Source organism: Ctenopharyngodon idella, chromosome 6 (genome assembly GCF_019924925.1).
Source record: "Ctenopharyngodon idella isolate HZGC_01 chromosome 6, HZGC01, whole genome shotgun sequence".
Lineage (NCBI taxonomy): Eukaryota > Metazoa > Chordata > Actinopteri > Cypriniformes > Xenocyprididae > Ctenopharyngodon > Ctenopharyngodon idella.
In genome coordinates, this window is record NC_067225.1 from 7,717,754 (window position 1) to 7,839,649 (window position 121,896).

The 121,896-nt window shown below is 36.0% G+C and overlaps 6 protein-coding genes across 7 annotated transcripts; 5 read left to right on the plus strand and 1 right to left on the minus strand.

Moving 5' to 3' along the window:
• Positions 1-50,063: 50,063 nt before the first annotated feature.
• Positions 50,064-61,648, plus strand: vps16 (VPS16 core subunit of CORVET and HOPS complexes). Its single transcript, XM_051897223.1, has 22 exons — positions 50,064-50,284; positions 51,738-51,826; positions 51,938-52,029; positions 52,380-52,508; positions 52,621-52,765; positions 52,872-52,987; positions 53,774-53,896; positions 54,073-54,128; positions 54,218-54,402; positions 55,142-55,218; positions 55,436-55,567; positions 55,682-55,845; positions 55,991-56,099; positions 57,548-57,682; positions 57,790-57,898; positions 58,026-58,123; positions 58,770-58,874; positions 59,121-59,198; positions 59,312-59,481; positions 60,267-60,363; positions 60,453-60,556; positions 61,062-61,648. Exons 1-22 carry the CDS (start codon positions 50,235-50,237, stop codon positions 61,204-61,206), a joined length of 2,508 nt encoding a protein of 835 aa, XP_051753183.1. The 5' UTR covers positions 50,064-50,234; the 3' UTR covers positions 61,207-61,648.
• A 632-nt stretch (positions 61,649-62,280) lies between these two features.
• On the plus strand, positions 62,281-68,903 carry rgn (regucalcin). Its single transcript, XM_051897225.1, has 7 exons — positions 62,281-62,458; positions 63,644-63,809; positions 64,712-64,897; positions 65,306-65,512; positions 65,610-65,741; positions 67,645-67,799; positions 67,889-68,903. The coding sequence occupies exons 2-7, from the start codon at positions 63,647-63,649 to the stop codon at positions 67,937-67,939; spliced, it is 894 nt and encodes a 297-aa protein (XP_051753185.1). The 5' UTR covers positions 62,281-62,458; positions 63,644-63,646; the 3' UTR covers positions 67,940-68,903.
• A 1,896-nt stretch (positions 68,904-70,799) lies between these two features.
• On the plus strand, positions 70,800-82,248 carry zgc:112023 (PI-PLC X domain-containing protein 1). 2 transcript variants are annotated; one of them, XM_051897997.1, is made up of 10 exons: positions 70,800-71,202; positions 71,318-71,454; positions 71,716-71,844; positions 71,927-72,082; positions 73,289-73,469; positions 73,552-75,207; positions 75,929-75,987; positions 78,234-78,491; positions 79,196-79,294; positions 79,643-82,248. In XM_051897997.1, exons 1-6 carry the CDS (start codon positions 71,100-71,102, stop codon positions 73,791-73,793), a joined length of 948 nt encoding a protein of 315 aa, XP_051753957.1. In that variant the 5' UTR covers positions 70,800-71,099; the 3' UTR covers positions 73,794-75,207; positions 75,929-75,987; positions 78,234-78,491; positions 79,196-79,294; positions 79,643-82,248. The 2 variants fall into 2 exon arrangements, with proteins under 2 accessions (XP_051753957.1, XP_051753956.1); XM_051897996.1 differs by lacking the exon at positions 75,929-75,987.
• A 1,298-nt stretch (positions 82,249-83,546) lies between these two features.
• On the plus strand, positions 83,547-89,549 carry sft2d2b (SFT2 domain containing 2b). The gene is made up of 8 exons (XM_051897454.1): positions 83,547-83,804; positions 84,071-84,160; positions 84,254-84,339; positions 84,783-84,864; positions 84,991-85,026; positions 85,179-85,237; positions 87,090-87,119; positions 88,464-89,549. The coding sequence occupies exons 1-8, from the start codon at positions 83,742-83,744 to the stop codon at positions 88,501-88,503; spliced, it is 486 nt and encodes a 161-aa protein (XP_051753414.1). The 5' UTR covers positions 83,547-83,741; the 3' UTR covers positions 88,504-89,549.
• A 116-nt stretch (positions 89,550-89,665) lies between these two features.
• Positions 89,666-109,904, plus strand: tbx19 (T-box transcription factor 19). The gene is made up of 8 exons (XM_051897453.1): positions 89,666-91,467; positions 94,658-94,922; positions 98,829-98,963; positions 100,997-101,058; positions 102,226-102,287; positions 102,424-102,624; positions 103,611-103,746; positions 103,897-109,904. Exons 1-8 carry the CDS (start codon positions 91,238-91,240, stop codon positions 104,132-104,134), a joined length of 1,329 nt encoding a protein of 442 aa, XP_051753413.1. The 5' UTR covers positions 89,666-91,237; the 3' UTR covers positions 104,135-109,904.
• LOC127514531 (IQ calmodulin-binding motif-containing protein 1-like) lies at positions 109,219-121,656 on the minus strand. Its single transcript, XM_051897452.1, has 13 exons — positions 121,372-121,656; positions 120,792-120,957; positions 120,579-120,699; positions 119,412-119,505; positions 119,212-119,311; positions 118,946-119,118; positions 117,328-117,434; positions 115,934-116,055; positions 115,052-115,194; positions 113,884-114,032; positions 112,513-112,644; positions 112,207-112,363; positions 109,219-110,188 (listed from the first exon to the last, which is right to left on the minus strand). Exons 1-13 carry the CDS (start codon positions 121,487-121,489, stop codon positions 109,968-109,970), a joined length of 1,803 nt encoding a protein of 600 aa, XP_051753412.1. The 5' UTR covers positions 121,490-121,656; the 3' UTR covers positions 109,219-109,967.
• Positions 121,657-121,896: the final 240 nt, after the last annotated feature.

Here is a 121,896-nt window from a genome sequence, read left to right on the forward strand (position 1 = left end):
GCCACAGAAACTGCTATATGGTTGCCTAAGCAACAGCTTCAAATGAGATTCTATTATTAATGACTTGAGAAGAAAGTCTCTCACACTATTTATTGATTAGTCAAGCCCAGCCCTACGATCAAAATGTCACCCAGGATTTTTCTCTAGTCAAAACCCCATGTATTTATGAGTCAATACAGGAAATCAAAAGTGAGATACATTCTGTTGTTATAGATGGTTTATTTAGGATTTGATTGTTAGGAGCATAAAGAAAATGAAGCATTACAGAGAGAAAAGTTGGGAATGAAGTATTTGTGTGAATAACATAAAATACTAATTCTGTTTGAAAACTTACTGAGCTTTTTACATAGACAGCATTTTAAAACAAAGCCTGTTCCAAATGATAGTCCACACATATTATGCTGCTTAATAAGGTACCTTGTTTTTAGCCCAAAGTGTATTATTTTTTGCATGTACATTATGCATTTTTGTGCGTATGCTAGTGTATGTGTACAGTATGTATGTTACGATGTTATGATGAACTATATGCCTTTCTCCACAGATGTTCTAAGGTGTTCAAAGCACTTCTAAGGATACTGATTTTTGGAAGACAATGGTCTGACAAATGGGAACATGGTTTGTGTAACATTAGCAACACATTATTAGCTAAAGCAAAAGGCTAATCATATTAATTACCGTTATGTGTCCGATGTTGTAAAAAGCGATATCATTTTGCAGCGTTTATCTCAGTAAGTTGACCGAGTGGATCTCTGAGCTTGTGCGAGTGAATGGAGGCGGGGCAAATTAGCATATTCATAGATCCGCGTACTGAAACAAGGGTGTAGAGTTACATTCAAGCTATTTTAAGGCATGAAGTTTTTTTTTTTCACAGGCAAAAAACATTTAAATATGTCATTTTGGTGATCAAAGATGAGTTTTAAGGGATAAAATTATTGACTACAGGGGGACTTAAAACTTTACTAATATTTTTAACTTTTTTCTTCCTTGTGAAGTTTGCACGAGAAGTGGCGTTCAACAGTGCTTCCATGTTACTTCACAACGTCCCACTCCTGAATACTCATATTGGCCGGAAGCAATGATTAATAGTTAAAGATATTACAATATTAGTATTTTTTATACACACACCTATCGTTTCACTTCAGAAGACATTGATTCATCTACAATTACCGATTATTCATCTGGATTACTGTTACGATTGCTGTGGGTGGTTTTTCAAGCGTCAAACGAGCGGCACCCATTCACTTGCATTACTGTATATGGACTCACAGAGATAGATTATTATTATGGAAGTAAAATAATGCCATATGTTTTTGAAACAAAAAGCATCTTGAATTGCACCATTGCTTGCCTGTAGCCTATAGCCTACATCCTCAGTAATGTGCATGTTTGGTGGTCTTCTATATCACTGTATTTAGTCTATAAAGATAATTTAAGCTTTCTATATGGCCCGACGACAGGGGAATCCTGGAGTATGACGTATTGAGGGAAACCCCAGTACTGCAGCACAGCTGCGATATAAAGTTAAGGAAAGTTATATGTCTATCTCAGATTTAACGTTTGAACTGTACATCAGCATCGGGGAATAACGTTATAATCTTGTTCACTGTAGAGAAAGCTGCTTACATGTAGGCTACATAGGGAAAGTAACAGTAAAGACATTGAATTAAAAATAAACAACTTTTGTGTCTTGATCAGCTTTTCTGCATATATACTGTCCCTGATAATCATCACACATGCACTTACCGCTTGCTCCTTTAATGTAAATCCGTTTTAATGAATGAAATGAATGACTTGTTCTGTTGCTCTATCTGTTACTCTGCTCTTCATCAATACACGCTTGCACCACCTGCTGGTGAGGTCGACTAACAGCAGATGGAGATTATGCTTGGTACTCTACTGCTTTTCCTGCTCCCTGTTGAAATTTGAACCACTGAATTTGTGGATGCGAAATAAAATGGTCCGAAAATTGCCTGCTGAATATTATAGGTTGTATTTTTAAACAGAATGAATATTTTGGAAGTGAAATCTGAAAGGTGAATATGGATTATTTCATTTTTAACAATGAAAATGTGTGTGAAATGTTTTGAATTGAAATATTCACAGCTTAAATATACAACCATGTTGAATTTCAGCCCATAAAAATGCAATCCCTAAAAATACAATGCATTAAGCACGGTTAATGCAATGCATATTTTTTTCAAGTAGTGCGAATCAAGATGCTTTTTTATTTTAATTCCATATATTTTTCTAAAAACACTTTTGTTTGTGTTTATCTGAAGACAGAAAGATGGCATGAGTGTTAGTAAGTGATGAGAGAATTTCCATTTTTGGGTGAACTATCCCTTTAAATGTCTTTTGCATTAATGTAACCTTACAGAAGGTTTTCCAGCTTTAAATTTTCTCGTACTCAACATCTATCCTCATGTGCTTTTCTCTTTTTTTCTTTCACTTTCATTTTCTACACTCTCTCCAACATCTGAGACCCTGCTCAGCTGTAATGGAACATTTACCCTAAAAGCACGGCTGAAACGGTCATATCTCCTCTGTGTGTCATACCGTGGCTGCTTAAACCCCAGCACCCGCTCTTTCTCCCCCTCTTATCTCTATGACCTGTAATAAGGGTGCTGTTCTGTGTGAGTGAACATTTCATCTCCAAGAAAATCAGTCTCTGAAAATGAGCAGGACATTTCTGGCCGTTCCCAGCAGGTGAGCTCTGCGGCGGCAGGTGAAATCCAACATGCGGCGATGCTCACGAATCTGATGATGAAACACACTCATGCATATCCTGGCTTGCTGGCCGTGGGCCCAGAGTACTCCTGTTTGCTGTGAAAACTGATGCGTGTTGCAGTCTGCTATGAGCGGAGAAAAGCATATTTTAAGTATATTTGTGTTTTGAATATATATTTTGAAAGATTTAAACTGCAGGACTGACAGAACATTGATACTGATAGGATGCTGGTGGCATAGCAAATAGGTTAGCTGTTCTGCATCCAGACTCCCACTAGGTTTGAGACTGAGAGCATCTAGTTTAATCCACAGCAGCTTTCCCAAAAATAACTCCAAGGGTGTTGGAGATTGGATGACCCCCAGTTCTGAAACTTCTCTCCTTCTCTGTGTTTAATTCCATATATGCATACAGCAGTCATTTTAAAAGCATGTATGATAAAAAAAAAAAAAAAAAAACCTTCAAATTAATTTAATGTGCAAAATACATTAAATTAGCAAAATAAAGTAAACTGTGACATATTATACCCCAAAATTCTTCATACAGTGGACTACAAGTAAAATTGATACAAATTTGGGATCAAAAATTATTCAGACACTTTGACCTGACCATGTTTTGCTTAAGTGTTATCTGACATAATTAAGATAATTTTTTTCTGACACAGTTTAACTCTGAGATCTTGTCATATTTTATTACCATTTTTTTAAACTATAATGAATAAACTGTATTAATGAATGAATTGGTCAAGGTGTCTGAATAAATTATGGTTTGACTGAATATATATGTACTGCACTGTAAAACCAAAAAGTGAAATTAATTAAATGAAATGACTTTCACTCAAATAATAATGAAAGTTCATTGTACTTAATAGAAAAAAGTTGCATGAACTCAAAATTTCATTGTAGTAAGCTTAACTTAATATGATTGAGTTGAGTTGCAGCAGATTTTTTTAAATTCCCAGCATGCTTTGTATAAATAAATGTTGAAATTAAGTGTTATTTTGTGTGTTTTTGCACAAGAACTGTGGGAGCGAAGGGATGCCGGTGACGTAATTGTTAATGGGAGACACCTGTGCACCACACTGGCTTTGCTCCGCTTCCACGGCTCTCGGCCCTGCCCCACAAAAAAATGTAAGTTCTACTAACTTAAAAAATGACTTAGTTTACTTAAATGTTTTGAGGTAATAAGTTCCCTCAAATGTTTACTGAACTTATTGAGTTTTATAATGAACTTATTGAGTTTTACAGTGTGCCGTTCAAAAAAAAAAAAAAAAAAAAAAACAGCAATATTGTTTACTTATATTTCCTCATTTTTGGCTAAGATAGTAAATGTTTCTTTTTCTTGACCTTTGAAGTACATTTTGTACTATATGTTTAATTTGAAAAATATATGTCCTTAATCTGAACTATTTACATCATATATTTAGCACATATTTTTATAATTTTTAGTTTGTTTGTTTTTTGCCATTTGGGTCCATCGGCTAGTCCCCACTGTAATTTATGGCACTCTCGAGGAGCACATTTGAATTATTAATGTAGGTGTGCACTTCAATTGTGAAACCACAGGGAGTGTGTACATAAAGAAAACCCCACCTTCAACTGTCTAGACCGATTATGTCTGCATACCTGTTTGTTTAGACTTTATTTTGCCCTTGTTTTCCTTTCTCTCACACAAACTGCATCTGTTTTGCATGTAGATCCCATTAGACTCATCGCACCTGTGCCTCAGGGCTTCAGGTGGACACCCACTCTAGCACGTCTCATGAAAATTTCATATGCAACGAGAACAAGGAGCGGGAAAGGAGACGGAGAGAGAGGGAAAGAGACTGTTCGATGAAACTGGTTACCATGGTGAGACTGTCAATGGCGATATCTGATGTGTCATCTTTTAGACCTTAATTGGGTACCCCAAGTGTTTTTCTCTTTTTCTTTCTAGCCAAACCCCCTTCCTCCCACCCACTCATTTGTGTGGAGAGCGTGCCAAAGTTATTGCGAAGAATGACTCAACCTCAATGGCTGTTGAATCACCAGAGTTTCTTCCCGACGATAAAGTCCCCATACACTAACAATGCTTTCTCACATTCTGCTGCTGTCACCAAATCTACAATTCATTTCCAAGTAGTCTTTTCCTTGGCCGACAAAACCACCTCCTTTAAATCTCAGGTGACTTCAAACGCAGTTTAATGGAAAAGGGTTGAGAACACAGTGCCCAAAGATGGCATCTTTGTCTTTATAATGAGATTTTCACCTGATGCCAATCTGCAGACATGCAGGCTATCTGTGAAAGTTGTTAGATTGAAGTTTAGGAGAGAGAGGCAGACGTTTGGGTGATGATGGCACCAACTCTAATCCCCCAATACACCAAAGCAATCTCAGGCCTAATCTACGGCAGACAATTGGAATGAGACGTGCTGATTAAGAAGGTTTCTGTCTGTCACCCCTCTGTTTTTTTTTTTGTTTTTTTTTGTCTCTCTCTCCATCAATATCTTCCCCTTTTTTGTATTCTCTCCCACTAGGCACCTCACAATTCAATTTGATTTTGATTCAGGGAGTCCCAATCTGTTTCCAAAATGATTCTCACTGTACCTCAGCTTTTTGGTATGGGCATATGGTATATGGTATGGTATATGTCTCATGTCTTAAATATTTTGCCAATTTAAAGTAGCTCTTGGCTGAATTCTGTGTACAGAACTGTGTCATTTTCTGTGGCTGTGAATGATCATATTTCGGGTGCATGATTGTAATTGTAATTCCTGATTAAGTTCATATTCCTTTTAAATTCAAGACATAATTCATGAGCTCATAACATGTATGGTTTGATTGTTTCCAAAATACATATTTCTCTGTTGATGACCATTCAAAAGAAGCTGTGACTAAAAAATTATATACACTAATGGTTAAAAGTTCTGTTTTTGTTTTTTTGTTTTTTAAATGAATGAATGAATATGTTTATTCAGCATTAAATTGATCAAAAGTGAAAGTAGAGACATTTATAATGTTACAAAAAAAACTATTTAAAATAAATGATGTTCTTTTGAACTTTCTATTCATCAAAGAATCCAGAAAAATATATTATGGTTTCCACAAAAATATTAAACAGCACAACTGTTTTCAACATTGATAATAATGAAGAAATGTTTCTTGAGCAGTAAATCAGCATATTATAATGAATTCTGAAAGATTATGTGACACTGAAGACTGTAAACCCGAATAAGTTGGGCTAACTTGGGCTAACTAAAGTTATGATGTTCCCAATTTTAAGTAAGCAGAACTATCAAGTTTTGAGTTTGTAGTACTCATGCATGTTAATTGCTCCTAACTTGAAGTACTGAGTTAGCTATAACTCATACATTTTTATAGCAATTAACATAAAATATTTAGTTACTAAGAGTTTTATTTTGAGTTCTTGCAAATCAAATGAGTTACATACTTCACTGTAAACCCTAATAAGAAAATTCAGAAAATGCCAACTTGCTAATTTTCTAACATGTTAACAATAGCATGGTATAACACTTACTGAATGAGTACAGCAACTTAAAACATGTAACTTACCTGCTCTCAAACCAAGCAGTATGCGCCACTTGTCACCATGATGGTAACTCTCCAAAAACCCACATTAACAGAAACTCTTCTAAATTAGCATAACAAAACATTAATCACTACTAAATCTCCCTTACCATTAATCTTGCACAAAAAAACATCATGTAACACTTAATTTTAGCATTTACTCACCCTTTCGAGTGCCATGGGCAAAGCATGCTGAGAAATAGAAATCCTAGCCCAGTTTCAGTTAAATTTACGTTAGTCTAAATTAAAATAAATGAGTTCATTCAACTCAAAACAATGAAACAGTTCAGTTTACTTGAAATATGTCAATGCTGTGAACTCAAAAGAAAAAAGAAAGTTCTAAATTCTCTTAACAGTTAATTTAACTGAACTAATTTGTTCAATTTAAGTTTTTCCTACTCAAACCAATTAAGTGTTTTGAGCTTTAGGGTTTACAGAGTAATGATGCTGAAAATTCACCTTTGCCATCACAGGAATAAATTACATTTTATAATATATTCAAATAAAAAACAGTTATTTTTAAATGTAATAATATTTCTCAATATTGCTGTTTTTAATATATTTTTACTAAATAAATGTAGCCTTGATGAATATAAGAACTTTTTAATGACATTTCATTATTTTTTTAATTTCCTTTTTTGATGGCTTTAAGCATGAAATTGACAGAATATTGTCCCTCATACTGTATGTTTGTTTGCGTGTGCACACTTCATGATAAATGCTTCTCCAAATGTGCCCTCTGTCTCACAGCATGGCAAATATCTGTCATTTTTTGTTCGTTGTGTGCTTTTAAAAAAGCAGGTTTCATTAATATTCCTTTTTTTTCAAACCTGAATCATTTGAGAAAGAATCATGATACATTGGTGAAACTATTTTTCCACACACCTACAACCCGCCCTTTGCTCTAGCTAGATGACATCATCATCCGCCATCATTACACATCCAGACAACCCACCAGTCTTCACACGGGAACATCTGTCCTATCATCTCTGCGTTTATTAACTCTGACAATATGTCATATTTAGCGGCCACCTGTAGCTCAGCCCAGTGTGTGGACACACACAGCCGCAGCACATATGAATGATATGGGCAATCATTCTTCAGGTTCCATCTGTTCGACACACTCACTGTCTCTATAACATCCCCACGCTAACGTCTCATACACATTTCTCTTCCTACTGTGATTTATGCTCTTTTTCAAATTAGCTCTCCTTCGCTCAGCAGTGTTGGTACATGTTATAAAATATAATGTCCCTACAGTGTCCTAAAAGCCATCAGGCACTCTGGAAAGAAAGAGACAAGGAGGAAAATATGAGACATCTTCAAAAAAAAAAAAAAAAAGTCCCTGAAAAAAACAACAGCCGAGTAGCCAGATGCCATAGCGCGAGATGCTGAGTTCATACTAATTAAACCCTAGGCGAGAACAGAGAGAGAGAGTTTAGAGGGAAAGAGAAAATTAGGACAGGATAGTGAAGACTTGAAGGAAAGGGTGGAGAGAACTAAGTTAGAAGAGATAAGAAATTAAGTTTAAGTGAGAAAATGTGAGGAAAAGAGAAAGAAAAATAACGGGAAAGAATAAATTCGCTACTTTGTTTTGAGCAGATGTTACCATATTTGCTGTGTGCCTTAAAGTGCCCCTATTATGCTTTTTCGGATATTACCTTTCATGTAGTGTGTAATATAGTTGCTTGTGAATGTAAAAAGACTGCAAAGATTCTAAGATCAAAGTGCACAATAAATGGAGTTATTGTCTCCCAAAAGAAAGAACTGATTCTGAAACTAGTCGTCAGTAATTCCAGTCTTACTTCCTGCTCGTTTCATAACAAATTTGCATAATGCCAGCATATGGTCTTCATTGGCTGCTTGTGGACGTCTACTTTGACCCACCCTCAAACACTAAAGTTGTAGCTGGTTTGTGTTGTCGACATGCCGAGAAGATGAGGTTTTCTGTGCTGCGAAACCAAATCCACTTTGCATGTACTTCCAAAGGATGAGGACACGGGCTCGAATTGATAAGAAAAAAATGAAGCCATCGTTACTGTTCATACAACAAGAAATGGGGAAGCCTGCGGAGCTGATATTTAGATATGGTTAAGGCCGTTTCGTTTCCAACACACGCTGTAAGCGGTAAACCAATCACAACAGACTGGGCCATCTGACCAATCAGAGCAGAGTAGACTCATGGAAAGGAGGGGTTAGAGAGACTGAATCCTTGATCAAAACATTTCAGACACTGTTTTGTTGTTTTTTTGAAGCAGACGTATATCTCAAGCTGCTACAGCGAGGAAACTAAAATGGCGGACTGCTGCGGTTCACTCAGGGCAGTATCTATGCTAATAGTGTAGATGGTCACCAGTCATGGGCGGGGTTTCCTTATTCTTATGTAAGAGTAGGGGGGAATCTGGAACTGCTCGTTTGGAGAGACTATTTATGATTTATTGGGATTATAAAAAAAAGGAGTGGTTGGATTTTTACCATTATAGGCTGGTTGTTTACACACACTGTGGACACGCATGTGTTCAAACACCTTATAAAAGTGAATTTTGCATAATAGGTCCCCTTTAAACTAACAAAAGCCTGTAGCTGAGAGGAATATCAAGTGTATGTAAAGTTAAAGGGTGCTGATGTGCCACCAATAATCACCATTGATTTTTACAGGCAGTCATATGTCTACCTAATAAATGATTTATAATGTGATTTTACTGCATCCTTCTAACCAACAATCTTTGTCTCTCACACATACACACACAGCTGTACTAACACACCTCTCTAATGGGATATTGACTGGACGTGAATTTCAGGACACGCTTGGGAACAAAGTAATACTCAGTTATTACAGCCAACCCAAAGCCTGCCACTGAATTCATGTTATGATCAATATCACATTAATCTCTTTTCTCACCATTCAAAACCCATGATGCCTTTAGAGGATGGCACCAGCGTGCGCTCCGAGAGGCGCAGGGCAACAGAGCGCTCAACCCTGCATCTGCAACAAGGTTTCATCGCTCAAAACGCAGCAGACTCTTCTGTCACCGTCTGGCAATCCCACCTGATCGGCCTCAACTTCTTCAAAACAAGCAGCCAGGCAGGGAGGCGGCCTTGGTTTGTCCAACCACTAAGGATTGATCACTCAAAAATCTTCATGAATAATTTATTTGAATTCCCAGTTGACTATTTATGGAAAAAACCTTGACTCAATGATAAGATATACGATATAGGAGAGTGCGAAGATGTGGAGAGTGTTGGGTTTCGTGACCAACTCCTGGCTGAACAATAGCACAGATCAGGGGGGAAAAAAGTGTCCTGAGCACACTCTTATTTATCTGTCATTCCTGTCACCTTGACAACTGCATTTTTGTTAGTTTGCATTTCGTGAGTTCTGCTCTTACATTTCAAATCAATGCAGCTGTTCCTATTTCAAGCTGACTGTTACCAGTGAGCAGATGTTTCTATAGGAGTTTTTGAGCCTCACGTATGACTGATTAAATGTTCATTAAAACTATTAACCCTCTATAGTACGGCTTTGCCATATGGCAACAATTAATTTCTACTCATTTCCTTGTTATTCAGAAATAAATACAATATATTGCACTATGGGAATTAAAAGGGCAGGCCTTAAGGTAGCCAATGATGTGCTGTTAAGTCAAATGACATTTGAATGTCCGTTCAAAATTCTCTTTCCCACTGTTACTCTCACATGGAAGACACCTGTTGAAGTGCTCCAGAAATTGCTCTATTAAACTCATTTCTAAACATCTCTTCTCAAGGGGGATTTTTTTGCAGCATCTTTGATAAGTAAATTAGATATTTATATTCACAAATCAATTTTGTCTAACATAGTTTTACTGTAAATTGAGAAAATATCAATGTTTCCATATGGCAACGCTGTACCACAGTGGAATTGCAGTAATGTATTTCCCCATTGGGATTTTTATAGATAGTAGCATCAACAATATGATTGTAGTTATTTATTTATTTGAAGTGTTTATTGTAGTATAGTTGTATTAATGTATAAATACAATTATTTCTTCTTTTCAGAAAACGAATACAGCAATATTTTACAGAAAGGGCAATAGGAAGAGTGCAGGGTTAGCTCTTCCATGTGATGAAAGTGAGGATGAGTTAGCCAAATGATAGGGAATGACAGGGATTAAAGGGTTAATTCACCCAAAATGAAAATTCTGTCATTAATTACTCACCCTCATGTTGTTCCACACCCGTAAGACCTTCGTTCATCTTCGGAACACAAATTAAGATATTTTTCATAAAAAATCTGATGGCTCAGTGAGGCCTCCATTGCCAGCAAGACAATTAACACTTGCAGATGCCCAGAAAGCTACTAAAGACATATTTAAAACAGTTCATGTGACTACAGTGGTTCAACCTTAAAGTTATGAAGTGACGAGAATACTTTTTGTGCAGCAAAAAAACAAAATAATGACTTTATTCAACAATATCTAGTGATGGGCGATTTCAAAACACTGCTTCATGAAGCTTCAAAGCTTTACGAATCTTTTGTTTTGAACCAGTGGTTCGGAGTGCGTATCAGACTGCTAAAGTCACGCCCCGCAGTGGTGAACCATTGAAATTTCGAAACACTTATGACGTAACGAAGCCTCGTTTACTGAAATCACGTGACTTTGGCAGTTTGATACACGCTCTGAACCACTGATTCGAATCAAAAGATTCGTAAAGCTTCGAAGCTTCATGAAGCAGTGTTTTGAAATCGGCCATTACTAGATATTGTTGAATAAAGTCGTTATTTTGTTTTTTTGGCACACAAAAAGTATTCTCGTCGCTTCATAACATTAAGGTTGAACCACTGTAGTCACATGAACTGTTTTAAATACGTCTTTAGTAGCTTTCTGGGCATTGAAAGTGTTAATTGTCTTGCTGGCAATGCAGGCCTCACTGAGCCATCGGATTTCATCAAAAATATCTTATTTTTGTGTTCCGAAGATGAACGAAGGTCTTATGGGTGTGGAACGACATGAGGATGAGTAATAAATGACAGAATTTTCATTTTTGGGTGAACTAACCCGTTAAATGATAGGGATCTACTTATTTTTGGTTTGCATGAGTTCCATAAATCTGTCAATTTCCAAAAGAAATGTGCAAATCATAAAATCATAATTTTATAGAAAAACTACTTTTTTGACTATTTTCCATTGTGGTACAGCGTTGTGGTATAAACGAAACGCTATTGGCTATTTTTAAAAAGGGGCGGAGCTCTTCAATATGTCCTGTTTCTGTTGTCTTCCTGTTTCTGTTGAAATTATGTCAACACATTGAATACAATGACAATTCAGTGAGTCTTTAAAAGTCCATAGATACTGCCATCAGTTCGTACTTTCTTGAAAAAGCGAATTCAATGAGACCTGTTTTCCTGTTTGTTCATGTGACGATCGGCATAAAGCCTATACATATATACAGTGTTGGGGGTAACGCATTACAAGTAACTTGAGTTACGTAGTCAGATTACTTTTCCCAAGTAACTAGTAAAGTAGCGCATTACATAAATTTACAACGAAATATTTGAATTACTTTTTCAAATAAGTAATTCAAGTTGGACAGCTCTCCTGTCCGCATGTTGAGAGAAATCATGAACTCATTTGTGTTTCATTTTTTGTTTTTATTGTTGAAGAGTGCTGAACTTTCTTGTCTGAGTTGCGCCCTCTACTGTACAAGTGTGAATTTGCATTTCCTTAAGCCTGAGGCTTATTCATTTCACTTATGGTGTGAAAGGGCCTTTACATTTGCCAAAAATAGAATAACTTTTTTGTTATTAAAAAACAAACAAGCAAGCCCAGCCCAGATGAGAAAAAGTAACTTTCCATAAAAAGTAACTAATGCAATTAGTTACTTTTTTAGGAAGTAATGTTATACTGTAATGCATTATTTTTAAAAGTAACTTTCCCCAATACTGCCTATATTTAACTTAAGCCACCGGGTATGTCTGTTGTACTGCTGGGTTGTAGGAGCCACAGGTGACTTTATTTATCCTCTTGGCAGCCTGAAAACAATACCGGTGCATAACTAACATGGGCTGGAACGGAATATTTCACCAGCTGTACTGAAAACCTGCTCACTTAACATGTTTGGAGAGAGAAAGTCAGTGACTAAACGGAAAAAGAAGAGGAAAGAAGAGAATAACTGGCACTTAGATAAAACCGTATAAATCCATAAATAAAAAGGTGTGTTATCTTCAATGGGAGCAGACTGTTTGAATTTCCGTTTTCAACCAGCAGAGCAGAAAAGAGACACGTCCATTATTTCTCCTGCAGAGAATTTTAATGAAATCACGTCCCCATGTGCAAGGCTGTTTAACTATTCATAAAAATCTATTTTTTCTCTCACTCGTGTTGAAATATTTCTCTTTCTAAGTTTCTAAGTGCGATGTTCCAATTAAAGCATTCCAAGCATGCAAAGGCAATCATTATGAATTCTAGAAGAACTATGATCATAAAAACAGGTTAAGCAGTTGAATTATGGTTGAAATACAGATTATTTCCTTCTTTTTTTTCTTTTTTTTTGTTAGAGATTAATGAATCAGTACATTAAAAAAAGTGTTAAAAACTTCTTTCCTTACCCACAAGTCACTACAGTAAGCCTGTAATGATGATTTATGGTCACTGTGATTTTGCCATTAAACCAACATCTTGGAACAACAGTCTTGTCCGAAAATTTTGTCCTAACCCAATCACTACCCCAAAACTTAACCCTACCTATAACTTATTCATAAAATCAGACACTGATGTAGCACTAATGTAGAAGCACCTAACCCTGGTTGTAAGCCTAAACTTGACATAAACTGTAAACTTTTGTCCCTCAGATCTGATTGGTTAACTGGAATGTTGTTCCTGGATCAACATCTTTGTTGTACTTGATGAAATCACATTTACCATGATTTATATTGTGAACTGTTGGGTTTGATTTGATGGAAAATTTGCATTTTCTAGTGATCATGGCAGCAATAGTATAAGAAAATGGTGATCAAATGAAAGACAGTGTCATTGAGCACTGTTTCGCCATTTTAAAAAGCTTGGTTTGCAGTGCTGGAGCAATGTTTACCTCTACAAAAAAGAACTGTGATGGTAACAGCGTACACTGATGGTATCAGTTCATAATGTACTTGGATATGTACAGTACAGTGGTACTTCCTAGAGTACCCATCATGATCAAAAATCCATGGTAGTACCATGGTTCATTTTGGTACTTTTTGTAAGTGTAGTGCCAGTAAAGTACTTTGGATCATAGTAGTTTGCAGTGTTCTTCACAACATAGCAATCAAAACCAACTCACAAGATTGGAACTTGCATGCATATTGCATTGAGCACAGATTTTGTGGGGTATTTATGCTGTCGCCTAATTTGCATAATTCTTTTATTGAATCTGGTGCTACATCAACACTTGCAAATAAATGATCCTATCTGCAAGTGCAATTCAGTCTTAGTGAATTTTTTCTTGAAAACCTTATGAAAGACACCCAAAACTAATATAAATCAGCCCAAAAGATGAAACTTCAGTTACCCAAAAGCATTTAATCCTAAAGTAAGCTTGTTACAGTCAAAGCCCCATTAACGCTGATTATCCAGCACGCTAATGCAAATAGCGTCTCACTGCAAAAGCAATCATCTCTGCTGAAAAGCCCATTCATTCACAAACACACAAACAGGCCTGACATCTATAATGCCGCTTTTTAGTGAGGTCTAAACAAATATTATAGCGTGCAAACCAAACATAACTATGGCACAAATATTATTTGCGCTGCAAAGTAATTAGACAGGTCATTAGTAATCTTTACTGGTCTTAACTGTGAGTAAAAACAAGGCAAATATCTTTTTTCCTTCTTTATCTTTTCCTCTCTCTTATATTATACAGAGGAGACTATAGTTTAGCAAAGTTTTTTTTTTTGTGATCTGACTTTGATGTGTGTTAGTCTGTGTGTGTGGGAGAAAGCAAGTCGTTGTTGGGGAACAGATCTCCCTCTTGAAGATCAAAGCATGTTCAGAGACGGGTAGGAGGCAGTGCACCTCTGGTTATGACCTATCAAAGTGATTTCAGCTCACGGCTAAGTGCTATTCAGTTCTCATTTAAAGTGGATGAACTCAGGGGCAGTATAATAACACTGAAGCAATGAGCTTCAGAAGAAATCTTAATTATCTGTGAATGGAATGTTTTGAATGACTGATGCATTGTGGGGAAATCTATCTATCCATCTACAAACCACATAAGGTACTGGATTAGTACTTTTCCTTAGTGTACTGGCATAGTGTATGAATACATTTTATTCTAGCAGAAGTACACCAATCAGGCATAACATTATAACCACCTTCCTAATATTGTGTTGGTCCCCCTTTTGCTGCCAAAACAGCCCTGACCCGTCGAGGCGTGGACTCCACTTGTTTGTTCAGCACATCCCACAGATGCTCAATCGGATTGAGATCTGGGAAATTTGGAAGCCAAGTCAACACCTCAAACTCGTTGTTGTGCTCCTCAAACCATTCCTGAACCATTTTTGCTTTGTGGCAGGGCACATTATCCTGCTGAAAGAGGCCAGAGCCACCAGGGAATACCGTTTCCATGAAAGGGTGTACATGGTCTGCAACAATGCTTAGGTAGGTGGTACGTGTCAAAGTAACATCTACATGGATAGCAGGACCCAAGGTTTCCCAGCAGAACATTACCCAAAGCATCACACTGCCTCCGCCGGCTTGCCTTCTTCCCATAGTGCATCCTGGTGCCATGTGTTCACCAGGTAAGCGATGCACATGCACCCGGCCATCCACGTGATGTAAAAGAAAACGTGATTCATCAGACCAGGCCACCTTCTTCCATTGCTCTCTGGTCCAGTTCTGATGCTCACGTGTCCACTGTTTGCGCTTTTGGCAGTGGACAGGGGTCAACATGGGCACCCTGACTGGTCTGCGGCTATCATACGCAACAAACTGCGATGCACTGTGTATTCTGACACCTTTCTATCAGAACCAGCATTAACTTCTTGAGCAATTTGAGCTACAGTAGCTCGTCTGTTGGATCGGACCACACGAGCCAGCCTTCGCTCCCCACGTGCATCAATGAGCCTTGGCCGCCCATGACCCTGTCGCCGGTTCACCGCTGTTCCTTCCTTGGACCACTTTTAATAGATACTGACCACTGCAGACCGGGAACATCCCTCAAGAGCTGCGGTTTAGGAGATGCTCTGACCCAATCATCTAGCCATCACAATTTGGCCCTTGTCAAACTCGCTCAAATCCATTTTTCCTGCTTCTAACACATCAACTTTGAGGACCAAATGTTCACTTGCTGCCTAACATATCCCACCCACTAACAGGTGCCGTGATGAAGAGATAATCAGTGTTATTCACTTCACCTGTCAGTGCTCATAATGTTTTGCCTGATCGGTGTATCTTCTGTTTATTATCTTGATCAACTGCATAGATTGAAACTTGTAATTGATGACAAGAGCATGGAGATCTCAGCACCTCTTGAATTCAGGTAGCTTTAGAATTCTTGACCATGAGAGAAGACACTAAATGAATAACACAGCCTCTGAGACAACTGTTATCTACCTTGTCAAATGCTTTGTCTTGATCAACACTTGGTTCTAAATGACAGTTGTCTATTGCTCTTGTCTTGAACATAGCAGTGTTTGTGTATAATTCATGCACATTAAACTGAATACTGCTAGGGTATTTATAAACACTTTGGCAGTCTGTGCAAGTAATGACAGGTCACAAATTTGTTAAAAATGTGCTAGCCGGTGGAGCCTTTTTATTTGGGGAAAAAGCATTAAAAGTGGTGTTAAAACATCTTGTTGAGAGAATGAGAGAAGAGGGAGTGAGAAAGAGGAAGAAAGGATGTGTATGCATGTAAATCAGAAAATAAGCTTCAGGTGTCTATAGCCTTTACTCATTATTCATGTGGGCGGAGAAGGGGGTGTGGCTTGGTGATGGATAGCAAAGGAGAAAAGAACAGTGTGAATGCAAAAATGTAGCAAGCAAAAAAGGCCAGGATTTGTTCACTCTATATTGGAGCTAGAGATTGATTCTGTGAGGTGGAATGAGAGTTCACAATGCAAGGCAATCCTATGTTAATCCTGTCTGGCAGCAATCACTCTCAGTGATAGGGGTGGAAAGCTCAGACATGCACTGAAAGAAAAAATTTACATTTACAGTAAAAACCTTGCAGCAGCAAAAATAAATAATTTTCACAGAATTTTACAGTACTGTACAATCCTGTTAAATCTAATACTTTACCGTACGGCAATCTGTAACTTAATCAATGAAAAGTTATTTACTGTTTACATAGTTTTTCTATAAAAATTACAAACGTTTTTACATTATGGCAGTTTTGCAATTATTAATTCAAGCATTAAGGGTTTTTATTAAGGTTTTTTAAGTGTCATAGTCATTAAACAATCAAGTTGGTGTAAAGCAGAGATGATTTTAAGATTTTTATTTATCTTAAAGCTTTGAAACTGTAAACACTTTTGACATGTCATTATCTTTTTTAATTACATTCTCACAAAACAAAAATTGGACGATGTTTATAACACCAGATATGCGATAGTTGCAAATGAAGATGAAAAAAGGATTAGGAAAAAAGGTTAATAATGTGAAACTCAGATTCTAAAAACACTAAACAGATTCTGACACACAGGTTTTTTCACAACATCAGAGTTAATTAAATTACGGTGAAGCCCCAAAGACGCACTTTTCACATGCATGATGGCATCAGCTAAATACAACAGTAGTTTAAAAACTATCCCTCACCCACACACTAATTATAAACAGTATGCACTTTGATGTTGGGTTGCCTTCTGTGTTCTTCATGAGCTGGACCCTTAATTCTGCTCTAAAAGCAACAATCATAAAGTTACAATCATACCAACACTATCAGAACATAATGTTTTATACTGTGGCAAGATCAGACCAATAAACAATATGAAAAATTAAGAAAGAGAAAAAATGTTCAGAATAATTATATAGGTGTCTGTACACTTAAATGTCCTCACAGTTGCTGGTGTATATGGATTATGGATTAAATATATGTAAATGTCTGCCAATGTCAGATTTGATGATATCTGTGCTGAGCACAGATCAGTATAACATAAATTATTCTTAAGATTTGGTATAGATCAAAACCAATGACTGGCGTTTCTTGATATCACTTTTTGCTTTTGAATCTTCTATTGCTTTCCCCTGCTGATGGTCATAAATATGGTGGCTGTGATGAAAAGGTCACATGACTGAAACAGATGAATATACTGAGAGATTACACAAGCTATCTTGTATGCCGAGACCAAATTATTCATATTCTCCTAGGCTGTCTACAAACATTTAGACAGTATTTTCATTTCAAAACGCTCCCCATCTACATTAGCATTTTCAAGGGTTTTCTTAAAGTTGCTCATCCACACTGAAACGTCTGAAAATGCTTAAATCACCTATCACATGAGATGATACAGAGAGAGCAGACATAATAAAGTTCTCATGCTATTCTTCTGGCATGATCATTTTATTAGCAAAATATCCCACCACTCACTGTTGCTTCCAGGTCGCACTCAAAATTGTATGGCCTAACACACAATTGTCAAGATGTTTTGCCGCAGGACAGCAATTGCCAGTAATTTTCTGTCATCTTTGCAGAAATGTAATATGAAGATTCTACAAAGAAGCATTTATCTTTAGCAACAGTATGAAAGTAAATAGCAGTCACAACAATGCCGGGTATAACCATGGGTACAATATGCATCACATGACTAAACATGTGTCATTGTTTTCAATGACCTCCATTTTCAGGGTCCACACTACAATGCGAAACAGTGGTTTTAAATTTATCTGCTGGGAAGAGCGTTTTCAAAAAGCCCCATCTTCGCTGACAAAAATGCCATCTCAGTGTGGACGAAGGGCCAAAATGGAGAGAAAAAGATTCTCAGAGACCAAACATCTTCTGAATTCATAGATAACCAGGCTTCTAGTAAACCAGGCTTCTGGCCTGGGAGATTAAACCTGCATTTTGACATTCATAGATTTCACCAGTTATCTGATACTAAGAGACTAAAGAAGTCCTCTGGTCATTTAGATATTGAACACGTCTTCTGTGATGAAATCTTTCTGATAGTCAGGTATAGAGAAACAACAGAACAGACAAAGCCAAGAGAACAAAGAGGGTTTAGAGAGGATCACTTGTAGTATCAGACTGAAACATTTTTTGAATGTGTTCTTTTCTACTGAGGCATACAGCTGCTTTTACAACTAGCCTAGTTATAATATTAATGAATGCTATATGTTACTTTTAAAAGAAGGTAACTGTTTTCTACTTTAATCGCAATTAATTGTTTGTTTACATAATATACGTGTGTTTACTGTGTATTTATATTATGTATATATAAATACTTGTTTATATTTAATAAATATTTAAATGTGTATATATATTTATATATAATTTATAGTATATATATATATATATATATATATATATATGTTAAATATATACATGCATGTATATATTTATATATACATAATAAAAATACACAGTACACACACGTATATTATGTAAACAAACTTTTATTTTCGTCTATCTTTCTATCGTTTGACAGCATTAATTGTAATATATTTTAAAATGTAATTTATTTCTGTGATGGCAAAGCTGAATTTTCAGCATCATTGCTCGGTTTCACTTCATTTTGATGATCCCCTTTAAATATTCTGTTGACTATAAGTAATGTTGCATCTACATGTCAACTAACTCTCATTAGAGTATTAATGGAGTATTAGTAGACTGGTAGGGTTAGTAGGATAAGTTGACATGTACTTGCAAAGTACAGTCAGTAGAATGTCTGTTGATGAGCATCAAAATAAAGTGTTAGCAGATATTAAACAGACAGTCTACTAATACTCTAATGACTGTTGACATGTAGATGCAACGTTACTTATAGTCAAGAGAATGTCTAAAGGGGACCATCAAAATAAAGTGTTAGCCGTTACTCCAGTCTTCAGTGTCACATGATCCTTCAGAAATCATTCTAATATGCTGATTTGCTGCTCACGAAGCATTTCTTATTATTATCAATGCTAAAAATGGATGTGCTGCTTATTATTTCTGTGGAAACCATGATACATTTGTTTCATGATTCTTTGATGAATAGAAAGTTCAAAACAGAACAGCATTTACTTGAAACAGACATACTTTGTAACATTTTAGTGTGTAAATGTAAATTTTAAAGTAGCATGTTTCTTAAAACGCACTTCCCAACAGTGGTGATATGTAGTTTCTATCAAAGTAAAATGTTAGTTCCCTTTTGAAATGGAACTCAACACTGCATCTGGATCGATGCTATGGGGAACAGCATCAGCGTGACTGGTGTGTGAAGCATGTGTGCCAACACAACAATTTTATTGGGCGACAACAGTCCATGATGTCAGTACCGGAGAGCCCATGATTATAAAAGAGGGCAACTGCAATGTAGGTCATCAGCTTTTTTGTCTTCAGCCCTTACAAAAAAGAAGTTTATTCAAGTGTGCTATTAGTATACTTCTTTTAAAATAAAAATAAGAAAGTATACTTTCAGTGTACTTTTTATATACTTCTCAGAAATATATTTAAAATTACACTGAAGTATACTTGACTTATAATGACAGAAAAGTCTACATATATTTGGCCTATACTTGTACTCAATCTTTTGATCAAGATATACTTAAAAGTATAATTAAGTATTAAGTACTTGGCTTGAAGTTGTGTTTACTCGTTTGATTTCACATAGTTTTACATACTTACGTCTTATAAACTTACATTGTTTGAAAATATTGATTTATAAAGAAAACAGATATGTTCCTTCTGGGTATGTGAATTTGTGTGTAGTCCACTGGTAGTGTACATAGGAATTTACTTCAAATTTACTTAACTCTTTCCCCACTATTGACAGAACTTTCCATCATTTATGACACAAGCTTGGACACAAGCTTCCCTGCAATTGATGGAATTTTCCAGCAATCCATGTTTTCACTGTTATACAGTAGGGGGGCACCATTACGCATCTTCTGAAATAGTACAGAATCTCCGGATCAAAACACAGGCAAAGAAAAAGCACAAACAACGAGAGAAGCATTGTTTTGATCATCAGACATGGACTTTGACAAAAACGTGATTTCCTTTTTCAGCTTTTTGTTTAAAATGTTGTTTTTTATTAAACTTTTTTTTTTTTTTTTTGCATGTTTAGATGTTCATACAATAAAATATTCTGGGGGGTCATGAAAAATTATCAAAAATGCTGGCACTGGCTGGCAACACTGGCAGATAAAGTACAGTTAAAGGTATATTTCAAGTATAAAAATTAATACCTAAATAGGAACATAGTATTATACTTAAAGTGCAAAAATAATATATAAATAGTAAACTATAAGTATAATGTTAAGTTCACTTAAAGAAAACTTAAAAGTACACTTAAAGTATAAAACTACTAGTAGTTAACTGAGTATACTTCAAAGGGTACTTTCATAAACTAAAAGAATATGCTACAAATATTCAGTTGCAGTACAAAATGAAAACATAGTTGTAAACTTTACTTGTGTACTCAAAGTTTACAACTGTTACACTTAAAGTATACTTAAAAGTATACTTTTATACACTAAAAAGTGAGACAATTTAGTCTTAAAAATATACTTAAGTATAGTTTATAAAATTAACTTAGAGTATAGGCTATTTATTTTTTGTAAGGGTATCCCGCAGCCTGTGGAGTAAATCTTGGATATGTATGTAAGTTTTCCTGAAAGGTCCTCTCAGCTTGCCTAAGCAAGGATATAATGCATGTCCAAGTGAAAGATCTGATAGATTTTCAGCTACATAGCTGTTTCTGTTTCACCGGCGATCAGTTGATTGGTAATGACATAGTGCTGTCATAATGACACCATCAGTCTGTATTCCTCCCTCTCTCTGATGGAAATTCCTCAGAATGGCCTAAAGCTCTTTACTGGCCAGGAGCAAATTGACTGGGGTATTTATTACTCCGGCGATAACATTTGTTTCCTCTGACATCTGGGTCATTACAAGAAGCGGAGGCTTGGTCTCGACCGGCCCATTATGACCCTGATGTGTTTCGCAATGTCATTATGGGCGGATTAATGCCAACCATCAGAGCGGCTATATCACACTTTAATCTGAGAAGGAAAGCTGAATGATGAAGCCTACTCAGGATCCAAAATTCAATCATTCTCCATTCTCTCATGTTCAGGATAATGATCATAACACTTTAGTTTTGATTTTTTTTTTAGAAATATATAAACTAATTATGACTATGGAGAGTCGTTTATCTCCAGCTGAACAGCTGCACTCTCGGAGTTGCCTTTCCTTTCTGGTAGAAGATGATCTGTGTTTACACAAGAGAATGTGCCTCGGGTTTGAGCGTCTGAATTGTAATTACCTTAATCGCAATGAATTATTGTTCTGCAGTTCTTTTTTGTGCTTGTTATTTACTGTGTACAATAAATATACTCCGAAATTCTTATGTCTTAACGAGTGGTAGTCTAACACCCATTTCTCTAAGACCTCAAACAAAACCCACCTCAATTTCAGACGAAGGACAAAGTGATTATGAACGCTCCATAAAGAGGTGTCACTCGTTGTCCCCACAGAATAGACAGAGTAATTATGAATGGAATTAGGATGCAAATAATGAAGAGCGAAGTCACAATTAATTAACTACAGTGACAGTTTTTTTTTTTTTTAAAGGTTAACAGGAAGTTCTGACATAAAATGTTACTAAATTTATAACCACATTTTTTTCTAATCTTGACAAGACACAAAATCATTGAAAAGGACTCAAAATTCCATATTTGGCCATTGTTTAGTGAAAGAAGTGATATTCTGATAGAAATGTATTCATTTGCAACAGGAGAACGCATCAAAAAAAAAATAATGCAGTGTGTGAGTCACTCTGTTTTTGGTATAGCACCTAAATAAAATAAAAAACCTCAATTTTTAGGTACGTGATAACAGAATTTTCATTTTTTGTTAACATTTCCTTTTAATTACAGGGGTCAGACGCCTCGAAACACTTCCATAACTCATAACCTGCTGTTCCTTCAGCTAGATGTTAAACAGCCAAACAGCTCAATCAAAGTTGTTTGTGCTAGTCATTCACTTTTTTCTTCGTCCCTTTCCTTTAGAAGTAAAGCTCAGCTGCAGTCTGTGGAGGAGGCAGTGATCGCAGTGGCGAGTCTGAGATGCGGCATGGTGTTCTGGGGCAGCAGCTGACACAGATGCTTATTTCATGCTCTGAAGGCTGTGCCTTCTTCTATTAAATGATTGGTCAATTAATGTAGGTTGAAAGATTTGTTAAGCTGCTTTGATCCAAGTGAGAGCATGCACATTAATTTATGTTTTGGGAGGCACCGTACCATTAGACCAGATCACAGAATTACTTTTACACAGACCCAAAAAACACTGCAAAAAGTGACGTGTAGCTTTAATTTTATTTGTAACCCAGTTGCATTAATGTAACTTTTATGTCACGCATTTTCAAAAAATACTGTAAACAAAACTAATGTTAACAAGATTTTAATAATGTATTAGTAAATACTGATTAACATTAACAAAGATTAATAAATGCTGTAGAAGTTAACTAATGTAGTTAACTAATAAACCTTATTGTAAAATATTAAAGTGACTTTGGAAACTGAGTGAAAGCAAATACAATGCAAGATTATTTGGAAACACTTTACAATAAGGTTTCATTTCAACATTAGTTAATATGAACTAACAATGAACAAAACTTTTAAGAATTTATTAATCTTAGTTAATGTTAATGTTAACATTTACTAAGACGTTATTAAAATCAAAAGTTTTATCTGTTAATATTATGTGTTAATAAATGTACTGCTTATTGTTAGTTAACTAACTTTAATTATTGGGACCTTATTGGAAACTGTGCCAATTATTTTTATAGTGCAGCCACACTAGAGTCTCACAGAAGCTAAAACTTTACAAAGAAAAACTAAAAGTCTCATTTAAAAGGCAATACATCTGTTTCTGTACATTAGTGGAAGTGCAATAATGAACATGTTCAAACAATAAAAAATTCTTCTTATTTTGACTTTTGGCTCAGTGTTTTCTTTCTGCTTCAGAGCTGACCACTCGTGCAGCAGTTAGGGTGTATCAGCAATTATGGATTATACCATTAAAGAAAGTCTCTTTAAAGCATCCCAGAAGGGAATGCAGTTTAGTGTGCAGGGCTCATCAAGGCCCTCACTGATGGCTCTTTCTCTCTCCTTGATGTCCACTTTCGGCTTGGATCATTTATAAACAAAATGGAGCCTGCCAGATGCAGAAAGCTTCAAAATGGCTGTCCCTCTGCCTGATTGAGATTAATGCTCCCACCCCGGCACAGATTAGAGGAGTGAAGTAACCGTGTCTGATTTCAACTCAAACTGGGATTTATGATAGAAAAACACAGAGATGGGGTTACGCTTGTCATTGATCCGGCCCTGGCTCAGATATGCTAGTGAGCCCAGGAGATGACCTGCTGCTACTATCGATAGCTGACGAATAATACTTGTCAGAGTTGCATGACTGACAACCAACGATTTAGCATTACAGTCAGAACTCATGAATAGTTTAACCCTTGGTGTTCAATTAATTTTTTAAAGCACAAATTGATTCTGTCATCAATTATGCACCCTCATGTCGTTCCAAACGTACAGTATTAGACTTTCATTAATCTTCCAATTACAATTTTTAATGAAATCTGAGAGATTTCTGTCCTTCCATTGAAAGTCTATTCATTCACCCAAAACTCTGACGCTTCAAAACTTTCATAAAGATAACGTAAAAGAAATCCATATGAATCTAGTGGTTTAAACCAAGTCTTTTGAAAAGACAAAAGTGCTTTATATGATGAAATTTAGGCTTTTATTCACATATAAACATTGATCAGCGAACATACATAGTGCACACAGATTTGGTAAACAGAAGCTCAAGCATGCTTGATTGATGCGCGAGAACCAATGAGGTTTATTCTCGCGTCACGCAAGTACGGTTGTGCTTCTGCAAGAACCAATGAAGTTCATTCTCGCATGTCAAGCAAATGCAGTTCAGCTTCCTTTTACCAAATTTGACTGCTAGTGTATATGTTTGCAAAAGCCTAAATTAAATCTATTTTTAAAGTGATTGAATTAAACTGCTTGAATTAAACTCCTCGATATGGATTTATTTATCAAATGACATATGACGTAGTGTTTGAACGTTGAAAGTTGAACGTTTTGAAGCGTCAGAGTTTTGGTCCAATAGACTTCTGATGGAGGGACAGAAATCTATCAGATTTCAATAAAAAAATCTTCATCTGTGTTTCGAAGATGATGGAAAGGGTTTGGATCGACATGAAAGTGAATAAATGATGACAGAATTTTTTATTTTGGGGTGAATTATCCCTTTAACCTAGTATGAAAAGTAATAGTAGCTTTAAACCCATTTTTAAATCAATTTTATTTAGCAAAAAACATGAGGCTGCTGCCTACTTTTTTTTTATTAATATTTTTAAACAAAATGTAGCACTGGCTACATGAGTAAGACTCAATAATTCAGCCCTGTTACTCAAGTTATAAGAAAAATTATCAAACAAATATTTTTTATTAATATTTATTTTAATTTCCAAAGGTTGACGATCAACACTTTCTGAGGATTAAGTACCATCTTTCATTGATCATTTGCTGAAAAAGACAACAAAAATGAGTTTCAGACTCTATTCGTGTGAAACGGGCCACATCACATTTATAGAGTATTTAATCTGTGTTTTATGAGGTATAAATGCTTCTTTAGATAAAGACACACTGACATACAGTATAATGGTATTTATGAGTACATGTGCTCAATAAATATTTATGCTACGCTGCATGGTTCAGCAGTGTATCTGCCAGCTTGGGGAAGAGGCTCTAGTCTGATCACACACTTTCTGTCTCCTCGATGAAGAACGAGGACCTCTGATGCATAAACATTATCTGCTACATTTTACATAGTAATCTTGCAGTTACCTGCTGCTCCTTGCCCTACATTTTTAAACATAAATCATACTGAAAAGAGGAGGAAAGGTTTGGGTGAAAAGAATGTTGAAATGTATCTCAGGTTTTAAGATTCTTATATTATTTGATTCTGTCTAATAGTAGCTCTGATTAAATGTCCATCTTAAAGGGTTAGTTCATCCAAAAAATGAAATTTCTGTCATTTAAGGGTTAGTTCACCCAAAAATTAAAATTATGTCATTTATTACTCAACCTCATGTCCTTCCACACCTGTAAGACCTTTGTTCATCTTCAGAACACAAATAGATATTTTTGATGAAATCTGATGGCTCAGTGAGGCCTGCATTGCCAGCAAGATCATTTCCTTTTTCAATGCCCAGAAAGCTACTAAAGACATTTTTTAAAAACAGTTCATGTGAGTACAGTGGTTTAACCTTAATATTATAAAGTGACGAGAATACTTTTTGTGCGCCAAAAAACCCCCAAAATAGCTACTTTATTCAACAATATCTAGTGATGGGTGATTTCAAAACACTGCTTCATGAAGCTTCGAAACTTTATGAATCTTTTGTTTCAAATCAGTGTTCAGATCGCGTATCAAACTGCCAAAGTCACGTGAACTATTGAAATTTCGAAACACTTACAACGTAACGAAGCCTCGTTTACCGAAACCACATGATTTTGGTGCTCCGAACCACTGATTTGAAACAAAAGATTCATAAAGCTTTGAAGCTTCATGAGGCAGTGTTTTGAAATCGCCCATCAATAGATATTGTTGAATAAAGTCGTTATTTTGTTTTTTTGCCACACAAAAAGTATTCTCGTCGCTTCATAATATTAAGGTTGAACCACTGTAGTCACATGAACTGTTTTAAATATGTTTTTAGTACCTTTCTGGGCATTGAAAAAGGAAATGATCTTGCTGGCAATGCAGGCCTCATTGAGCCCGGATTTTATCAAAAATATCTTAATTTGTGTTCTGAAGATGAACGAAGGTCTTATGGTGTGGAATGACATGAGAGTGAGTAATTAATGACTAATAACCCTTTAATTACTCACCCTCATGTCGTTCCAAACCCGTATGACCTTCTTTCATCTTCAGAACACAAATTAAGATATTTTTGATGAAATCCAAGAGAAATCAATAGAAAGCAACGTAATTACCATCATTCAAGGTCCAGGAAAGTAGTCAAGACATTGTTAAAATAGTCAACAGTAGGGATGCCAGTATACTAATACCAGTAATGGTATCGGGCCGATACCAAGCTCGTGTACTTGTACTCGTAAAAATACCTCCGATACCAAAGACCGATACCTCACGTGACGTAACTGACAGAATTTTCCGTGCACAGAGACACCGGTGGCGGCAGCAGAAACAATGTCAGCCTCAGGGGTGTGGAAATACTTCAAAATTAATGATGACAACACACATTGCGAACTGCATGCTTTCAATCATAATTCGTTATCAATTAGTGAAGGTGGGATAGACGGAAGCGCGCTCTCTCTCTCTTTCTTGCGCGCGATCCCAGTTCTCTCAGACAGCGCGCAATCAGTTCTCCTTGCGCCTGAATGGTCAAATGCACACATAGTTGTCAAAATGTCCATCATGTGGAGTATCTCATGTAAATACAGTCGGTTATGGCTTAAGTCGACGTAAACATTTGGGTGAAAACAGGATATCTGTCAGTATCCATGGATTTGGTCTTAAAGGGACCATAGCCTATATTTGTCATTACTGTTAATAAAACAACAAAAGATGTTAAATAAATGTTGAACCACTGTAGTCACGGTGACTATTTTAACTATGTCTTTAATACTTTCCTGGACCTTGAATGATGGTAATTGCGTTGCTTTCTATCGGGGATAAAAAATCTCTTGGATTTCATTGAAAATATCTTAATTTGTGTTCCACTAAAAATCACCAGTTAGTTACAAGTAATTGCAAAGAAAAAAAGCCTCAGAAAGTTGTGACAAAAACAATAGTTATGAAATTCAGTTTAAAGGGAGGCTTAAAAGTCAACTGTGTACATCAATTAAGTTGAAAATGCACTAAAGGCTTCCCTAACTTAATCAGCTCTCTGTTGACTTTTTATTCTCTTTTTCTCATTTAAAACATCTTTAAATCTATCGACCGCTCTACAGCATCGCCAAAAACTCAGAGTTACTGCACCTGTTATAGCCTTTGTTGTTTAATATGGCGTAATTATTGCTCATGTTTTTTATGGATGGTGTGAAAATGTGTTGGCAGTAAAATTAACAGGCTGTTAGATGATCGCGTAGAACAATTATCTGCTTTGTGCGTGGGCAGGCATAAAGCACAGATATCACTACAACAAAAAATAAAAAGCCTTTTACTGGGTTTCACAAGCTTTCTGCATTTGGGGTTTTCACACCGCATTGAACACCAAATGTTAAATGCATTTTTTTCTTCTACCAGCTTCTTTCTTCGTTTCTCTCTTGAAATGACAGCAGAAAGCTCTCTGCTTTGGTTCTATTGTGTTTTAGAGCTGTTCAGAACACCTCTGCATGCAGCGGTATTCTGTTAAAGAAGTATCTACCAGGGCTTGGCTCATTTCTCTGAACACTTAAATGTGCTCATTCTTATTTCTGAGAACCACTCCATTTTTTGGATGAACAGACGGGGAAAGCGGCTTTTACTGGCTGGCCACCTGTTCTCATCTTTTCTAAAGAACGGGAGAAAGAGAAGTGTGTGTATGTGTGTGGTAGAGAGAGATAGACGGAGAGGAAAGGAGAAAGAATAGGTGAGCTGAAGGGAGGATAGGGAACTCAATGTGATTGAAGCATCTGTTTTTCTGTTGTATACTGGCCTTTGGGAGAGAGCATCACACACACACACAGAAAAGCCATGTTATATCACCTGGCAGCTACCATTTCTTACTTTTCAGAGCTCTACATTCACACAGTACCAGGGTTTATATGATTTAAGCCTTAGGACAGATCCTCTTACCCCAATATGTGATTTTGTGACTCAGAGAAAAGCCATGTTCACACAGACAGATGTCTGTCAGGTCACCAGGTTGCCCTACTGTTCATCGCTAATAGGTTGGTTATTGGTGTGCTGAGCAACTGGCCATAAATCTGATTGCAAACTGTTTGTATTGCCATTAAAAATAAGATTTTATTCAGTTTACTTGATGATAAATATGAACATTTTCAGAAAGAAAGCATAAATAGTTCATTCTTGGTTCATTATGTTTTTAAGGGGTTTAAGTACAATATATTGCAAATTACATTTTGTCATTCGCACTGAACAACAAATTTCTATATTTATGCAGCAGTAAATCAATGGTTACTGATTTCTTTTTCGTATGACACCTGTGGGCGTATACAAGATGTTGCAAGTTAAATTTCTGCATGACTGACATTTATTTAAATAAGCCAATCAAAAAAACAAAAAAAATTGCCAGTAGATGTACAGGAATTTATTTCAAAACCTGTATGAGTTTCTTTGTTCAGTGACAGAAGCTATGAAAAAATGTTTCAACTATTAAGAAAGTCGATATAAACCAAGCACAATCATTTTGTGTTCCACAGAAAATCACACAGGTTTGGAAAATGTGCAAATGATATTAGAATTTAAATTTTGGGATTTGGAAAATTAGCAAATGATTTTAGAATTAAAATTTTAGGGTGAACTATCCATTTAATAATAAACCAAAAATAAGATAATAATTCAATTTTCAATTCAATTCACATTTATTTGTATAGCGCTTTTCACGATACATATCGTTTCAAAGCAGCTTTACAGAGAATGCATATCAACATTACAATTTGGAGACTGCAGTTAGCTAATAATGTAATAATTTAGGCGATTAACATACAATCACTGTTAGCAATTTACAATCACTGTTAGCAATTTATTATTAAAAAAATAATATACTTTAAATTATAAATCATGTATGAAAAATAATTATTATTATCAAGTAATTATATCAAGTACGTATTTAGATGTCTGTTCTGGAATAAACATAACAGCTTGTTATTGTTATAGCTGTAGTAATATTTAGCAAAAATATATATATATATATATTTTTTAATAAAGAAAGAAATTTAAATGATAGAGTGCTAACTAAATCTCTGGTCTGTGCTGAGGCTTGAAATTCATTTATTACAAAATTGCAGATCATTGCAGAAAATTAAGAATCTTTAGAGAGGAATCCAAGTGGTCCTAAAGCGGACACCTGAGGCATGCCGCAGCCAGACTCAGCAGACCAGAAAAGATAAGGAATTTTGTGGGGTTGTGAATTCACACTCACCGATCAGCAGAACAGATAGCGAGCCAAAGCATGCCGCAGGGTCCTATTAACAATGAAAGTGGCCAGGCAAGCGTACGAGCATTTATGACCTCTGTGGAAAGAACAGAGGGAATATTGTTCCTATTATTCTCGGTTCATCGTTTCACTTCTTGTGTGAAGGTCAGTTCCAGAAAGAGGTCGAACTAAGAGGTGGAAAGGGAGAAAAGGAGAATAATTCATATTCTCATAAAAGGGTCAGTGCAAAAGACCATTGAGTCAGCCTCTGTGGTTCTCTCTCACTCTTTCCCTCACTTTCTTTCTCAAAACTTAAAAGGGATCTACAGAAAGCTGGACGCCTTTAGTCAAATACGTCCATACATTCTTAAAAAACAAAAGGTTCTTTTATTCCTTGCAGCATCTGAATAAATGTTTCTTGTTCAAATTTTCTTATCAAGAACTATTTTTCGAAGTATATAGGGCAGTTAGTTGTCACTGGGGAAAGTAAACATTTTACAGTTTGTAAAGTAACTGTAATTGACTTCCTAACAGGGACGGATTATGACACGGCCTTGCCCTGGGCACGGACCTGTCTAAAGGCCCCCTGACGCTCCGATTCATTGTTGAGCAATGTTGTTTGACTGTCTTGTGACCATAAAAGCAACAGATAGGAAAATTGTATGTTTATTTCATGCATCTAAGAGCCTTCAAAAAACATCTGTTCCTCATAAAACGTCTAGATCTATACTTTTTAGGTCAAAAATTTTGCAGTTATGGCATCTACCAATGGGCGCTACTGTGACAATGCCAAACTAGCTAAACTGACCCCATGTTAAGATCAGCATATTTGGTTTCTAGGTTTTATAACCAAGCAGCCTGGTCTCATTGGTAATACGTGGGTATTAATATGTAATTTTCAAAGACACAAAACGTACATTTTTGTACGTTTGGATAGGTGCTAAAACGTAAAATATGGACGTATTGGCAGCATTTAAATGTAGCATTATTACTTTTTTACAGCGAAAAAACTAAAATATTTACATTTCATGTCATAAAGATATATGTATAATTTTCCTTTTATCATTTTATAGATAAATGTAAGATCCCTAAACCCCACCTCAAACCTAAACATGACCATTTTATACAGAATATTAAAAGAATAAAACATAATGGACCAAAATGGGTAGAAAAATGACAATTTTAGTAACAGTAGCATTAAAACTATATTTTGAGCTGCTAATCCTACACCTACCCCTAAACCTACCCATAACCATTTCTTAAAACTACGTACTGTTATAAATAAAAGAATAACAGACAAACAAGCGTAATCACAATAATTTATTTAAGTGCGAAAAATGTCAATAGTGGTACCAAAAGTAGTTCAAATGATGATGAGTTACAGTCGCAGTCCTCTCTGACGGTAATAGTTTTTTATGGGGTACAGAGCAGAATTTAAGTAGCCTAATTTATCCATGAAAATACAACGTGATCTCATGAGAAAACGTGTGTATTTTTACGTAAAGTGTGGTTCTACCACACGTACATTTACTTACGTTTTCATACACACAAAAACGTACAACATTGACGTATTTAGAGGACTAAAACGTAAAAATACTTATGTATTAACAGCAATAAAAACGTAAATCATGTAACGTAAAGTGTGAATGTATATGAATTCCAATGTATTAATATTGAAATCGTGGCTTTAATGATTTAATTTTGTTTTTAGTCGAATTTATTGAAAGCAGTTTACTCATCTACTTAATATAAAAATTAACATTACTGTTCGTGACTTGTGCTGCTCGTTTCGGAGGATTGCATAATGTTAAACAAGACTACAATTTAAAACCTTATGAATAAATTTTCTGTAATTGTTTAACCATTTTGTAATATTTAGTTTGTTTGCTGTGCGACACAGAAGGTGTTTTCTCCTATGCAGTGACTGACAATACAACCATAAGATACACCAAAACACAACATAAATTCACAAATCACATCAATTTTATTTGTTCGCTGTACTCCCAATCTTTAGAATCCATATGTTTGTAAGGAACAGATCCAATTTCAGCCCTTTATCCATCGATCTTCATTTTGATTCTCAGCAACAGCGACCGCCACAGTCAAAGCTCGTGCTCGTTATGATTCAAATTTGAAAGTAGCGCCACCCTCGAGAAGCGTTACGACATGGTTTACGGCACTGATATCAAACGCTCATTGGTTCTCACCTGCTTCGTCACAGATTGCGACATGCCGTGTTTCAGTGGATTGACATTTGAAATGAGTATCGCGCCTTCACGGAGAGAAGCCGGATTCCGCATATTTTCATGGATTAATAAGTTAAATTGTGCTCTGTACCCTAAAAAAAAACAATTACCGCCAGAGAAGACTGACTGGAACTCATCATCATTTGAACTACTTTTGGTACCACTTTTGACATTTTCGCAAAAACAATAAATTATTGTGATTACGCTTGTTTGTCTGTCACTCTTTTATTTATATTAGTAGGTAGTTTAAAGAAATGGTTATGGGTAGGTTTAGGGGTAGGTGTAGGATTAGTGGCTCAAAATATCGTTTTAATGTTATATTTTTACTAAAATTGTCATTTTCCTACACATTTCTGCCCATTATGTTTTATTCTTTTAACATTCTGTATAAAGTGGGTAGGTTTTTAGGTTCGGGATGGGGTTTAGGGATCTTACATTTATCTACAAAACGATAAAAGGGAAATTATACATATATTTTTAAGACATGATAAGATTCGTAAATATTTGACGTTTTTTTCGCTGTAAAAACGTAAGTATTTTTACGTTTTAGTGCCATAATTACGTCAATATTGTACGTTTTAGCACCTTTCTAAACGTGCAAAAATGTACGTTTTGTGTCTTTGAAAGTTACGTATTAATACCTACGTATTAACAATGAGACCAGGCTGGAAAATATGAATCCGGCTATGAAACACTGCATGTCGCAATCTGTGACGAAGCAGGTGAGAACCAATGAGCATTCGATATCAGTGCCGTAAACCATGTCGTAAAGCTTCTTGAGGTCGCAACTTTCAAATTTGAATTATAACAAGCGCAGGCTTTGACCGTGACGGTCTCTGCTAAGAATGAAGATGAAGATGAAGATCGCCGGATAAAGGGCTGAATGTGGATCTGTTCCTTACAAACATATGGATTCTAAAGTTTTGGAGTACAGCAAACAAATAAAATTGATGTGATTTGTGAATTTTTTGGTGTATCTTAGGGTTGTATTGTCAGTCGCTGCATAGGAGAAAACGCCTTTTGTGTCTCACAGCAAACAAACTAAATATTAATAATTAAACAATTACATGTTGTTCATTTTAAGTTTTTAAAGTGTAGTCTTGTTTAACATTGTGTAATCCTCCGAAACGAGTTTGCAGCACAAGTCACGAACAGAAATGTTATTTCATATTAAGTAGATGAGTAAACTGCATTTAATAAATGCGACATTAATTAATAAACATTAATGCCACTGTTTAGTGCCACGATACACATTCACACTTGGATACGTAAATAATTGGATACGTTTTATTGCTGTCAATACGTAGGTATTTTTATGTTTTAGTGCTATAAATAGCCTACGTCAATATTGTACGTTTTTGTGTGTATGAAAACGTAAGTAAATGTACGTGTGGTAGAACCACACTTTACGTAAAAATGCACACGTTTTCTCACGAGATCACGATGCAGCAAGAAACAAAAATACCCCAGAACATTTATTTAGTACTATTTATGCTATATATATATATATATATATATATATATATTCTCTCTCTCTCTTCAAAATACTGTTTCAAAAACTCTTGGAAGAAAAAAAAAAGAATTTATGTTGAGCCATGCTTCTTACATTTAAAACAACATTACAAATTTTTTATAACATCAGTTTACTGTCAAGCTTTTATAACACTTTAAAAAAAAAAATATATATATATATATATATATGTATATATATTAAACAGCAAAATGAAAAGTGCTTTATGAAAATGGCATTAAACAGCTATAAAACTCTTTTTTTGTTTTTAAGAGCCAATAAATGCACACTTTGAATAAATACGGTATAAAGTGCCTGACATTTTGTCTGTAGTTTGTCCATCCTCAGAAAGACACAGCTGGGCACACAAACACGACAACACTAAACAACACAGCTGATGGGAAGGCCTGGGGCTTTACTTCTGCAGTCCTGCCGTATCTCCATGCTTCCTTCTGTGCCTACATCTGCTCATTTTGTCAGAGTCTATTATAACATCCTCCATATTATACCTCCCTCTACTTAAACAGCCAAACCAACATGGATTTGTCCGTCAATTTACAAAAAAATCAAAAAAGTTTATTTTAAAAGTCTTAAACTTTTAATGTCACAAATATTCCCCTGAAAAAAAGTAGCAACATGCTCAGAAAAGGATCAAATGAGAAATCTATGACATTTTTGTTGGTTGTAGTTTTGGGGAGTCAGTGTTGAAAAGGCTTGAAAACTACAAAGAGAATTCATTAGTGGATCATACTGTTTCTGTTTTTTTAGATCATCATATTATCACTAGAGTAGAACTGAGGATTCAAGAGCTGTGGGTTTGTTTGAATTGTTGACATGCGGTTTATGAACTCAGGAGTTTATTAATGCCTCCATGTGGCAAAACAAAAGCCTCTGGTGTATCAGTGTTCAAACCAGAGTTGTTAGTCATGGTCTACTACATTATAACATCATAAACACCCACAAAAATTAGCGATATTATGATGCAAGTGTCATCTTCTATCAGAGGAGTAATTAGTGCTGTGGCCTGTTAATTAAGGCTCAGAGTTTCTCTGTAAATTACCTTAGAGGAAAAGATTTGTTTTTGTTACACTGTAAAAATAATTAGTTTACACTTATATTTATGGAAATAATTTGCATCCTTACATTGTATGTGAGTTATTTAACTCATTATGATGACTCTTTTTCATAACTCAAGGCAGGTCATGTGTTTCATTACCATAAAATAAAAACTGCTATTAACATGTCCTGTCGATGTTTTTTGTTTGTTTGTTTGTTTGTTTTTCACCAGAAATCAAAACAAAACCAAAAAATAAGATATTTTATATTTTTACTTATTATATTTTGTTCATCACTGTCATTGATTTTGGGGTTAAACATTAATTGTTCTTGACAGGTTTCTTCTTTTTTTTTTTTTTAAACAAGAAAATGTTATTTCAGTTTTTCAACATCAAAATTCCTTGTTTAATTCAATGTGTTACTTGCCTTTTTTATGAAATTTACTAGCAATTTCTGAGTCTGTCATTAATTATTCACCCTCATGTCGTTCCACACCTGATATTTTGATGAAATCCTAGAGGGTTTTTTATCCTCCATAGAAAAATCAGGACCAAAACATGCACATCACTGGCAAAAATATGCTCAAAGATGGGTGCTCGACAAAAAATATTAATAAACAGCAGAAAAAAGTCAGCACACCAAAGCTCCAAAAATAAGTGAAAAATTTAATACAAGACTCACACGGGTTATGTCTGTCGAAGAGCCTGCATGCTCGAAACGTAACCCATTACATTTTCTGCTATTTATCCTCCATAGAAGGCAACGAAATAACCACATTCAAGGTCCAGAAAAGTAGTAAAGACATCGTTAAAATAGTCAACGTGACTACAGTGGTTCAACCTTAATGTTATGAAGCAACGAGAATACTTTTTGTGTGCAAAAACAAAACAAAAATAACAACTTTATTCAACAAATTCGTCTCTCCCTTCATTCTATTTACTTTGCAGTGCTACCAGGTTCTACATCAGAACGCCAGCGTTATTTGAACGTTATTTTTGTTTTGCTTTTGCGCACAAAAAGTATTCTCGTCGCTTCATAACATGAAGGTTGATCCACTGTAGTCACGCTGACTATTTTAACAATGTCTTTACTACTTTTCTGGACCTTGAATGTGGTAATATTGTTGCTTTCTATGGAGGATAAAAAAAACCTCTAGGCTTTCATTAAAATATCTTAATTTGTGTTCTGAAGATGAACGAAGGTCTTACTGGTGTGGAACGACATGAGGGTAATTAATGACAGAAATTTAATTTTTGGGTGAACTAACCCTTTAATGCAATAATGATGCTCAGACATTTTCCAGTATTAATAGAACTGTTATGGACACTCATCTGTCACTGCACAATCTGTCATAGCAAAACAGCAGACACCACAACAGTAAAATAAAATATTTGATGCATTTTCAAAAAGGTCCAGTGCATGGCATCCACATACACACTATAGGTCAAAAGCTTCATTAGCTTTATCATTTTGAGTAACTTCTGACTGGAGGACCTGGTAGCTTGGCCTGTAATGACTGTTTTTCAATGTTAAATTAAGTGTTTTCTACTGATCTACCATAGTGCTTTAGCTAAACAATATTTAAATACTCAGATTCTAGGAATTTGTAATATTTATTTTTCTTATAAATGATAGAGTCTGTGTGCTTTTTCCTTCTTCAAAGAGGAATATTTTGAGATGTCTGATTCACTAAATTCACTAATTTTTATATATATATATATATATATATATATATATATATATATATATATATATATGCTAGTAAATTTGTACAGTATATGATCTCAAACTCAAGCTCAAATGGTGGTAGATAATCGATATTTCCTTATTTACTCCCACTGAGCAACACAGATAATGGTATTAGGCCACACGTGTGTCCCATCAACCCTTAGTGATTCATTCATTACTAGGATGAATCTCAGAAATTGTGCATTAGACTGAGTGAGATTCCAGCTGTTTATTCTCTTATATCTTTTTAACAATCTGTAGAGGAAAAGAAGGAAAAAGACGAATACATGACATTTTCTTGATAGTAAATCAATGACCTGTTTATGAACGTGTTACATTTAAGGGAGTCCCTGTGTCCGAAAAGAAACTGGTTTAGTTTTGTGGCCATTGATATTGCAGTGGTTCTCAAATAATGGGTCATCATGTGTGTCAACGTGAATGAGTTGTATGACATAAGCTCATCCTCAAAAACCTTGAACTATGCAAAATAAGAGACAAAATTACATGAAATATGGGTTCACTTGCAACAAAAATGAAAATGTGCCAGTGTGGTGAATTATACTGGCTACAGACAACATGAAATTGTCAAAATTCAGTCGACATTTATAAATCAAACACTAAAGACTGTAAATCCCACTTCTGCCATTAAACGAGTTTACAATTTTTTCCTATTCAGTCTGTCATGTTAATAATTTTACATTTAGGCTATCTAAGTAGGCTACTTTAAAATAAAAATAAAAAAATAAATAAAAAATATTTGAACTTGAGGACAGTTTTATCATTTTGTATGATTAACAATTCTGGAATGTTTGGTCACTATACAGTTGTTGAATGTTAAATCTGGCAGATTCAACAAAAGTTACACCAAAAGTAGGCTAATTCACCTTTAGCAGATAATAAAGCAGTATCACACAATCGAGATTGTGTTATGGATGTCTATCAGAACGACCGTGATTCAGGTTCAACGGACAAGTATGTAGGCTAAATATGTAAGATTGAAACATTTCACTTGAAAAGGGGCCGCTTGTGCTCGATAAAGAGCCCCGCCCCCGACCATCACAATAAATTCATCATAATTTCATTTTTCTATATTTATATCTATCTGTGGCTGATAAAATCATACCTGCGGTCCACCAATCTGCAAAAAAAGACTGTCTGTGTCAGCACTTGCTGTCATTACACGATGTTATGAGATTGCTGGATAAGGATTTTGTCAGAGCTTTTGCAGCATCATCGGAAAGCCATGTTCTGTTCGTATTCATGCTGTATTAATTCCTATTAAAACCCTTATTGTTATTAATCCCTGTTGTCTAATTTTTATTTCTTTGCTCTCAATGCCTGGTCATTTCGTTGTCAAATGTGCTCGCTGAGGGGCTGACTGAGAGAGTGATGAAGATTGAATGCTATTTTTGTTTTCGGTAGTGATTGGTCGCGATTCTGGTTAAAGAGACAGAACACATGGATAGTAGATATAATGCGTTTATAAATAGACTATTAAAGGCCCACTGAAATGTCTTGGAACGCGCAGCATTATTCAATGTGTTGACGTAATTTCAACTGAAACAGGAAGACAGGGCGATATATCTAACAGCCCTGCCCCTTTTTTAAAATAGCCAATAGCGTTTCGTTTATATCACAGCTCGGCCAGAGCGCTGAGCTCAGTAAAGCTTTGGTTTCCTTCTAATTTCTAACCGTTTCTCCTCCTTATAGACCTTATGTAGCCCCGCCCCTTTTCAGCGCTGCGCTCCTTGTCTTTTGACTTCCGGCTTGTATTTCCACAGCGATCTTACGTATTTATGAATGAACTGCTCGTTTTAAAATCTTCCCGGTCTACTGACATTTGTTAAGACATCTGCTTTAAACATAACAATGCTCATGATAACTTTTATTAACTCCACAACAGGTAAATCCACTTCACCAGCTAATTATTCTTCAACAGCGATGCCATAGAAATATACAGAGCTACCACAAAAACGGAAGTTCTAAGACAATATTCTAAAGATGGCGGCGCGTTTGTTTCACTGGTAAATAAGGTCTATAGAGTACATCAGAGATGACGTGTTTTTGTAGGCCAACTCAGAAGTTAGCGGCGCACGGGTTCCCTCAATCGAAAGCCTATGCATTTTTCCCATAGACTTTTGGAAAATCGCAAAAAATAAGCTGTGTTTAACAAAGGGTTATGACACTTACACGTTTTGTCTATCAAGATAATCTTTACAAGTTAACACAACATTTATACATTTTGAAGCCTAAATAAAGTTGTCAGATATAAAAAGCTAACAGTAGGCTATAAACGGACTACAGCACACCATGGTCGCGGACCAACGTCACCACCACCAAGCTTCCTCAAACTTTATTTAAAAAACAACTTTATTTAAAAACATGCTCTCTGATTATGATCTGCGCTGTGTATGAATACTTATCCACTTTTTCATGAGAAATTTTGTCCATTCGTTTTGTCCAAAAATGTTGGAAAATAATTTTATGCGTGCCTCTCTGAGATATTTTTCTTTTGTTAATGTTTTATTTATTTGTTTATTATTTTTGTTAATTATTATAAACCTTAATATTATTTTCTTTGTGTTTAAAAATTCTTATGCTTGATCATTGTGCCCCAAATAAACTTTAAAGATTATCTTTCACTGTATTATGTTTGATTGTATACTGTGTTTGCAAACCATTTGCCAATTCACCAAAAAAAAAAAAAAACTGCGCTTACCATCTCAGAAGCACTAGCTATGGCCATATCAATTTCAAGTCGATGACGTCTAAAGTCCCCGCCAAAGGAAGTAGTCCCTTTTAGCAACTTGTTAGCAACCGCCATTTTTAAGACACAATAAAGTTTTAAAAAATCACAAGCGGGTTATAAATGGTGTGTTTTATGTCATAGATCAAAATGTAAAAATATTTAGAGGCTTTGTTAACCACAGACCTTATTTCAGGCAATTTAGCAAAAACCCATTCAAAAAACCCATAGACTTTAGGGCGATGGAACCGGAAGTCCTAAAATGCTAACTCGCTTCCAGGTTTTGCATACAAAAACATCTCTGAGGTACTCAATATCCTCTATATCACTTTAAATACAGCATTCTGTGCAGAATTCAAATGGGTCCAATACGTTTTGTGGTCTGCGCCGACTCACGCATATGATCCGCGCTGTGCTCTCATGTCTCTGGACCAGAGCAGACTGCTCTCGCGCTGTGCAGGTTCACGTGACAAACAGACTTCATTCACATCAATGGAAAGCATATTTACACTGTCTGAATCGTTCCCTATCCTCTATATAGTGCACTATGTGCCATTCACCATGTAGAAACTAGTAAACGTGTGAACAAGTGACCGATTTCAGCCACAGCTTCAGCGTCTGTTTATAATGTAGGAGGGGTGGGACTTTAGAGATTCTAGAGAGCATTTGATTGGACAGAAGATTTGATGAGAAGCTGAAGTGCGCGGTGATGTCATGAAAATCTGTGGTCCATTTTAGCAGAAGTGAGAGACTGTAAAATTTGAATGCTTATATCTCCTAAATGCGAATGTTGTCATTGTTTTGGAACACACCAGCTTATAACCTTAAGGCTAACATATTAATACTAAAAGCTAAAAAACTTAAATTTTGATTTCAGGGGGACTTTAAGTGTGAAATATGAGATAACATTGTTAAATATAACAGAGATAACAAAGTAATTGTAGTCACATTGCATACAATGTTTTTGTCTGTGTTTCTTCTTAATGGGGGGTCAAAATATGTGTCAAAGCGTATGTTACTAATTTGAAAATGTCACGTTAGAAGAACTAGCAATGACAGCTTTGGAAGTTGGGAGTAACATGGAGACAGCGCAATGTGTGATATTGCTTTTATACAGCAGTTCAATAACTAGTTAACATTGCGTAACATTTTTAACATTTTAGACAGTTTTGCCAGTTGCTTTGTCCATAAGGGAAAATTTCCAGCAACCCCAAATCAACTCAGAAAAACAAACTGTAGTGGTGTTTCGTTCCTAAATGTTTCCATGGGGAACAGATGATAGAGTAGGTACACTATGAAATTGTTGCAAATCATAGATAATAATCAACCTTTCTCATAAATAGCTTAATAACAAGGTCAGACAAATGGTCAGTAGCACAATGTCTTTGTTGAAATGTACTGTAGTAGGCCCTATATATAAAATATATTTTATATTATTTCATTAAATAATTTTTCTGTAAGAGAATTCAGCCCATTATCAACATATTGTGAGTTGATTGACCTCAAAGGCTATTATTTATCAGACTTTACTGAACAATGATCTCATTAAACTAATTACAAGTGAGAAAATCACACTGCCATTAGCAAGAAGTTATTTTAATACTAAAGTGGTTGACCAAAGTGGTCTCAAAACAATTGCCTATATGACTGATCACTTTTCAAATGCAATGAATAAAGGTGGGTATTTTGCAACATTTTGAGGTCAGGCTGTACAGTTAAAGGGATATTTCACACAAAAATTATCATTCTGTCATCAGTTACTCACCCCCACAATAATCCAAATCCATAACTTTTTTTATTAATATATTTCAATGATAATGAAGAACACTAATAGGCTACTTAAATATACACCAATGTGAATCACATTTGGGAACATGCTAAAATCTTTCATGTAAGAGGGTAAATTACAAAATATTGTTTTATGTCAATCATCTGGATTCTTGCAGGATTATTTTTCTCCAGATTTCACCAAAATCATTGTGTCTCTCTTCAAAAGGATGTGTTTTCAAGGACATCCATTTCTGTAGACCATGACTGACATTCTCTTTGTTTACATTTGGAAAGAGAGGTCAAACAAAACTAACTCTTTAAAAAGGTAACAGAATTCATAAAAAGTTCATTTCTGTTTGAATAATCACTACAAATTCATTAATTAAGTGTGAAGAGTGCATGACATGTTCTTTCATATAATTAGATAAAAATCCACCCCCAGAAAAAATATCTTCACGCAGAGATGCGTTCTTGCCTCTTCAACTAAACAGCTTTTGGTTAGACTATGCATTATTGCAAATAACTATAATACCAGTATGCATTGAATCTTTTCTTGGGTGTAAGAATGAGCTCTCTTTTTCAGAGCTGAGAATATTCTCTTGATCCAGGGTAAATAAGGTACATCGGTTTAATTAAAAAGCCTCCGAAAGGAGATCTGCTGAGATTTACATTTCAAAGCTCCTCTGTCTCTGCTGTATATCCTCCTGGAATGGAAAACAGGGATGTAATTCGGTTAGAACGCCCCTCTGAAAATGATTTGGGTGATTAAGTGACCTGAAATGTTTGAATATCAAATGAGAAACCTGTGAATTAAGCATGAGAAAGAGATGAGTTGCAAGAGTGGGGAAAACGAGGTGAGTATGATCGTGAGAATTCAACTGATGAGGTGAAGATCTTCAAAGAGCATGAAAATAGTCAATCACATTTATTTGTGTTTGTCAATAAAGTAATAAAACCTGAAAAGGTAAACCCTTATAACGTCATCTCCTACCTCAGACCAATCTGATCTGAAGAGCTCAGACTATTTGGCCAAAGGATATTAAGTTTGAAGCCTCTTGGCAAGATCATGTCTTGCTGGTGTGGAGCGCAATATTAAGCACGCACTTCGAATTTTGATCCTTTTATATGTTCTCAGACAATGTGCCAAAACTTTTTGGAGACTTGAACAAAGATATCTTCCCCAGCTCTACCATTTTCAAATAAAAATGTGCTCACTTCTTCTGACAGGTTACACATTTTTATCCCACTCCACTTTTATTTGTGGAGTATATCATCCACAGGTCATCCACAGTTACCAAGCAGATTTTAAAGGGAGAAAAAGTTTCCACATCTTCAGGCCAGCTTATTTAGGTCACAATGGCAGATCCTGCCATAGGTGATATACAGGCAACATTTTCTATGGTTTAATTAATGCATGAACTTGAACACAGGTCTCTGATTGCATCGCATAATCCTAATAAGTGCCTAAATGCCTACACTGTAAACTCTAATGCTCAAAATAATTAACTGGTTTGAGTAGGACAAACTTAAATGAAACAAATTACTTCAGTCAAATCAACTTTTATGAGTATTTAGCACTTTCTTTTTTTTTCTTTCAAGTTCACAGAACTGATATATTTTAAGTAAACTGAACTTTTTCATTGTTTTGAGTTTTATGAACTTATTTCTTTTAATTTAGACAAACTTAAGTTTAACTTAAACTGGGCTGGGATTTTTATTTCTCAGCATGCTTTGGCCATGGCACTCGAAAGGGTGAGTAAATGCTAAAATTAAGTGTTATATAATTATTTTTTTTGTGCAAGATTAATGTTAAGTGGGAGATTTAGTAGTGATTAATGTTTTGTTATGCTAATTTAGAAAAGTTTCTGTTAATGTGGGTTTTTGGAGAGTTACCATCATGGTATCAAGTGGTGCATGTGGCTTGGTTTGAAAGCAAGTATGTTAAATGCTTTCTATTGCTGTACTCATTCAGCGAGTGCTAAACCATGTTATTGTTAACATGTTACCATATTAGCAAATTAGCATTTTCTGAATTAGCTTGTTACAGCTAGCTAAGTTTAGACTAATAAAAATGTTTACACTGAGGTTACATGATAATTCAAGTTAAATGTATGAATTAGTGTACTCAAACATTTCAGGTTAAGAACAATTAAAATGTATGAGTACAAAATAAAAATCTGCCAGTTCTGCTTAGTTAAACTTTGAATTTCTCGAATTAAAAATGTTGAGGCAACTGATTGCCTAAAATTTTTTGAGTTTTGCCAACTTATTCGGGTTTACAGTGTAACAAAATGATCTTAAAACTAATTCATGTAAAAATAAATGTAAATAAATATATAAAATTTTATTTGAGCTGTAAATCATTTTACATTCATTTAGGGTTTACAAAAATTCATACACACACACACACTGTTACAAAAAAAGGTACGGCGCTGTCACTGGGGCAGTACCCTAAGGTACAAAAGTGAAAAGGTACATCTTTGTACCTTACTTACCCCTAAATGGTCCATATTAGTACCTTAAAGGTACATATTAGTACCTTTTTACCTTTGTACCTTAGGGTACTGCCCCAGTGACAAGCACCGTACCTTTTTCTTCTAACAGTGCACACAATAAATGTGTTAAACAATATTAAGTTAATTTCAACCAATGGTAAATTTTCAAAAGCTGAAGTTCAGCTGAAAGTCATTATTCCTCCCACATTAAAATGTGTCAAGTTTAATTAAAATGTAATGTACAAGTAAATGACTCTGTACATCAATAATGATTATTTTATTGCCTTTGCAATGTAATTAATCAATGTAAATACACTAATAGTACTATATGCATCCAGGCTTACAAAACAATAATTTACTTAATGCAGTACATGCGTTTCATCTCCACCAACGTTAATGATCCCTGATATAAATCTTTATATACTTTATAAAGTTTGTGTCAATTGCATTGCACTGTATTTAAAAAATGGCTATATCAAAATATGAAATATGCTTTCCATACGTATCATACAAAATATGAAAATGACTTTATCTGAACTATATAGGTAAAAGATTGTATTAAAATGGCATCCTAGACAGGTTTTTGGCTCAATCCATTCCTCTGTGTGTGTGTGTGTGTGTGTGTGTGTGTGTGTGTGTGTGTGTGTGTGTGTGTGTGTGTGTGTTTTCACATAAGCCCATGCACTGCCTCATCGCATACGTCCATAACACAGACACCTGAGCCTTATGACTCTCTGAGTAATGACTCTGCAGGGAGATTTTTCCCAAGACTCCACCCCTCACTTCCAGTCCAGGTGGTCCGATGCCAAACTGCGTTGCTTCTCCAAACTCCGATAACTGACGGGCCTTTTTCCCTCTAATCTGATTTCTATTGAGTGAGTGCGGCCAGCAAGTGCTACTAAAGCCTCTCTATGGTGTATTATAAATTTTACCACTGACACCTTAAAAGCCAACAGCCCCCACGCACCCCGTCCCGCTCTGACAGACCATATAAACACACACGCTCCCCTCTTGCCCCTTACCCGTATGCTACTGCCCCTCCACCGCCCTGCAGCCTAATGGGGGAGATAGTGTTACGAATGGAGAGGGAAGTGCCCCTATCATGATGTCAGACTTCCTAACGGCTGCTTAAGTGCTGCTTAAAAATGACCCCGGCACTCTCTGAATCTGAGCGCATTGTATCAAGGACTAATGATTACACATGCGATGAGATGCGGCTTAATGAGGAAGCATTTTATGGCGGAAATGACTTAAATCTTCTTCTCCGGCTGTGGGCTCGATTGGTATTAAATGAAAGCAGTCCAGGCAAATGTCTGATGCATGCTGGGAAATGGAGATTCTGTGTTGCAAATCACCTTTTGCATCATTTACACACACTCCAGCGTATAGCCTAGTATATAATTTATCTATGCTGCTCAGCATGAAAAGATCACTTGTTTGCAGATGCCACTTGGTTTAATATATGTTGTTATACACTGCTGTTCAAAAGTTTGGGGTCAGTAATATTTTTTTTGAAAGAAAATAATATTTTTATACAGCAAGTGCAGCGTTTGATCCGATCGATCAGGACATTTTAATCAATCGTTTAGAAAAACTAGTAGGTCTCTCTGATTCTGTATTAAATTGGTTTAAAACGTATATTAAAGGGAGAAATTTTTATGTCAAAATTGGAGAGCATGTACCTGAGAAACATGAAACTCACTTTGGAGTTCCGCAAGGAAGCTGCCTTGGTCCTTTATAGTTTTCATTGTACATGGTGACATTATTAGAGAACATAATGTATGTTTCCATAGTTACGATGACGACACTCAACTGTACATTTCTGTAGAGCCAAATGACACTGAGGCAATTAATTCGATTACTACCTGCCTTATGGTAGTAAATAATTGGATAAGTACCAATTTTCTAAAATTAAATGAGGATAAAACTGATATTTTATTAGTTGGCCCAAAAATTAAAAGAGAACTGTCACGAATTTGGTAAAATTAACGACCAGAGGTTACTAGTCTTGGCGTTATTTTAGATTCAGATCTAAGTTTTAACTCACACATTAATAAGGTAACAAAATCTTCCTTCTTTCACTTAAGAAACATAGCTAAAATTCGTCCTTTTTTAAACCAGAACGATGCAGAAAAATTAATTCATGCTCTTATTTCAAGTAGACTCGATTATTGTAATGCACTTTTTACTGGTCTCCCACAAAAATCAATGAGCAGACTCCATCTTATCCAAAACTCTGCTGCTCAGTTGTTAACTAGAACCAAAAAAAGAGAACATATAACACCAGTTTTGGCTACAATGCCTTGGCTTCCTATAAAAGTTAGGATAGATTTTAAAGTCTTACTCATCACGTATAAAACTCGTAATGGACAAGGACCTAACTATATTGCTAGGTCTCTCATTAATTATATTCCATCAAGAACTTTAAAATCGTCAAATACAGGTCTACTGGAGGTCCCCAAGTATAAACGAAAGAAAATTGGAGATGCTGCCTTTGCTAATTATGCCCCCAAACTATGGAATACACTACCGTTAGATATTAGGGAAGCTAGCACACTTACTATTTTTAAAAAGAAGTTAAAAACTTATTTTTTTACTTTGGCTTGTACTTTTGGTTATAATAAATTGTTTTTTTCAATGTTTTATCATTTTGTGTTTTATAGCAGATTATTATCATTTGGGTTTTTTTTTTCTTATATGTTTGTATCTTATATTGTGTGATGTATTTAAATCCTTTTTATCTTTTATGCTGATGTATCTTTTAAGCTCAGTATTGTTTTTGCTGTTCATCTGTGTAATCTTGATCATGTAAAGCACTTTGAACTACATTTTATGTCTGAAAGGTGCTATATAAATAAAATGTATTATTATTATTATTATTAAATTGATCAAAAGTGATAAGAGAGATTTTTACATTGTTACAAAAGGTTTCTATATCAAACAAATGCTGTTATTTTGAACTTTCTATTCATTAAAGAATCTTGGGGGGGAGGGGGGTAATAACGGTTTCCACTAAAATATTAAGCAGCACAACTGTTTTTAACATTAATAGTAAGAAATGTTTATGGAGCAGCAATTTAGCATATTAGAATCATTTCTGAAGGATCATGTGACACTGTAATGATGCTGAAAATTCAGCTTTGCATCACCGGAATAAATTACATTTTAAAATATATTTAAACAGTTATTTAAAATTATAATAGTATTTCACAATATTACTGCTTGTACTGTATTTTTGATCAAATAAATGCTTTGTGCAAATATATCTGTGAAGAGAGTTTTTCCAGAGACTTCATGGTTTAAAATCGGATGGATGAATGGATGGATGGATGGATGGATGGATGGATGCAAAATGCTGTCCATTGAGCTTAACTTAACTGAACCTGGAATTTTCCTTTCAGGTTTGTCCCTAAGCTTTCCCACTGAAGGAAAAGCTTTGTACTATAGAGGAAGATTGGGGTTATTTTCAAAGACAGAACCACTCCAGCAGAAGAAAGGCCCATGTCAGCTGACATTTGAAAAGTAGGCACTTTTGCACAAGCTTTAAGTCCCTCTCTCTCTGGCTGTAAGTGTGTGAGTGACAATGGTCGCTCTGCGGGCGCTGATGGATGGTCTGCTTTTTCCTCTTCATCAGCCTGATCAGAAAGGTGGTAGCCACCTCAGACAACCCCAGAGCTGTCGCGCTCTCTAAATCACGGGCCACAGAGGCGTAGAAGCATCCATCTACCTCACCAGCAGTGGATCAGACACAATCCCTGCATGGCAGCCTACCTGCGCTCTCTAACTCACACAGCAAACACCGTTCAAGAGCACTAATGGTTGTTTCAACTTCTTCAGGTTGAATCAGTACTGGAAAGTTAGCTTGCAATGATGTTTATTCGATTCAAATCAGTTGAAAAATCATTTTAGCCCAGTTTCCAATCAAGTGGATTGGCTAGTCATTCATAAATGTAGTTATTATTATTCACCACAGCTTCACTGCAAAAATATTGAGATCCTCATGTAAAGACTCTTATCAAAGTACATTGTGATGCAGAAAAGACTTGAGACTAGTGTGGAATTTTCTCACTCAAACCATTGACTGCTGCTGCTTCTAATTGCCCATAACTGCTGGTCTAGGATCAGTTTTCTCTGTAATAATAGCATATTGGTGAAACAAATTCGGTGTTTGAACTCTTAAAGGGTTAGTTCACCCAAAAATGAAAATAATGTCATTTATTACTCACCCTCATGCCGTTCCACACCCGTAAGACCTTCGTTAATCTTCGGAACACAAATTAAGATATTTTTGTTGAAATCCGATGGCTCAGTGAGGCCTCCATAGCCAGCAATGACATTTCCTCTCTTAAGATCCATTAATGTACTACATTAATGTACAAAACATATTTAAATCAGTTCATGTGAGTACAGTGGTTCAATATTAATATTATAAAGCGACGAGAATATTTTTGGTGCGCCAAAAAAAAACAAAATAACGACTTATATAGTGATGGCCGATTTCAAAACACTGCTTCAGGAAGCTTCGGAGCGTAATGAATCAGCGTATCAAATCATGATTCGGATCGCGTGTCAAACCGCCAAACTGCTGAAATCACGTGACTTTGGCGCTCTGATTTGACACACTGATTCATAACGCTCCGAAGCTTCAGGAAGCAGTGTTTTGAAATCGGCCATCACTATATAAATCATTATTTTGTTTTTTAGGTGCACTAAAAATATTCTCATCGCTTTATAATATTAATATTGAACCACTGTACTCACATGAACTGATTTAAATATGTTTTTAGTACATTAATGGATCTTGAGAGAGGAAATGTCATTGCTGGCTATGGAGGCCTCACTGAGCCATCGCATTTCAACAAAAATATCTTAATTTGTGTTCCGAAGATTAACGAAGGTCTTACGGGTGTGGAACGGCATGAGGGTGAGTAATAAATGACATTATTTTCATTTTTGGGTGAACTAACCTGTCAAAGGTTTCTATTTACAACTCGTTTTGCAGTGTTGAGCAATATAGCCAACATATCTGTTGACTTCTTGAACACAAAGGCCAATCAAACACGTTTAAGGTAGAATCTACACATTGCTGAGTTTTCTGTTCAACTGGTTTGTGAACGAAGCCGCTTTAATAACAAATAATTTATCAGGAGCGTTTATGCTGGGATGTGTAGGTTGTTGCTAAGTGACACATAACTTAAAACTATTTCATGGCATTCTATTTATGTGTTTTTAAGGAGAAAATGCATCTAGCCTTACCCTGGAGTTGGTTCACCCTCCACCTACAGGTATGGATGCTTTATTGCAACTATGTAACTTCACAGAGCGGCAGTCAGTAGAGTGTGAAATACAGTTATGTTCAGAAAGTTCATTTATACAGCTATCTTAAGTTATTATCCGTTATTATGTAGTTTGGGGTTGGTAAGATTTGTTAATGTTTTTGAAAGAAGTCACCAATACTGCATTTATTTGACTAAAAATACAGTATTATTATCAGTTGAGCTACTTTTCTGTTGAAACTGTGATACTTTTGATGAATAGAACGTTCAAAAGAACAGCATTTATTTGAAATAGAATTTTTATGTATCAGTGTAAAAGTCTTTACTGTCACTCTTGATCAATTTAATGCATCCTTGTTGAATAAAAGTATTAATTTCTTTAAAACAAAAACCTTACTGACCCCAAACTTGAATACTAGTGTATACTTTTTTATATACTGATATCATTATTTAGATTAGAATAACTGTAATTATATAGGGGCAACTTGGCATGTTCTGCATTGTTAAATAATGACATTATTTATCCCAGTAAGGCTACATAAATTTGTCCTGCTCTAGCTAGAGTGAAAAATAAATTAATTTTCCTCCACAGACCCAGCCTCCCTCCTCTCAAAAATCTTCTTTCGTCATGTCTTCTTACATTATTACTGCCTTTGTAATGTGGCTAATTTTAAAGAATGACTCATATTTTTTTTTATTGTTTTTGAATCCCCACACATATCCTAGAATTAACAATAAGGTCTACCTATTAAATCAAAATAAAAAATACTAATAATGACGAGAGCAGAGTCTATATTTAAAATAAACATCAATTCATGAAACCTCTTATAAGTATGTATTATTGTTAATACAACGTTTTATCCTTTAGCTAATTGTTTTGTGCTCTTGGATGAAAAGAGGACTCCCAGACTCCCAGTGGTCTCATTTGATTGACAGTTAAATAGTCAACCCCCAACCTCACAAGACAAGAGTGTAATTATAGCAAGACTGCTTTTGTAATATTAACAATAATGCGATTCTGAGACGCTCAACAGCGGCATGTTATCTCCCACCACAAAAGTCCTAATGATTACAGCCTGCTACATTCTAGCTGAATGAGGTTACGTTTCAAATAGGCAATATGAAGACAACAGCTATGCCCAGAGGGTACGTTTTAAAAGCCAGCACACCTGCGCCATTCTTCTGTCCATTTCTGGATCAAACGACACAACAGGTGTCCATATCAGGTGTGGGTGCAGCTGGATAGATGTGACATGTGGAGGAGCAGCGACACCATGTGGTAATATATTATTCACTGCGCGGCAAAATGTTGTTGAAGAAAGTTGTCTTCCTCCGGAGGTGATTTCAAGCGCTTTCTAATCACTGGTAACTGACCTACAAATCAAGTACTCTAGAAACGCCTTGCTATAACCGCAAACGACTTGACCCGTTCTTACCAGCGTTGAGAAAAGTAACAGATACCACGTGACAACGCAGTCTACGTGCTTCAACAGCAGATTTTTTACATCAATAACTGCACAGAGAAACTTATAGCCACTTAATTTAAAATGTATTATTTTGTAATAAATGATAAATTGTATAATAAAATAAATAAGCAATTAGAAAGAGCATAGTGTACGCTACTGCGACTGCCAAAACACTAGAAGGCGCCAAACACAGACGCCAGTCTCTGATCAATGTCATCACAGACACCGAAGAAGATGATAGGAAGAGATGGGCGAGAGAGAATGAAATAAACAACACAAAAATAAGTAATCATAATGCAGCGCTATCTGGGACATTTATCATAAGCTTAAAGACTTTGCAACGTTTCATCAGGAGCGGAGGTCATGGCGTTTGTCACAGCTAACTGGAACCCTTTGGGCGAGGCTTTTTACAGGTAAATAACAGAACAGCTTAGTCATTCTGTTTATTAAATAGTGCGGAATATGAGTATGAAACCATAACCCTGCACAAATGCTCAACCTGCTCATTTAGGTACAGAGAAAATGGAGCTTTTAAACTGGGGGTTTGTTATGAGTTGTCACTTGGGTCATGTGACAGCTGTCATGAGTGGCAGTGAATTAGTTCGCAGCACAACTGCCTGTTTCTTCAAAATGTGTTTAGGCTACTGTTCTCAATAAATTTGTTTTATGTAATCTAACTGAAATGACATTGGTCTGACCATGGTAATGAAGGCAAGACAAATGCAGTCAAAAATTATGCTTTTCATTCACAAATATCTGACTTCTGCACCACCGATATAATAAATGTGTTGTAAAATACATTTAGGTTTATAAAACGTTGCTTTTTTTTTTAGATGTACACCAGTATACGTATGAATTTTCAGTGCCATCATCTGAAAGCTGTTTAATAAAATGTAATTTAAGGTGACGTAGTTACACGTTACTTAATGTACTAATGTACTATAGTAATAACAGTAAATTACGCATAATTACAAATAGCTAACCCTAAACCAAACCTTAACTTTAACTGTAACTCTATATTAAGTACATGTAGTTAATTAATATTACTCAGTACTTATCTGAGTAAGTACAATGTAACTACGTCACCTTAAAATACTGTAACCAAATGTTTGACACAGAAACCTCAACTTCCACTAAATACATGAACTAGACCTCACACGTTCGTTCTTTACTATTTTAATAAAGATCATACTGAATTATTTATTTATGTAATAGTCTGTTTACTTACTGATTTATTACACATGGGCAAAAATTAGAGTTCTTTATTATAATATCTTTTTTTAATTAACGTTTTTATGCTATTATTAATACTGCAGTAGTGACAGTATTGTTGGAGTTTAATAGGAAATGGAATATTGGTAGTTGTTGACCACTTTGACTTGTGATGTCTTCCCAATATATACTGTACTCTAAGTCCTGAAGTTTCCATTCAGTGGATGTTTGGGGAAAATAGTCATCCATTCACTGCTTTGAAAACAAAGATATTTATAAGAAGCCATGTGAAAAATATTACATATTACTAAGTAATATACCTGCTTTTTAATGAAATGTTTTTACTGTAATGTCAGCAAAAAAAAGACATTTGTCATTTCCATCCCCTAAACACATCAATGAAATTATATGTTTAGTTGATGGCAGGTTGTCTGCTTTAAAGTGCATTAAAATGTGCCATGTTTGATCTCGGAGAAATTGACTAAAAACAAATGTCCTCTACAGAGGACAAACCCCAAGGAGGTTTCCCAGAAAGCATGGGTTGTGTTTATCTAGGCAAAGCTTGGCTTTATGTTGTCCAGCAAAATAGTTATACCAGGTGCTATTATGCTTTTAACCCCTTTCTCATTCTTTGTTCTTTTTTTCCTGAAACAGAAAGATTGAATTGTATGAGATGGGCTGGAATCTGAAAGATGGTCTGAGAGACTGTCTGGTCGCTGCAGCGCCATATGGGGGTCCCATCGGTGAGTTTTGGAAGAGATCAGCCAAGCTGAATGTTGTTGAGTAAGATTATATCTCAGTACATAGAGTTGTTTTGTGGAGTTCAAAGAGAATGACACTTCTTTCTCTATCAGCTCTCCTAAAGGGGCACAGCCGCCGCTCTCCCAGTGCCAGACCTCAGTTAGAAATCTACTCTTCCTCAGGACTGTCTCTGGCCAGTTTTCAAGTAAGAACACACTGTGGCACAGCAGGGCTGCGTGATTCATCAAATAAAACAGAAAGATTTTCTTGCGATTATCAGATTGCAAAGGCTGTGACTTCTTTGAATATACAGTATATGCGCATTAAAGGGTTAGTCCAAAAATGAAATTTCTGTCATTAATTACTTACCACAAACACAGCAAACCTGGAATTTTTTTAAAATTGCATTTTGAATTGCAATCACAGTTCAGAAAAATCAAAATTAGATGTTTCCCCAAATCGTGCAGCCCTTGCATTGACTATGAGTGACTAAAAATACTGCTCTGTTTAAATGATTTGTATAGTAAACTCTCTCTCTTTCTTTGTCTGTCTCAGTGGAAGAGTGGAGTGGTGAAGCAGTTGGGTTGGACGGTGTCTGATGACCTACTGTGTGTTCAGGAGGATGGCACTGTGCTTGTCTATGATCTCTTTGGTGGCTTCAAGAGACACTTCAGCATGGGCAATGTGAGAATGCACAGGATGCATTCGTGATTCTATACTATTAAAGCATTGCTTCTTTAAATCAGTATTGATTCACTGAACCAATCACTGAACCATAGCATTGATTCTCTCACAGGAAGTTTCTCAGAGTCAGGTGCTGGAGACCAAGATTTTCCATTCGCCATACGGGACAGGAGTTGCCATATTGACAGGTGCCTTGCGATTCACTTTGGCCACGAACATTGATGACATAAAACTGAGGCGGTTACCTGAAATTCCAGGTAAAAAATGCATTCTTTGTGCTATTATAAGAATACCTAATTTCACATGGTTCTGTAAGTGAGTTAGAAGGATCGAGAGTTGAGGTTTCTAATTTTTTAAATTCAGGTCTACAGGGGGTTCCTTCATGCTGGGCAGTCCTGACTCAGGACAGGCAATGTAAAGTGCTGGTGGCCAATGAATCTCATCTGTTCATCTTAGACAATACAGCCTGCACACCTGTGGTAAAGAACACTCGCACACACTCAGACTACACAGATATTCAGATTTAATCAGTCTCTAAAATGAACACTCACTTTCGGACAACCTCACTCACTGTAACAGAAATATAGGAGGGCATCACAATAGCCTCATAGGCAGCTGTCTTCTGAAATGTCAGTTTGATTTCAGATTATATAAATAAAAAAATGTTTAAAAAGCATTGAACAGTCATTCTAGAACTACTGTTCAAAAGTTTGGGGTTAGTAAGATTTTTTTTATTTGTTTTTTTTGTTGTTTTTTTTAATTACTTTCTTTCAGCAAAGATGCATTAAATTGATCAAAAGTTACAGTAAAGACATTTATAATGTTGCAAAAGATTTCTACTTCGAATAAATGAACTTTTTTTTTTTTTTTTTGAACTTTCTATTCATCAAATAATTCTGAGAAAAAATATTTCCACAAAATATTAAGTAGCACAACCGTTTTCAACATCGATGATATTAACAGATGTTTCTTGAGCACCAAATCAGCATATCAGCACATGAAAGATCATGTGACATTGAAGACTGGAGTAATGATGCTGAAAATTCAGCTTTGCATCACATGATTAAATTACGTTTTTAAATATATTTTAATAGAAAACAGTTATTTTAAATTGTAATATTATTTCACAATGTTACAATGTTTACTCTATTTTTGAAGTGCAATGTGGAATCGGACTCTGCAATCAAGTTAAGTGTGAAAACAGCCAATGTGGATAAGAAAGCATTTGTGATAAGAAAGAATTTGTTTCTGTGTGTGTGTGTCAGACTCCTCCAGGTCTCTCTCCAGACGCATCCAGTATAGTTCACATATGTGTCTCATTCAGTTATAAGTATCTGGCACTGCTCACTGACTCTGGTCATGTGTGGATGGGTACGTCTAATCTAAAGGTAAATGAAATCCAGCAATATCACTTCAATGTATTTTATGAACCTGTATATTCTGGTCACAATTGTAGCAACTTGTCTAAGCAATCTAAGTAATTACTTTGTCTTAAGTGTTAATTACAGTCTTAATACTTTTGCACAACAAAGCAGCATCAGGTGATGAATGTTGTCTTGTGCAGGAGAAACTCAGCGAGGTGGACACCAAAATCAAAACTCCCCCCAAACAGATGGCCTGGTATGAGATCATTTTACACTTTGCATGATTTATGGATATTTTCACTGACATTTAGTTTTAAGGACAAGATTGTAATGTTTTTCTTGCAGGTGTCGCAGGCCCAAGAGTCAGCAGCCGTCGGCTGTGGTCATGTGGGATGGGCTTCTCCTAGTGGTGGGAGAGTGTAAAGAAACAATTAAGTACCACCTGGACGACGAATCGATTCTCGTGCCAGAACTGGACGGTGTCCGGATCATCAGTGGAACGCACCATGAGCTTCTGCAAGAGGTTCCAGGTTAGATGATGTATATAGAGAAAAATTTACACTACTGTTCAAAGTTTGGGGTTAGAAAGATTTTTTTTTTTAATGTAATTTATTCCTGTGATGCAAAGCTGATCTTTCAGCAGCCATTACTTCAGTTTTCAGTGTCACATGATCTTTCAGAAATCATTCTAATATGCTGATTGGCTGCTCAAGAGACATTTCTTATTATTACCAATGTTGAAATATGCTGCTTAATATTTTTGGTGGAAACCACAATACATTTTTTCAGGGTTCTTTGATGAATAGAAAGTTCAATAGAACAGCATTGTTTTTGTTTTTTTGAAATAGAAATATTTGTAACATTAAAATACTGTCACTTTTGATCAATTTAATGCATCATTGCTGAATAAAAGTATTCTTTTCTTTCACAAAAGAATCTTACTAACCTCAAACTTTTAAAAGGATTTGTATAGGTGAAAGTGACATGTGAAGGCCAAGTATGGTAACTTGGCCTTCATTTTTAACCCATCCAAGTTAGTGCACACACACATTAGGAGTAGTGAGTAGTGAACACACACACACTGCAAATCATGGACACACACCTGGAGCAGTGGGCAGCCATTTTGCTGCCAGTATTGAGAATCGAACCCATAACTGTCGGGTTATCAGTCTGACTCTCTAACCATTAGGCCACGGCTGCCCAGTGAATGGTGCTTGTCTCCGTCCTACAAGCCCACAAGTGATTTGATTTTCCCATGATTCTCTGCAGGTGCGTGTGAGGAGATCTTTAAAATTGCCTCAATGGCTCCTGGAGCATTACTGCTGGAGGCACATAAAGAATATGAGGTAAGACACAGTGAATGTTGGAAACACATTATTAAAACTTAACACGGTGTCTTTACAGTGAAAAATGTTAAGTTTCCTAATACATAATAGATGGATAATCTATTAGGACAAAATGTTTCATTTTTGCCAACATAAAAAAAGTCTTCATGTTGAAAGCTAATTATGGCAAGTTCTGTATATTACGTCTAATGGTTTTTATGTGTGAAAATATTTGCAGAAAGAGAGTCAGAAGGCAGATGAGTATCTGAGAGAGATTAAAGAACAGAGTCTGCTGAGCGAGGCAGTGAGGCAGTGTGTGGAGGCCGCTGGACATGAGCATGAACCCGAGACTCAGAAAACTCTCCTGAGGGTGAGCCACACAGGCTGAAGGTTGCAGGAGGAGAGACATTTCATTTACAGATAGAATGACACTAAAAATGGGTTTATGATGTATCTCTCTCTCTCTCTCTCGTTCTCCCTGCAGGCGGCCTCATTTGGGAAGTGCTTTTTGAGTAATTTTCCTCCAGAGCAGTTTGTCAGCATGTGTAGAGACCTGCGGGTGTTGAATGCAGTACGAGACTATACCGTCGGCATTCCTCTTACCCACACTCAATTCAAACAGATGACCGTACAGGTGCTTATCGACAGGTGAGATGATTTTGTGCAGAACAGCTGTCTGTTTGCATTTCCGAGATCTGTTTTGTGATTACTTCCTTTGAAATGAGCAAAGTTTTAAGATGAATGTAACAAAGCAGATTATTCATCTTAAGTTATGGCTCTTTCTCTGTCTCAGACTGGTGTATCGTAAACTTTATCCACTGGCTATTGAGGTTTGCCGCTATCTAAAGACTCCAGAATATCAGGGAGTGAGCCGAGTACTCAAACACTGGGCCTGCTACAAGGTTTGTGTGTGTGTACATATTTCACCACCTTGGAATTATAAGGTTGTATCTGCATTCTTATGAGCGGTTTTGAGATATTGAGCTTCAAAGTTTTTGCATTCCATTCGACTTTGTAGATAGAACCTTTTTGTTTTCTAAAAAAAAAAAAGTCCCAAAATGTACACAACTTTAAAAAAAAAAAAAACATTACATAATGTAAATAAGTTGTCACAGACTAAGAATATGTGAATAACTCAATTTTGACAAAAATGTTAGATAGAACCTTATAATTCCAAGGTGATAATTTACTATACTTTTGAAGGTCAAATGTCTGAAAATATCCCCATGAAAGTTGAAGAAGAAGAAAAAAAAAAAAACACAGTCGTGATGTCCTGACTGATAAAAAGGTATGCAAAAATGGGCCTAATAATGATAATAATAATAATAATAATAAAAGCTACAAATGCCAGACAATGTCTGTAAGGGGTTGGTTTGGATTTATGGGTTAATTTGGGAACCATAGAAAGATTAGTTCACTTCAGAATTAAAATTTCCTGGTAATTTACTCACTCCCATGTCATCCAAGATGTTCATGTCAAAAAGAAATTAATGTTTTTGAGGAAAATATTCCAGGATTTTTCTCCATATAGTGGACTTCAACGGTTACCAACGGGTCCAAGGTCCAAATTGCAGTTTCAGTGCAGCTTCAAAGGGCTTTACATGATCCCAGATGAGAAATAAGGGTCTTATCTAGTGAAACGATCTGCCATTTTCTAAAAAAAAATAAAAATGTATATAACCTTTTAACCACAAATGCTCGATACGCGATACGCCACACATGACATAGTCATGTTGGAAAGGTCACGCTGGAATGTTTTCCTCAAAAACCTTAATTTCTTTTCAGCTGAAGAAAGAAAGACAAACATCTTGGATGACATGGGAGTGAGTATATTATCAGGAAATTTGAATTCTGAAGTGAACTATTCCTTTAATGAATTTTAATGTTAATATTTTTTATTATTATTATTTTAATATTAATATGAATAACAACAATCAATGAAAATTATACAGTACTACATGTTATATTTAAGATTTTTATTTAATTAATTATTTCAGTATTTTATATAAAATACATTCAAGGGTTTGGGTTCAGTAAGATATTTTTAATCAAATAAATGTATGGTGAGCATATTGTGTCCTTTTTTTGAAATCCCCATTCATTATAACGTTGATTTCTCCCGTTCATTATGAGTTTTATAAAGCCACAGAAATGAATGGTTTTCACAGCTGTTGTTTAGAGAACCAGAGCACATTTGCAGGTGCAGATGGGTTTCTTTGCACACATTAAAACTTGTATGACATTTCTTCCATTCTGAGAGGTTTCAATGCAACACAAAGAAACTTGTGAGGGAAGTTCCCATCAAGTGAAGTCCTACAAAAGTTTGTTTCCTTTGTGTGTGTTTATGTAGGTCCAGCAGAAGGAGGAATCAGATGAAGTCATAGCAAAATCTGTGAGTGTGAAGCTAGCTGATGCCGCAGGAATCTCCTACTCTGAAATCGCCACTAAAGCATATGAGAGTGGACGCACAGAGCTCGCCATTAAGGTACGTGCACCCACAGAACATGTACTAATAAGGACCAAGGGGCACAGAATTATTATTAACTGATATTATGGGTTGTAAGTCAGTTTGTGTTGGTCTCTCTCTTCCAGTTGTTGGAGTTTGAGCCTCGCTCTGGTGAGCAGGTCCCACTGTTGTTAAAAATGAAGAAGAGTCCTCTGGCTTTGAGCAAAGCCATCGAGAGTGGAGACACAGACCTCGGTAAACACACATTCACATATATCTTCCAAAACCTCCAAAACTTAGAAACACACACCCTGTTACTTTCTTAATAGACTACTGGATACATAGAGATGGTTTACCTACCTACATGTTTTCTTTATGCTAGTGTACACAGTGGTCATGTACCTGAAGAATGAGCTGAACAGAGGAGACTTCTTCATGATGTTGAGGAACCAACCTGTGGCTCTGAGCCTCTACAGACAGGTACACACGACATTTTAGAAAACACTTAATATTCATAAGCTAAGGCATGAATGTGACAAATGGCCACAATAAAATCTCATTGGTCCAAACCACTCTGCTCATAGCTGTGTATTAAACATCAAATCTCTTCTGATTGGCTATGATTTGGTTGCTTCATTTACACGTCACTTTCAGAGACAAAAAAAATGAATGCTGCCTATTTAGGGCAATTTTTCAATAAGACAATTCATATCAGCTTTTCTATAGCCACAATGTTGTTATTGTTAACTCAAAGTAAAACTATTAAAAACATTTTCAGTAATTGAAATAATCTAAAATATAAATATTATATGGAAAAACTTGAACTTGAAAAACTTGATTACTAAAATTACTAAAACTAAAAGATTAATAAAAATTAAATATAAATATAAATATTAAAAAAAAAAAAAGAAAAAGAAAATCACTCAACATTTCTAAAACTTAAAATAAAATAAAAATGAAAGCTGAAAATCTAAAAATAAAAGCTAATGCAAAATATTAATAAACACTTTAATATTATATGAATAATACTAAAATAACACTTCAAAGATCACTGTTTACACTTAGATAATGTTGCATTGTCCTCTGCATTTTTAAACCTTGATTGTTGATTGTCTTTATGTTTCAGTTCTGTAAACATCAAGAACAGGAAACACTGAAAGATCTTTTCAATCAAGATGATGATCATGAAGAACTTGGCAATTTCTATGTAAAGGCCAGTTATAAAGAGCAGGTAGGTGTTTACAATTCTTCACAACAGCTTTTGTTTTTTCCTTATTTTCTTCTCACTTGCATGATTTGAATGACAGAAGTGCTATAAAGTTTAAGAAATCATGAAATTATGAACGATTCATTTCCACGAATTGGTGAGGTTTGTCTTCTGTGCTTTCCACCTTCATTTCTTCACATGATGTGCAGACTTTTTTTTTTACTAAGAACAAAATGTGATGTATGTGTGTGTGTGTATGTGTAATTGCAGAGACTGGAAGCTCGGATTGGTCTTTTACAAAGTGCCGTGGACGAGTACTACAAAGCCAAGAATGAATTTTCTGCCAAGGTGAAGACCTCAGACTATTAGATTAGCAGCCTGGGTCAGAGTTTGTTGTCTGTGTAGCCAGAAAATTACATCTGTGTATTATCAAGAAGAATTAAAACCTTTCTCTGTCTCAGGCCACAGAAGATGAGATGCGTCTGCTGCGGTTTCAGAGGAAGCTAGAGGAAGAGAAGGGTGAGCCGCTTGTGGGATTCTCTCTTCATGACACCATGACCATGCTGCTGTCAGTGGGACTGCACAAACACGCCGAACAACTTTACAAAGACTTCAAAGTGCCCGACAAGAGGTATAGTTTTACTCACAGGATTAGTTTATCTTTCCCACCTGCGGTGTCAGCAACATAGGATCATACACTCATGAATATTGGCTCATTTCATCAGGCATGTCTGAAAGTGAGTTTTGATTGAGTAACTTGTAGATCTGTGCTGACTCGCTGCAAACTTTTTTAGACTGTTGAGTCCGATTTGGTGAACTGGTTCAACCAATTCATTAAAAAGAACCGATTCAAACGAACAATTTATTTACAAACTCGGCATCACTGGTAAACACGTCATCAGAGAAGAGATGTCGCTGCAAGAGGGAGGGGAGGTTATTTTGATTAAAGATTAAGAGGGCACATGAAGTAAAAAAAAATATATATATATATATGTATATGAAGACTTGAGATGCAAAAGCCTTCAAGTGCCATCTGAAAATTTTCTTAAATGATCATTTTTATCAGGCTCCTAAGTTTATGTTTAGTTAGTTCACTTTAATGGCAACAGAAAGGACCTATTTATAACCGAACATAAACATATGAGCCTGATAAAAAATTTTAGAAGAAAATTTCAGATGGCACTTAGAGGATTTTGCATCTCAAGTCTTCATATATATTTTTTTATTTTTTTTTATTATTAAATTATTATTTTTAATAAATGCATGTAACCCAAAAGGTTGTAGGTACAAACCTAGATAGGGTGTTTAATATAAATATATAATGTGTTTAATATAAATATAATGTATGTTTCTAAATGAAGAATAATATAATGTGAATGTCATGATGATACGAATGATGGTGTTTCTTATTATCAGGTTCTGGTGGCTGAAGTTGAAGGCTCTGGCTGAGAAGGAGGACTGGGAAGAGCTGGAGAAATTTGCCAAAAGCAAAAAGTCTCCTATTGGATATCTGGTAACTGATGTCCTGTTGATCTGTCTTAGAATTATTAATGAGAATTATTGTTGTGAATTAATCATACTTCTGTCTTTCTTGGATTACAGCCATTTGTTGAAATGTGCATTAAACACCATAACAAATATGAAGCCAAGAAATATGTCTCTAAAGTCACACCTGAGCAGAAGGTCAAAGCTCACCTCGCAGTGGGGTAAGAGGTTATTCCGAGAAGTATTTGAACAGTTAGACCATTTTGTGTAAATGTATTACAATCATTGTGTTAGATAAAAATAACAAATTTATTATTTTTTTTTTTTGAAAGAAATAAATACTTTTAAGGTCCGTTCACACCTAGGACAATAACTATAATGATAAAGATATAGTTCTAAAAATTGTTCTAAATGTAAAAGAATAGCAGATACAGTAACAGCACAGAGAAACTATAAAAACATTGACAGCCTATCAGAATCCATCCTGCTTTAAAGAGCTCAAGCATTTAAAGCGGCAGATGACACATCTGCTGCTGTGATGCTAATATAGTTATCATTATAGTTACCTTTATTGTTTTTTGTTCTTGGTGTGAACGGGCCTTTGTTCATCAAGGACGCATTCAAAGATAAAAATTCTTACTGACCCCAAACTTTGGAATGGGAGTGTACATTACTGTTCATGATTAAGACAAAGAGCCACTGTATAATATTCTCTCTCTCTCTCAGGGATGTGGAAGGCGCCGCAGAGGCTGCCATCGAGAGGCGTAATGAATCCGAGATCAGTACTGTTCTGTCACGCTGTTCAGCCACCACTGATCATATTCTGGTGGAGCGCCTCAACCGTGCTAAAGCCACTGCTGCCAAAAAGTGAGCCTGTCCACTTCTGCCCTGCTCAACTGAACTGCATTGGCTGTCAAACAGTGAACCCCTGTGCACCATTTCTCCAGCACAAAACAGCACGCAGCAGAATTTGCTTTCGGCTGACTAAACAACTCCTGATGTAATTGAACATTTTCATGAAAATTCTGCACAATGAAGGAAAATATCTTGGGAGAAGAAGACAGACAGCAAGAAAACTTGCACGTTAGCAATTTCTGTTTTTCCTGCCTCTGTCGGACAGCTAGAAGCGGTTCCCCTCTTGCACTTCACTGTAAACCTTAACCTTTGTACCTGTAATTGCATTATGAATCATTGTGTTTGTTGCAGAATCATACTGTCATTGATCATATGCCTGTGTTCTGTAGAGATTATCTGCCTTTATTAATATAACAAAACATTTGTTATTTTAATTAAACCATGATTGGCTACCAAAATGCGTTGGATGCAATGTGTGCACCTAAATCATACTGTTAGGGAAGACCATTTCTGCCACTTACGAAACAAAAAAAATCATGCTTTGGTAAATCTTAAATATGACATACTAAGTCATAAATATGAAAAAGTCATTATGACTTGCTAAGTCACAATTATTGTTTACTGTACGTCAATATTCTACATACGACATACTAAATTGAAATTATGACATATTAAGTCAAATATGACTAAGTTATATAATAATGAATAGTCATGACATTAAAAAGCCAAAATTATGAGATAAAAAGTTGGTTTCTGTCATAATTATGACAATGTAATAGATAATTGACTTTTTAAATCATAATTTTGACATTTTCTCCTATTTTCGACTTAGTATTTCACAGTTTCGACTTTGTCATATGAATTTCCAGTCATAATTTCGATTTTTCATTTCATAAACATTACTTATGTCAGTTTCGACTTTTTGTCATAATTATGATTTACAAAAGCATGATTATTTTTTTTATTTATTTATTTTATTTTTTATTTTTTTTCAAATTTGGCGGAAATGGGTTATACACTTTTGGTTCTGGTGGTCTATGATAGTTTTAGCACAGTCACGCTTTCCTCACAAAATTTTAGAGACTGGGGTCAAACTCCTCTCACTTGCACTTTTATCCAGATTTTGGGGTGTATTTATAAGCATGACCGCAGAGGACGCTCAATTTCACTCTCGCATCACATCACATGTACAGGAGGAAACCTTGCAAAGTGCGAAACTACGTGCAAGAACACCGACCATAGAGGAAAAGAGGATATAAGTTAAAAAGGTAAGACAACATAAAAGTCTTAATTTGGCAACGTGATGTCCAACACACACTGTTTTCACAGAGTCGCGTGACTTCTTTATCACGTGGTTTTGTAGTTCAACTCTTGCAGAAGACTGCACAAAAAGTCTCCAGTTCTGATTGTTTTGTTGGTGTAACATTAATATCTACAAATGAAACATTGTGGCGACGTCTGTCTTGCAAATCGTTCATGTTTAGCTCACACGCAATCTTATTTTGTTTTAAAGTCAGTTTTATAATAAGAGAGTTAGTGCAGTTTTCACTGAATTTCTAATGACAGCTCGCTTAGACAAGCGTGTTACACAACAACAAATTGTGATTGAGCAATGATTCATTTGTAACATACATGCTTGCATAAAATGTGTCTGCCTTTTCACATTTTCATTTAACATTAATTATTTCGTTAGTGTCAAATGAATGATCGAGATGATTATAGACAACTGTAGCTTTGTTAACTGCCTTATACAATCACTTGTCACACACATTCATTCAAAGCTCAAGATTTAATTTATTGAGGTTCTGCATTGATGATCCATATTAAATGTATTTTTATAATACTAAATGGTTACACTTTATATTATTAATAAGTGTTTCACAAACATTTATAATGCTAAATAAGAGTAGTATGGCGCTATCAGTTTCATCAGAGCGTGTTTGGCTCAACCAATGGCGTGGGTTTGGGGCGGGACTACCTGTTTGTTCGACCAATTGCATACGGGGGCAGAGTTCAAGGGAAACCGGTTTGACAACAGTTCATTTTTGCGATTCCATTTGGTGCCACTAGTGGCGCAAAACAATTATACAGATCAGTCATGTACTGTACACAAGATGAACATCAAGAGGGTTTGAATGATATCTATTTATTCATATCTATTTGTATCTATTTATTGTTGTATTTTAAGCAACGACTTGTTATAATGTCATAGCATTTAATGGTATAATGGCTGATAAAGTTATGTGCTGAATTTACATGGAGTGTGTGCTAAAAGTAAGTGTAATCTAACGTTACTGAAAATAGCTGAAATAAAGCTGCAAGTTTAGTTTATTATTTAGCATGTGACATTGTTCTGAACTTTGTTTTCCTTGATGTTTGCTTAATTAAGCAGTGTCTAAGATAAAGGTTGTTTCAGGATATACATTTAAATTAACTTTACTTGTGTGCTTTAGGTCATGTCTTCCATAAAAGTCGAATGTGTTATCAAAGAAAAGAACGAAATTGGTGAGAGCCCAGTCTGGGAGGAGAAGGACTCCTCTTTGTTGTACGTTGATATTATGGGTCGAAGGATCAGTCGGTGGAACTCTCTGACCAGTCAAATAGAGAGTATTGCCACAGGTAAGCCTTGCCACTTGGTGAAAATGCAACCAAAGTTAACACTAAGTTGCCACATTAAAAGTCATGTATTCAATGTTTTAAAGGGTTAGTTCAACCAAAAATGAAAATAATGTAATTTATTACTCACCCTCATGCCGTTCCACACCCGTAAGACCTTCGTTAATCTTCGGAACACAAATTAAGATATTTTTGTTGAAATCCGATGGCTCAGTGAGGCCTCCATAGCCAGCAATGACATTTCCTCTCCCAAGATCCATTAATGTACTAAAAACATATTTAAATCAGTTCATGTGAGTACAGTGGTTTAATATTAATATTATAAAGCGACGAAAATATTTTTGGTGCGCCAAAAAAAACAAAATAACAACTTATATAGTGATGGCCGATTTCAAAACACTGCTTCAGGAAGCTTCGGAGCGTTATGAATCAGTGTGTCGAATCAGCGGTTCGGAGCGCCAAAGTCATGTGATTTCAGCAGTGTTTTGAAATCGGCCATCACTATATAAGTCGTTATTTTGTTTTTTTTTTGGCGCACCAAAAATATTCTCGTTGCTTTATAATATTAATATTAAACCACTGTACTCATATGAACTGATTTAAATATGTTTTTAGTACATTAATGGATCTTGAGAGAGAAATGTTATTGTTGGCTATGTAGGCCTCACTGAGCCATCAGATTTCAACAAAAGTATCTTAATTTGTGTTCCGAAGATGAACGAAGGTCTTACGGGTGTGGAACGGCATGAGGGTGAGTAATAAATGACATTATTTTCATTTTTGGGTGAACTAACCCTTTAAGCTTGCATTTTATTCAAAGATGCATTAGACATTGATTCAAGTGGAATTAGCTTGTATCTGTTATTGTAGTTTATTCTGCGATGCCATATTTCCTCTTTGCACAGAGAAACTTGTAGGTTCTGTGGTTCCACGGCAGGCAGGTGGTTACGTCATCGCGGAGGGAACTCGGTTTGCATTTGTTGACTGGGTAAAGCGTTCAATTACAGCTGTTGCCGATGTCAATGACAAGGAAAAACCAAACACCCGCTTCAATGATGGAAAAGTAGATCCAGCTGGCAGGTTTTTTGCAGGTACTGTATGAGAGAGATCACATTTTACTCTGCAAATGTAAACTAGACATGTAGACATCCTCATGTCGTTCCAAATCTGTATGCATTTGTTTCTTCTGCTGAACACAGAAGAAGAAATATTTTGAAGAATGTTGCTAACAAACCGTTTCTGTTCCCACTGACTTCCGTTGTATGGACAAAAAATACAATGGAAATCAATGGGAACCAAAACTGTTTTGGATTCAACAGGATACAGTATTTTCTTTTGTGTTCAGCAGAAAAAAGAAATGCATACAGGTTTGGAGCAACATGAGGGTGAATAAATGATGACAAAATTTTCATTTTTTGGGTGAACTATCCCTTTAATTCTGCACAGTAAATAAGCCCATTTGAACTGTGCCATTCCCACTTCTCCTTTGATGTGTCCAGGTACCATGTGTTTGGACGTGAAGCCTGACGTGATGGATGCGGCGCTGTACACCCTCCATCCTGACCACTCTGTTGTCCAGCATTTTAACCAAGTGCGCATCTCCAATGGTTTGGACTGGTCACTGGATCACCGCATCTTCTATTACATCGACAGTCTGGCATTCATGGTGGAGGCCTTCGATTACAACATCCAGACTGGAGGGCTATGTGAGTTTTTTTTGCATTGGTTTGTGGTCTTGATGTGAAAAGTTTGACTTTGTGTGGTTTTGTAAAATCTGTGTATTCTTTAAATTGTGTTTTTAAGCTAACCGCAGAATGGTTTACAAGATGGAGAAAGATGAAGGCATACCAGACGGGATGTGCATAGACACAGAGGGCAAACTGTGGGTTGCCTGCTTCAATGGAGGAAGAGTGCTGCGTATCGACCCACAAACAGGTGTGTGAGTTTGTACAAGTATATTAAATACTTATATAAGTATCATATAGCCCAATAATTCAAAAACTAATGGTGAAATGTGTAATTTGATGTAATTTTCAAACTTTGAGGTATGACTGTGTGTATAATTTATGTTGTAGATCAAAATGTGAAAGTCTTCTGAAGTATGTTAACCTTAAAGCTGCAGTCCGTAACTTTTTTTGGTTAAAAGTTAACCAAAATCCATTTTTGAGCAAGTACATAACCAGCCAGTGTTCAAAACTATCTCCTTACCTTAGCCCAATTCACAACGGTAAGCTTGTAATAATGTTTTAAAATAAAATCCGTTGGAAATTCGAGCATGCCACCTTCGTCTTTGCGTCATTACGTCACGTCTGTTTACATAAAGGAGTTCCAGCTAGTAGGCTATATGGCATGTGGAGGATGCTGTGACGGATCATTTATAGCCTTTTCTCACAGCAGCTGCAATAATTATACATCATTTTGATGGCGGATTGTAATCCAGAAAGGTCCAAATGACAATCATCAGTGACAACTGGAGATTCACCCATAGTCAAAAGCAAAAGACGTCAGACTGCGGAGTGGCTACAGAAACTGAAATCTACAGGTAACGCGAATACACACTAAATACACATGGTCAGGCAATGCTGATTTTGTTAACATTAACAATTTGAGAGCGAAGTATAACAATAATAATAATTTTCACGGTTTGATGTGATCCGAGCTAAGCAATCGTTAGATTTAATCACTATTGGCAGCATGATTTATTGTAATGCTTTTTTTCTCAGTTGGTCAGAACAAAAGTAGCAGACATGTTACTTACTTGTTCAGATGATATTTTCCGGTGAAAATTCTTATTTTGGTCATATTTCCAAGACATAGAATCTGTAAAATTACAGTATCCACACCGATGCAGTGACTGACAGCAAACATTAGATTCATCCGCGCTGAGGAGTCATGCCGATGCACAACCCACGTAAAGATGATAATTCTGCAAATAACTGCAATTGCAGGTTTCAAACAGAGATGGCGACAAAGAGGCAAAACTTACAGACTGCAGCTTTAATTTACTCATAAATTGACCCATAAACCCAGCAGAAAATTCCTGAGGGAAGAAGCACAAAAGGCCTGCACACTGTTGCTTCCATAATTTGCCATCGAACTCACGTTCATGACACAAATATACAGTTCAAATGTTTGAGTTCAATGTGATTTTATTCAGAAAGGAAACATTAAATTGATCAAAAGTGACAGTAAAGACATGAATAATTTTACAAAACATTTCTATTCCAAATAAATGCTGTTCTTTTGCACTTTATATTCATAAAAGAATTCTTAAAAACATTTCATGGTTTCCACAAAAATTTTAAGCAGTTTTTCAACATTGATAATAATAAGAAATAATACTTGAGCACCAAATAAGCATATTAGAATGCTGAAAATTCAGCTTTACCCTACCAGTAACAAATTACATTATAAAATATATTCAAGAAAAAGCAGTTATTATAAATTGTAATAATATCTCAGAATATTACTGTTTTTACTGTATTTTTTATCAAATAAATGCAGCCTTGATAAGCATGAGAGAACCGCCACATCAGGTGCAAATACCATCATTTTTCCATCTCATAAATAATGGAAAAAAGTAAATACAGGTTAGAATATCTACTGTATAAAAAGAGACTCACAATTTTTACTTCTCTTCTGGGATTTAGGACTACAAACTGAACATCTCTATGCCCACTACAGACTAGCGGTAAACTATCAAGAGCTTGCAAATGAACAGTCAACTGAATATAAATAGAACATGTAAATGAAAAACAAAGAACAGGTGTACATGTTCTGGGGAAGACTATGCTTTTTTTGCCTGATCTTTCAGTAGTTAATGAACTTCCTCTCTCAGGCACACGGCTGCAGACAGTGAAACTACCAGCTGAGAAAACCACCTCATGCTGTTTTGGAGGGAAGGACTACAGTGATCTCTATGTCACCTCAGCGTATACAGGCATGGATTCAGAGTCACTGGCTAAGGAACCTGAGGCCGGCTGCATATTTAAGGTAGACGTCTCATTTCATATCATGCTCAAAGTGGCATGACATCACCTCTGACACATAATGACACATTATATTCTTTATTCTTACTCCAGGTGTCTGGTTTAGGAGCGAAGGGCATCCCACCATATTCATACACTGGATGAAAACAAAGGAAAAAGTGATGTTAATGAAAACATCATGATCATTTCGCTGTCACAATACTACAACAATGTTCTAATTGTGCAATCAGTGATATAACTTTATATAATATTAGACAATCTTAGCTCATTTCAGATGATTTAGGGTCCATTCACACAGAATGTGTTTTGCATTCAACTGCGCTGCAGACGTGTTTGACCATTGTGCTCGTGTCTTGTGTCTTTGACACAGCATCTCGCGCATGACACAGCGTTCTAAAAACTCGGCGCTCAAGTAAGTTTAATTTTTTTTTAAATGCGCATCCCCACTGACTTGCGTAACGCGTCTTGCGTTAACCCCAAAAACACGTTATGTGAATGGCCCCTTAGATATAAGAAGCAGTTTGTCTAAATTACTAAAATTAAAGATGAAATTGCATGATTTATGTGAAGTAATTCCTTGTTTACATTAACTACACCAAGAGCAATCTTTCTGCAGGTTTTAGGAAATGATTGCAAGTGATGAATTTTAGTGGATTTTTTTTAGGTAATTTTACTTAATGCTTGAAATGTATATTAACCATAAACTTGATGCTTGTTTAGCTGTGCTGCTGGATTAAGTCAAACATGCATGACTGTGAAAAAATGATGGAATTGTGATTTACGTTATGAACAAATGTCAAAATGACACACCATTTACAACCTATTTTACTTCCATAATCTGTATTTCAGAGATAATTGATTGTACCAGGAAAAAGTAGCTGTTATATACCAGAATGGTGGTTGGAGGGAAGAGGCTGGAAAGCTGAAAAGTCATTTCAGACCATGCATTAACAGAATGAAAAGGGTGAATAGGGTCAGATTCATGTTGACTTTGAGGATACTAAATAAACCTACAGGTTTTGGTGCAAAGGCTGAATAGATTAATTTGTTTTGTTTGTTTTGCTGTATTTGTGAATAACCTGAAATAATAAAATGTTTCAAGAGTTTACAGAGGACCTATTATGCTTGTTTTACATTTTCAACTTTCTTTAGTGTGTAATGTTGTTGTTTGAGTGTGAAAAAGTTGCAAAGCACAAAGTCACTCCATTCTGAACTATTGTAGTCTTGGGTTTTCTTCCAGGAACGTGCACGTCACAATATCCCTAGTAGTGTGCTGAAACTTACGGTTATCGTAAGGGGCGTGACATTTCCGAAACACACTCGAAGCGGTTGACCAATCACAACACAGTGGTCAAGCCAACCAATCAGAGCACATTTCGCTTTTCGGAAGGAGGAGCTTTACAGAGACGGGCTGCATCCGAAATCACATACTCTCTTGTGTAGGTACATATTTTGAATAATTACTTCATGGCAGCTAAAAAAAGTAAGTTCTATACAGTATGAATGTGTGCAGTATAACTAATTCGGACGTACTACATCTGCCATGCTGTCATTATCGTGACCTGTCAGCGTCAATTATGTCGCTTCACTGTCATTTACAAATACTCTCCTGTGGCCTCATGGGATAGTAAAGTGTCCATCGTATGCACACCTCAGAATCTCGCCGGAAGTAGTAGGTCATCCGGGTACTTTTTGCCTACTCTTTTATGAGTACTGTGAATTTGGACATACCTGTACTTCTTTTGTCACATACTGTTTTTTGCCTACTATATAGTAGGAAAGTATGCAATTTCGGATGCAGAAAGGCACTAAACAGGGCTGCTTTTCCCAAAAGCATCATAAGCCTAAGTTGATTGTAGAACAATAAAGAACAGATGCAGATAAACAGATTAAATACATTTGATGATTTTGATGATTTTCAGTTTAATATTAGCCTAGAATAATAATAGAAATTACCACTGTGCTTTGGTGTTAACTTACAGATCAAGTTTTTTTTTGAATATTCACTTTAATTTAATTCCCCTGAACAAGAACATAATTGAGTTTGAATTGAATTCAACAGGCTTAATGGAAAATATCTTCCCCTATGAAAAACAGCAATGATAGTTCATAACTTTTTCAAGTACTCGAATTGATTATTCAGATCCCAAGGAGGTCATTTCATACCTCAATAACAAGAAATGAATAGGCAGACCAGGTGAATTAAGAGATGGCTTAAAAATACCTTATGTTTACTAAAAAGTCTGTTTAGTTTCAACAAAATGCTCCAAGAAATGTGAATTTAGTACTTTACTCATAATGTGTCCAAAGGAGAAGGAGAAGACCATGACGGCCTACCCTCTGACAAAGAAAGCATCAACATCATTGCTGGAGATTTTATTGAGGTGAATAGCCTTGCTCAGGATATCATTCAGCTCAACAATGCTGACCATGGGTCGAGAGTCTTTGGAGTCAATATGAGATCTCCTTCAAACAGTATAAGAATCAGAATCTTCCCAGCTAACAAAATATGTTCTAAGAACATTTTTCTAACGTTCCCATTAAGTTATGAAAAAGTTATTTCTGAATGTTCAAAATGACCAGTTTATTAAATGTTTTAAAGACTTTTTTCCTTGGTTATACAAACGTTAAGGAAACGTTCCATTTTATCAATTTGAAAACATTATGGGAACATTACTTTTGAATGTTCTCCTAACATTCTGAAACAAGTAGTAACATTTAAAAAACAAACAAAACAAAAAAAAAACATCCAACTAAAATGTTTCAGGAAAAAAGTTCCATGAACAATGTATAAATAATGCTGCTTTTATATCAGTTTGTTTCACTCGTTTTTGATGACAGTGGTTATAGAGAAATCCATGGTCGGTTACCATGTAAAGTATTTGTGAGCTTTGGAATGACAAACATCTTTTAAACAAATAACAAAATTAAAATTCTTAAAAATAAAATAAACTCCAAACGTGTGTCTGTTGTGTTGGGTCTCTTCAACAAAACGAAAAACAATCGCACTTTCAGATGGTCCCTAACATTGTTGTCGTCCAGATTCGAGACAGGAAAAGTCATGATCGTAGGAAATCTTTACATTTCTGAACACTATTGTATTTCACAAATGTAATGATCACAACGCTAAATGGAATTCCGTGCATTTTCTAACATGGTGTTTCTGCCTAACATCACATGACACAGAAAAAAAGCGGAAACTGATTATATTTAGTTTCAGTGGTTAGTGTACAGTAGAGGATGGTGCTGTGAATGAACAATAATACACGTGTTTTAGGTGTGTTAACATTTAAAAACGTATTAAATGGAGGATGAAGAAATATGCATCTCCAGATGTTGTTCAGACTGGATGTCCGAGATGTCCGCGGGTTTTTGGGACATCCCGCTGTGGAATCTCGCTATACCCGGTACGTCGGTTGTTATTTTTTTTTTCAGTTTTCAGTTTTGCAATTAATTGATGACCTTTTTGACTGATAACTGTTACTATTTAACAATGATCACCATCTGTTTACTGTTTTTCAGGAAGTCATGACACCATGACTTACTGTTTAGATCAGCAGTCCTCAGTGCTGAAGTCTGAGCCGAAGGTGCTGCAAGTGTTAGCCGCTTTATTTCCCTGTATCGTTCGGCCATGTATAATCAAATGGGCAACAACACAGGTAGTAATAGACATGTTGTTCCAAATTTTATGAGTTTATTTCTTCAGTGGAACACAAAAGGCAGAATGTTGGCTAACAGCCTCAGTCACCTTCACTTTCTTTGCATGTTTGCAACAACAGTGGTGACTGTGTGTGTCATTCTGCCTCCTTTTGTGTAACACAGAAAAAATATGTCATGCAGGTTTAGATCATTCTTAATGTGGGTAAATTATGACAGGTGTTGATGATATACAGCATTTTTCATGGCTTATTTTTATCCAGGAGGACAGCATCTCTAACCAGCTGGATTTAGGCATTCGGTTTCTTGATCTCAGAATAGCTCATAAGATAAAAGACCCTAATAAAGTTTTCTACTTTGCACATGGGATCTACTCTCTTCTGACAGTGAAGGTACTGATCATTTCAAAAGAATGTTAAATCCTCATTTCAATTGAGAGTAACTTTGGTTGTGTTCTGGCTGTGTTATTTGAAGGAAGCGCTCACAGAAGTTGCTCACTGGTTAGACCAGCACATCAAGGAAGTGGTCATCATTGCACTTTCTGCCTTTGATGGAATGAACCTGGATCAACACAGAGACCTCATTCAATTCCTCATAAGCACTTTTAACAATAAAATGTGTCCAAATCATGTAAGTATGTTCATGTTTTTCCCCCCACGTCATGTGTGCGGGGCTGCTTACTAAAGACCTTTTTACCATCAAAAAACACCTCTTTTACTCATCAAAAAACTTCTACACATAGATGTACATTCACATGAGATTTCAGTTATATCTAGAGATGCACCGATGTATCGGCCGTTTGTTGATCAGTTTACATTGGTTTATTAATTAACTGCGTGAAGGCATTGAGCTGTATAATGTCTGTTGCATAATCCATCATTTTTTTCTGGGTAAAATAATAAAATACTTGCCAAAACACAATGAAAACTGTACAAAATACAACATTGTCACTGTCCCGAATGTGCCAGTGCTGCATCTTTGTGAAAGTTTATCTTTTGAATGTGGTTTTAAGCATTGCGAATTTAAATATTCAAGCGCAAGAAGTTGAGAAATTCGCACACATCCATAGCGCGAGCAAGGAAAGCGTCTTAGTGCGTGAAGTCTTTCGCTTCTAAATCACGCAAAAGTATATCAATATGGCTGTATAACATAGTCGGTTGTGTCTTAAATGAACGTAAACAGCTGAGAAATAAAACGCTTGTGTAACAGTATATTGGATCTGTGCAGCTCTTAAAGTGACAGCAGCCTAATATTCCTGCTGTGCTGCTTTAATGTTAATCAAACAAAAGACAAAAAAATCACTCACTACTCTTTACAAAATAACTTTTGTAACTTTAATAAGGATTAATATGTATTTAATTTATACATTGAAGAATATGCAGTGTTATTTTACATTTGTTTACTTTATTTCTGTACCTGAAAACTACTGTAAAACCAACCTAAGCACTGTTTATTTCATACGTATCTTTATTCTGTTGTGTTTATGTATTTATGCTGGCCTGCTGAATGTTAAATGGATGTTCATTAGAAATTATTTGATGATGCAGCAATAATTTAGCTAGTATAACTTAATACATGCATTTTTTAACTTTGCTAATTTAAAACATGATCAAAACACTATCTATTTTAATGATAAAACTTCAAATAAGAGAGCAAGTGATAAATATTGGTATCGGAATCAGCCAATAAGTGTTTGTTATAATCGATATCAACCCAAAAAAAATCCCATCGGTGCATCTCTATCAGCAGATTGATAAAAGCTATTTTTATTTTCCATGGTTGCTTCTTAGGGTTGAGATCTCCCCTATAATTGCCTTGTTATTTGTGTTTTTTCAGGTCACACCCTCACTGCAGGAGTGTTGGAATCACAGTTATCAGGTTATTCTGTCATATGATGACTCAGCTGCGTCTGGACACGAGGAACTGTGGCCCCGGTGTGAATATTGGTGGGCAAACACATCAGATCCAAACCGTGTTGTATCCTACCTAGAGGAGAGGAAAGAGGAAGGGAGACCAGGTCAGTCACAATAAGAGAATGAGAAGATATATTTCATTAAAGGTTGTTCTTCTATAAATAATTGCCCTAAATTTATTTTCAGATAGGTTTTTTGCTGCTGGTCTGAACCTAACCGAGGATGCCAGGTATATACTTTGTCATCCATGCCAGTCATTGCAAAGCATGACCCTGAGCTCCTATAGTCTGCTTTTGAACTGGGTCAAGCAGCAGCGTCCAGGCTCCGGCAAAACATGCTTGAACATCATCTGTGCAGATTTTGTGGGGGTTTTCAGTAATGAATTCACCCAGCTGGTTATTGGACTCAATCAAAAACTCTTAAAATAGACTTGATCCATAAATATGCCACAAATGACGTTACATTAAAAAAAAAAAAAAAAAACTCTGTGTTACATAAAATGTAGCATCTTTATTACAGTTTATCTTGCACATTCGTGATATTTTTGATGCAACCATTGTTATTTTTAATGTTTACATCCCAATAATTTTCCAGTCTTTTATGACGGTCCCTAAACTGTGAAGGGAAAAAATGTTTTGTGTATTGCTGCCATCTAGAGGCAATCCATATTTAGGTTCTTGTTTGTTTAGGAGATTTTGTTACTTGCAATTTCATTGTTACATCAAGCTTGTCAAAGAACTAAATGTCTTTCCTGCTTTTTCTTGGATGTTTGACAAAATGGAAAAGGCAGATTCATATAATCAAAGACTAAGTGGCTCAATAGATTATATTGCATTACCTGTCCAATGAGTCACACTTAATATTAGTAACATCCAATGTCTTGTCATGACTTGATCTGTTGTTGACACTCTGTTTGGCTTTTAGTCCATGTGGGTTACATGTATGTATTTGTGGGGTCTAATTTTAGATGGCCCCTGTGATTGCACTTTCTAAGGTGATTAACATTTATAGTATCTACTTAAGTGATAATCCAGTTCACTGATGCCTTTCACACTTGGTTTGTGTGTGTCTGTGTAGGGTGTATGAGGTAAATAAACAAGGGTTTTTTGTTTTTTTATCAGAAAATTATCACAGAATTTTTTTTTTTATAAAGTGTTATTTAATCTCTCACTTATTCCAAGATAAAATCACAAGATGTTTCTTGGGCAACTGTTTTATATCATGCAGAGACACTGACCTGGATATCATTTTGATCATTTGATTTTTTTTCACAATTGTGTTATAGTATAGTATGCACTACATGCAGTATCCAAAGAATTTAGAACATTCTGAACAGATCTGGAGCAAGATGCTTCCAGAGAGCTTTGAGAATCCCCTCCCTCCTCTTCCAAGTCCCCACCTTTCTCCTAAACAGATTACTCAGGAGTTAAAGGAGCCTGCATTCGGCCGCTGTGTCGTCTCTATGAGGCTTAGAGCCACAGAGGAAACAGATGGGATAAGAAAACCAGGGGATCTAATTACAGAGGCTTAATCAGCAATCCAAGGCCTGTCCAGAACCCAGTCGCACAGCCTCAAGCTTCTGCCCCTCACAGCTTCTCTTTCAGAGGTATTCGTCTCAGGGACTGGAGACAACTAGAGCTGTTTAACATGGAGAACGAGGAAGAGGAAGATGAAATCTTTACAACATTGCAGGGAGGATATGAAGGGCAGGAAGATGTGGAGGAGCAGGAGGAAGAAGAAGAACAAGAGGAAGAGGAGCCAGAGGCTGAGAGGAAGAGCAGTTGGGATGTCCCAATTCCAAGTCGGTCACTGGCCAGTCGCAGAGCTTCACTTCCATGCCCGGTCAGTACACAATACAAGTTTTTGTGTGTGTGTAGCTTGTACAAGTTTGAGTGCTATGGCACACGATCTTCTAAATGAGAGCAGAAAGACACCAGTCGCTTTGGGCCAAGCTGTGGATTTGTCTTACAGGCAGCCAACGAACAGTTGATTTAATTAACACTTTTAAATAGTATCTCAAAGCCACACTAGGGGCTTTTCCACAAGCGATTTATTTCTCTTCCCTCCGTAGTAAATTTTGCATTTTATTTTCATCTTTTTTTCTTGTTTATTCTCTTATTACAACTGAATTACCAAGTGAATTACATTTTTATTTCTCTTTTTTTTTTTTATTTGACAGGACTGAAGCTAAAACTAATTATTTTAACATCACTGATTTGTTAAAAACTATTCTTCAGCTAAATAAAAACATGATGATGTTTGGTGCATAAATATAATACATAAGACCCAATATAATTATGAATCATTAAAATGTCACATTCTGTACAGAAAAATAGATAAGTCAGGTTGCAAATCAAAAGGTGCATCTCACAGCTGTGAAAATGCAACACTTTGATTTACAGGTTTGTGACATCGGAGATCAAAGCAGGACACATTTTGCATAATCTAAACTCTAAGAAGAGTTTATCCTGAAATGACCTTCCAATGTTTGGACAAAACTGATTAAAGTAAAGTCAGACATTTCAAACAGGCTGATATTAGTTTTTCTTTCTTTTTTTTTTAGCTGCATCAAAATCTGCAAGGAACAGAGTTGGAACATTTTGAAATAATTTTAAACATGAGGTCAGATCAATAAGAAATATGTGAAATTCTCAACTGTGAGCTACAAAATGTTGTTTGGATCATTCTCACATACTGGATAATATGGATCATCAGGGGCCAGTTGTTCAAAAACTTTAATCTGGATCAGAATTATCTGGATTTGGAAATCCCATGTTTTGCTATCCAGGATCAGGTAATCCATCTTACTTTTGTTCTGGTTTTCAAAGCAAAATTGGATTGGATCACCCTGATACAGATACTCACTTTTTCAGATTACCAATTCTGGACTAGTAGTGTGCTACGGAGCCCCGAAAGGGACATATGAGAAAAAAATATTTGCGTTCTCTCAGAAAAGTTTCCCATGTGTTCACCCGAGAAACTTTGACTGGTTTATCTCTTATAATTGTGTCAATGTAGTTTACAAAGTGATAAAAACACTTTAAATTAAATATAATATTTTTGTTTGATATTTACAGCTGTTTGGAAATTATTTTATGGCACCAAAATCTCTTTTTTACTTTACAGTATAGGTTACCAGAAGGCTAAATATAGCCTAATATCTACTTCTAATTTATTACTTTAACCATTAAACTTATCAAGAGCAAAATACAAAATATGTGTGTATGTATATTACATGATACAAATGTTGTATTTTTTGACATTTTTGTTCCTGAAATCCACCCTTCTGATGGGATCAAAGGTATCTCAATCTTACTAAAAAGTTTTGAACAGCACAAACTGATGATTTTATCTAGATCAAAACCAAGATTGGATTTTTGTGATCTAATCTGATTTCAGAATCCTTTTTTCTTTCAAACAACCGATTTTCAAGATTTTATCCAATCCAATAGCCGGAATCCAATCAGATGACTTTTGAACAACTGGCCCCTGGTTTTACACAATCTTGTGGATTTCTGTAGCTCGAGTGCTGCTGCCATTACAGGGATAATTCACCCCAAAATGGAGATTACATCATCATTTACTTACCCTTGCAAACCTGTATGCATCTCTTTCTTCTATGGAGAAAAAATATATATATTTTGAAGAACATTGGGAACCAAACACCATTGAAGCCCACTGACTTCCATTAAGTCTTCCATTTTATGTTCCACGGAAGAAACAAAGTCATACAGTTTTGAAAATGAAAAGAGGGACATATCAAATACTGCATCATTCTAAAATTTCAATTAAACTTTTCACTAATATCTACTTCAGTCATGAAACTCTAGAAAGCGCAGGCTAACTGGTCCTTAACATGCATTCTGCAACAACAAAATCTCTTTCAAGGAAAGTCTGTTCACTCGGCGGCCATATTTGCAACGCCTCCGGGAAACTATTTAGGGCATCCAAGACCAAGTCCTATCTAACTGAATGGGGAAATCCTGAAATCTTAAAAACTGCTTGGTGAACTCACAATTAAATAACATATTTCAAATCAGCAACAAAATTTGACATGAACTGTGCTATAAATGTTGTTTCTTATGCTCAGATAACATTAAAAAAGCGTATTTTTCAGGCTAGACGAGCCACTGCGCATGTGCAGTCCTAAGCGTGAGTCTCAGGTTTCTATGGGAACCTTTTTTTTTTTTAAATAAGGTTACTATGGGAACTGGAGCTTCTAATGACAGCTGCAGTGATGGAATGACTTTATTCATTCAGCGATTGGCTCTTTTACTTAGAAGGCGGGGCATATTCTGCCATATTGCACGTTGCAGTGTCTCCCGTTCATAACTAACAGGAGTGAACCGTCTTTCTATACCTATAGTCTTTGGCAACAATCACATCATTATTACATGGCACAAGCTGATTGGCCTCTGCTGATCCTGCAACCAATGAGATTGCTTGCTTAACATTTAAATAGTCTGGTTCATTGTTTGTTGTAAGCTAGTCAGCGCTATCAGAGTTCCTCTGAAACCCTCCACCTCCCCCAGCTCCACCTGCCTAGATCTGCTACGGGATTTATGGATGTCTATTTATTCAGCAGCAGCATATCTTACATGTTCACATCAGTGTGTCTGTGTATCTATTAGCAGCAGCAAGTCCATACTTGCTCTTGTACTTGCAGCAACAGCAGCGTAGCAGATCTAGTCCACCAAGATCTAATACATTAACATTGCCATATTCAATAACATGCTAAAACTATTCCGAGAGTTGTCGCGATTAAACTATTGTTATGCTGTTAGTTATAATTTCAATTGTAATGACAAATGAACTGTTTGTGCCTTTTCTTATTTTATGCTTGCATGCATATTATGCATATTTTACAGGCTCAGCTGAATGCGATGCATCTGAGCCGCCTGCAAGCTGCCACAATGGCCCCAAGCCCAGCTCACCTGAGCCACTGTCTTCAGCGCGGTGAGGCGAGGCCGTGCTCTCGCTCCAGCCACGTTGGCAATAATGAGGAGGGAACATACACCAAGGGCAGCATGTGTGAAAGACGCCCACATCCCATCCCTACCATCCCTGAGGTGCACGAGCCTCTGGAGAGAAAAGCCCGATTTAGGAGCCGCAATGTCATGTCTCTGGTTGGTGTGACTTATATGATTTTGCTTTTTAATGTGTAAAGATGTGAATGATTACCAATATGTTATTCAATCTCAGGAGCATTTAGATAAGCGAACATGAGATAAGATCATTTTATTGTTATGATACAGTGCTTTGACAAGGCTAGAAAAATCTGAGGCTGCATGTACAACACATTATATCCTGAAGCTAAAAACTAAATGTATAAAGTTAAATACAGGAACAGGTTTTTACACAACAGGGTTGTTTTAAGTATGTTTGAATATTTTGTTTAGATTAGTTTTGATAGTCTTTTCTTCCTTATTGTTATGTATAAATGAGTGAAACAGCTTCTCAAACAAGAAAAAATGTTGGGCATGATTTGATTTTGTACATCGGGAATTGATTGGATGGTTCTGGTTTTTTCCACAAAAAAATAAGAATTTTCCATTTTGATTTCATGGTGACTGAGTCTCAGGACCCATAAATTCACTCAAGTATAAATTCATAATACTTTTTACATTCACATTCACATCCTATTGATTATTTTATCCAAAACAAACTTGGAAAAAAGTCAATGGGGACCAAAGTTGTTTTATTTTTGGGAGAACTATCACTTTAATTAAATGGACAGGTCATAAAAAAATGTGAAATGGAATCGCATTTTTGTATTGCTGATCAAATATAATGTGTGGTTGGTTGATATAATGTGGTGTTTGTTTTGTAGAGTGATGCAGACAGTTTGTGTCTGATCTGTCATGACGACCTACGCAAAGGAGGAGGAGGTATCAGAGAGCTTCACTGTTCCCACAGTTTCCACAGTGAGGTAAGGGTTCAGACTTTAGAAACTAGTAGCCACGATAGGTATTATAAATAGGTATTATTTAACTTCAAAAATGCTTTATTTCTAAATGGCCCAGAAATCAGGACATTTAAGATTAGCTACTACCTATTCTACATTTTAACTTACTGTAGCTGCTGAGCTATTGTATTCTCCTGAGTTCATCCTCATCCCTAAACATGTTTCATACGTGCCATTGTCCCGTGTGGCTTGTTCTCTTAGGTATTGAGATGCTGTCCTTTGTAAAAGTTGCTTTAGAACAATATGATATTGATAGCACTGTACAAGATATCTCAATGTATAATTAATATTGTGCTCCTGCTGCTGGTTTAGTGCATAGACGAGTGGCTGTGGACCAAGCAGACCTGTCCCACATGTCAAAAGCATGTTGCCATGCCAGAGCCCCTGTACTGGACATCTACCAGAGTAATAGTGCCCTGAGCTCTTTCAGCACCCATTCAAACTACCTTGGACATCAGCTTTTACAGGATGGTTACATGATGTGGACAATTTACAATGGATATGAAAGGGGGAAAAAGGGTGGTCATCTGACCGATCGCAGGGAGATTTTATTCAGATGGAATCAGATGGGCAGAACATCTCTCTGTACATAGGCTAATTGATTTTGCCACCACTGAGTGTAAAGTTTTTTTTAAAAATTGTATTTACAAATTAAGAAATTGAATGTGTTATTTTCTATTGTGGTTATCTTTTTCTGCATATATTTAAGCAAACTGAACAAGTTGTATGAAAATGTAAAATTGTAAAATGTATACCTCAATAAGTAATTTGAAGTAGGCATACTCGAAATATATAAAAAAAGGCCACGTACACACTGCAGCTAAATTCGGGTTGTCAGTTCACCTTTTAGTGCTTAATCCCCTTCTGTACACACACAGTTCAGTAAAATACGGGAGTGACAACCGCATTCTACAACCGAATTAACTCCCGAATAAGTAACTCTATCCGCATTTACAGCAATTCTGTGCAGTGTGAACGGAACCGAACTGAACAACAAGTTGTAATGACGTTTTTTAACGTGCATCGGAGATGTTTCTCTCTTCTGTATGCGCGGTGAATCACAGAACAAGGAACGCAATACGAGCCTGGACTCATTAGTGTTGCCAGATCTTGCTAGAAAAATCAGCGAACAAAAACAAGCTCCTAAAATAAACCGAAATAAATCCAAATGCTTTATGCTGAAAATAAGACGAAAATATTCATGTCTACTCACTTGAATAACTTAATTAACCCGATCGCTTAATGAGCCGAGCTTAAACAACAAGCCCAAAAACGCTGATAATGTGTGAACATGGCAACACAGAAAAAGCACCCCTTTGTAAAACAGGCTGTGCAAGATTAAAATGAAACACGACCCCTTTGTCGACTGCGTTTAGTTAAATTGCTGAAAACGAGTGTTTTGTCACTGTAATACTGCTTTGGTCACAATAAGGATACCAAACAAGAGAGACGCCAGAACGTTGCTATGGTTTCCAGCCTGTCAATCATCGCATTTTTGGGAGTAAGTCGTGTTCTGTACATACATGTAACGATAATTTAGGGCAGGGGTCTCCAAACTCGGTCGTGGAGGCCCACTGTCCTGCAGAGTTTAGCTCCAACGTGCCTCACCACACCTGCCTGGAAGTTTCTAGTAGGCCTAATGCCTAATTAGAACTTGATTAAGGTGTGTTTAATTGGGGTTGGAGCTAAACTCTGCAGGACAGTGGCCCTCCAGGACCGAGTTTGGAGATCCCTGATTTAGGGGATTCACTCCCACATTTAAATGCGGTTGTCACTCTATACAGTGTGTAACTGAGGCCAACATGTAACTGAACGCTTTCAACCAAAAAGTAAGCTTGCATTGTCTATTCACCCATGGCCTGTTGCACAAAGCTGGTTTCAGTTTCTACCCAGGTAAGTTCAAGATTAGTTTGAGCAAACTTAGTTTTTTCGGGCTCATGAAGGTGGATTGATTTTTAGCGGGTTCCATTGCTATGGTAACTTACACTACACGGTTAACCGCAGGTTTTATTCTGGGTTAAAGATCACAGATCAAAATTCGACCAATCAGCTGTGAGTAAAATGACCTGTATCTCTCGCTCCAAATTTAAATCAGTTCAAAGTGAAAACATTTTAGAGACAAAATTGCTCGTCTTTTGCTGCTAATTATTTATTATATTAATTATAATTATGTATAATTCATATATTAATTGGCGATATTAAACTTTGCTTTTAAATTAAAATAAATATAATACATGAATTAATATTAAATAATATTAATAATATCAAATAAAGCTTTCAAACCGGTTAAGTGTAGAGGTCTTTGTTAAACTATATAAATTAAGGCCTATTTGTTTGATTCACATGCATTGATATAGTCAGATATTTTCTTTCAGTTGCCTTCTCAAACTTTCGCTGCAGCAGCAGTGTTTATTACTGCTCTGTAAATGCATTTAATTTCATATATTTTTATAACAATCTCTTAATCTTCGGAAGAGAAGTGAATTGCGCTCTCCATGTTCAGTGTGATTGGCTGTTTGCCGCACGTGTCACACTTTCAAGTTCTCGCGCTTCAGAGATAATCGCAAAATTGACAGAGAACGTTGTGAGCCCGTTGAGCCTGATCCAAACCAGGTTGGATTTATATGGATTTGTCAACTCCAAACCTACTCTGAAACTCAGAGTTAGTTCAGCTAGCTTCATGCAACAGGCCTCTGGTGTGTGCTTGAGTAATTGTGCTTCTTTACTATAGCCTACATAAGTCTATATATTTGGGGAATTTGTACTTTGAGTCCATACTGTATTTCATTGGTCATCCTGACATTTATTCTTTGTCATTGTCATTCTTGAAAATATACACAATGAGTCTTACTGAACTTTGAAGTTTACTGAACTTTTGTTGAAAACAGCCAATAAAACAGATTTCAATGTAAATGTAATCAGTTCTCCTCATGTATTTTGGCCCAAAGCAAGTTTTATTTAGTTTCATTTATCATTGAAGATGAACTTGACTCAAATTCTGTCTGTGATCAGGGTTTAAACAACTATTTAGTGTGAAATATTACATTATAACACTTTCATTTTTATGTCTAATGCATCTTGGAGCCTTACATAGAACATGACATTGAGAAAATTGTGGTTAAACGGGTTATTTTGCACAGTTAAGCTACTTAAATGTGAACATCTATGTTTTGTGGATTTCATGAGTCAAATTCAAAAGCTAAGCTTTCACTTCGTTTTGTTTTTTTCATTTAGATAGTTTAGAAATTTAAATGGGTAAAATACTGGCAAAGCACCCATACTTTCACTTAAGTATAAATTCTTTTTACATCTCTCTTATTTACTTGTCTGCATATATCGTCTACAAACATCCAGAGCATAATTAAGCCTAAACAATAGAGGGTATGCACGTGACGTCACTGTCGACCGTTATGACTGCGGTTACGCCCACTGAGTGGCAAAAGACTGAGTGGCAGCATTGGTTTTCAGCGTGAATGCCGCGAAAAACACACAAAAAAAACACATCCAGAACGGGAAAGAGCTTTGCGAGTGACTACAAATAGCTTTGACACAAAACCTGAGGTAAATTTTTTACAGACTGCTAAATGCTACAGAAAAAAGAAGCAAATAGGTCGCTGCAATTCACAGAAACAGCTGGACTCCAAAACATGTTTTGCAGTTATCTTTTTGTGTCAAACTGTTGGATTTTGGGATAAAATCATACCCTATATATTGTATTGTTATATATTGTGTTGACAACTCATCAATTAAATATTTTCCATCTTATATTCTGCATAATTGGGTGTTTTTAAATGAACACTGACAAAAACTATACATGTTTCAGGGCTGGACGATGTGACGAAATATATAACACTTATATAAGTGATCACTCCGATTTAGACCTACCTATATTGTATTTATATAAAGCGTTCACAGGCAGATTTGCTTTATGTATTTCACTGGCGTCGAAATCAGGCACATATAAATGTCAGGAAACACGATTCCTGGCTGCATGCCAGTATCCATGGATTAGGTTTCTTTGACATGTCATAAGGAACACTTTCGAGCCCAACCTTTAGTGTAATCGTTTGTTTTACTCGCGTTTTCGCAGTTTCCCCTATTAAATCCAGTCATGCAGCAGGTTATTTTGCCGCTCAGTCCGGCTGAGGGAGCGCGTTCCGGCGGGAAAGTGACAAAAAACAGGTTGTGCATTTGGTTTCAGTTTGTCGATTCAGTACGTCGAACGTCATGACGTCGCGTAATCGTTGCCGTGGCTACACACGGAAGTTATCTTGTACACCTGTTACACCATCAAACAGGAAAGGGAACGAATCGATACAAATTTACTGGAACAAAGTAGCTTCGAATCAGTTTTTAACCTGAGGCATCTTTTTTTGAACTGTTTGTTTAAAAGCCGTCAATCTCAACCTTAATGGACAAATTAAAGAAAGTTTTGAGTGGCCAAGATGACACTGACGACCTCAACGTACTGCAGGTAGTTGCGTTTGACAGTCTACAGCCCGCAAGCTCGACTGAGTTAGAACTCGGTTGTAATCGCTATGTCTGTTTAAAATACACAGTGTTGTGGTTTCGTTTTGAATCCGAATCTAGACCTTTGCTATTTATTTTGTTTCCTGCGTGTTTACCCGACTGTCATTCGCAAAAGCTTAAAAATCTACCTATTTATGAATATTAAGTTTATTGAAGTAATTTTCTGTTTTTGGTGAACATGTTTTCATGAATATAACAATGCTGTTTTAGGCAGCGAATGAAGCATCAACACTGGGATGGGGCACGCGCGTCAAGGGGTTCATCGCGTGCTTTGTGGCGGGCGTCTTGTGTTCAGTTTTGGTAAGACGAGTGCACAAATGGTCTTATATCGTTTCATTTTAATAGTATATACAACAGTCAAACGTCATATCTTTCGTTACTTTTGTTATTCAGGGGACATGCTTGCTCTGGGTTCCGAAAAGTGGACTGACACTCTTTGCAGTGTTTTACAGTTTAGGTAATATTGCTTCTATTTTAAGGTGAGTCATGCAGCTTTATCTCTCCACCGTTGAATTGATCTCACCCAAGGCGTGTCACTGTTTATAACAGACAATGTTTGCACTGGCATGTGGTCAGTGACAAATACTGACTTTTTAGAAAACATTTTTAACAAATGAATTGATTTGTAACCATCAAGTATAAAGTATAAAATATTTTCCTTATCTCATAAATGTGAGTCATTGTAAACCTCTTAAAATTTTATTTTTTTAAAGCATCATAGTTTTTTTTCTTCCCCCAAATAGCATGAATATCATAAAGATTTCTTGGGGTTTTCATTTGACGTTTGAAAAACTAAACTAACCTTGCTATGGCAAAGTCAAAAATATACCCCAAAAAATATATCAGAATGAATTTTGATGTGTAGCATCAACAAGAATATGTAAGTCAGTATTGAGGTTCTTTGGGTGTGGATTACTTTCAGCACTATGTTCTTAATGGGTCCATTAAAGCAACTCAAGAGGATGTGTGACAAGACTAGAGCTCTGGCAACTGGCATTATGATTGTAAGAGTACACACACACACACACACACGGATATAATAGACTGTAATGCATACAGAGAGATTCACTATTTCTTATATCTTAATATTTGTGACCTTTTCTGTAAACTGAACATTTGTGTTTTTAAAGACATGCCTGGTGCTAACCTTCTGTGCTGCTTTTTGGGTAAGTTGGTTTCTTATTTAGCATGATTATTATTTGATAGCCTTATAAAGTTGTTGTATTATGTAACACAATGTTTCAGTTTGCATGTTTATTATGATTAGTGAGTCTTTGCTTGATCTTAATTTAATTTTTTGTTTTTGTTTTTGTTTTAGTGGAAGAACAAAGGCCTTGCTCTCCTGTTCTGTGTCCTCCAGTTTTTGGCTTTTGCATGGTAAGATAATTGTGTGTGTGTGTGTGTGTGTGTGTGTGAGAGAGAGAGAGAGAGAGAGAGAGAGAGAGAGAGAGTGTGTGATATTTGCTGAGTGAAAGTGAGAACTCCAGGCAATAAAACACCTTGATCCTTGAACCCCACATTGATATAAGCAATGTTTTTCTTTTTTTCTTTTTTTATGAACCAGCACTATTACCTGACAAATATCACTGCATTAGGTGTCCTGAAATATCACACCTGTCTCTGTGACAGCCTTAGGCTTTGTAAACCTTTGAAAAGTGTTTTCTTTTTGACAACTTTTCATAAGTTATTTTGTGCTTTTGGTGGACAGCCCACTTATTGTATGGGAAGCAGAATTCTGAGTGTATGATATTTGAAGTGTATAATTGAAGTTGAGTACTAGAACACTATCCTGCATTGATTTTGGCAACACTGAGATAATGTTTTCTGCCCTCTTTCTTGCTCCATCTCTGATTACTGTGGGCTTTGGAAACTCAATGGGTGGGGTTTAGAAAGAGGCGGTGTGTGTAATTCAGTCACTAAGTCTGGCAGAACGTTTCTTACAGTACCTTTTATAAACGTTAAAACAAATCTAATGTATAATATGAGTTATTTTTCAACAGATCTCTCCAGGCTGAAAAGTGTCATTTATTGATGTTTTCAATAACATGTCGCTACAAATACACATGACTAAATTAACTGTGCTTGGAGGAGCTTTTTCAGCAACTTTTGAGATATTGACACAAGGACAGTGTTTGTATAGTGAATCTACATTGAAGATATTTCAGTCAGGACCACTTAAGTCAAAAATTACCAGAGACAAGCTTTTTAGTCAATTTTTTATTGGCATATTTTGCTGAAGTTACATTTAGAAGTATGGCTCTGTTTTAAATTCCCCGTCCTTTTCATGAGCTCCATGAAAGCTAAGACCGGGAACAGCAGCAGCTTCTGGGGACTGCCTCCCTTTTTTTTTTTAACTGGGAGAGCAGCACAAAATCCCCCTATTGAGAACAGAACATGCATCAATGACAACAGAATGACACTGATTAAGTTAAACACAAGTTTAAGGAGGAGCTGGGGAGGAGGTGGGTTGTAAGCAGCGTGCAGTGGAAGCAGCCAAGCAAGCAGAGAGACGGAAGCTGCATTTAAGTAATGTGTCTTATTTGAGAGTTGCCAATTGAGTCCATAGAAATCAGATCAGCTGATATGGGTGGGGCTGGAATTTGTGAATCAGCTGATAGCGGAGCTTGACTACAAGGCCTGCCTGAACTAACGCAGAATGCTTGATTTAACAGACACTCTCATCATAAGCGACTTTCAATAAGTTAGTTAATTAATGCAAAATTAGGTGGCCTGCTCTGGTAGCCTGATTTTTGCAAAGTAAGAAATGAAAGTAATGCAGTGAATGCTGTAATTATTCCATATTAAATTGTAATGACATCTTATTAAATTGGCTAAGTTTCAATTGTTTAGCGTGACATGCTTGTTGGCTAAATAATTGCCAGTTCTTATTGAAAATGAATGACTTCCAGTTAATTTGTCTCTGCAAATCGCTGGCAGCGCAAACAGCAGTGTGTGTGTGTGTGTGTGTGTGTGTGCGTGTTCTTGTATATATGGTTTATGAGGACACGTGTATAATGACATAGGTATTACGTACATGTTACATGTTAACGAAAACATGGTTTATGAGCACACTTAAACATACATTAGTGTAAGGGGATAGAATATACAGTTTGTATAGTATAAAAACTATTACGCTTATGGAGAGTCCCCATAAACCGTGTGTGTGTGAAATAATTCACAAATTTTACTTATTTGTCTGTATATAAATGACATCCCTTTTATTTCACAGGTATAGCTTATCCTTCATTCCATTTGCAAGGTGGGTTACTTTCTATTTTCAAAACCATCCATTAAAAAAAACATATTGACACAAATGAAAATTGACAATCATTTATGATGCAAATAAATTAGCACATAGCAACCAAAACAAAATTTGTCATTACTGAAGGCAAAGACTCTCAGTGGCCCAATTTATCAGTTTCTTCTAGTAGTTTTATTTATTTAGTAGTGTTTTAGTATTATTCTAGTAGTTTTATGCATTTTATACTCCTGAGACCCAGAAAAAAAATTGTGAATTTAGCTTTTTTTATTGTCATTACATTGCTTGAAGCACAAGAAACAAATGTAAAAAAAATTCTTGAAAAAATATATTTGATTCATATGTTATGCAATGTCAAACAAGGCATGAATAGACATGTATAGGCAAAAACAATGGATTTTTTTTTTTTTTTTCATTCACCAATATTTTTTTTTTTTTTAGGTTTCAGGATTTTCTTTAACCAAACATTGTATAAAGATGATTCTCAACTATGTTATGAAAGATATAACATAATGATTTGATATTTTACTTTATGCGATGTGTGTGTAAAATGGTTATAAGCGGCTTTTCCCATTCTATACAATGCATTGATACATTGTATCTAATTTGCATGTTAATGTGTTCTTGGAGCAGCATGTATTGAAAAAATAAGTGTAATGGGAGTAAAAATTGGCAACATTTTCATAAGAATATCTAATATTTCTTGGGAATATTGATATATAATTTCTTTCCCCCTATTCACTTGTTGTGTCTCCCAAAATGCCTGATTTACATGCTTTAAGTCCTGGTGTCCACTATAGTGAATGTATAAAAATTGATGTCCTGTTTCATAACAGAAAGGCAAATTCTTATTTGAAACCACATAACAATTTCCTGAGATGTTGATTTATGACAAACAATTTGAAAATTAGTCAGATTTATATGATGGATATTTCCATAAGAGTGCTAAATTTGATCATTCAATCAGTGTTAGTCATATTTAAAGACCAAGGAGAGGGAGTAGTCATGGTGAAACTTCCAAACATTTGGTATCTCTGAAAAGCCCTGAATCTAGTCTTTACAGGACAGATTTAAAACTATGACACGTACGACGTCAGAGAAATTTGCTAACATATAACGTCCACTACAGTGGACAAAAGTCTATGCTTGGGTCTCAGGAGGCTAAAGTATATAAATGTACATAAATGACCATTTCCATTTTCCAATTCATCAAAGTGCCTATTAGACTAAAATAAGGTCTGCAGATCAAAGCTGTCTTTCTGTCAAAGCCAAAAAAGACACTTTTAGTCATCTATTTTTTTGGCTTTGGCGTTTGTTTACCTTTGGCTGTTTGTTTTTATGTAGGGATGCAATTATTAAGTTGTTCTCCGCGTGCTTCAAGTGAGATGCCTCTACATTTGGCCTTGGCTGTTTCTCTGTGTGCTGCTCTGGCTCCAGCGTTGGTTCTGCGTTCAATGCCACTCATGTACCCACTCTGCAACCTGGCACAGACACCGCACCACACTACAGCCGCTCCCATTGCTCTCCCTCACGGATGGACACTCTCCATCTCTGTGAACAAGCACACACAGACAAGTACTCTTTCTCTCACACACACACCTGTGCTTCACATTCAAGTGGGAAATTATGAAATATGTAATTAGGTAAATGGTTTGGTTTCGGACTGCCCTGTAACTGTAGTGACATGCTTGGTGAAACAAGATGGAATTGCATATTTTACATTTAACTGCTGTTTAATTGCTTAATTCTTTCCTATGTGCCTTCGTCCGAGGATTACTTGAGAACTAGGGTAGAACTGTAACCAGTGTTGCTGTTTTTGTTTTTCTTTTTTCCAAGAAAAATTTGTTTTTGCTACTAAGGGTTTTCTATAATTGCATTTCAATTTTTACTTCAGATATTACCTGTAAAAGGATGACAGAAATGTCTTATTACTTATGTAATGGTATCTTGCTATATTATCTTATTAGATAAGTAAAATATTAAACACTCATTAGGGTGCCAATGTATCTTTAAGGTTCATTTATCATCAAACAACCCTACTGCTTTCAGTTTGTGGCTTTTTCTTATAAATATGTCCTTGTGTTTTCAAATCATGTCAAGCACATTTCCATTTAACTTTTGATTTCAAGATGGCAACAATAGTTTTTCCTGCTTGCCTTTTAAATAGTTTTGTCAGAGGTTCCTTTTATTTATAGGTAGGCCTAGAGAAATATTATTCTTTTACTGTGGAAAAAAAATGCATTCCAGAATTATTTTATCATGGCTGAATATGTGTGTTTCCCCTACATCATCAGGATTAATTGCCCATGTTTGTGCTTCATTATATAGAGTGCTTTACTGCTGAAAAATATATTTTTATGTGCGATGTTTAATAATTGTTATTGCTACAACATATTAACAATCATTGCTATTAAAAGTTGTTCAGATTTATTTTGTCTGCATGAATCAATTTCCCCTTCTTCTAATTCTTTTATTTACATTTTGTTGTCAATGCCTGCATCTCTTTAATTCAAAGTACGTGCTCGTGCTGTCATTTAAGAAGCCCTCTTCCACATAATAAGACTTTTATAAGTTAAAGTTCAGTGATGTGCGTAAGTCATCTCTGCTAGTGAAAGGTCAGAGGGTTGATTTTCTGATGTTTGATATGCAGGAGGATTCCCCGCTAATGAGACTCTTTTTTTCGGATTTAAACTCTTTGAATCCTCTAATCTCCATGCGCGCGGCTCTGTGATTAGAGCGCCGGTCGCTGGATCGAGTTTCCGTTCATTCCCGTTCGCTGCAGAGAACATCCAGTATTTTATTTATGCTCCACATGGCTCGTACAATACTATAAGCTCTTTGACAGTATGCCCTTATCTACGCCGTCACATAGGAGTCCATCTTGTGAATCACAGTGGATGTTCTGATGTTTCATACCAGTCCGACTGCAGGAAGCAAAATGAGGTTTTAAAGTATCACGTGTAGGTCGTTCGTTAACTTCAATTTTAAAGGAAATATGCTGATTTAGCCTACATATTTTTAGTAGGCTACATATGTAGCGAAAGAGACCGAATGCTTTCTGTTTGAATAGGCTAATTGTATATTAGCATACGGTTCAATGTTTAGGTTTAAAATCCACGTGATTTTCGTTTTTTAAAAAACATTTAATAAAAAAAAATAATATTTATTTTTTCACAGATATTTTGCACGTAGAGGTTATGATCGCATAAGGTTATTAACCTAAGCAAAACATGCCTTTTAATAACAATAAAAAAGGTCAATTTCAGCAAAATGAGACTTTTTTATTATTATTATTATCCGGACTGTTTTAAGCCCCACAAAAAAAAAAAAAAATCCAAATGATTTTTTCGAGATATTGGAAAACATGGCCATAATAATAAAAATTAGCTGTATTCAAGCCATTTTCGAAAAATATTATGTATTTAAATAACTGGTCTACATCACGTCATTAATACATTTACAATTCAAAGTAGCCTAAAGTTCATTTAATAGACCTGATAGGTCTATAAATTGTGAATTTAAGATTACGCCCAAGAGTTTCTCTAACACACACACACACACACACACACACGTCCTGTACGAGCTGTCCGTGGTTCTGAAAAGAAACAGCGAGTTGTTTTTGGAAAAAGTAGTTTATATATTTGCAATAGGCCTAAAACATATACGGCGCGTGATTTAATATTTCTTTTAGACATCATGTTTTTCTCTATGAAATGTTCTGCCTGTCAGAAGTTTCGTTTGAACTTTGTGCATTTTTTTTTTTTTCTGTTATCTAAACATTATAACGTTGCCTAAACATAAAAGTAAAGACTGGAAGTAATCTTGAATGTAGAATATGGGTTTTGAAATGGAAAATAAAAGGGTTGTGAATGAATCACTTAATTAGAGCAAACCCACGTGACTGCAGGTTTGTCCTCCGGTCATAAGAACAGGTGTCGCAGTGAGCTGAAGGTGCAGATCAAGAATACACCCACTGCTATACTAAAGAGAGTTCTTTTTCTTTTATGACTGACGCCGTCCACAAGTTTTTAGGTCTAAATCTTCTCATAAATTATAGTGAGCTAAAGTTAAAGTACAGTTCTTTTCCACTTGGCAAGCGCGTGTGAGAACCGTCACTCATGAAGGTGGAGGAAGAGCTGAGGAGCGGCGGCGGAGCGGTGACCGGTGGTCGGGGCAGCAACGACTGCTGCATCACCAGACTGCTGAGCGTCGTGGAGAGCGAGTTACAGGCCGGGCGAGAGAAGGGAGACCCCACTGAGAAACAGCTCAAAGTCACCCTGGAAGATGCTGAACTCTGGAGGAAATTCAAAGAAGTCACCAATGAGATGATTGTGACGAAGAACGGCAGGTGAGACACGATGAACCAACATTGTAAAAGATTTTGATAAAGCAGTGGTGTTTGTTTATATTAATTAATACATTTATTTTGCACAGAATATGTTAGAAAATAATTTTGTGAAGTTTACTTGGACTTATGAAGAAAATGATAGATGAATACGTTCTAATTGTTTATACTTATTAGTATTTTTTAATTATACTTTAATTTCTAATCCGATTTTTTTAATAATGTGAAGTCACAGAAATGTATGATGCATTATGTCTCTGCAGTATTTAACAAAATATCATTATAATTATATATTTGTTCTGTCATCTTTCTCTAAAGCATTTTAAAAGAAGATAGTACAAGCACTCAAGCAAAAAAAAAAAAGAAGAAAAAAAAAAAAAGATTTTAAGTGATAAAACAATATTTATACTGTTCAAAAAATTGAAACTTTCTGGTTGTCGCTCTGGACACCCGTGAAAACTGACTTCACATCCAGTAAAAATGCCTCAGTAAAGTTAAAAAAAAAAAGTTTGCAGATGCCACATTTTTTTTTTTTATAGTTTTTCATAGTTTGTACACTGTAAAAAATATCAGTTGCTGCCTTACATTTTTAAGTATATTCAAATTGGCTGTATGAGTTATTTCAACTTAAATGATAATAAACTGACTTAAAATGCTGAATGAATGTTGCTTAAATTATTTCGATGAATTAAAAATAATGCAAAAATTGCAAAAAAAAAAAAAAAATTCTTTTTAACAAGGTATCTAATACAATGACATTAGGACATTTTAAATTGACTTTAAATTTACTGCAATATTGCTTCTTGAATGGTATAACAGAGAAAAAAAAATGAAGATGCAAATATTTTAACAGTCAGTGTCATAGTTTGAACCTAAAACTTTAAAAGCAATTTTGAAAATATTAATATCAGTTCTAGTTCTGGTGTTTTTATTGTTATAAGGATTTTTATTGTAAGGATTCTCATTACATTTTGCATTACTATAATGATCAAACTATGTCTCTCTATCTCTCTATCTGCTTCCAGTTATCCATCTGTCTTTCTATCAAATGCCTTGTCATCTCTAAGCAGGTTTATTATTTTGTATTGCTGGTATTGGCACATGGTGCTGTTTTTGATGTTTTTTTGGAACAGGCAGATTAATTTAATTGAAAAGGCTTGTTGTGGTGTTGTCAAGCTGAAGGGTGACTTGACCAACTCATTCAGTAGTTATAGGTCAGCTCTGCAGGTGGGTGTCCTTCCATTTGCAGCCCCTCTTAAACTTGTTCTCATCCATAAAAAATAATCATGGGGGGAAAAAAAGTGGAAAATGACCAGCGTCCAACCTCTCGTGAAGTTCGTGCTTGTAACTGCTTGTAGAGTTTTGGCAGGCAGTGTGAATCATTGTTGGGGGATAACTTTTTAATCATGGATGTGAGTGTGTGACAGCTTTTGGACAGATTTATTAAGATTTAAGGGATAGTTCACCCAAAAATGAAAATTCTGTCATTGTTTGCTCACCCTCATGTCATTCCAAACCTGTACGGGTTTCTTTCTTCTGTATGCAGAACACAAAAGATGATGTGTTGAAGTATTTTTGTCCATGCAGTGAAAGCCAGTTGGATCCAAAACAACACTGGAACCTTTGACTTTCATTGTATGGACAAAAAAAAAAAAAAAGAAACACGAAAACATTGAACATACACTCTTAAAAATAAAGATTCCAAATGGAGGTTTTCACAGCAATGGCATGGAAGAATGATTTTGGCTTCTTTTAAAGGGATAGTTCACCCAAAATTGAAAATGATCCCATGATTTACTCACCCTCAAGCCATCCTAGGTGTATATGACTATCTTCATTCAGACGAACACCATTGGAGATATATTTAAAAATATCTTTAGTCCTCCAAGCTTTATAATGGTTGTGAATGGGGGGCCGCGTTTTGAAGTAAAAAATAATGCATCCAACCATAATAAAAGTAATTCATACGACTCCAGGGGGTTAATAAAGGCCTTCTGAAGCAATGCGTTTTTGTAAGAAAAATATCCATATTTAAAACTTTATAAATTCAAATAACTAGCTTCCAGTGAAAAACCGTACGCAGAATGCGCAAGTCGACTTGCACCAAATAAGTAACCCTCTGACGCGATGTGAGTAGGAGTATTGTAAGCTTAGACGCCTCTCGTGGTTCAAACAAATAGGTCTGTGCAACAAATTCAAGCTCCTCTTCTCTTATATCGAAATCCTTTGAAATTTCGTTTTAAAAATGATCGTTTTAGTCTTATAATTCGTGACCGGTGATTTGTTTTGCTCTATCCTCCGCGTTCGTTATTACGTTGTGCGTCAGGTCAAAGTATACTCTTCCGCCACAAATCGCACATTCTGCGTACGGTCGTCCGTCGGAAGCTAGTTATTTGAATTTATAAAGTTTTAAATATGGATATTTTTCTTAGAAAAATGCATCGCTTCATTTCAGAAGGCCTTTATTAACCCACTGGAGTCATTTGGATTACTTTTTTTTATGGTTGGATGCATTATTTTTGACTTCAAAACAGCAGCCCCCCATTCACAACCATTATAAACCTTGGAGGACTAAAAATATTTTTAAATATATCTCTGTGTTTGTCTGAAAGAAGATAGTCATATACACCTAGGATGGCTTGAGGGTGAGTAAATCATTGGATAATTATCATTTTTGGGTGAACTAACTCTTTAAAAACCTTTCAGTGAAGTTCCTAAGAGAACCATTTTTTTTTTTTTTTTTTTAGTGTAAAGCACATTTGAATCATCTAAAGAACCTTTTTTTCACTATAAAGAACCTCTTGTGCAATGGAAAGGCTGTAAAATGTAGATTCAGTCATGCGTGCTGTCAAACTGACAACACAAAAGAAGATATTTCAAATGTCAGTATCCAAACAGTTGATGGTCCCCATTGACTTCCATAGCATTTTTCCCATACTATGGAAGTCAGTGGGGTCCATCAACTGTTTGGTTACCCATATTCTTCAAAATATCTTCTTTTGTGAAGAAATTAATAAAGGTTTGGAACAACTTGAGGGTGAGTAAATGATGACAGAATTTTCATTTTTGAGTGAACTGTCCCTTTAAAAGGTTCTTAATTGAACTATATCAATGCCAATTAATAACCTTTATGTTAAGAGTGTACAGGAGATAATTTTTAAGCAATATTTCTGTCATAATTTCTCCTTTGTAGGAGGATGTTTCCAGTCCTGAAGGTCAGTGTGACAGGTCTGGATCCCAACGCCATGTATTCGTTCCTGTTGGACTTCAGCCCTGCAGACGGCCACCGCTGGAAATACGTAAACGGCGAGTGGGTCCCTGCGGGCAAACCCGAGCCTCACAGTCACAGCTGCGTCTACATACACCCCGACTCCCCCAACTTCGGAGCCCACTGGATGAAAGCTCCGGTGTCCTTCAACAAAGTCAAACTGACCAACAAACTCAACGGAGGCGGCCAGGTGCAGAAATACTGACACAGAAGACATATGTAATGAATGAAATAGCTTAATGGCTAAAAGAAGTTCCTACTCCAGCCTGTCTTTAGCCATAAGTTTGCCGTTCTCCTCTACTCTCTCTCCGTTTGTAGATTCAGTCATGCGTGCTGTCAAATTGACATATGTTCCCTGTATTAAAATCTACAGAAACAAAGACCCCCTGCACATTATGTATACACGTAAACGCTCGCGTTGCGCAGGTGTGTAATGCCGTACATGGCCTGTTCTGTAATCTTGAGTAGCCTCTCAGATCTCTTGTGTGTCCAAACAGGCCTCTCTGTAGCTTTTAGGAGTCTTGGCCTGCCTTTAATCACCCTGTGCGCTGCCACGGGGAAATTTCAAGTGTGCATTTATACAATTAGTGCTCTCCTCGGCATCCACTTCACCTATGGAGCCCCTTTGTTCAGCAGGGACTGCATGTAAACAGGAATAAACAGCTCTTAATTGCCACTTTTCTCGTTTAATGCACTTCCTGCCGTTCAGACAGAGAGTGGTCTACTTCAGCTAGCCATCCTGGCTTTCAGCGGGGCCGCTGCGAGGTGCTCCAGCCCGCTCCATTCGAGTATGACTCCGCCACCAAATTATTATTGGTATTTACATGACCCCTCCCCTGCGCCCTCCCCGCCACCCCATCCTCTTCTCCTGTATTCCTGCCTGTTCCCTATTTACCGGGGTTTTTAAACGCAGAGCTGGCAGCGGAGAGGACGATGAGAGAGAACCAGCTCTAAATGAAATAATTGCTGTGGTTAGTTGTACATTATGGTAATTACCTCTGTTTTTTTCTATGCAAAATTAATTTAGCCATCAGTCCTTAGATGTTCAAAAAGGCAACATATTAAAAAAGGCAGCGGGGAGAGAAAAGCACACAAAGCCCTTTATGTCCCCTGGAGCCATGCAGATGAGTACCTGCCCCTCATCAGTCATTGTAATCTACCAATTAGAGTAAAAAAATATCAGCTTTTCTGTCTCATTCCGCCTGTCTGTTTCTCAGAATTTGGTCGATAGATTTATTCATGCTTGACATGGTCACTGCAGTCATTCAAAGAATTTTTTATATAGACAATGCAGTGTGTAAATATAAAACTTAGCAATATGTAGTGATACTGTCAGAATTATTCACTCAAAAGTTCCAAATGATGAGTTGGAATTTGGGTAGCACTTTATTTTACAGTCACGTTTCACATGTACATACTATATACTTACTGTAGTAATTACAATAACTGGGTAATAACTAGGTACCAGTCCTGAACCTAAACCTAATCTTTAGTTATCTCATATTACTCAGTAGTTTCTTGCTAAGTACACTGTAAGTACATTAAAAGTGCATGTACTGTAAAATAAAGTGCAACCGGAATTTGAATTACATTGGTCACATCCCACAGTGTTATGACATGAATAATTACATCTTGATAAATGAAATAGCCTACATGATTTCTCATCTGATTAGACATATTGCTCTTAACTTATTGCTCTTACGTTCAGTACTGTCAAAACAATTAAACAGCCATCAAACTTGTTTTAATTTTGCCATACAGCACTAAAAAACAGCCACTGTTTTTGCTGCTTAATATTTTTGTGGAAACTGCATTTTTTCAGAATTCTTTGATAAAAAGAAAGTTACATGAACAGCATTTATTTGAAATAGAAATCTTTTGCAACATTATAAATGTCACTTTTGATCAATTTAATGCATCCTTGCTTAATAAAATAAATGATTTTTTATAAATCTTACCCCAAACTTTTGAATGGTTTTGTATCATTCTTTCCACAAAAATATTAAGAAGCAAAAACTGTTTTCAACATTGATAATAATAAGAAATGTTTCTTGAGCAGCAAATCAGCATATTAGAATGATTTCTGAAGGATCATGTGACACTGAAGACTGGAGTAATGATGCTGGAAAATTCATCAGCCATCACAGGAATAAATTCTAAAATATATTAGAATTTTTTTTTTTTTTTTAATTGTAATATTTCACAAAAGCATGTTTTTTGCTGGGTTACACTTTATTTTGATGGTCCACTTTAGACATTCTACTAGTTATATCTCTGGATATCCAGATAGAAATTTGTTGCCCATTCTCAATGGGAAAGTGCCCAAGCAACATCTTTTGGCAACACAGGGTTAGGTGTTGACATGCACTTGTGTGTTGGTGTTGACAAGTTACTTATACAGTTGCAAGAAAAAGTATGTGAACCACTTGCAGAATTTGTGAAAATGTGAAAAATTTTAACAAAATAAGAGAGATCATACAAAATGCATGTTATTTTTCATTTAGTACTGTCCTGAGTAAGATATTTTACATAAAAAATGTTTACACATAATCCATAAGACAAAACAATAGCTGAATTTATTAAAAGTACCCCATTCAAAAGTTTGTGAACCATTGATTCTTAATACTGTGTGTGTTTACCTGGATGATCCACGACTGTTTTTTTGTTTTGTGATGGTTGTTCATGAGTCTCTTGTTTGTCCTGAGCAGTTAAACTGAGCTCTGTTCTTCAGAAAAATCCTCGAGGTCCTGCAGATTCTTCAGATTTCAAGCATTTTTTGCATATTTGAACCCTTTACAGCAGTGACTGAATGATTTTGAGATCCACCTTTTCACACTGAGGACAACTGAGGGACTCAAACACAACTATTAAAAAAGGTTCAAACATTCACTGGTGCTCCAGAAGGAAACACAATGCATTAAGAGCCGGGGGGTGAAAACTTTTTGAATTTGAAGATCAAGGTAAATTGTACTTAATTTGTCTTCTGGGAAACATCTAAGGATCTTCTGTTGCTTCCGAAGGGCAGTACTAAATGAAAAATATTGATATTTGAACGAAATAAGAAAAATTTGGACCTCTTCATCCTGTTCAAATGTTTTCACCCCCCGACTCTTAATGCATCGTGTTTCCTTCTGAAGCATCAGTGAATCTTTGAACCTTTTTTAAAAGTTGTGTTTGAGTCCCTCAGTTGTCCTCAGTGTAAAAAGACGGATCTCAAAATCATTCAGTCACTGCTGTAAAGGGTTCAAATATGCAAAAAATGCTTGAAATCTGAAGAATCTGCAGGACCTGGAGATTTTTTCTGAAGAACAGAGCTCAGTTTAACTGCTCAGGACAAACAAGGGACTCATGAACAACCATCACACAACAAAAAAATAGTTGTGGATCATCCAGGTAACCACACACAGTATTAAGAATCAATGGTTCACAAAATTTTGAATGGGGTTATTTTAATAAATTCAGCTATTGTTTTGTCTTGTGGATTATATGTAAACATCTTTTATGTAAAATATCTTACTCAGGACAGTACTAAATGAAAAATAACATGCATTTTGTATGATCTCTCTTATTTTGTTAAAATTATTCACATTTTCAAAGATTCTGCAAGTGGTTCACATGCTTTTTCTTGCAACTGTAGTCAGTAGAATGTCTGTTGATGAGCATCAAAATAAAGTGTTAGAAGATATTAAGCACTCAGTCTACTAATACTCTAATGACTGATAGTTGACATGTAGCTGCAAAGTTACTTATAGTTAGAATGTCTAAAGTGGACCATCGAAATACATTTTGCTTTATCTATGTATGTATGTATTATACCCATTTACAGCAGTTGAATGAATTGCTTTGGACTTCATGTTGTTTTAATTCTTCTTTACATTCAAAATCTATTTGCAAGTCTACATCCTTTGTTTGATACCTCATTTTGAATTCAGTTAAAATTCAGTCTAAAAATAAATACGGGTGCAGCATGGACCTACATTTTTAGTTGAAGTCGATATGTACGCTAACTTACATAGATGTTGTAAACTATCCTCCTGTAAAGAACCAATTTTTTTCTAACTTTCCTTTTATCTTCTGTTCTGATTGCCTGGTCCAGATCATGCTGAATTCTCTCCATAAGTACGAACCTCAAATTCACATTGTTCGTGTAGGAGGCAGCCACAGGATGGTGACCAACATCTCTTTCACAGACACTCAGTTCATCGCTGTAACAGCCTACCAGAATGAAGAGGTCAGAGCATCTTCACAAAACATTTAGGATAAAGATGCTTAAAGGGATAGTTCACACAAAAATGATTTATTCACTGTCATGTTGTTCCAAAGGGCAGGCACATTTCTTCCGTATACCTTGAAAAGTGCGGTTAGGCAGGATGTTTATGCTGCTCTTTACCAAGAAGTGAAAATAAATAATGACAAACTCTCCAAAGGTCTCCAAAATCACAAAGCAGAAAGTCACTTCAAAGGGTCACTATATCAGTGCGCACTGTTTGTGAACTCCCTGAAACACCTCCATTGTAGTCTTCAGTTTTATTCCGGGAACATATATATTACAGTATCCCTCATTTAAATAATTCCTGCCCAATGCATATGCAAAATAAATGGGTGCGAGGCCTGGTTGAGTTGCTTTAATAGTAAAACATTTCCCAAAAAACACTTGAAGCCGTTGACCAATCACAACACACTGGTACAGCCAAACAGAGCACACTGAAAGACGGATGCTCTAATAATGTAAAATATCAGAAAAATTATGTGTTTTTTGAGCATTCAAGCACAAAAAAACCTAGACCCCAAAAGCAAAATTAAGATTTTGGGCATAATAGGTCTACTTTAAAGGGTTAGTTCACCCAAAAATGAAAATTATGTCATTAATACTCACCCTCATGTCGTTCCACACCCGTAAGACCTTCGTTCATCTTCAGAACACAAATTAAGATATTTTTGATAAATTCCGATGGCTCAGCAAGGCCTGCATTGACAGCAAGATCATTAACACTTTCAAGGCCCAGAAAGCTACTAAAGACATATTTAAAACAGTTCATGTGACTACAGTGGTTCAACCTTAATGTTATGAAGCGACGAGAATATTTTTTGTGTGCCAAAAAAAAACGAACGACTTTATTCAACAATATCTAGTGATGGGCGATTTCAAAACACTGCTTCATGAAGCTTCGGAGCTTTACGAAACTTTTGTTTCAATCAGTGGTTTGGAGCGTGTATCAGACTGCCAAAGTCATGTGATTTCAGTAAACAAGGTTTCGTTACATCATAAGTGTTTCGAAATTTTATTGATTCACCACTGGGGGGCGTGACTTTGGCAGTTTGATACACGCTCCGAACCACTGATTCAAAACAAAAGATTTGTAAAGCTTCGAAACTTCATGAAGCAGTGTTTTGAAATCGCCCATCACTAGATATTGTTGAATGAAGTCGTTATTTGTTTTGTTTTTTGGAGCACAAAAATTATTCTTGTCTCGTCTTTAGTACCTTTCTGGCCTTGAAGTGGTAATTGTCTTGCTGTCAATGCAGGCCTCACTGAGCCATCGGATTTTATCAAAAATATCTTAATTTGTGTTCTGAAGATGAACGAAGGTATTACGGGTGTAGAACGACATGAGAGTGAGTAATTAATGACAGAATTTTCATTTTTGGGTGAACTAACCCTTTAAGGGTATGTTTATACTACAACAATGTACTAAAAACAGCATTATACAGACGACAACGCATACAGATGACAACGTTGTCAAAACGATTCCCCTTCATGCGGATTAAAACGCTGTATTATGCTGCCAGGCCAGTAGTTGGCGATATCACTTTGTAAAGAAACACTACGTGGCTATAGACTGAACACGTAATACACATGCGCATGATGTCACCATTTTCAGTCACGTTTTTGTAGTTAACATGGACACAATAATGGTATTGTTTTCAAAAACTTGCACTTTGAAACCCGTTTTCAAATGTTTGCGTTTTCAGGCCCCCAAAACACTGTTGTTGTGTAAATGAACGGCCAAAAGGCATAAAAAGTTTTCAGTTTTTAGATGAAAACGGTGTCGTGTAAACGACCCCTAAGTTGTTTTTCAGTGGAAAATCTTGCTGGGTGAACTTTACCTTTAAAAAGAAGCTACTTGTTTGTGTTTTGCTAAAAGCAAAATATAATAGAATATAAAATATTTAAAAAAATATTATATAAATAGATGAAAATATATGACCTCTGGTGTATGAATGTTTTATCCTCACAATCCTCTGGTCTGCTTCCCTTCACAGATAACTGCACTGAAGATAAAACACAATCCGTTTGCCAAAGCTTTCCTCGATGCAAAGGAAAGGTACAGTTTATTTAAATGACATCAAACAAACATCGTCAGTGTCAGAAGATAAGTTTTCTCACCAATTTAACAATGCGTATTTCAACTCATAATATCATAGCAGGCATTAGTGCTAGTCAAGCTAGCATGACTGTGCGAAATCAGCCGTGATTAGCGACCAATTATTAAACGTTTATGCTTTGAATCGAGTGAGTGTGTGAGTAAAGGAGCTTGTTGGAGAGGCAGTGTGAAGTGAGAGTGAGAGATTTTAAGCGGCTACAGTGAAGAATGTGTGAGATATTACACAACAATGTTGGTGGAATGAGCGCCGAATAATTGTACTCCAGTAAATGTAGTCATAACTTCACTGGAGCAGAGGTACAACACTCCTACTTCAATGAGACTCACTCTGTACTGTGTAAATTTAGTGTAAAAAAAATTGTATTAATATTTTTTGCATATAGGCCTAATATGACTACATAATGAATACATATTTTAGGACCATTTGGATATTTTGCATTACATTCATGACAATTGTAAAAGAAAAATTCCAGCCCCAAATTATTATTACTAAAATTTGTAATTCCCATTATTCTCATTGGTGATTTTCATTACTATAATACGATAGGTGCGTCCCAATTCACATACTTATGCACTATTCTATGCCGTTATGTAGTATAAATAGTGCGAGTCCCTTCACTTCCACTCATAAATCCCCTCCCGTGGCTTCATGGGATAGTAAAGTTCCATTGAATGCATACTTCAGTAGTAGGTCTTTCAGGGGCTTTTTGTCTGCTGTTTTTCAAATACTACTCTTTTGGCGTACTGTTTTTCACATACTATATAGTAGGGAAGTATTTGATTTTGGACGCAGCGAAAGTGGGGAATGTTGAACACTTCATGCATTCAACTGTCGCAGCTTTAATTACGTAGCGGAGGGGGAGGGGCTATCAGATTACAACAATGAATGACAAAATAACCTTATAAAATTCATCCACTACTACAAGTTTATATAGTGCACAAGGACATTGTGTATAAGTAGTGTATATTGCATCATTTCGGACACAACTATCGTACAGGCCCCAAACTTTTGAACAATGGTGTATGTGACTGATTTATGGATATGAACTGTTTTGATAGGTTAGTTTTTGAGGTTTGTCTCATGCACAAAACTTTTTCTCTCCGTAGGAGCCATCCTAAGAATCATCTTGAACCTCCAGCTGAAAACCAGCATGTGGGCATACCACACTGTTAGTGATTCATTTTCCGGGTTCTTAATGTTGGCAAAACGTTTTTGTCTGATTTATGGACATGTTTAAGACATTTTATTGCATTATGTTAACAGTGTTATGTGAAGCATATTGGTGTTCATTTGTTGGTCTGCAGGTGGATGGTTCATATCAAACCCAGACACCCTGTGTTCTAGTGGTGGCAACTTTCCATACCCAGGAGGTTTACCGCTTACTCCCCACCATGGGTACAAACACTACCCAAGTCTGCATGGACACCGAGCGGCCCCGTACCCTTCGCCCTACCTGCCCCGCCATCATCATCACCACCACCACCCCCACCGTGGCCATAACTCAGGTAACACATCACAATCTGAATCATATCTCAGCAATAGCTACAGACCACTGCGCTTGAAAATCATTTAAATTGAAAATCACGTAATTATTTACTCACCATCTTGTCGTTCCAAACCTGTATGACTTTCCTCCTCCTGTGGAACATGAAAGAAGAAAAGTTGAAAAATCATTTCCATAAAATGAAAGTGAAAGGGGAACCAGATTCAAGTTCCAAACTGATATATGCATTGTATTTCCAAGATTTGTATTTATTGTAAATTATGTATATTAAGGAAGATAGAAGTATAAAATATAAGATGCCACCCCCAAGTACAATGTGCATTTACTTGTAACATATTTAGATATTATTGGAAATTATAGGAACATTATAATAACATTTTCTATTATAACATTATATTGTTATTATAGGAAATAGATAGAAACATTTGCTAATTTAGTTATTATAGTACTTTTATGATTTTTAATATAATTCTTATTAATATTTATATATTTTTAAAGTGTCATTAATGTAAAATACTGAATCATCTTACCCTAAGTGTCTAATTTTATCTTTTTACTTTAAAATAAAAACTATTATTTAACTTTTACTCAAATCCGCAAATCCCTCATAAACAGAGAATTTTTATGTTCAACATAAAATAATGTCATTGATCACTATTTTCCAGAGACACAGAAACTGTTTTGACTAACTAAATCTCACAAATGTTGAAATTGAAGTAAAATAGCAAAATTAAAAATAGCAAAGCCATTCATCAAGTGTTGAAATGAGAATTTGTGCTGCCTATTGTGAAAAAGGGTATTGTATTGTATTATATTATATAATATTATATTACATTGTATTATATTAGATTATTATAGTATATTATACATTCAGATATAAAACTACTATTATGTCTGTTAAAAAACAAAAAAACAAAAAAAAAACAAATCTATAACGTCAGTTTTTTCTTCGCTAACTCATTTTAATTGTTTTGTTTGTCTTTGAAGTGTCTCTATCTGAGAATCTGAGTCCAGGTGCTGTGCAGATGTTCTCCGGTCACGAGAGCTGGACAGGTGTGTCTCCTCCTGGTCCTGCTGCGATGCTGTCTATGCCGCCTGCTCCGAGCTCCCCCGGAGCCAGCAGGTCAGAAAGAAAACTGACTTTATATACAGATGAGACATTTAAGCCTTATTAAGTATGACAATATGTCAAACAATAAGGTAGAGTAAAGCAGTTTTACATACAAACCTGAAGTAAAGTGTTGCACAAAGTTGTGTTTGCTCATCTTTTCAGTCAGTATCCATGCCTGTGGACTGTGAGCAGTTGCACTGTATCATCCAGCCCTCCAGGGGGCATTGTGAGCACCACACACAGCCAGGAGGAGCCTGCAGATGGTGGCTCCACTTCTACATCACCTTGCTCCTTACTGCAGAGTCATGGACCAACCAGCTCCGAGAATGGTGTAGATCAAGCTAATCACATTAGGGTAGGCGGAGTGAGCTGGTCTTCTGTCACCACCCACACATTTTGAGTGATCTCATTAAACTGCAAAGAAACAGGTGTACATACATGATATTTGGAAGATTATGAGTGTACAGCAGGTTAAAGTGTTAATAGAGTGCAAAAGTGCACCACTTTTTCAGCGGCGTTGGTTCCGGAAGTAATTTTTCCATTCATTTCTCCCATAAGGATGTCTTCGTTAAAGTGTTATAACCAACCAGCTATGAGGTGAATCATAACATAACATAAGCTTTGATTTGAAAGCAAAAAAGGTACAAGACTCTGCACTTAATGGATTTACTGAGGGAAAGAACTACAATCCCATGAAGCATTGCGAACAGCATAATCGAATGAAAATGGAGAAATATAAAACTACACATTTAAAGGGGTCATATAATGCCACTTTTACAAGATGTAAAATAAGTCTCTGGTGTCCCCAGAGTGTGTATGTGAAGTTTTAGCTCAAAATACCCCACAGATCATTTTATAGCATGTTAAATTTGTCACTTTTTGAGGGTGAGCAAAAACGCTCTGTTTTGTGTGTGTCCATTTAAATGCAAATGAGCTGCAGCTCCAAAGAAGAGGGCGGAGTTTCAAGAACTCATGTTAGCAGCTCCGATTACCTCAGACTCGCTGAAAATGTCAGAAACTGTTCAGGCTTTTATGTTCAAACCGGAGTCAGACAATGATGGAGAGGCTCAAGAAGTGACAACATGTAGAATGCAACAGGACGTTTCTGAACGGTTAGTTGATGAATTTATGTAGCTGATGTGGAGTTAACTATCTTAAAGTCATTGATTAGCATATTCTGTCATGATAACCACTCGTGTGGGAACTGTTGTAAGATCCTACAGAACCAGAGAATATATGCTGCATGAAGATAGAACACGTATAGTTTAGTTTAATTACAGTTTATAACTTATGTTGTCATCTTGCTTTTATGACATGCTATTGCATTTGTGTTGCTTACTGTATTGCAATAACATGGCCTCACCCCTTTGTTGCGTGTTCTTGGGGGCAGGGTTTATGTAAATTTTAGTGTTAGTGATGTCACCAACCCGGGAAGAAGCTCGTTGTAGTCCCTACCAGCCGTTTGTTGTAGTCCTTAAACAGAGAATTCTTGAAAAGAAAATATCTCACTTTGCATTGAACTTTGAGCGTCATAACTTTGCAGATGTTGTTTATGCTCTAACAATATTACACACTATCTAAAGTTAAATAAGTGAAATCATAATCAACCACCCCTTTAAAAATGTTGATTATTATATGCATATATATACAAATATTTAAGTATTTTCAGAGCGTAGGGAGACCAAATCGATTGTCATTCGCAGTGCTTTGTGGGAGTGGGCAGAGCTAAAGAGCTATTTTGTCACGTTTTGCTTGTCATGACTCTCTGATTGGTGGAATTTTCTGTACAGCATCATGGGAAATAGCGGTGGGAGATTAAAGCGATAGTTCACCAAAAAATAAACATTTTGTCATCACTTACTCACCCTCGAGTTGTCCCAAACCTGTATGAGTTTCTTTCTTCTGCTGAACACAAAAGAAGATATTTTAAAGAATGTTGGTAATCAAACAGTAGATGGTAGCCATTGACTTCCATGGTATTTTTTTCTTACTATAGAAGTCAATGGCTACCATCAACTCTTTTATTACCAACATTCCCTTTCCCTATCCCTTTAACTCTTTTAAAACATCAAGCACATCCTGCTCTTTATTGTCTCATTCATGCGTTTCATCACTCTAAGGTGTCAACAGTGCTGTGCTATGATTAAATATTTACATAGTGCAATATACTCTATATAGCAAAATCTCTAACCATATACCGCCGCCACGATATTGTCATAACACCCAGCCCTAAGTTTTTCACCACAAATTCCACTGTTAAACACAATTTTAAAAATAAGTTGAAATAATGCAGAAGCAAATATTATCATCGATTAACAAACCTTGTAGCTCACAATAGGGCAGTGTTTAAAGGTTTATAAGTTATCGTTAAAAATCAGTTTTCCTGTGGAGAGTTTCTACTTCCGGAACCCGACTGTTGCACTCTATTGCCCTGTCCCAAATGATGCCCATCTATTATAATAGAAAAGGGGGAACTTTTTGTGCTTTCAGTGTATGTGCTTGACAGTCTTCTGTCATAATATCGTAATTTGGGATGTTACAAGTCATTACGATGGATCTGAGAGGTTATGGGTTCAATTCACATACTGCTAAAAAAATGGAATAAAAACGTCTGTCATATAACTGCTGAACTGTAAATGTACACCTCCGTTCAAAAGTTTGGGGTCAGTAAGAAGTCTATTTTAAAATGTAATTTATTCCTGTGATGCAAAGCTGAATTTTCAGCATCATTACTCCAGTCTTCAGTGTCACATGATTCTTCAGACTTCATTCTAATATGCTGATTTGGTGCTCAAGAAACAATTCTTCTTCTCATCAGTGTTGAAAACAGTGGTTTGCTTAATATTTTCATGGAAACCTGATTACTTTTTTAGGATAAATAGAAAGTTCAAAAGAACAGCAATTATTTGAAACTTTTGATTTATTTAATGCATCATTGCTGAAGAATTAATTTAAAAAACTTAACTGACCCCAAATCTTTATATTTTATTTCTCTTCAGAGTCCATTTGTATATTTGTACAACAGTCTGGTCAAAAGTTCAAAGCTGTTATCTGAACACAGAACATCTGACTGGAGTGACTCATACAGAGAGCTTAATACAACTACAACTGAGGTAAAACTCGACAATTAGGCCCCAGAATAAATGGTTACTCTAGTTAATCAGTTAAAACACTTTGGCATGTGGAACAAGGCAGTTTTTGGCAGGCACAGTGCTTTCGCTCTTACCTAGACTTTTTACCTCCGATTGAGCACAAAACTGCAAACACGTTCATTCACAATCTCTTTTTTCTCTCTCTCTCTCTCTCTCTCTCTCTCTCTCTCTCTCTCTCTCTCACACACACACACACATATTCATTGCATTCACACTTTCACAGGCAAAAACACAAACACATTACAGTTGCATTCACACCACTAACTACACACACAGTTCTGCTTCCTCCAAAAGCAGATCTCACTTATCTGTAGTTTTAAAATGCTGCATAAAGAGACTGAAATTATTCCCCCATCATATTTTTCCACTCTTGAAAATGTTATTTTAATTGTGCCGGTGGAGTGTACCACTCTGTTGTTTTCACATGAGTGTAAAAAATAATGACGGCTGTCCAGTGAATAGGGCCTTGGCATGAGTTTAGACCACTATGGGCATGCAGTAGACACTCTCTCTCTATCTCACTCACACACACACACACACACACACACACACACACAGGCTCACCTTTCTCATAGAGACAAATACACAGTGTCTAAACAGCCTCATAAAGGACTAAGCAAATGTTCTGAATTCTATTTTCTTGATCCCTTAATCTATAATATTTTTATTTTCTAACAGTGACTTGTTTCATATTAGTCCTTACATATGGTCTGTAATTGCAAATCTTATTTTAAAAGTACACTATGTAACTTTTGGCTCTCTAGTGGTGAAAAAACAAAACCGCATGCATTTTGTGGAAAAACATTGTTTTGTTCTGCTCATAAACATTCACTACGAGGCTAGATATAACCAGTTTAGATGGAAAGGATCTCAAGCTGACTTGCTGAAGATGTTATTGTAGCTCATTTCCCTGCGTTCCATTCAGAAGGGCTCATCCCTATCCCCTAATCCCTTCAAAGGGTTTACCCTCCGGAGTGAGAGCTTCAAAGGGTGTAGGGATTCGTTGCACATTTTGTATGCTGGTTGACCCCCCCAAAAAACACGCTCTAAACGATGAGTAGATTGTGCAAGCTGCGCCTTTTGTTTAACGTTAGTTTATTTATTTTTGGTTTATCGCACCATATTGTGTCTATGTATTTGAAACATTTGAAGTGTCCAGTTTTGAGCACTTCGGTTTGGAATGACCCTTCAATATAGTGGCCATTATTGTTTTCACTCCTAAGTGCCCTTCTGAGGGCGATATATCCCATTTGGAACGCACCGTTAAAGGTGCAGTGTGTAAATTTTTGCGACATCTAGCAGTGAGGTTGCAAATTGCAACTAACAGCGCACACTCCTCCCTTTCGGAGAAGCTACGGTGGCCGTCTGGCCGACATGTCGTCTTCTGAGAGAGCAGAGAGTAGCATGTGTGAAGCAATGAGGTCTCTTCTTACTTCTAACAAAGAACGATCTCTGCTTCTAATAAACCAGAGGACTACTACTACTGCTTTGTGCGTATTCAACGTAGTGACGATGCAAGCTGCCTCTAAAAACACGAACGATTTAGAAGAACAACAACATAGTGACGAAACGCGCTCTGTAGAGTGTTTGTCCGTTTAGGGCTGCTGTAGAAACATGCCGGAGCATAATGGCGACTTGACATGGAGGGGGGACCCGTGGTGTGAGAGATAGAAATGACTCATTCTAAGGTACTAAAAACATAACGGTTCATTATGTAAGGTCTTTATGTACCACTGAAAACATAGTTATGTATATTATATTGCATTTCTGACAATAGACCCTCCCAAATTTTACACATTGCACTTTTAATAGACACGGTACTTCCTTGAAAATAAATTCCAGCACAGCACTGCAACCAGAATGAAATTACCCTTCACTATAGATAATGCTTTACAACGAACTCTGTTAGAGAGCTACATATAGGATTTTTTTCTGTTCAATAAAAATACCTTACTCACCCGATGCGTAATAAAAACGCCATCTTCTCCGCGTATCCACATTTCAAATCCCTCAGTTCTCGCCGTCTCTGACTCTCGTTTCATTACGAGATCTGTCGCGTTCTCTTTTTGCCAGCAGACTCACCATGTTCGCCGTTTGTTTAAAATTTAGCAGCTCCATGTCAACCTTTCTCACTCGTTGTGACAACTAACCTATGCCACTCACACACCAGACACGCGTCAAAGTAGCTGGAGCGACTTTTCTCTGACGGATATGAAGACACACACGGGCGAGTGACGTACGGAATTTCCCACAAAAACCATCCCGACACGTCTAATATATAAACACTTATAATAGGCTTATAACAGGCAGTGAATCAGAGTGAGACAAAACATGAAGTATTGGTTATGTATTGATGAATTTGGTTGCTTTTGAGAAACAAAAGTTTCATAGTGTACATTTAAGTTTTTAAAAAGGATGAAAATGTAAAAAATAAATAAATAACCAAATTTAGTAGCCAGCTGATGTCTAACCCCAAAGACCTAAAAAAAAATAACACTTATGGAAAAAAAGTGACAATAGTCTTTAACCTGACTGCTAGTGTACTATGTACCTGAGATGTTTAACTTAAAAAACAAAAGAACTTGTGTACAAGACAGTGCTTGTATTATTCTGCTCTTCCTTAAAGGGATCGTTCAAGTAAAAATGAAAATTTCATATTCCAATATTTTTTCCCCATAGAGTGGAAGTCATTAATAACTTAAAACTGTTCGGTTACCAACATTACTTAAAATATCTTTTGTTTTCCACAATAGAAAGTAAGTCATACAGGTTTGGAACAACATGAGATGGGGTAAATAATGACAGAAATTTCAGTTTTTGGGTGAACTATCCCTTTAACAAGAAACATTTTAAATATAAACCATTCTGTTAGAGGACATTAATAAAATGAATGTTTTAGTAATTATGTAGCTAAAGGATTCCAGCTTCACTGTATTTGTTCTGTCACTGCATTGTATTTTTAAAATGCATGTAATCATATTGGAAGCCCTAGTGTGCCATAAAACCTGTTCAAACGACCATTCTTTCAAGTATACTGATATGAAAGATATATTGCAAATAAAGTCTGAGTTTCATCATCTTTTAGTTGCCACCTAGATACAGTGACTCAATGTCCATGTCATAGTCTTTCCTGGGAGGCTCCTCTGGGCTGGAGAACTCATCTCCAAGCATCCTCCACCACGGGAGACGCATGCTCTGCATCAAGGCATTGTGGGATTGACGGGCACGTGTGGCCACAGGGCAGGAACGGCTCAGGAACAGACTTGCATCCTCCGCTCTGGCATCCTTCAGGGACGGCGCATCTAAAATCAAAAACAAATGATTGGCTTTAGGGGACGTTTACACGACACCGTTTTCAACTAAAAACGGAAAACTTTTTATGTGTTTTGGCCGTTCATTTTGGTGACCTGAAAACGCAAACTTTTGAAAACGAGTTTCGAAGTGCAAGTTTTTGAAAACAATACTGTTATCGTCTCCATGTAAACTACAAAAATGCATTTCTTTACAAAGTGACATCGCCAGCTACTGGCCTGGCAGCATAATACAGCATTTTTAGTCGTTTTCATGGATCTGTGTGAATGAGGATCGTTGCAAAATGTTTCAGTTTTTAGCACATCATTGTCGTGTAAACGTACCTTTAGATCAGTGTTTCTCAACCTTTCTGACTCCAAGGACCCCCAAAAGCACAATAAAATTTCCAGTTGTTTATTATTTAGTGAATAAAAAATTTTTTAGACACAATTTCTACCTGATAATTTGTTTTGAGCTTGGCACAAGTAGTTAAATGTATATTCATTATAAAAATATAAAAGATGTCTAGAAATCCAACTTTTAAAATTAGGCTTCCTCATATATCCAGGTTTTTCAAGACAAGTTTTTTTAAGAGTAAAAAAAAAAAAATGCCATGATGTCTAGTTGTTTTGACTTAATTGAATGCTTGTTTTTCTTATTTTAAATCATTTAAACAGAGATTGTATATTATAGGGAGATGAGAGGGTCTGTATCTCTTAGCATTGGAGAAAGCGTAACGGCTAACTTGATCACGTGCGGCACCTCTCAGCCTATCGTGTAATGGCCTCTGGTCTCCTTTCCTGCGTACCGCCAGTACCGCCCGTGCGTACCGCCACAGCCGGAGCGTTAGCATTAGCCATTACGCTTTTTTGGCTAAAGGCTGCAGGTTTGCCTTCCAGGGGCTTTGATTTAAAGTCATCTTGAGGCCCCCTGGTGAAAACAAGCGTGCCACACAAGTCCTGAAAACTGAAGCCAAAGTGTCTTGCCCCAGGTGGCTGGATGCAGTATAGGTCATAAAACCTCTCCATGTAATGTAATGGGACGTGCGACAAACTAAACAGTCAAATTACACATCAAATATTTTTTTCCAAAGATGGTTTCTGTCATTTTAGGCAGTTCTTATTACGCTGATGTTAGTTAAAGTATTCGTTCTTTAAATAAGTTTGTTTTTAGTTAGTTAGTTGATGCTATAAAAAAGCGGGTTTTGACATCATGATTGACAGCTGAGGTTGACAGCTTCTCTGAGCGACGTAGTCACTAAAGCACCAAGAGACTTTTTTTCTGGATCTTTGGGAAGAGATTGGAGCTTTAATTTTAATTTCTACATTTCCAGAACTGTTTGTTTCACAACGACACAATGAGTTGCTCTGCAGTATTAACTGATTTTGCGGGAGTGTGGGTGGGACCTTGATATCGCGGCTCCACTTCGCACTCACTACTGCGCAGACTTGGGCACCAAGTTCACAACGCACAGACTCAAGACTCAAGATGTCAGCGCCATATTGACACACTGGCGGCTTCACTTACTACAGTGGAAGAGAGTGAAGGTGCGTCGTCCATCTTTTTTTGCGGCTGTCAGGGCAAAAACAAAAGCTACTACTTTCCATATGTGTTTCCATTATCTCCAGACGCGTTCATATGTAAATTGCGCAAGCTTATTTTGTTCATTAGATTGAAAGAAAAAAACTCTTACATTTACCTGCCCATAGACCTACCCCTTGAAGAAAACAGGACAGAAGTAGTTGAAAGTGGACAAAAGAGACTGATTTAGGTACCAGGTGGAAATGGGTATGCTTCTCCCTCATCCACTTATGATCCGATCGACCAAACGCATCTTAATACCAGGTTGGAAACAGGGCCTTACACCACTAACTCTATGTAAGTGCACAAACATAGCCACCTCTGCAGTCAGGCTTGCGTAGCTAGAAGCGTTCACACACACATACAGTATGTTTCGGGCGTTATGCTTTGCAGACTTTATGATGTTATACTTCATTTCAGCAGATCAGCCTTAAATTTAGGTACATACTTAATAAAAGCTCCACATCTGTGTTGATCTGCACAAGTAGAGCCTGTCTGTGCTGCTCCTGTGCCCGATCAGATGCTCTGCTGATCAGATGCTGGTGGAGGAGACTCTGGGCTCTCTGGTGGAGCTCCACACTGTCCTCTGCTGACATCACAGATGACTGCACAACAGAAAAAACAGCATCATTTATAAGATGAATAATTTAAACTGAAAATTGATAAAAGCTGTGTGTTTAAAAGATTATTTAACTCCCAAAGACATTAAACACCAAGATAACCAACAGTATTTCATTTCTTCATGGTGACTCACAGGATGTAGAGAGATGTGCTCCTGTATCTGTTGCCTGAGCTCTGTTCTTCTACTGTCAGTCAGTCCTTTGGGTCCTTTCAATGGCGTGAGAATATTCCTTTGTGCTTTACGACGTTTTAAAAACTGCAGAATCTGATAAAAAGAACATTGGCACATAGATGATCAAGATTATCAAGGAAAAACAACTCAACCACTTATGTATTAATGTATATAATGTATTAATACACACACTACTGTTCAAAAGTTAAGGGTCAGTAAGATGTTTTTATGTTTTTGAAAGAAGTCTCTTCTGCTCACCAAGGCTGCAATTATTTGATCAAAAATGCAGTAAAAACAGCAATATTATGAAATATTATTACAATTTAAAATAACTTTTCTATTTTAATATATTTTAAAATGTAATTTACACCTGTGATGACAAAGCTGAATTTTCATCATCATTACTCCAGTCTTCAGAGTCACATGATCCTTCAGAAATCATTATAATATGCTGATTTGCTGCTCAAGAAGCATTTCTTTTTATTATCAATGTTAAAAACAGTTATACTGCTTAATATTTTTGGGGAAGCTGATATACATCTTTTTAAGGATTCTTTGATGAATAGAAAGTTCTAAAAATCTTTTAGAACATTATAAATGTCTTTACTGTCATTTTTGATCAATTTAATGCTTCCTTGCTGAATAAAAGTAATAATTTCTTTAAAAAAAAAAAAAAATCTTACTGACTCAAAACTTTTGAACGGTAGTATATATGATAAATGACAAGTAGCTAAGATCATTTTAAGATTATTTTCATATATGTAGAGGTTCTTATAGTTAACTAAAACCATAAAAAACATTTTCGTGCCAAAATAAGTAAAACTAAAATAAATAATAAAAAACTATTTAGATATGTATAGATTGACAAAACTTTAAAATTGAAATAAGAATGGAAATTATAAAAAAAAAAAAAATGAATAAAAACAAATAGTATCTCAATGATACTAAAATAAGGCCTTGTGTCCACCAAAGCATTTTTTTTTTTCCGAGGCTAGCGTATTTTTTCCAATTGTATTCAATAAGAGCGCCACGTTTTTAAAATGCCATTATCTGAAATAGGCGCTGAGCATCTATTTCACGCTGAGCGCTCAGTGCTTTTTACTGGCCGAGAGTTGAAGAATGTTCAGCTTTAAAAAACGCAGCACTCATCACTGTGACTTTTTACCCAGCAGTCCAATCTCAGTGGAGGAGGGGCGGAACAAATAACACATCGACCAACCGCCACATCCTAAAAATGCTTTGGTGGACACACGGCCTAACACTGACAGAGTCTGAACTTATTACACTGCAAAACACGTGCAAGTCTTTTGGTCTGTGTATCTGTCCACTCACAGCTCTCTGGAGAGTGACAGCTGCTCTGTGCTGTCTGAGAATGTATCTGTGCTGCTGGAAGTTGCGTCTCTCTCTGTGTCCTCTCCACACTCTCTGAATCAGCACGGCTGCCTTGTTCTCCAGCTCCCCCAGGTATTTTTCCACCTGGGCTGAGAGAGGTGGATATTCATAGCAATTAAAAACCTCATGAAATGCTTTGACATGCAGTTTCCTTTCATGTGTTGACGTACTTTCAACTGAAACAGTGAGCTGAGGCAGGACATTTCAAAGGACATATTCATTTTTATGAATAGTCTATAGGCTTTAGTTTACGTCACACACACAGCCATGAACTACAATTTTCTACTTGTTTCCATAACAAGGTAAATATTATAAACAATTTTTGTTCATTTTTACAAACTGAGGGAATAAAAACAATGTTTTCTATTTATTGACAGATTGATTACATGCACACACAACCTTAATACACATAATTGTTATTTTAGTATTATTTATATACTATTATAATATTTCTTTATATTTTGAATTGGCTTTTGTTTTTATATTTTCAGTTTTTATTTTCATTTTAGTAATTTTGTTTTATGCTTTTGTCATTTTTATTAGATTTAATTAAATATTACTATTTAGGTATTCAGACTATTTCAGTTAGTTGCCAGGGCAGCATTTCTAATTTTTGTTTAGTTTAAATTTTTCATTTAATATTTATATTTTATTTTAGCTTTATAACTAAGGTCTGTCAAAATACTCCATTCTGATTGGCTGAAATGTGTGAGCTCAAACCATGCAATGCACAGGTAGTTCCAGTCAGTTTAATCACTGTTCTTTATTATTGCGCTGCCACAAACACACACACACACACACACACACACACACACACACACAGAAACATTCAGGAGCACAGAAATTTCTTATCAATGCTGCCCTGTGACTTTTATTAATAATTTAGCTTTGCTACTAAGCTAAACTTCGGTACATTATATTAGCCTACTCAGCAACGAGGTGGTAACGTCGCTGTTTTTGAAGAGTATCCCTTATTTTAATTAACAAAAATATTTTTAGCAGTTTGGTTTAGTTTTTAGTTATCGATAATAACCCTGATACACACAACAATATTTACCACACTCATTTCAGTTTTACTCATTGATAAGGTTTAATTTTGTGTTGTTACCGGCTGGTAGTATCTCCATCAGATGAAGCTGGTGTTGGCGGAACTGTCTCATGGCTCTCTGTCTTCGCAGACACACTTGATGACGTAATTCCTCTTCTGCGCGCTGACTTTCAATGTGTTCCTGTTGCTGTCTGCGCTTTTCCCTAACACATAAAAATAAATCTATTCACCATAGTGTCACTAAACTCTAATTTCCTTTAAGCAATGTCTAATTTTACACCGAGTGCAAACTTGTTGGCAGAAGCTATTTACACTAACTCCACTCACCAATGTCTGGTTGAGCCAGAAAACTACAAAAAAAAAAAAACCCATCTGATAACAGGAGGAGTGACGTGGAGAGTAAAGCTTCTGACATGAATAAGTTTGAATCTGCCTTTCTCTAAACTCATTCTTCTCCTGTTTCCCATTGCATATCAGCACAGAGAGGTGTTTATAAAAAAAAATAGTCTGAAAAGCGGAAATAAAGTGCCTAATGGGTATTTAATAGTGGAAATAAAGTGTTTATCGGGTATTTAATAGGCCTGTAACTGAAACTGGATGTGGTGTCCTCGTGTTGATCGGATGGGTCAGTACATCGACCGTGGCGCGTACAGCTCATATTACCGCGCTCAAAACCTCTCTTTCTGAACCTTCAAGGACACCTTTACTGTTCTGCAGGTTAGGTATAGGAGTGGGCTACAATACATTGTGATGAAAATTGTATCTGCCACTGTTTGCAGTTTAAGTATAAATAGCATCTAACAACTGTTTTCATTTAGTGCAAAGAAAACTGCTATTTTCACTTTTACCGCTATATGCGCTTAGCCTTTTCCTTTTCTTTAATGCATAGTTGTTGTGTTCAGCTTCTTTATTCAGAGGGACTTTACTGCGTCATTTCCTTACCTGAAGCTGCGCTGTAATGTGCTGACCGCTCTTGGGAGTTTCCTCAGTCTTTTTCTGGTCTGATGGGCTCTCCAGACTGCCTGGATAATACAAGCTGCTCTCACACACTCCTCAGATGTCTCCTTAATATAATGCAGAGTAAAGAAATACATCATGAATATGAGAAAACTTCCTCTACAGTTCATCAATAAATATGATGCAAAATTCAAAAATCCTCATGGTCTCGATCAATGACGTTGTCATTTCTCCAGCAAAGAGGTTAGACAATTAAAATAGAGATCGATAGACGGAAGTATTGAAGGATTAGTTCACCCAAAAATGAAAATTCTGTCATTAATTACTCACCCTCATGTCGTTCCACACCCATAAGTCTTTCATTCATCTTCGGAACACAAATGAAGAACTTTTTGATGAAATCTGAGCGCTTTCTGTCCCTCCATAGACATTTACGCAACTACCACTTTGACGCTTTAAAAAGCTCATAAAGAGATCTTAAAATTAATCCATATGAATTGAGCGGTTAAGTCCAAATTTTTTGAAGAGACTCGATTGCTTTATATGATGAACAGATTTAATCTCTTAGATTTAAGATCTCCAGAAAATTTGGACTAAACCGCTCAATATGGATTAGTTTTACGATCTCTTTATGAACTTTTTTAAACGTAAAAGTGGTAGTCAAGTAGCTGTCTATGGAGGGACAGAAAGCTTTAAGATTTCATCAAAAAGATCTTCATTTGTGTTTTGAAAATGAACAAACTTACGGGTTTGGAACGACATGAGGGTGAGTAATTATTGACAGAAATTTCACATTTGGGTGAACTAACCTTCTAAAAGTACAGTAGCAAAAACAGCCAGTTTAAGAGGTCAGAGAGATGGCATAAAATGATCACGTAAAACTATGAGTTTTGATGCAAGACACCTTTAAGTCAGCATGAAACGGAAGTTTTTCTTCCATATTGTGACGTATATCTGAGTGAAATGGCTTTTTGAACAAGAAAAAATGTAGGGTGGGACTTGATTTTGTCCATGGGGAATTGATTAGATCATTGTATTGTGGTTTGCTATTGCTGTGATGTCATGTGAGTGACAGGTTGCCCCGCCCTCACGCCAGTAAACGCCATCAGAGAAGAGAAGAAATGTTGTCGCAAGAGGGAGGGGAAGTTATTTAGATTAAAGATTACGAGATACATGAATTTGAAAAAATAATTATGTACATGGATAAATCATTTATAATAAATAATGCAATATGCCATAAAAAATAGAATTATTAATTTTGTTTTCATGGTGACTTTAACATTATAGGTGGACTTCTAGGAAAAAATAAAATGCTACCAAATGTAAAAGATGTCTCCATTAAGACATTTAGCAGACGCTCTGAGCTGGTGGCTGCTGACCTTAGTGTCTCTCCATGGAACGTCTGACCGCAGGTGATCAATAAGCTGATCCAGAGCAGAGTCAAAGCCTTTACCACGCCAGTCTTTCACGGCCAAATCAGCTAAACCTGCAGGACCAAACATTGGAAACACTCAGGGACTAAAGGCCCGTTCACACCAAGAACGATAACTATAACTATACTACCATCCAAACCAATGCACAATACCGTCCTGGACTGCGTTTCCCAAAAGCATTGTAAGCCTAAGTTGATCGTAGAGACCACTGGTGGCAATTGTTCAACGATCAAGGCTTATGATGCTTTTAGGAAACGCAGCCCTGTTCATTATAAGCATGCGATGCAGTTCTGTTGTCTGCTGCTTTAAATGCTCGAGCACTTTACAGCAGGATGAATTGTGATTGGCTGTTTTTATCATTCATCAGCTAGAAAGAAAAAATAGCTCTGAAAGTGATTCCAAATATATTGTTCCAGTGTGCCGTTACAGAGTGTAACAGTACCTGCCCACTTTTTTCTCTGGAAGTATTTTTTTCGTTCATTTCTCCCTTTTGGATTTAAATAAAGTCCTTGTTAAAGCGTTATAAGCCATGAACCAAGCCAACCAGCTACGAGGTGAATCATAACATTACAAACTTTAATTTGAAGGAAAAAAGTATTGAAAATCGGAAAAAAATACTGTGTACTTAACGGCTTTAGTGAGGGAAAGAACTACAATCCCATGTAGCATTAGGAACACCATAACTGAATTAAAAATTATGGAGAAATACAAAACTACTCATTTAAAAATGTTGACACACACACACATATATATACATATATACACAAAAATATTTAAAGACCCACTGTGGTGAAAATCAAGTTTAAATGTATGTCTATGTGGTGTTTTTAATATGCAAATTCATGTCAACACCATTTCTGAGTATTTTCTCCTTAAAAACTGCAATGAAAAAAAAAAGACAGCCTCAAAAACGTGGTTTGAAATCGCCAATGTTTCTTATGTCACAAACTACCTTGTAACCAATCATGTTAACGTGTGGGGCGAGTGGACCGAGTGGATCTCTGAGGCAGGGCTAATTTGCATATTCATGGATCCGCGTATACTAAATGAAGCAAGGGTGTAGAGTTACATTCAAGTTATTTTAGGGCATGAATAAATGTTTTTCACAAGAAAAAACTTTAAATATGCCATTTTGGTTATCAAAGATGAGTTTTAAGGGATAAAATTATTGACTACAGGGGGACTAAGTATTTTGAGAGTGTAGGGAGACTGACTCTACTAAGGAGCTCTTTTGGCACGTTTTGCTTATTTTAAAAATAAGTTGAAATAATCATGCTATCGGCTTCAACAGAAGCAAATATCATCGATTAACAACCTTGTACCTCACAGTAGGTCTGTTTTTAAAGGTTTGTAAGTTATCATTAAAAATCAAGAAATAAACGTGTTTTTACTTCTGAAACCTGACTGTTGCACTCTATTATTTATAGTTGTAGTATGGACTCTGCTATTCTTTTAAATCTAGAATTACTTTTTTAAAACTATATCTTTATTGTTATAGTTATCGTCCTTGATGTGAACAGGCCTTAAAGCTCGAAGATGTTCTGAGATCTGAGTGCAACTGTACCTTTGTATCGTCTGTGAATGAGCTGACGGGTTGAGCTGCTGTGGTCCATAATCAGAACAAGGGTCTTTACAGCTGCTCTGCCAATCACAGGATTTGAGCTACTGGACATTTTATACACAATATCATCCATGATGTCAGTCAGAGCCCTGTTTCCCATCTCAGCCACTACAGCACTTCAGAAAAAAACAAGGGAAAAGATTTTCCAAAGTGTGAAGCAGTCATGTGGATAAAGACTGTATTATAGACCAAGTAGCTTTCTGTTGTACCCGTTTGCCCTTAAGATATTGTTCCACATGGTGACAGTAACAATGGAGACATCATCGTCTTCACAGATCTGGACACTCTCATAATGTTTAGATATCAATACTGAGAAGAGAAAACAGTTTCAGTTCAAGCTAAAATAAAATCATCTCTAAACATCTTGTGACGGTCACACGCCACTAAATTTATAGAAGAAGTGGTTTACCATGATGAATGAGATGTCTGTGAGCCCTGAGGAGCCAGCCAATGGAATCAAAGACTTTTCTAAACAAACGAATCAGCTCATCACGTGCCTTGTCCTGTTGCAGAGAGAAATAAAATGATCTGGTTTCTATATATGCAGTCTCTACCAATTCAAATAAAAGCCAGAGGTGATAGAACTAGTTAGAAAGGGTTTATTTTGCATTTATAACCAGCTGACTATACATTAAATAACCCAAACCCTGTTACTTGAAGTTCTCTATGTCAGATTCATGTGACACACGCGACTCATGTGCACAGAAAGATGTGCGCGAGTATCGAGTTCTCTTTCGCTCTTGAACAAACAGTAACACACAGAATTATGCCAAAATGTCCGTTTTGTTGAGTATCCTCATAAGAGCAGTCTTAAATGATTTAAATAATGTCTTAAATGAACTTGAAGAGTTGTGAGAAAATGAGATGTTCGGCAGCGGCAGGTTTTAAAGGCACAGCAGCCTAATAAACCAGTTACTGTAATGTCTGTCATTAATGTTAATCCAAAAAAAAAAAGATAACACAGAAAATTGTAGCTTTAATAAGGATTAATCTATATTTAATTTATAACTTAGGCAGAGATGACTGTAAAGTATTTGATAACTTTATTCAATTTCTGTATATTTCCTATGTGTTAGACAGGAAGGAAGGCCACAGGTAAATATGACATCTATTATAATGGGTTTATGTGAAAATTATTTTAATTTCACTTAAATTAAGTTAATTTTTAAAGACTAATAAATGTTGAAATAGATAGCCTTTAGTTATACTGTAATGTTGAATGTCTATAATTAATGTTTTTTGTTTTTTAATCAATTTCATAGAGATATGGAGAGTAACTGTGAAATTATTACAATATAAAAATATTAAAAACTCCAATGTTTTTAATCACGATTAATTACAGAAAAAATGTGCGATTAATTATTAGTTAATTTTTTAATCGATTAACAGCACTAATTTGAATCTATTTTCTATTTATTTTAATCTTTTCATTATTGTTTTTATTAATTTTAACATTATTATTTATTTACTTATGACATTTTTTACACAGTTTTCTTTAAATATTTCCACAGACCGCTTTTGGACCCCAGTTTCAAAACCCCTGCTCTATGTGATTCAGGAAACTGTAATATCTTACCCGCAAAGCTCTGTTCATTAGACGGTCTGCAAGAAAAAGAAGACTTTCCACAACTGATGGCAGAAATTCATGACTGAACACATCCATGTGTCTGAAATCACCCAGACCCACACAGCATGTGCTAGACGGACAAAAACATGCATTAAAACTCCACAAGACTGCGAATGACAGCAGTATTCACTGTGTATTTAAAAGCAACTTGAATTTGAGTACCTGAGGAGGTCTGCCATCTGTGTCAGGACTGCATAGCCCCCTTGAACCTTGACTGGACTGAATCTCAGTGAAGATGAGCAGTACTGCAGCACACCGTAAGAGTAAAGACTCTGTTTACACGCCTCCAGATCCCTCTGATCTCCTAAAGACTTTCTGCCTAGAAGATCTGTTCAAGTGAAAGCTGTTTAAGCTCATTCATACAGGAGATACATGGTTGTGTTCTAGGTCTAGGATAGCTGACATGTAACATTTTTATAAGAAGTGTAGAATTAATTTACATGCCTTTTTATGAGCTTACATTTACAGAAAGGTAATGCTGTCTTCACGTGCTATCGGAATGATCGTAAATACAAGTTTCCAAGGTTAAAAATTGTACATGAACGCCCTCTCAAGTCAAAATTTGAATGCGAAGAGTTCGTAATCACGACTTCAGAAGTGGGTAGTGGGAAATTTGGTACTTTTTAAAGATTTTTTGTCACACCGTATTTGGGTGAGCTGCAAAAAGCTAAACCGTGACGATTTATACCGTTAAATAAACGAAATTCTACAATGACAAACGTAAGAAAGGACAGTACTCTACCTTTTAATGCTGAAAGCACGTCGATAATCTTGTTTTCAGATTTTTCTCTGGTTTTTGCGACCAGACTCTTAAGTTCTGGGTTTATTTCATCTCCTGATTGAACCATTGCGCTCATCATCTCGGAAAAAAACGTTTCAGATTTTAAATATAAGGACGATAAAAGCGCATATTAAATATTGGTTGTTTGAAGATGTCATTTAACGTTACATGATTTTCAGCACAGGAGAAAAGCGACACAACCGACAAGAGCCTGTTTGGTTTCTACGGCAACCTTACGTCATCTCCCTGCGACCGTCCGTCCGTCTTTTTTTTTTTTTTTTTTTTTTTTTATTGAACTGAACTTTCAAAATTACTTGATACATTTCACACATTTTATAAGTATAAATTAAAAACACAACAATAATTTAAATAAAAAGAAACAAAAAAATATACTTAAAATTAAAGGTAATCACAAACGTTATATTCATTGGATTTTTCGATTTAAAAAAAACAAAAAACTTTACAGATTCTAAATAAACTTTAAAG

What these genes read in the sequence shown, in the direction of transcription:
- vps16 (XM_051897223.1), top strand. Translation starts at nt 50,235, where the DNA reads ATGGCGTTTGTCACAGCTAACTGGAACCCTTTGGGCGAGGCTTTTTAC. An exon ending in GCTTCTGCAAGAGGTTCCAG is followed by an intron (nt 54,403 to 55,141) that starts GTTAGATGATGT and finishes GATTCTCTGCAG; the next exon opens with GTGCGTGTGAGGAGATCTTT. An exon ending in GTACAGGTGCTTATCGACAG is followed by an intron (nt 55,846 to 55,990) that starts GTGAGATGATTT and finishes TCTCTGTCTCAG; the next exon opens with ACTGGTGTATCGTAAACTTT.
- rgn (XM_051897225.1), top strand. Translation starts at nt 63,647, where the DNA reads ATGTCTTCCATAAAAGTCGAATGTGTTATCAAAGAAAAGAACGAAATT. An exon ending in AATAGAGAGTATTGCCACAG is followed by an intron (nt 63,810 to 64,711) that starts GTAAGCCTTGCC and finishes CTCTTTGCACAG; the next exon opens with AGAAACTTGTAGGTTCTGTG. An exon ending in CATCCAGACTGGAGGGCTAT is followed by an intron (nt 65,513 to 65,609) that starts GTGAGTTTTTTT and finishes TGTGTTTTTAAG; the next exon opens with CTAACCGCAGAATGGTTTAC.
- zgc:112023 (XM_051897997.1), top strand. Translation starts at nt 71,100, where the DNA reads ATGGAGGATGAAGAAATATGCATCTCCAGATGTTGTTCAGACTGGATG. An exon ending in ACTCTCTTCTGACAGTGAAG is followed by an intron (nt 71,845 to 71,926) that starts GTACTGATCATT and finishes TGTTATTTGAAG; the next exon opens with GAAGCGCTCACAGAAGTTGC. An exon ending in GAAAGAGGAAGGGAGACCAG is followed by an intron (nt 73,470 to 73,551) that starts GTCAGTCACAAT and finishes ATTTATTTTCAG; the next exon opens with ATAGGTTTTTTGCTGCTGGT.
- sft2d2b (XM_051897454.1), top strand. Translation starts at nt 83,742, where the DNA reads ATGGACAAATTAAAGAAAGTTTTGAGTGGCCAAGATGACACTGACGAC. An exon ending in CAGTTTTTGGCTTTTGCATG is followed by an intron (nt 85,238 to 87,089) that starts GTAAGATAATTG and finishes TTTATTTCACAG; the next exon opens with GTATAGCTTATCCTTCATTC. An exon ending in TCCTTCATTCCATTTGCAAG is followed by an intron (nt 87,120 to 88,463) that starts GTGGGTTACTTT and finishes GTTTTTATGTAG; the next exon opens with GGATGCAATTATTAAGTTGT.
- tbx19 (XM_051897453.1), top strand. Translation starts at nt 91,238, where the DNA reads ATGAAGGTGGAGGAAGAGCTGAGGAGCGGCGGCGGAGCGGTGACCGGT. An exon ending in TTCCTCGATGCAAAGGAAAG is followed by an intron (nt 101,059 to 102,225) that starts GTACAGTTTATT and finishes TTCTCTCCGTAG; the next exon opens with GAGCCATCCTAAGAATCATC. An exon ending in CCACCGTGGCCATAACTCAG is followed by an intron (nt 102,625 to 103,610) that starts GTAACACATCAC and finishes TTGTCTTTGAAG; the next exon opens with TGTCTCTATCTGAGAATCTG.
- LOC127514531 (XM_051897452.1), bottom strand. Translation starts at nt 121,489, where the DNA reads ATGATGAGCGCAATGGTTCAATCAGGAGATGAAATAAACCCAGAACTT. An exon ending in TAATGAACAGAGCTTTGCGG is followed by an intron (nt 119,506 to 120,578) that starts GTAAGATATTAC and finishes TCTCTGCAACAG; the next exon opens with GACAAGGCACGTGATGAGCT. An exon ending in CAGACATCTCATTCATCATG is followed by an intron (nt 119,312 to 119,411) that starts GTAAACCACTTC and finishes TTCTCTTCTCAG; the next exon opens with TATTGATATCTAAACATTAT.